The 141,492-nt window shown below is 35.8% G+C and overlaps 12 protein-coding genes and 1 long non-coding RNA gene across 21 annotated transcripts; 8 read left to right on the top strand and 5 right to left on the bottom strand.

Annotated features, from left to right (window-relative positions):
• Positions 1–9,905: 9,905 nt before the first annotated feature.
• On the top strand, positions 9,906–18,248 carry LOC125222468 (protein phosphatase 2C 29). Its single transcript, XM_048125106.1, has 4 exons — positions 9,906–12,109; positions 15,789–15,902; positions 16,725–16,989; positions 17,715–18,248. Exons 1-4 carry the CDS (start codon positions 10,217–10,219, stop codon positions 17,837–17,839), a joined length of 2,397 nt encoding a protein of 798 aa, XP_047981063.1. The 5' UTR covers positions 9,906–10,216; the 3' UTR covers positions 17,840–18,248.
• Positions 18,249–19,893: 1,645 nt separating this feature from the next.
• On the top strand, positions 19,894–22,001 carry LOC125219574 (haloacid dehalogenase-like hydrolase domain-containing protein Sgpp). The gene is made up of 5 exons (XM_048121589.1): positions 19,894–20,049; positions 20,813–20,924; positions 21,064–21,215; positions 21,302–21,563; positions 21,647–22,001. The coding sequence occupies exons 1-5, from the start codon at positions 20,027–20,029 to the stop codon at positions 21,821–21,823; spliced, it is 726 nt and encodes a 241-aa protein (XP_047977546.1). The 5' UTR covers positions 19,894–20,026; the 3' UTR covers positions 21,824–22,001.
• Positions 22,002–22,428: 427 nt separating this feature from the next.
• On the top strand, positions 22,429–34,179 carry LOC125220141 (regulator of nonsense transcripts 1 homolog). 4 transcript variants are annotated; one of them, XM_048122281.1, is made up of 30 exons: positions 22,429–23,182; positions 23,366–23,617; positions 23,704–23,874; positions 23,989–24,039; positions 24,639–24,731; positions 24,807–24,902; positions 25,365–25,415; positions 25,498–25,616; positions 26,406–26,514; positions 26,967–27,089; positions 27,178–27,249; positions 27,643–27,714; positions 27,819–27,885; positions 28,254–28,396; positions 28,520–28,591; positions 28,659–28,787; positions 30,314–30,469; positions 30,508–30,621; positions 30,701–30,799; positions 30,875–30,952; positions 31,151–31,285; positions 31,509–31,583; positions 31,692–31,806; positions 31,898–32,271; positions 32,364–32,426; positions 32,511–32,582; positions 32,697–32,825; positions 33,129–33,248; positions 33,409–33,514; positions 33,701–34,179. In XM_048122281.1, the coding sequence occupies exons 1-30, from the start codon at positions 22,667–22,669 to the stop codon at positions 33,703–33,705; spliced, it is 3,777 nt and encodes a 1,258-aa protein (XP_047978238.1). In that variant the 5' UTR covers positions 22,429–22,666; the 3' UTR covers positions 33,706–34,179. The 4 variants fall into 4 exon arrangements, with proteins under 4 accessions (XP_047978238.1, XP_047978237.1, XP_047978239.1 ...); XM_048122280.1 differs by having other exon boundaries at positions 33,409–33,587; XM_048122282.1 differs by having other exon boundaries at positions 32,736–32,825; positions 33,409–34,179.
• A 1,060-nt stretch (positions 34,180–35,239) lies between these two features.
• LOC125221772 (lon protease homolog 2, peroxisomal) lies at positions 35,240–44,179 on the bottom strand. Its single transcript, XM_048124018.1, has 17 exons — positions 43,835–44,179; positions 43,615–43,730; positions 43,231–43,339; positions 42,984–43,153; positions 41,774–41,865; positions 41,475–41,654; positions 41,304–41,387; positions 40,630–40,757; positions 40,029–40,230; positions 39,744–39,950; positions 38,645–38,775; positions 38,017–38,230; positions 37,381–37,683; positions 37,006–37,200; positions 36,529–36,774; positions 35,702–35,803; positions 35,240–35,624 (listed from the first exon to the last, which is right to left on the bottom strand). Exons 1-17 carry the CDS (start codon positions 43,939–43,941, stop codon positions 35,541–35,543), a joined length of 2,670 nt encoding a protein of 889 aa, XP_047979975.1. The 5' UTR covers positions 43,942–44,179; the 3' UTR covers positions 35,240–35,540.
• A 15,064-nt stretch (positions 44,180–59,243) lies between these two features.
• On the top strand, positions 59,244–64,020 carry LOC125219637. Its single transcript, XM_048121665.1, has 5 exons — positions 59,244–59,400; positions 61,514–61,575; positions 62,353–62,443; positions 63,051–63,144; positions 63,217–64,020. The coding sequence occupies exons 1-5, from the start codon at positions 59,273–59,275 to the stop codon at positions 63,835–63,837; spliced, it is 996 nt and encodes a 331-aa protein (XP_047977622.1). The 5' UTR covers positions 59,244–59,272; the 3' UTR covers positions 63,838–64,020.
• A 2,617-nt stretch (positions 64,021–66,637) lies between these two features.
• Positions 66,638–69,112, top strand: LOC125219018 (beta-amylase 3, chloroplastic-like). Its single transcript, XM_048120857.1, has 4 exons — positions 66,638–67,188; positions 67,308–67,518; positions 67,731–67,841; positions 67,919–69,112. The coding sequence occupies exons 1-4, from the start codon at positions 66,662–66,664 to the stop codon at positions 68,708–68,710; spliced, it is 1,641 nt and encodes a 546-aa protein (XP_047976814.1). The 5' UTR covers positions 66,638–66,661; the 3' UTR covers positions 68,711–69,112.
• Positions 69,113–70,225: 1,113 nt separating this feature from the next.
• LOC125217871 (probable serine/threonine-protein kinase PBL19) lies at positions 70,226–73,502 on the bottom strand. 2 transcript variants are annotated; one of them, XM_048119440.1, is made up of 6 exons: positions 73,327–73,502; positions 72,841–73,221; positions 72,076–72,336; positions 71,595–71,717; positions 70,612–71,088; positions 70,226–70,525 (listed from the first exon to the last, which is right to left on the bottom strand). In XM_048119440.1, the coding sequence occupies exons 2-6, from the start codon at positions 73,192–73,194 to the stop codon at positions 70,514–70,516; spliced, it is 1,227 nt and encodes a 408-aa protein (XP_047975397.1). In that variant the 5' UTR covers positions 73,195–73,221; positions 73,327–73,502; the 3' UTR covers positions 70,226–70,513. The 2 variants fall into 2 exon arrangements, with proteins under 2 accessions (XP_047975397.1, XP_047975396.1); XM_048119439.1 differs by having other exon boundaries at positions 72,841–73,502.
• Positions 73,503–76,348: 2,846 nt separating this feature from the next.
• LOC125218876 (novel plant SNARE 11) lies at positions 76,349–80,299 on the bottom strand. Its single transcript, XM_048120665.1, has 10 exons — positions 80,162–80,299; positions 79,953–80,045; positions 79,443–79,524; positions 79,306–79,343; positions 79,094–79,182; positions 78,241–78,320; positions 77,702–77,758; positions 77,508–77,600; positions 77,346–77,420; positions 76,349–76,756 (listed from the first exon to the last, which is right to left on the bottom strand). Exons 1-10 carry the CDS (start codon positions 80,221–80,223, stop codon positions 76,667–76,669), a joined length of 759 nt encoding a protein of 252 aa, XP_047976622.1. The 5' UTR covers positions 80,224–80,299; the 3' UTR covers positions 76,349–76,666.
• A 9,652-nt stretch (positions 80,300–89,951) lies between these two features.
• On the top strand, positions 89,952–95,271 carry LOC125223170 (calcineurin B-like protein 9). The gene is made up of 9 exons (XM_048126182.1): positions 89,952–90,232; positions 90,424–90,525; positions 91,175–91,257; positions 91,838–91,897; positions 93,176–93,284; positions 93,418–93,470; positions 94,115–94,195; positions 94,561–94,673; positions 94,753–95,271. Exons 2-9 carry the CDS (start codon positions 90,447–90,449, stop codon positions 94,814–94,816), a joined length of 642 nt encoding a protein of 213 aa, XP_047982139.1. The 5' UTR covers positions 89,952–90,232; positions 90,424–90,446; the 3' UTR covers positions 94,817–95,271.
• A 2,256-nt stretch (positions 95,272–97,527) lies between these two features.
• On the top strand, positions 97,528–116,890 carry LOC125223082. Of its 3 annotated transcripts, none has more exons than XM_048126049.1 (35): positions 97,528–97,705; positions 98,140–98,233; positions 98,855–98,943; positions 99,053–99,609; positions 99,690–99,900; positions 99,990–100,301; positions 100,944–101,094; positions 101,214–101,351; positions 101,444–101,525; positions 102,233–102,504; positions 102,580–102,693; positions 102,810–103,036; positions 103,911–104,156; positions 104,235–104,390; positions 105,740–105,877; positions 105,992–106,234; positions 107,568–107,695; positions 108,157–108,280; positions 108,417–108,578; positions 108,663–108,810; positions 108,942–109,042; positions 109,826–109,987; positions 110,690–110,737; positions 111,095–111,202; positions 111,669–111,743; positions 112,377–112,427; positions 113,277–113,417; positions 113,504–113,634; positions 114,660–114,747; positions 115,430–115,489; positions 115,556–115,805; positions 115,939–116,090; positions 116,171–116,241; positions 116,398–116,554; positions 116,649–116,890. In XM_048126049.1, the coding sequence occupies exons 1-35, from the start codon at positions 97,553–97,555 to the stop codon at positions 116,823–116,825; spliced, it is 5,517 nt and encodes a 1,838-aa protein (XP_047982006.1). In that variant the 5' UTR covers positions 97,528–97,552; the 3' UTR covers positions 116,826–116,890. The 3 variants fall into 3 exon arrangements, with proteins under 3 accessions (XP_047982006.1, XP_047982007.1, XP_047982008.1); XM_048126050.1 differs by having other exon boundaries at positions 97,687–97,705; positions 98,886–98,943; XM_048126051.1 differs by lacking the exon at positions 98,855–98,943 and having other exon boundaries at positions 97,687–97,705.
• A 1,270-nt stretch (positions 116,891–118,160) lies between these two features.
• LOC125219742 lies at positions 118,161–123,524 on the bottom strand. Its single transcript, XR_007176203.1, has 2 exons — positions 123,339–123,524; positions 118,161–118,497 (listed from the first exon to the last, which is right to left on the bottom strand). It is a non-coding gene; the product is annotated as an uncharacterized LOC125219742 (long non-coding RNA).
• Positions 123,525–128,101: 4,577 nt separating this feature from the next.
• Positions 128,102–131,094, top strand: LOC125223970 (receptor-like protein EIX2). 3 transcript variants are annotated; one of them, XM_048127295.1, is made up of 3 exons: positions 128,102–129,419; positions 129,486–130,773; positions 130,892–131,094. In XM_048127295.1, exons 1-2 carry the CDS (start codon positions 128,363–128,365, stop codon positions 130,760–130,762), a joined length of 2,334 nt encoding a protein of 777 aa, XP_047983252.1. In that variant the 5' UTR covers positions 128,102–128,362; the 3' UTR covers positions 130,763–130,773; positions 130,892–131,094. The 3 variants fall into 3 exon arrangements, with proteins under 3 accessions (XP_047983252.1, XP_047983251.1, XP_047983253.1); XM_048127296.1 differs by having other exon boundaries at positions 128,493–128,623; positions 129,259–130,773; XM_048127294.1 differs by having other exon boundaries at positions 128,103–130,773.
• Positions 131,095–134,564: 3,470 nt separating this feature from the next.
• On the bottom strand, positions 134,565–139,935 carry LOC125224056 (copalyl diphosphate synthase 2, chloroplastic-like). The gene is made up of 15 exons (XM_048127398.1): positions 139,808–139,935; positions 139,061–139,150; positions 138,957–139,009; positions 138,590–138,884; positions 137,813–137,999; positions 137,518–137,732; positions 136,968–137,088; positions 136,620–136,732; positions 136,295–136,524; positions 136,104–136,219; positions 135,930–136,028; positions 135,597–135,836; positions 135,396–135,495; positions 135,008–135,208; positions 134,565–134,930 (listed from the first exon to the last, which is right to left on the bottom strand). The coding sequence occupies exons 1-15, from the start codon at positions 139,902–139,904 to the stop codon at positions 134,712–134,714; spliced, it is 2,376 nt and encodes a 791-aa protein (XP_047983355.1). The 5' UTR covers positions 139,905–139,935; the 3' UTR covers positions 134,565–134,711.
• Positions 139,936–141,492: the final 1,557 nt, after the last annotated feature.

Here is a 141,492-nt window from a genome sequence, read left to right as displayed (position 1 = left end):
CTACTATCCAAAACTCATTAATATTTAAAATCCTTTCCAAAACTTTTAAATATTCAAAATATAACTCAAAACTTGTAAATATTCAAATTTACGCCCAAAATTCATAAATATTCAAATTAAGGCCAAAATTCACCTTTTATATATGTATAGATAGATTTAATTGGGCTTTCATATGCCATATATTTTGGACCAGATTTATTAGTAATGCGCCTGTTTTTGTTTGATCTATAAATATTTCTTACACTGTCCAATTTAATAATTTTATTATTTCTGATATTTTAAAATTCAGTATATTTTTTTCTCTTTTTATGTTTAAAACAATTACACTTTTTATTACATTTTGTTTAATTCGGTTGTACTGATATTTATTGTTTTTTAGGCAATGTTGGTCTATCCGTTGAAAGTCCTATTATTTGCTTCTTCTTTTCTTTTTTTTTTCTTGTGGAAGAGGGTTTTATATTTTCTTTTATTTGTATATCTTATTCTATTTCAACCACTCCTATATTGTTATTTATGTTATTTAATATTGCCACATATATTACATATTAAAATTGTAAAATGGTATGATGAATATGAAATTAGTTTTACAGTATAATGTTATGAATATTTTTAATAATTAGATTATATTATTTACTGTAAAAATATTTTTATATTATTTACTCTATATTCTTTATTTTAATATGTCACACCCCAACACTTATGACATATGCACTTACTATAAATAAATTCAAAAATTTTTAAATAAATAATCCACACGTATTATATAATTTCAAAAACCACTATTTATCAAGTACATATTTCAAAACATTCTAACAGGCAGTTGGACCCTCTCACCACTCTATATACTATACATTTATCTACATGCAAAAATGATGAGGAGGAGAAGGTTGCCAAAACGTGTCAGCCGCCGACCCGATAATAACTGTAACTCACATCAACCCACGAATCATTGATATCTTATTCCTGAAAATTATTAGTGGTTTATATGAGCCACAACTCAGTGTATATAAACCTTACCTTTAATTCCACATCCCAAAACTCAAACATATTCTCTAACCAATATATATAACAATTACCAACGAACAATATAAACAACTTCATATACATATGCATATGCCACTCTGTTCAATTTATTATTCTGTGACTGGTCAATCCTGGTATCTGCTCGGGATTTCCAATATGCCAGTATGATTTGACCCGAAGGTCCCACTATGATTTGACCCGAAGGTCCCACTATGATTTGACCCGTAGGTCCCACTGTGAATTGACCCGTAGGTCCCAATATGATTTGACCCGAAGGTCCCAATATGATTGACCCGAAGGTCCCATTATGTCCACTGTGATTTCAGATCCAGGACAAGACTATCACAGATCCTCTTTAATCAAATGATTCAGTTAATTCCAATACCATATGCAAAACATATCTATTGCATCAATTACATATTTCTATCATATTCCACCATTGATATCAAATAACACATAATCATATCATAGTCATATCATATAGTCCAATTATTCACTTTATATAAATACCTAGCAAGAAGCACATAAAACATGTAAAATTAAAAGTGTGATTTATACACACCTGAATATGATAGGTAAACAACTCAAAAGCTTGATCCCTTCTCTTCATTTGCCACTCTCAGATTGTATATAGTTGTTACTTCTAAATCCTAAATACTCTTTCTACTATTCTTGTTTTTCTCCTAACTCTCGTTTCTCTTTATAATTCACGCTCTCGATATTTCTTCTTAATAAATAATGAACTGAGTATATGTTATTCTATTTTTTTTCCACTAAGAGTGCACCGACTCTACATATATGCCTTTTTTGGTTAATGTCGTCCCCCTCTAATATTAACATGAAGGCTAGTATATGAAGCATAAATAATTTAGATAAATGGTAACCTGCATGCTACGTAGTACTTTATTTTATTGACATCTGTCTTATGAAATTGGTGGCACTTTAATTGGTGACCACGTATACTAACACATTCATATTTCAAGCTATACTACTACTATTATTTATATTATATTGATTTAGGATTACTGTCATTTTCTATATACTAATATATTTATATATACGTACATAATTACTAGTACTATATGGTACACATGCACACATTTACCTAATTATTGTATATATATACTGATTTATACTATAATAATACAATATATATATATATATATATACATCTATTTAACGATTTCCGCAAATCAAAACTATCCATATATTCGATTATAGTGTGTCGATTATAACCATAAATATATTCTCTATTGCATACTTAATATCTCTATACTAAAAATGACAATATAATATGCAATGACTATAAAATATGCTAATATGCAAAATAATGCATGTTTCGGGTTAGGGATGTCACATAATATATTTAGCTATTAATATATCTTTATTATTTAAAAATCTTTTGTCCCGTACATGGCACAGGTGATAACACTAGTTGATTTAATCTCACATGAATGAATCATCATGAAACTTTCATCCAAAAGCCCAGTACATATTAGATAATGTAAAATGTGATTTAAGCATCTAATAATGTGTATTTTATTTTCTTTTGTGCATTACTAAGTCACTGTTAATAATTAAAGATAGTATTCAACCTAAATTTTTTAAAAATAAAAAATAATTTTTTTATTGTGTTAGTTTGAGATAAATTGGATAAGCATTCAAACATTCTAGTTGCTATTATACTCCTCCGTCCCACAAAAATATGGGCATTTGGGACGTCACGAAAATTAATGCACAATTGGTAAAGTAAGAGAGAGATAGAAAGAAAAAGTAATTATAGTATTGTTAGTGGAGAATGAGGCTCACCTTATTAAAGAGAAAGAAGTTACCAAGAGTAGAAGGGGATATTTTTATAGGACATCTCAAAATGGAAAACTTCCTTATTTTTATGGGTCAGAGGGAGAATATATATAAAAATATACAAGATCCTTTTTCCTGGCTAAATCTTATACTCTTATATTCATATAAGTATATAATAGAAAGTTTGACTATTTATTCAATCTATCTCATTCTTCTATGTGTAGTAATAGTACAAGTACGCTACTTTGAAAAAACTTCGCTTCATTTATTTCAGTTTGAGTTTAGATTTATTATGTGAAATCGCATAAAAAACCAATAATAACTAGCCGTTTTGATTCTTTAGAACAACTAAAATACTTTAGTAGTATATCGTTTAAGGAGGCCCTAATCTAAGACTAGAGATCAAACCTATCAAATTTTTAAAGTGCTATGGTTGGTTGTTCATGGCCTGACTGTACGGTACCTACCATCTATATTATGGAGCAAAAAATCATTTAGTCATTCAATGGCTAAATCAGAATAAGAGATTTTCACCTTTTCTTTCATACGTGTGCTCCATGCATCATTTCTATTGGGGCGCTGGTCAAGGGTATTAGCAGCAGAGATACCGGTGGCTGGAACAGGTTGCCTTTTTATTAATGGCTGTTGGATTTGTTGCCTTGGTGGACCCACATATTCTTCATCACTATCATAATCTGCTGGTCTATTAGCAGCCCTTACAATGAGAGCTAACAAAAATATAATTGCCTGCAGTTACACTGTAATTAGTAAAATTAAAGAAAAACCAAAGTGGTTTATCAAGTTTTTACAATCTAAACAACTAAACTACTTCAGGCCAGATCGAAGGACATGTAGAAGGCATCTGGAAATCAAAAAGAAAATGCAGGAAAAAGCTTGAATGTGAAACATAAATTAAAGAAATTTGAGATATATGGGAAAATAAATCTCATTCATTCCTGGAAACAAGGCTACAATGTCTACACTAAGCAACATAATATCATCTCTGCCACACATGCTAAACCTGCACTAGAAAACCCTTTTGGGAATATATTATCATTATTACCTAAATTGTGTGGCATGTGCCCTCACAAGCTTAGAGTTAACCAGGGGCGTATCTACCCTTTGTCTAGATGGGGCAATTGTCCCTCCTCACTCCACAAATCCTTCTATATTTTGGTACAAATTTTCAAATATATATCAACTTCTTCACTAAATGCCCCCTTATTACAATTCATAAAATTACCTTGGATATAATTTTGCCCCCTTTGGCATGATTTTCTGGCTACGCCCCTGGAGTTAACCAATTATTTGTTCTTACATATATACATTATGGTGTTGGTTTTCTGGTGTGGTAATTGAAACAGTCACGAATAACAGAATTACTTGCAAGGACTTTCAGGGCATACAATCATTCCAATTTATATAAAGCATATGTGAAAGCTGTCAGGTAGTGTGTGCGGTGTAGTGTGATGTCTCTCAATCCAATAGGTCCAGAGGATTCGCTAGATCACAGGGTCTAGGAGATCGTGAATCTATCAGACAGGGGTCGCTGGGTACACTTTCCTGCTTTCAAAACCTCAATCCACTATAATATTAGCTAGTATAGGGAAGTAAAGGATCGATCCCACGTGAACAGATGTGTTACGAAACTGCATTCTAGATGTTTTGGGAGGGGGGTTGGCTGCTGCCACGCAATTTGTGGGTCGAGTATTAAACTACTGGGTCTGGGAAATTTAAACTACTCTACCCTATCTACTGGGTCTAAGAAGCAAGAGCGTACGGCACATGCATGACTTTGAGTAACGAAATTTTAGAGTGTTTAAAAATAACTGGAGCTAACGGACTAGACAGTCTTTCTTAAATTAGACAAACAAAAGAGAAACAAACAGTGGGGACCAATTTTCCTTAAACACCAGGTTCTGCAAAAACTGCAGAAAAAGCATAAAGGACAGCAGAAAGCATAGACAAAAGTAGATCTGATTCTAACTACCAACAAACTTTATCTTTTTCAGGAATCAAACGAGAATATCTGGTTCTAACTACCAACAAACTTCAACTTGTATACTGGAAATCACCTTTCGAGTGATTGAATACTGTTAAAACTCTTATTTTATTTTCCAAAGGAATAAACAGATTATTTTTCTCATAATGTTGTTATGTTTTACATTTAATGGATGTTTATTACATTTTTAAATGTATAAGTAACTTAACAAAGTCTAAGTCTTTGTTTTAGTAGATCGGTTGTGGGCGTCGTTCACTTTAAGGTGACACGGTCAGTTCTGAACAAAGAAAAAGAAGAATTTCACAACCTAGATAGGCTTAGACTACCTATCGTGAAAGGTTGCAATGTCAGTCCGATTATTTCTAAGCCTTACTGAAATAAGATGACAATGGTGTGGTATAGCACTGAATGGATCTAACAGCGAGACAGTCTTTATGCTATCTACTGAAAGACGAGATCTTGTAAATTATTGTTTCTTAATCAATGTACGTTAGCATTGAGCATACGGTATTGATTATGCACTACTTTGACTTACCAAATGGTGCGGGTTTTTCGCAACCCAATAAGCCTGGTATATTGGGTGGTGGTGATTAATATCTAGCGGTGCTAGGATTGCTATTATGTTGAATCGTGCGCGAGGTGAGTCTCGTTTGATAACATCCTCGAGAGGAGCTTGAAATAAGGTTTTATTATTCAGAACCTAGCTAGTTGGAGTTTGATTACTCTATGAATAATAAATAAGAATTTCTTGCTGAGTCCACTCTTGGAATAAATAAGATATTGATTAATTAAGTCTATAGCAGACAATAATTAATTAATGGATGTTTCTATCTTAAGCGCGGAAAATAAATACCAAGTAATGGAAACCCGGAGTACTTATAATTTCGGATTTGGATGGGGAGTGCAATATTACTTCTGTAGTGGCTGCTCGTAATGTTCCAATTATAAGCTTATATTAAATTGGGTTTAATTTAATTAGTAAAAAGCTAACTGGAGGAGCTCATATCCAAAACCTTGCATAGATCCCTGTCTGGGCCCAATATGTGACTTATTATAAATATGAGAATAAAGGAGACATAAAATACACATTATTTTCTTCAAAATTTTCGTCCCCCTCTCTATAAAGGAAAGGGACGATTTTTCTCCTCCGTGGGAAAGGTTTTCCGTCTTCTTTATTTAATTCCTAGTATACTGGTGAGATCAGCCCACCCTGATATCAGTTTACAGTCCGGGAACCAGACAGAAGATCCGTGGTTTTATGCTAAAGATCTTCACATGGAGAAGGCGCTAGCTATCTTCGATTCTTTGGAGAATCATCAAGGTAAAATAGTTAAACCGTAGAAAAAAGCATGTTTTAGGTTTTGATTAATTTAAAGCATGATTTATTTGAGTTATATGAGCATGATACATGTGATAATTACGCAAATAGAATTTGTCTAAATAATCTTCTAAATAGATCAGAATTATTATGTAATTAATTTATATGAGCGCTTCCGCTGCCAACCCCTTCATAGATAGTGTTCAAAGTTGGATCGTAGTACTCAAGCCGGCACTTAGTCTTCGAGGATCGATAATTTCAACTTGCCACGTGCTACATACCCCATACACTTGTGGGTGACATATTGATTGCAAATTTAGCATGAGTCAAGTTTTTTTCTCCCACTCTTTGCATCGCCTCGCCTCGCCTCGCCTCACGTCAACATCCATCTTCTTTTGTCTCGCCTCGTGTCACCATGGCCCTCGCGCCTCAGCTGCCCTCACTGTCACCATCAACCCCGCTCCTCAAAAGCCCTCTCAATCCCTCATTCCACCTCTTTCTGCCCCTCCTCTCTATATCAAAACCTTCTTCTGGCTTCACATCATCCAAAATGCGGATAAGACGAGAGTGTGTGTGATGTAGATTTGGTGGTGGCGGTAGTGTGTGTATGTGTGTTTAGTGGCGACAGTGGTCAAAGGGGAAGCAACAACGATGGTCGATGGATGTGGTACTGGTCAATATGAGGAATGCAGTGATGGGTTGGGTTGGATTGAGTTGGTTGGGTTGGGTGTGTTAGGGGTGGTTCGGTACGGTATACCGTACCGGGAGTGCCATACCGTATACCGTACCGAAAGTTATGGTATGACAAAAACCATACCGATACCGTACCGTAAGTTTCGGTATACCGGAGTTCGGTATACCGGAAATTCGGTATGACAGTTTTCCATACCGTTACCATACCGTGTTGTCGGTATACCATACCGCATTTCGGTATATCGTACTTTTGCGGTATACCGAACTGCGATATGGCATTCCGATATACCGTGTTTTGCGGTACGACATACCGTTATACCATTATACCGTGAAAAAATCTATTATATCCAAAATATTAAAAAAAAATCTAGTTTTAGACTACTTCAAAAAATAGGGTTCCCAATTTTGATTCTTTTATTTTTGTATAATAAAAATTCTTATTTTCTAAAACTTAGTTTAAATATAACATATATAAATATATATTTATAGGGGCATGTTAGGCCCCACCACCCCTTAAAATAACACCATACCACCATTCCTAGCCAATCATTTGTACACGTGGACGAATAATAAGTTGCCACGTGGCAAAAAAAACCCCCCAAAAAAGACGGGCAGCAATGTGTTGGTCTTTAAACAACAATTTTTCTTGAACAGCAATATCCAACACGTTAGACAGCAATCTATAAATTGCTGTCTAACGTGTTGGATATTGTTGTGTTGCGTTTATAATATTGTTGTATAAGTAATGTCACGGTGTCATTTTAAGAGGAGTTGTCATTTTAACACAAACCTATATTTATATATTATATATATCAATCGGTATACCGGTATACCACGGTATACCGAAGCATCGGTATATACCGAATCGGTATACCGCGGTATGAGAAATCTAATACCGTTACCGTACCGATCTCTATCGGTACGGTATCATACCGTATCGAAAACTACGGTATACCGAAAAAATGGTATTTTCGGTATTTTTTCGGTATGGTAAGTCCGGTATTCCGGTATTTCGGTATAATTCCTCAGCCCTAGGTGTGTTGGGTGGGGCTGCATAATGACTTAATCAAAATTGAAATTATTATTTAATTATTTTCAAATTTTTATATTAATAATAAAAATTAAATACACGAAGTAATATTTTATGTAAAGACAAAAATGTGATTGTAGGTTTGGGGAATAATCTAGGCTATAAATAGCTCACTGTAACCAATACTAGGAGTACTCTTTAATTTTAGCTAATACTATTAAATATCTGATTTTACTTTTATTTATTAAAAGTTTTACTTTATTATTTTTAATAAATAGATCTTATACTCAACATTTTATAATATTTAATATTTAATAGTATAATATTAAGATTTATATTTAATAAACTATTTTTTCATTCATTTTGTTTACAATTCCTTAAATCACTAACAAGTGAAAACTGAAACATTTATTGGTGGCCTAAAAATACACCTTTCATCCCATAATATTAAAATGTTGAGATTACACGAGTTTTAATGCAAAATTAGTAAAATAGGAGAATAATTGAAGAAAAAATGATAGAAGTGTTATGTGGAGAATGGAATCCACCTCATAAAGAAGAAAAATTGTCAAAGTTGTCGCGATGCGAACGGAGGCGCGTCGCGTCCCCCTCCGTTTCAGGGTGTTGGCACGGGCAAGGTGACGAGCTTCATGCCTGGGGAGGGGCGTCGTGACGGGAGAGGCGCGATTGCTTGCAACGCTCGTTGTGGAGGAGAAAGCCGCGACGGGCGGGAGTGGGCGGGGGTTTTCAGTTTTTTTATTAAATTGAAAATTTATATAAATACACCCTTATTTTACGAAAAATTTCACCTCCAACAAGAACTGGATTCAAAGTAGCTCAGCGGAAAGAGAAACCGACACCCATACACTGTCTCCCCTCATCCAATAACCGAGATGTACAACCTCATAGTCTGCGTTTATTGTGAAAGTTGTGTTCTGATGAAAAAAAAAAAAAAAAAACTTAGCGGAGAATTGTGACATGACCAGGAGGGCTTCCAATATGAATTATTAGATGCATGTATTTTAGTTTAATCTTTTGCCTTAATAACTTAGCTATATGTTTGTTTTAAATTTAATCTAGCACGATTAACAAGAAGCCCATAATTTTTTAAAGCATCCCCCACCCCCCAAAAAGAAGAGCTGACCAAAAAAAGGCAGGATAGCAGTCAGCAGAGTATCCAGATTGCATAGTTGGACTTGGACCTTTGTTTGGACAAAAGAGTCAAAGACCCCATTCACCTAAAATACAAACGACAAAATCAAAATAATCATTTAAAATTACATTTCTTTTATTTGGTTTGCGCATAAATAAGTAGCCCTGGTTGACCCCAACTGTCCTAATTTGTCATTTCCCTAATCCTCATGTCTAATTTGGTCTTTGTACAGCCAAAAAAATCAAACACCTGGCTCTTTTATCCTTGCGTGGGCCCCATCCCTCCAAATTTTTGAAAACAATGACAAGAGTTTGCAACTAAAATAATTTCAAATGCATCTCCCTCTCTTTCTCTCACCTCACTTGCTCCAATCACCTACTTCTCACTTAATCTACTCTCCCTCCATCAATTTACCACTTCCACTATATTACTATTTTATTAAGTTTAATTGACTTGTGTAATTGTTAGGTGAATTTGATAACGTTTTGGTTTTCACATATAAAAAATAATTTATTTCTAAATTATATTTGTAAAGTTCAATCTAGTACGAGTAGTATTTTTTTAGTATGATAATTTTATCTTTATCTTAATTGCATACAAATTTAATATAACTAAAATTCAGATGTAAGAATATGGATCAATGTTAATTGTAAAATCAAGTTTAATTAAAATGATAAAAAAATAATAAATTTTGTTCATGTTGGATAACTTATTATTATTCCATAAATTTAATTAAAATAAAATATTTTTTGTTAAATTTACATGAACGGTAATTTATTTACAAACTCAATCATTTAATGAAAGTAGTAGTAATTGATTATTTGGAAAACGGAGAGACACAGGAGATTAGAACCCAGTTGCCCTGTCTCTCTCTCCTCACTTTCTCTTTCCTAACTGTAGTCTTCAGCTCTCTGACTCTCTCGCCTCTCGAAAAACGAAAGGAGAAACACCTACTACTACCAACACTGCTAAATTCCACCTTCTCCACCTTCTCTACCTTCCCCCATTTCCCTCTTTCGTTTTCATCAACCGCATTCCGTCAAATCAGCCACTCGATACGCAACGCACCGCCGAACAAATTCAATTTTTCCCCTTTAGGTAACCCTCTGCTCTCTCTCACAAATACTCCTCATTTATTCGGAAATTTTTCCCTTTCTGCTTCGGGGCTGGGGTTAGGATGAATCGTGGGATGTGATGGGGGCGGGCTTCTCGCAGGCGTTCCCCTGTTTCAATCCGGCCGCCGGACCTCCGAATCGGTCGGATCCGGATGCCATTTTCGGCGGCAACGACGAAACCCTCGGTCACTCCTTCTGCTACGTGCGCTCCTCCGCGCGGTTCATCTCCCCAACTCACTCCGATCGCTTCGTATCTCCCTCACACTCCCTCCGCTTCGACGATCCGCGCCCCTCTAAGCCGCCGGGTTACCCGGAGACCGGCTTCCGGGCCATCTCCGGCGCCTCCGTCAGCGCCAACACTGCTACTCCCATAACCGTCCTCCAACTCGACGACATCTGCACTGATGCCGCCGGTGAAGCAAGCTATCAGAATAATTTTGGCAGCAGCAAGGGTTTTGTAGCTGGAGCTGGAGCTGGAGCTGGAGCTGGAACTGGGCCCCCCAATGTTCTGCTGGATGGATTCGAGAGTACGTCGTCGTTTAGTGCCTTGCCCTTGCAGCGGGTGCCGCGCGGCGGGGAGCAGCAGCCCTCGGGCCAGCTGGAGAGGGCTTTCTTCATGTCTGGCCCGATCGAGCGCGGCGCCCTCTCTGGCCCGCTGGATGGCGCTGCTCTCTCTGGCGACAGCAATGGGGGTGTGCCGTTTTCGGCGCCACTTGGGGGCATGTATGTTAAGAAGAGGAAGAAGAAGAGCATTTCGGGGATTCGCAATGCATTGTACCGCAACTTCTCTGTGGTGCCTGTAAGGAATTTCATTAGTGGAGGAGGGCAGCGGAAGGATGCTCCACCAGTAAGTGATAGCTGCAGAGAGACGCCACAGACTGGCTGTGAGGGCAATGTGCAGTGGGCATTGGGTAAGGCAGGTGAGGACCGGGTTCATGTGGTTGTATCGGAGGAGTTAGGTTGGCTGTTTGTTGGAATTTATGATGGATTTAACGGACCTGATGCTCCGGAATTCCTCATGAGCCATTTGTACAAAGCCATGTATAATGAATTAGAGGGTTTGTTTTGGGACACAGAGGATGCAGTTGCAGCTTCAGAAAATGCACATTTCACTGGGAATTCTCACCCTTCTGATGTTAATATAGGTGATCGACAAGACTCAGAAAGCAAAGAAGGCGAAGTAGAAACAAAACTAGTTAAGAAGGTGATGTTTGGAGGGGAGCAAATAGAAGTTAGGAGGAGGAAGTTATGGGAATGTTTGGTGGAGGATGATCCCGGGGATGGGCTTGATCTATCTGGTTCTGAAAGATTTGCCTTTTCAGTTGATGATGCATTGAGTGTGAACGATGCAGGTTCAGCAGTGAGTAGGAGGTCTTTATTGTTGTCAAAACTGAAGCATGGGTTGTTGAATAGGCATAAGGAGAAGGAGGGAAACAAATTATTTCCCTGGAAGTTTTGGTCAGAGGGGAAGCATAAAGCAATTGAGGATTTGAGGGAGAGCAATGTAGCTGGTGATGGGGAGGTTGTTGAGACTGGGAGAAGTAGTAGAACTGGTAGGAAAAGAAAGGTAGGATTAGTTGATCATGATCTAGTATTAAGTGCAATGTCTAGAGCACTTGAAGTTACAGAGCAGGGATACTTAGATATGACTGATAGGGTTCTTGATCGCTACCCTGAGCTTGCATTGATGGGTTCTTGCTTGTTGGTTGCATTGATGAGGGATGACGATGTGTATGTGATGAATGTTGGGGACAGTCGAGCCATTGTAGCTCAGTTCGAGTCAGAAGGGGTAACCCGTGATACAGAAATGCAAGGTTCTGGTGATTACGGGTTCAATGGCGAGGGAATAGTTGAAGAGTTATCTTCTGTCAGTCAGACGGAGAGTAAAGCTGTAAATGAAGCTCATGTTCATCAACCTATGGGTTTGACTGCATTGCAATTATCAACTGACCACAGCACAAGCATAGAAGAGGTAACATTTCCTCCTTAGTACTTGAGATATTTTCCTGGTATAATATCTGCCACTTGGTTTGTTTCTGAATCTTGCTTTGAGTCTTTGCCTCAAGATTCAATAAATAGCTGGAACTGTTATGTTTCAAATATCACAGTGCTGCTTTGAGTAAAAACTTAAAATGGTTTACCTTATGGTAATTGCAATAGATTCTTAAATTATTAGTTTTAATTGGGAAAATTATAGAATCCATACATCTAAAAAGAAGGTCCTCTTGGAGATACTTTAATCTTGACTCTTGTTCACACTCTCGTTGGTGAAATATGTTGCAATTTGTTAGGTTCTCTTGAGGGATCTCTTTCTCAATTTTATTTAAAGTTGTTGGCAACTCTTTGATAGGAGTCATGCTCAATAATACAGCCAATAGCTAAGGCAGTTGACACCTTTTTAAAAAAATTTGAATAGTAGTACTATTGTATGAGAAGGTCTTGAGTTCTGTTCGTACTCTTCAAATAAATTGGCATCAATAACGGAGTGTAGGACATTGTTGGTAAATACTCATGAAGAGAGATCACAATAGATGTAATCACATAAACTCAAGGTGTCTAACGTTACTTCAAATATTTAGTGTTAGGGTGAGATCAAGAATAACGAAGTTCATGGATAGAGTTATGTCAACTGAAACTTTTGGATGCAGTTATGGTGTGATTAGTAAAGATGGATACAAAATTTGAGGTCATTTAGGTATAATAATTGATGTAACTGTAGATGTGTCTAGTTGTTAGTGAGCACGAGGAAATTTACAAAAACCTAGGATGGTTAAAAAACTATTGCACAGAGAATTTATATTCTCACATCTAACAGAGTATCTAGGAGTCTAGGATGGCGACACATGTTGCATATTTATGCAGGATTCCTCAATCCACATTCTATTGTACTTATATTATCTAAAACAAAAAAATATATTATTGTTACCTATTGAAAAAAGTTGCCAGGATAATCACAATGATACTAAATTATTAAATCACATCACAAATTACAAGCCACTTTTTTTACAGATTGCAACCAATTCAATTTCAATTTTCAATATATATTTGAAAATATTAAGTATTGATAAATAGGTCAAAATGGCTAACTCTCACTGCACTTTGGACTTAAGAGATTTCAAGCAAGCAACTGAGGCTTAAGATCTTGAATTGAATTATAGGTGGAGACATTTAAGCATTTGTTGAACTGGATAAAGAGGAGAGAGGCTTGTTTTTGCAGACCCAACTAGATATATTTTCATTAACCCTCAGCTTATGACCAGATGAATTGCTACCATCATTATGATTTACCTCAAATATCTTAATATGACATAATATAAAAGAAGACGAATATAGATAAAGAGCCGAACTAGTTAGCTGTTGCAAGATTGATTAGAAGCTTGAATATGAGCTGATAACTGGTTTGAACTGTCAATGCTAAGTTATTTTCTATCAGAGTCCCAATATTTTTACAACACATAAAATGGATTGGCATGATTACATAGTTCACGTGGACAACTATTACTGTCCAAGCCAAAACCCAAGTCATGCTAACTTGCATATTATACTCATGGAAAATACTCACAATGCGTATCATCTTGCATACTCAACACCATTTGTCTGGGGGACACTGTGGCCGCCACTTCATTCAAGTGGTCTAACTTCCCAAAATTAGCACTTACATGGGCAGCCTGAAACTCATGTATGCTTATCATCCTGTAGACCCTTGGGTGGTGAGGTTCAAGAAATGTCTTTTATTATGGAGTTTTACCACTTCAAATGGTTCCAAACATTGGAATGCATAAAAAATGCCATTTCCAAATATGATTCTGGAACTGAAAATTGACAGGAAGGATGCCCTGGTATCCCATCCTTATTACACTATTTTTAATAAATATGACGATGCTTGTGGAATTTTAAGCAAAAAAGTGGGATTTACTTTTCTTTCTCCAACCTTCTCTGTTGTAAACTTACAAGTGAAAAATAAATGATTATATTAAATCAAATTGAAGGTGTAAAATCAGAGTTCTGGACTTCATCTTTGTTGCGGGTTTCAAGTTTGGCAATTTCACATATATATTACTTCTCTTGTTACTGAAGTTGGTGATTTTCTCAAAATTCTTTAGACATTGGTATACAGCTACTATATGACACAGCTAGTGTCGCAATCATATTAACAGAAAATAGTGCTTGCTTGTCTTTAAAATCTACTCCCTCCATTCCATAGTAGTTGAGTCATTTTGCCATTTTGGTACGTTTCATAGTAGTGGAGTCATTTACCTTTTTAGTTAAAGTCAACACATTTCTTCTTACTTACTTTCTCTTACTTTATTCTCTCTTCATCTCTCCACCTTTTTAATTTCCTACTTTATTCTTACTTTACTTAACTCACTTATCACAATTTTTCTTAAATCGCGTGCTGAAAAGAAACGCCTCTACTACCGCGGAACGGATGGAGGAAAGCATATTATATAAATGTTAGGAATTTCTTGAATAAAGTCGGATGGTCAACAATATCAGAATGTATTGACTTATGATGTCACATAGCAAATTGCCTACAAAAATTTGTCTGACAGTTTAGGAGTGGCAATAGGATGGAAGTGGGAAAAGTAGGAAGGAAATTTGCACAGGAAATTCTGCTTTGGTAAAATTAGCGTGCCAAGCCCCATACTTTAGGAAGTGGCATTAGAAACTGAAAATCACATTGTTTACTGCATATAAATCCTGTTATATCAGTGTGTATTACAAATTTACAATGTGAACAATTCACTAAGTCAAACATTGTATCGTAGTCGTTGTAGCATGTTTTACTTCATGAAACATGTCGAACAACCTAAAGAGCATCCCGTGTGAATTGATTGTTTAAGGTCTGTGCATATTGAATGGTCACTAAAAGGGATGTTAACCTCAGAATGATTAAAGTCTGATTAAGTTAAACTAGACTTTTTGCTTATTCTGTTTGGTTAGGATTGTATGGGAAAACTGAGATGAGTATGTTTAAGAGTACACATTTATGTGCTAGCCATAAAATATATTTGAACTAACCGTTATACTCTGTAATTTATTAGTATAATTGAAGAGTTTGGTAAGAAGAAGTCTAGTCGGATAAGAGTTCTTCGTGGTGTGGGAGGAAGAATGTGGAAGCATCAGGAAGTGTGCAAATAAAATTTAGTCAAGAAGTTCTCCATTGGGGCACACGCATTTTTTGTGAAATGCTACATATGACGAAATTCATATTATTTGAGAACACCCAAGCAACAAATTTTTTTGTGTGAACATTGCATAGACATTTTGGATAAGTAATTTTATGGATGCTGCTGGGTCTATCTGTCTTGTTCATGGCATGCTCTTAGGTATCAAACTTTGTATGAGGCATTTCCCCACTGATAGATGATAATTTACATAGTCCTTGTCATATGATCAGTTCTAAACACTTGTAATTTATTTCTACTTCCTTGTCACAACAGTACTGGATACGGGCATTACAGTTGATTGTGGTGCTACATCTATCATTTATAATATGATCTATTTCGGGAAGTTATTAGAATCAAGAATGACGACCCAGATGTCAAGGGGTTGGGTGGGGTGGATGAACTTTCAGTATTAAATTAAATGCTTTCAGACCTCAATTTTTTTTGCTTTGTTACTGATTTGTTTCATATGATCAATATCAGGAAATTATTAGAATCAAGAATGAGCACCCAGATGACAGCAATTGTATAGTAAATGATAGAGTTAAAGGTCGTCTCAAAGTTACCCGTGCATTTGGGGCTGGATTCCTCAAACAGGTTTGTCCCTCCACCCTTTCCCAGGGGGTAATTATTTTACAATGAGAAGCAATGTAATCTTTTGTTTTTTGTTTTTAAATTGCTCTGTCAAAGTTTACTTCCATTCAGCCTTCTGCCTGATGACATTGTGCGTTTTTGCACTTTGTGAGTGTTGTTCTAGAGCTTGTGGTTAAGTTATGCTCTTGTTTATTTGACACGTGTGTATAGGCTAGCCACCTTCAATTTACTTGACCCATACTCTATGGTCTTTGATTTTGAGTGCAACAGAGGCAACCTTACTTCATATGTTAGTTTCTAAGTTTGCTTTTTTAATGATAATTCTTGATATAGTTATTTGTTTGCAACATACTTCGAACTCTGGTTTGAATAAGGAATAGATAATTGATAAACAATCCTCTAAGCCCTCTGGTAAATTAACGTCCTGAACTCAAGATTCAACATCCCTCTCAAACCTCATGGAACTTATTTATAAGACTCTCAAAAAGACTTAGGAAATAAAGATAATATTAAAAGGTAGACTTATAGAGACTTCTAACCTTTAAATATAGACTTCTAGACTTTTAACAATTAAAGATAGACTTCTAAACTTCTAAACTTTCAGCTCTTGATGTGCATCAGTGTTCACTAATAGATTCAAGTTAATTAGCGAGTTTTAGTATGCCGATTACCTTCTCAATGGTTGCTACCTCTTAGCTCTTACTTTGCAGTTCTTTAAATAGTTTTGTTTTCTTAACCAAATGAACATTCTCTTACTGAGTTCTCCTTAATATTTTTATTTACATTTTCCATCCCACTAATGGCATGTAATACATATTAATGCAGCATAAGTGGAATGATGCCTTGCTAGAAATGTTTCGGAATGATTATATTGGTACAGCGCCCTACATCTCGTGTTCACCCTCTCTTCGTCACCACCATCTGTGCCCCAGAGATCAATTTTTGGTGCTTTCGTCTGATGGCTTGTATCAGTACTTTAGCAATCAAGAAGTGGTCTCCCATGTGCAGAATTTCATGGAGAGGTTCCCTGATGGAGACCCTGCCCAGCACTTGATAGAGGAACTTCTGTTTCGTGCTGCCAGAAAAGCCGGTACATTTTTACTTTAAAGAAGTATGATAGTATATTATAAAATCTACCAAATGATGATTCGGTTTCAGTATTGAACCACAGATTATACTGGGCCAGGCTTTTCTTATCACTTTGTTTGAACTATTTGCAGTTTTAGTGTCTGAATATTCTCATGCCTCACATCTTTACTCCTTAATGTGCTATCTCTCATAGGATTTAGCTGATCAAGTGTCTATATGACTAACTTTGGTGGAGAGAATATTTTCTCAGAGTTATTCTGTATAAACTGAAAAACTAGTTAATAGGAATAACACATGTTCATCCTTTTCATATGATTAACTGTTGGTTGAGAAATTTATTGTTACCTCTTGGCTGCTGACAAGATTAATTTCCTTAGATACATGTAAAATAGAACTGTATAACTGGAGATGTATGCTTGACCTATATTGCCTAGTTCAACTAAATTATGGAGCTCAATGAAAAAAGTTAATCTTCTTGGTCACTCTCATTTCATTCGGGTGCAATCTAGAGAATACAGGGGTTTGTGTACTTGTCGCTTGTGCCATGAATCTTAAAGAATATGCAAGCTGCATTCTTTCCAATATCGAAGTGTATAAGGGAGCCTTTTTGTTATGTTCTGTTGAAATCCGGAAGAAATCTACTAGTAGTTTCTTTTTTACTCGTTTTGAGTATAAAATTTGCTCACCAGACTGGCTGTGTGTTCTGAACAATGCGGTTGTTTGCAGGAATGGACTTTCACGAGCTTCTGGACATTCCTCATGGTGATCGTCGGAAATACCATGATGATGTCACTGTTATGGTGGTATCCCTTGAAGGAAGAATCTGGAAGTCCTCAGGGAAGTACCTTTGAGAAAACATCCGCAGCACCAAAACGACATGTAAGCTCCAACGGAAGCTGGAATATGATCGGTTCGTTTGAGGGCTGTATGATCTTCCGTCTGATGCCATGCGAAACCAACGTGATGATGATGATGGAAGCTCTTAAAGAGGGAATGTTGCAATGGGATAGGAAATTTTTGTAGTTGCTGCCGTAAACTTGTTTTAGGCAGGAAAAAGAAGACCTATTTTATTTTGTTCTTTTCTTTCTTTTTCCTTTTCTTTTAACTTTTTTTTGAGAGCCTTCTCATTCGTTTGTTCTTCATTGGGGTGGAGGGGGTTTAGTGGGTTTGAGCTTTGACATATCTGCCTTCTTTCCTTGAAGGCAGAATTTGTAATTCTGGGAAGTAATGTTCCCAAATGCCCATCATAAATTATTCAAATCCAAAAGCATGTGTAGATTATCCTTACAAACAAAATACTACTTCCTCTGTTTCATCGTAGTAGAGTTATTTCATTTTCTGCACTTGTTTTGAAAAAATGATAATAAATATTCAAAGTGGAGAGAGAGTAAAGTAGAGAGATTCTCTCTCTTACATTACTTTTTCCTAATTTTAACTATTTATAATTATTTTTTCAAAACAAGTGCGCAAAATGAAATGACTCAACTACTATGGAACGGAGGGAGTACCAACTTAGAGTAATTGAACAATACTTTTCACCAGTTTGGAAGGAAAAATTCTGTAAAGCCAAAGGAGGATTAATGATGGCTACAAAGTTGCACCATATAATTGCTTCATACACTTTCAGTTCTGTCTATTTTGTGATATACATATTCAGTCTGTTATCTTTGTTTCGCCTTAGGTTTCCAAAAGAAATTCAGCCTTCGATGCATGTGTACTCATATGTATGTGGTGCAATAGTACTTCCTCATTCCCAAAAAAATACACATGTTTGAGTTTGACATAGGTTTTAATACAAAATTAGTAAAACAAAAGAGAGATAGAGAGAAAAAATAATTAAAGTATTGTGAGTGGAGAATGAGTTCCACTTCATTAGAGAGAAAAGAGTTTTCAAATTTATAAAGTGCATATTATTATGAGAGATACTAAAAAGGAAATAGTGTATATTCTTGTGGGACAAAGGGAGTGGTATTTTAGATTGAGAATAGACTATCAAATAATGACCGAACCTTTGTGCATATTGTATGCACGTGCCCGTGCTCAAAACCCTTGAGCAATGTCGTTGTAGATGGAAGAGTGTCAGTAACTTGTATACTTGTGCGTGCTCATGCACACCGATGCTGTGGCCAATGATAGCGTGCTCGGTGACCATTGGTGTGTTTTAATTTATACTCCCTCTGTCCTAACTAAATTGGAGCAAAAACTTTTGAACACGAGGATTAAGAAATTGTGTTAAATACATTGAATAAAAATAAAATAAAATATGAGAGATGAAAAAAGTAGGATATAAAATACAGTAAAGTAGATGATGTATGAAATAAAGTATGAGTAATTTAGATAATTTTTTTTTGTCAAAAAAGAAATGACTTAATTTTGTTGGGACGTTCTAAAAAGGACTACGACTCAACTTAGTTAAAACGAATAGAGTACTTTTTTTTTTTACAAATTCGAAAGTCATAGTACTTTTTAATATATAATTATCCACATTTCCAACATATTAGTAGCATGTTTGGATGTTGTATAAATTAGTTTTGTTCATGTTTTATTCGTATCATTTCAAGCTTGATTTCACCACAATTGTTGATTACGGGAAAGATTAGATTATAAATAAGGGCCCATTTCAGTACACAGAATTGAATTTGAATTAGAATTGAATTTGAAGGAATTTTGTATGGAAATAGAAATTGGAAGGAATTGAAATTAAAATTCAAACTTCTAATTCAATATTGATCAAAGCCGAATTCAAATTTGAAAGAGAGAAAAAAAAAATCAAAATAAATTTGAAAGAGAGAAAAAATCAAAATTGACATCGAATAAAACTTCAATTTTTCAAAGCAGCCAATGGAAAATTCGTTGAACAGTTATAAAATGTTGGCACGTGAAAGTGCATCCAGAAACGCATATTCGCTGAGCACTCATCATCACTTATATATGATGCAAAATGCATCGTACCAAAATAGGAAGCCATTTCTGCATCCGAAAATCGAAAACCACACGGCTCCAACAGAGTAGAAAACCTTCGCTACCGTTGTTGCAGGATGACGATCTCTTCAGCTGACGGGTAAATCATTCTTCATTTATAATTCCTCTTTAATTACTATTCGATATCGTCATCTTAGCGCCTCTGCATCATCGTTGTTTATCTATGGATTGTTGTCTGCTTTCTCATGCATTTGGTGAAGAAATCGCTTGCTGATTTGCTTTCGAGGCTAAAATTTGGCCCAATATGTGGAGTCGATTTGTAAATCGACGGAATTCGCGAATTTCCATTTCTGAAATCGAATCAAAGTTAATGTCACCCGTCCTTCCCGTATTGCCCTTTTTGCGATTGTGGAGATCGGAACTTGCTTGATCTCGTTTTTGAAGTCCTTGGTAGTAATTCATAGTGACAAAAGGCAATGTGTTTAATGGATGCTACGCTGTTCACTCGCATATATTCAAATAAAAACTATTCATAGTATATATTTGCATAGTAGTATTGGTATATATTGTGTCTGGTGTAGTTCATGTGAAGATTTGATGCTCCATTTAGATGGAGTATCTGCTGAAAGCAACATTTACAAATTAGCATAATTGCATAAATTCCCTTTTGACAAAGTAAGGACCATTTAAAATTATCACGAATCTTGTTTAGAGCTGTGTGCAGGCATATGTGCATGCAAAACTAAGTCACAATTTCTCTTATTATATGGATTAATCAGAACAATTTCATCCAATATCCTTTTTATTAGAATATTTATGTTGACAGTAGCGTTAATTTTATCAATTGCTTATTTACTGCCTCTGAGAGTAAAGAGCCTAATGTTCCACTTGTTTTTAATCAGAACTTCTCTGCTGCAACTTGCTCCACTTGAAGCGGTATTATTTGATGTTGATGGCACATTGTGTGATACAGACCCCCTTCATTATGATGCCTTTCGTGAGATGCTTCTAGAGGTAGGAATATCTTAAATCTAATTGTTCCATTTCCGTGTGAGATGCCTCTGTGTGTGTGATGTCAGTTGTTTCATTAGTATGCCACTTCAGTCTAGGATCATCATCTCTTGCCCTTCTAGTTGACAAATCCTTTCAACAGATTGGATTCAATGGCGGTGTTCCAATTGACGAGGAATATTTTATAGCAAATATTGCTGGGAAACACAATGAAGACATTGCTTCGATCCTTTTTCCAGATAATCATGAGAGGGGTGTGAAATTTTTAGAAGACAAGGAAGCAATGTTCAGAAGGTTCCTTCCTCTCCCCCCAACACACACAAATGATAAAAGCTAGATTTTTAGCCTTGCACTGACCTCTCTGTTTGAGTGCTATACAGGATGGTTAAGGATAAAATACAGCCGGTTAAAGGCTTATATAAACTCAAGAAGTGGATTGAAGATCATGGATTGAAGCGAGCTGCTGTTACCAACGCTCCCAAAGAAAATGCAGAGTTGATGATCTCATTGCTTGGACTGTCAGATTTCTTCGAAGTTGTTATTCTCGGTAGTGACTGTGAACATGCAAAACCATACCCGGATCCCTATTTGAAGGCACTTGAAATTCTCAAGGTGTCAAAGGAGCACACCTGTATATTCGAGGTTTCTTGTTTACTCATAGCTTCACTCAATTTCTCACCTAGTTATCCTTGTAGCTTCCTAACCACTGGTCGCCGCATGTTCAGGATTCAGTATCTGGAATAAAAGCCGGGGTTGCGGCTGGGGTAAAAACTTTTGGCTTGACGACTAGGAACCCAGCAGAATTACTGATGCAAGCAAAGCCATCTCTTCTCATCAAAGACTACGAAGACTCGAAGCTTTGGAGTGTACTCGACGAGCTCGATAAAAAGGCCAAGGCATAGACAAGTGGAGATTAATGGATGACGATTGACAATAAAAAAGGATTTGATTCCCAGAAAATGTAGACCATATGGAGCTCCTCTGGAGCATTGTTCATGTAATAATGGAACATATAACTCATGAAACCTTTTCGAAGGTTCGATTATTATCATACATATTTTTAGATTGGTGGTTATTAAACTAAGAGTTCTGCCATACATATTTTAAAATTGGTTCTTAAGTTTATGAGTAAAATCAATTTTTTTTGTAAAAGTACAAAGATATCAATTGTTTTTAAAACAAGAGTCGAACCTAAATGGAAAAAACATAAATTGCTATGGTAAATATTGGAATTTTAGGTCGAATTTTTCCTAATCCAACCCATCAAAAATTCAAATTAAAACAAAAAAAATGAAATTTGAATCATACCAGAATTTCCATAAATTGAATCCAAAAATCCATAACTTTTATAGCCAAATTTGAAATGAACCAAAAAAGTAGGAAAATTGGAATGTCTTGACAAAATAAAAAGAATAAAAAATTCGAAAATAGGTTTTTAATTATCAGTGTTAAAATATTCAAATAAATACTCATCATTTTCATTTTCTGGGTTTTTAATTTTTCTTATTTTGTGTTTCAGTAGTCGACAGTAGCGATGCAATCCGCCGTCTTCCGATGAAATGTCATTTCTGATATCTCTCAATTGTTTTGTTGCAGAAACACAGCATCATCTGATTCCCCAATTTCCGCACTTAACCCCTTTCTCCCTCCCTACGACCAAGCCCTAATCCTAATCCCCCCTCAGATTCCTCCCCAATCAAACCACAATTTCGTGATCTCCGCTCCAACCTCGTCGATTTCCCGGCATGGACTCGCAGCCCAACAATCTCTACGACACGGCATCGCAGCCGGACACCGGCAACGATGCCTACACATTCCTCGAGTTCAACACTCAGGGCGAGGAGGACTTCGATTACCCCGAATTCCAAGAGCTTTCGCAGCCTATTCGATCATCAACCGCTGCCTGGCCCACTCCATCCGATTCTATCTCCGCCTCGGAGCTTCCCTCCTCGTCTGAAGCCTCCCACTCCGCCGCCAAACCCCGCTCTGCGCCCAGCAATAATAGCACTAGTAACAGTAACAGCAAGGAGACCGGCGTGGTGGAGGCCTTGGCCGCGGGGATGAGCGGCCTAAACTTTGAAGACACTGGCGGTGACGATGAGGTTTTTGAGTATGGAAAGGGAGACTTCACTGAGCATGCTTGCAGGTATTGCGGGGTCACCAATCCGGCCTGCGTTGTGCGCTGCAATGTTCCGTCATGTAGGAAATGGTTTTGTAATTCGCGAGGGAATACTTCTGGTTCGCACATTGTCAATCATCTGGTGAGTCATTGGGAAGAGAAGTTGTCTGTTTGCAGTTCTTGCATTAGTAATAGGTTTTTGCTTGGTGTTTTTTACTAGTTGGGGAAAGTGCCTGATAAACTCTCGTTCAATCTACATTTTGTGAACGTGCTGTTTGAGAAGTAAATTGGACCAAGCTAACCGCCACTCTTTGATCCATTATAGGTGAGAGCAAAGCATAAAGAAGTGTGCCTTCACAAAGACAGTCCACTGGGGGAAACAATCCTTGAATGTTATAACTGTGGTTGTCGAAATGTGTTTCTTCTTGGATTCATATCTGCAACGACAGAAAGTGTTGTTGTTCTGCTTTGTAGGGAACCGTGTCTTAGTGTTAATGCGTTAAAGGACATGAACTGGGACCTTAGTCAATGGTGCCCACTTATTGATGATAGATGTTTCTTGCAGTGGTTACTAAAGGTTAGGCATCTGGCATCTTTATGCTCCTTGTTCCATTACAGAATCCATGTTCCTATTGGTAGCTCGTTAAATTTGCTGCAAAATAGGTGCCGTCTGAACAAGAACAGCTGAGGGCTCGACAAATTAGTGCCCAGCAGATAAATAAAATAGAAGAGCTTTGGAAGACAAATCCAGATGCTTCCTTAGAAGATCTTGAGAAGCCTGGAGTAGATGATGAGCCTCAACCTGTGGCTGCAAAGTATGAAGATGCTTATCAGGTTCTTGCTATGAAATTTGGTGTGGTCTTAGTTAAATTAGTTTGTTCATCAGTGAAGTGAAGTATATTTTCAATAACCTTATCTGATTATATTGCTGTAATATTTTTTCCCCAGTATCAAAATGTCTTTGCACCACTCATTAAGCTCGAAGCCGACTATGATAAGGTATGACCACCCTCAATTTTTGTACTGCACGCAGAGCGTCCCTGAAATAACTACCCCTTAACAATTCCTGTATGAGTTTTTGTTCACACTTTATATGACAGTTGCATTTTTTGGGTGTATTAAATTTTAAGTGATGGGGAGTTAAAGTAAAATCTAGCTAAACCTTTTATGATGCATTAGCTAACAGGTTAATGCGATTTTTCTTCACTTCACTAGAATGTTTGTCTTTTTCTTTCTTCACCGTATTAGTCAGTTTCCTTCATATTTGGTGTTGAAATAAATTTTTTTTTCACTCTATATTAGTTTATTATTGGAGAACCAGTTCAATTTTGTCGTTGCTTGGAATTGAATAAGGCATTATCACCAGCAGAAAATGGCGCATGCTCCCATTTGACAAAATTTATGTCCCTAGAGGTCCTGCAAAACAGAAATAAAATAAACAAAACCATTAAGTTTTGAACTTATAGTGATTAATGAAACAGGCTTTGGAACAAGAAATATTGGAAAGCTTTATATTTAGGGTTGTCCAAGTTGGAATCCCAGATTTGCTGGTGCTTGCATGTTCAGAAGAGTTCTAACCGCGTCTTATGTTTTGGCAGATGATGAAGGAGTCTCAAAGCAAAGACAGTATCACAATTCGTTGGGATATTGGTCTTAATAAGAAGCGCATTGCTTATTTTGTGTTTCCTAAGGTAGCCTCTCATACTGTTAACTGTGTATGTTTTCACGATAATTCTTGTGGGATGTTAACTGCATTTTTTCTCTAGGAAGATAATGAAATACGCCTTGTACCTGGTGATGAACTTCGACTCCGTTATTCAGGGGATGCAGCTCACCCGTCATGGCAATCTGTGGGTCATGTGGTATGACATCTCATTCTGAACTACTCTAGTTTTCTCTAGCAATGAGCTTTTGTTTTTTTAGTTCAGTAGTGTGTTTCTGAATCATCATAACCTCTCACCTGGACGACTGAGTTCTAATTTTCATTTGCTTTTGTTTAGTACTCCTTCCATCCTCAAAATATAGACTAGGTTTACCATTTTGGGCCGGCCTCCAAACTTAGACCAAGTCTAAATATGGAAAGTTTTCAACAAATGATAATCCTACACATTATTTATAATGTGGACCCTACAATCCACTAACACTCCTTACACTACCTTTCCCTCTCTCTCTCTCTCACTTTTTCCCATCTCTCTCTTACTTTACCAATGCATTAAAATCCATGCCATTTACAACTTTGTCTATTGAGAACGGGGGGGAGTATGTGATTTATTGACATATCTGCATATCCTTGAATGAAAGTTGAAACCTGTATGTCATATCAGATTAAATTGACTGCACAAGAGGAGGTTGCTCTCGAACTTGGGGCTAGTCAGGTATATAATAATTTAGTTGCTTTTGTTTTTACATTATTATTATAACCATAAAAATGAAAGATCTGAGTCCATGTTCAAGCAGGGTGTTCCTGTTGATGTCAACCATGGTTTTAGTGTCGACTTTGTTTGGAAAAGCACAAGTTTTGATCGGATGCAGGGGGCTATGAAAACTTTTGCTGTTGATGAAACCAGTGTCAGTGGGTAAGTGGTAGCTTTCTTCTTGTGAGTGTATCTCAGTTGGTCGGAAAGTGCAATCAATTGTCTATGCCTTCCTAAGCACCACTTTAGGCAAAGCTCATCAGGTTCTCTTTCCATGGAGATGGAAGATTCATGTCTACTTTAGATCATTTTCCTAGTTCCTACCCTTGGAAAAGAAGCAGAGGCCTATAAGAAATCAAATTAAGAGGCCTCTAGCTAAATCTTATTCACCATCTTTTATGTGTCTGGTAGTCTGGCACTGGGAAAATAAATTTTAATCCTCCCTGGGTTTGAACCTTTCTGATATACGGGGTACCAAGAAAGCTCTCATCAAGTGGCTGTCCTCACCAAATCATTTGTTAGATTTTTGGGTGTCAGATGATGTTATTCCTTATGCCTATCTATTTGCAAGGCCAACAAGAAAGTTACCGGCAATATAAAGTTATCTTTTGATGTTTTATGTATACCAAAATATCTCTGAATAACTACCGAAAAGAATTATTCATAAGTATTCAGCATTGCCAGTGTAAAGAGTGAGGCCAAGAGTTAGTTCATGACCCATAATCTGCGTTCCTTGGTTCCAAAAGAAAGAAAAATACCTTCAGTTCTTTCCGAATAGCACCTCTTACGAATCCGTCCATGAGAAACTAACTTGAATTCCAGGGATACATGCATTTACAAATTAGAATGGTAGTTTTCTTAGTTTACTCTCTTAGGCATACACTGAATGCACTTTCTTGATCTTTGGTTACAATTTTTTCATCCTTAACTGATATTGCTGCATGCGTGCAGGTATATATACCATCATCTGCTTGGTCATGAAGTTGAAATGCAGATGGTTCGTAATACGTTGCCTCGAAGATTTGGTGCACCTGGGCTTCCAGAACTTAATGCATCTCAAGTATGGTTCTTTTGCTCTTCCATTTTATTTGTATTGACTGTCGTAGATATTTTTCCTCATGCTTATTAAAGGTTTGAAGCTGCAGTACTGATTAATTTTAGCTTTAAATAAAAGTATGATCCCTGAATCACAATGTCAGTAGATTAAGGAGATCGCCATTTTGTCCCCTTAGAATTAGATAAGCACTTATAGGGATAGCTTAAATATTGTCTGATAGCCAATGTTGGGTAAAAAGTGTTTTCTCTCTTAAAATTTTGTAACTATCTCCTATAAGCATTGTTTTAGCTATATATAGAAAAGCAAAAAAGTTGATTTTTATTGTGTTTGAAGTGGTGGGATTATCAAATTGTGTGGAGGTTCCATAAATTGATGTTTTAGCGGTGCAGATTGAGCTGTGTCTTTCCCCCCTTGTTGTTTCCAATAAACTGTGATACACTTGCCAATTGTTGTAGGTTTTTGCTGTCAAAAGTGTGCTACAAAAGCCTATAAGTCTCATCCAAGGTCCACCTGGAACGGGTAAAACTGTGACATCTGCTGCAATTGTGTATCATATGGCCAAACAAGGCCAGGGACAGGTTGCGCTAATTTGCAGCTACTGCTTATTGGAGAAGATACATCTGCTTTCTCTGGAACTTTTTTGTTCATGTTTGGTTTCCGTTGTAGGTGTTGGTCTGTGCTCCTAGTAATGTTGCTGTTGATCAGCTAGCCGAAAAGATAAGCGCAACTGGTTTGAAGGTTTGGATATTGCTAGTCAAAATGTTATTTTTTTAAATGCATGTGTTGTATGATGTATCACCTTAAATTACTCCTTTAATCAAATTCTGATCCCAATAAACATAATATGGAGGTTGGATGAAATCTGGTTGATTCATGATGCTCATGGATGGCACCTCTTATCGATCTTGATTATAGGTTGAGTTTGCTTGCTGATATATCCTTGTTACAATTTTCCACCTGGCTTTCCATGATTCCGACCCATATGCTAAAAGAGGTTAAAAAGGAAATGGGGAGAGAGAATGACAGCACTAAAATAGATCTAATGAATTCCTTGATTGTGCAAATTTGAGATTTATGTCCCTTTCTTGGCAGATTATTTATTTATCAGTCTTTTTTTCTTTTAATGATAAGGTTGTCAGACTTTGTGCAAAATCAAGGGAAGCTGTCAGTTCCCCTGTTGAGCATTTAACCTTGCACTATCAGGTTTGTCTCATATTGTACATGGTGAAGATATTGTTTTGTTTTTTCCATTGCCATGTCTCTGCATATGAAGGTGTTTAGGCTTCTCTATTTCTTTACACACACAGGTTAGACATCTAGATACATCCGAAAAAAGTGAACTTCACAAGTTACAACAACTAAAAGATGAACAAGGTGTGTTACCTCTGTTTTCCTTATTTGTCCTTCTTTTTAAATCAGCATTTTTGAGACTTTGAGTAAAGAAATTGGATTTTATAAGGGTGTGTGTTTCTGTGTTCAGTGTGTGTTTCTGTGTTCAGTTACACATTAGCTTTCTTGATTGGTTATTTGACATTTAAATGATGGACTGTCTGATATGTTTGAGATAAAGATAAAGTGTAATTACTGAGGTTTATGTCACAAGGTTCCTGATGGAAAAAAAATTGCTAGTATATTCCCTTTCTCAATCAAGTAAAGGTATTGGTTGGCTCATATATGTCCATGCTTACTTATTACAACCAAGATTGTAATAGTTTTGTTCATGTAAATTCTAAACTTTGCAGGAGAATTATCCAGCAGTGACGAGAAAAAGTATAAATCCCTCAAACGAGCAACGGAGAGGGAGATATCTCAAAGTGCTGATGTGATCTGCTGTACATGTGTGGGGGCTGGGGACCCTCGTTTAGCAAATTTTAGATTCCGCCAGGTGATACATTGTTACAAATTCGGCAGTTTTTGTTGAAAACCTTCTATATATTGGGGAGTGGGTTATTTAGTCTACTATCTTCACCTTGGATTTTGCAATATTAATTTTTAAAGCCAATTTTAGGTTCTTATTGATGAATCAACTCAAGCGACAGAACCTGAATGTCTTATTCCGTTGGTTCTTGGAGCGAAACAGGTAAATGAAGTTCGCCTTACTTTATACTTGGTTATGTAGCTTTGTTTTTTGAACAAGATTGGTGCAGGCTGTCCTTGTGGGAGATCACTGCCAGCTTGGTCCTGTTATTATGTGCAAGAAAGCTGCACGGGCTGGTCTGGCCCAATCTTTGTTTGAACGGCTCGTGATGCTTGGTGTGAAACCAATTAGATTGCAGGTGATTTATAATCTCTATTTGCTTTGCAACTCCAAGGAAGCATGTTTTCTGCACTGCTTGATTACTAAGTTTCTCTAGTTGATTGGGGGAATACATTACCTTGTATGCTCATTATAATTATGCACAGACCCAAATCTTCTCTATCTATCCCCTTCCGTTGATTCCTTATGCACTCCTCATTTTCTGTTATTCAGTATCTCGAATTGAATGTACATGTATCTGCGGCGTGCTTTTGTAAATGTTGTCTTCTCTGCTGTAAATTTTGGTACATACATGTTATGACCAGTGTTGTTAGGGTCGTGGGGCGCTCTGGGTCGATGAGGTGAGAATCTGGGTCGCGGGCCGATGAAGCGTCGGGGCGATGGACCCACGAATCGGGGCGCTAGAATAGGCGAATTATATTATATATATTTGTGAATCTGTGATACATTCCTACCTACACAGTTCTAAAGATAAGCTTATAGGAAAAATATAGAAGTAAAATTTTAAAATAGCATAAGTCCATAACACAAACTCAATAATTGTTCCAAAACAAGTTGCAAAATATGAAGTAAAAAACTAAATATCATCGTCACTAAAAGGCAGGTCTTCCTCTTCTTCACCAGCATCAACAAGATTAATATCTTCATGATCTTCATCATCATCCCCAACAAGAGTAGCTTCTTCCCTTGTACTTGTGCTACCTCTAGTACGGTACACAGGTTCCGACGGTCCGGCAGCTCTACTAACATCTCTCCAACAAAGATTATCATCCTCAAACACAAAATCATTAGGATCATTATCCTCATCCTCCTCCATGATCCTAATGATTTTGTGTTTGAGGATGATAATCTTTGTTGGAGAGATGTTAGTAGAGCTGCCGGACCGTCGGAACCTGTGTACCGTACTAGAGGTAGCACAAGTACAAGGGAAGAAGCTACTCTTGTTGGGGATGATGATGAAGATCATGAAGATATTAATCTTGTTGATGCTGGTGAAGAAGAGGAAGACCTGCCTTTTAGTGACGATGATATTTAGTTTTTTACTTCATATTTTGCAACTTGTTTTGGAACAATTATTGAGTTTGTGTTATGGACTTATGCTATTTTAAAATTTTACTTCTATATTTTTCCTATAAGCTTATCTTTAGAACTGTGTAGGTAGGAATGTATCACAGATTCACAAATATATATATATATATATATAATAATAATTCGCCTATTCTAGCGCCCCAATTCGTGGGTCCATCGCCCCGACGCTTCATCGGCCCGTGACCCAGATTCCCACCTCATCGACCCAGAGCGCCCCACGACCCTAACAACACTGGTTATGACACATCAAGTAGCAGCTATATCTGCATTTGTGCTGTGTTGTTGATGCTTGAGTTGCAGGAATCAGATGAAGTATTTTCCTTTAAGTAACATTTTTCATATTTGAGTTGCAGGAATCAGCTATATCTCTAATTACAGTTGTGATGTGCTTATATTTGAATTTTCATATTGCTCTCTTCATTTTTCCTCTAAATACTTATCGATTTTCCTTTCCAGGTTCAATACAGGATGCACCCGGCTCTTTCTGAGTTTCCGTCTAACAGCTTTTATGAAGGTACACTTCAGAATGGAGTTACAATAAATGAAAGGCAATCACCTGGCATTGATTTTCCATGGCCAGTACCAAATCGTCCCATGTTCTTTTATGTCCAGGTATACCAGATTAGCATTTCTGATGTGTACTTGTATAGATGGGACAAGAGGAGATCAGTGCTAGTGGCACATCATATCTAAATAGGACTGAGGCTGCAAATGTTGAGAAAATTGTAACCACATTTTTGAAGAGCGGTGTTGTTCCTAGTCAGGTTTGCTGAAGTTTCTATTTCTTGGATTTACTGCTCAAGACTTATAAGTTAGTAAAATGATAACATTGGTCTTTGGCAGATTGGTGTTATAACACCCTATGAAGGCCAACGAGCATACATTGTCAATTACATGTCACGAAATGGTGCTCTACGTCAGCAACTATACAAAGAAATTGAGGTGAAATGTGATATCAAATAATTGCATTATGGAATCTACCCAAAAATCAAGGCTGATGATATATTTCTGTTTCAGGTAGCAAGCGTAGACTCATTCCAGGGTAGGGAAAAAGACTACATTATTTTGTCATGTGTGAGGAGCAATGAGCATCAGGTGGGTTTTAACTGTGGAATGTTTCAATGGTCCATGCAGATGGGATTGTTAAATTATGTTGTTTATTATGGGTTGGTTAAATTTTAGGGTGGCTGCTGGTCTGTAGATGATTGTAAAGTTGTTTCTCAAAATGTAAATTGTTTCATGGTGATTTGTCATTGTCACTTGCCAGTCTAATCTCATTCTGTGTATGTTTAGGGCATTGGTTTCCTCAATGATCCACGGCGGCTTAATGTTGCCCTCACACGTGCTCGTTATGGTATTGTCATATTAGGAAATCCTAAAGTTCTAAGCAAGCAGCCGCTGTGGAATGGCTTGTTAACACACTATAAGGTAACTGCTTGCATTGTATTTTACTCTTTGTAGTCATCCTATAGAAACTTGTTTTGGTCAAATGAAGTCATTGGTTTACATGGCATGATCATCCCTTCAGACTTGCTTTTATTTGAGTTAGCTCTATGGACTTGATATGTTTGCAACTAATATTTTCCATACTTTTGGGTTTGTTTCTGTGCCAATACTTCATGTTTGTGACTTCTGAACTTTGGTTCTCCAGGAACATGAGTGTTTGGTGGAAGGACCTTTGAATAATCTGAAGCAAAGTATGGTTCAGTTTCAGAAACCGAAAAAGGTATCTATTGGAGGTGTCATGGATGTTGTTTAAAAATTTAACTCTTTCCCCTATTTTTGGTTCATTTTTGAGGCACTTTGACATGGGCCGTGTGGTTAATCTGTGCAGATATACAATGAACGAAGACTTTACTATGGTGGCGGAGCAGGTATTGTTCCCAATGATACTTTTGGATCTGTTGCCTCCAGCCAAAGTACTGATCGGAGGGGTCCTCGCTCTAGGGGTATGTTATTTTAGGGCTTTAGAGGCCAAATCTTTATTTTTGCCTTGTACAATTATAATTCCTGGAAAAGTAATGATGTTTCTGTAAGTAGGTCCGTACATGCCTCCTGGTCCACCAAATGGTGCCCCTAAGCCTGGTGGTCATCCTTCTGGTTATGCAGTGCCTCGGGTACCCATGCCTCCATACCATGGAGGACCTCCATCACAACCATATGCCATCCCTACTCGTGGTGCTGTACATGGACCTGTTGGAGCTGTTCCTCAAATTCCACAACCAGGCAGCCGAGGATTTGGTGTTGGTCGTGGGAATTCCAGTGCACCCATTGGTAGTCATCTTTCACACCAACAAGGTGGACAGCCTCCTATTGGAAGCCTTGCGTCAAACTTCAACTTTCCGTCTATGGATAATGCTAGTAGCCAACCTACTGTTGCTGGACCACTGTCCCAACCGGGTTATGTCTCTAATGTATGCGTTCAGTGAATTTTTCCCTTGTATAGTTTGTTAATCTCTGGTATTGTTCTGATTAGAGCCTGAGATCTTCTGTTTGTGGAATACAGGTGACAGGTCAAGGACCAAACCAAACATACAGGGATGGATTCTCCATGGGTGGCATGTCTCAAGTAATTTATTTAGCATCAATACTGTTGATTCATCTCTACATGTCTGGATGATTTCTTTATGCTTATTATTTGTTTATTTTGCAGGACTTCTTAAGCGACGATTTCAAAAGTCAGGGATCACATATTCCTTATAATGTTGCTGAGTTCTCCACCCAGGTACTTAATATCTATATCTGTCATCAGATTCATTTGTTTAACTATAATATGGAATTTCCTAACAATGTTAATGACTAATTTACTGTAATTCACTCATTCTATGTAACTTTGTAGGCTTCTCAGAGTGGTTATGCTGTTGACTATGTTACACAGGGGGGACAAGGGTTTCCTGGGAGCTTTCTTAACCAGAACTCTCAAGCTGGATATACTCGTTTTGCCCCAGGGAATGATTACATGTCTCAGGTTTGAATATGATTCCTTTTTCCTAGAGAAGTTAAAAGAATTAGACTGAAATCGCAGTTGCTTTGGTTGTTTATGGCTTTTTACCTTCATTATATGGTTGTCTTGTGACTGTTCACTTTAATTTTTTATTCAATTTCTATTTCCGAAACTTCCAAGCAGTTCAGGTGGCATTTGGATTTGCCTTGAACTTTATCCCAATCATCCACTTGATGAATTTTTCCTTAGACCGCTTGCTTGTTTATTAGCCCATCAAAAATTTGTACTTTTGTCTTCATTTGACATAAATTGCCTTGATTTGTTCAGGAGTACATGGCCCATGGTTCACAAGGTTTATTTACACAGGCACCGTTCAGTGATCAATCTCAAGAAGATGCTTCTCAAAATCACTTTGGTGTGGCCAATGCCAATCCACTTCAGTCACAGGTATTTTCATTTCGTTCTTTTGAGTTAATGTTAGAATTTGTTTGACGACCTTAAATCTCACTGTTGCGAATTTAGCCCTATTTCTCTCTTTTTTTAATTGCTAAAGCTCTTAATTGGACCTGGAGTTGGTATATTAATAGTTTTGAATGTTTGCTTGCAGCTGAATCCCCTTTATTCACAACCATTTGCACACTACAATTCACAGCCACTAAATGCACAGAACTCTCAGCCTCAGCCATCGTCCCAGCAGGGTCAAGGATCCCAGAGTAACAAGCTTCACTACAATGGTTGATGGGTGTTTGGATGTTTGGATATTTTGTTTTCGCGTCCAGATGTCTGGTTTGTGCTGTCGTGTGTGGCATATTATGCGCCCTAAAGATGCCTTTAGTGTTTGACAAAGATGTCGGGTAGATTGATGACACAATCCTTGGTGGATGATTCTGAAATGACAGGATGAAATTTAGTTTTGATTGAGACCGACTCAAGACAACCACTGGGCTGTACAACTAGAGATTAGAAGAAAGGTAACACCAATGGCCTACTATGCGGCATGGACACGCCAGCAAATGGTTCGGGAAGCAGAATCAGTGAATTCCAGGAAGTGGCCTCATCGCACTAAAGGAGCTCCTGCTATGATTTTTACAGCATGGCTGACAAAATTAATTCTCACATTAATCTCCCCCGATATGTAATTAGCTACTTGATACATATATATGTTGATGACGATTATTTTATATCCTAAGTTTGGGTGGGTTTTTAGTGCTGTTTATCTAGTAGAGTTTGATGAATTTTACCATTCAGACTCTGCACCATGTTCTGATTGGGTACCAAATTCCAAAGGTTGCAATACTCAAGATTTTAGTACCAAACTCCAATGTTTGCGATAAAGATTTTTGAAATGCTAGAGAGGCACATATGTTTCCTTTCGTTATTCTTGTTTATTTTGTGGCGTTGGTTAGTGTAATGTTTTTGCTTTTATCATAAGCCTTGCATTGATCGATATTATTGATATTTTTTTAATTTGAATGTATTTTAGACTAAGGCCGTGTTCACTATAGGAGATTTCAATTTCTAACATTTGGAAGAATTAAATTTTTCAAGAATTGAGCCACAATGAGCCACATATATAATTCTTTTTCCCATTGTTTAGTATCGTAGAATTGGCCCAAGATATGGTCCAAATATTACCTAAAATAAAGACTTTGATGATTGATGATTGATAAATTTATCCCTCCAAGTAGAAAGGTGGAACAAATGTGTAAAACCAAGTCTATTTCTAGGGGAGCAACCACAATCCCCAATTGGGCCAAGAATTGCCCAATTCTTGTGAAGTATACATATCATAAGGGATTGGATACATCGCTCTAAGGTGAATCATTAGTGGTTGGCTAATCATGCAGAGAAGTGGCAGTGAATATCATTAAAATAATTTTTTGTTAATTCCTTTAGTGGGCGACTAATCATGTTAGAGGTGAACAACCAATACCATTAATAATTACTTTTTGAATTATATTCCAATTCCATCTATAAAAGGTTATATAATGGTCTTGGGAGGATATATTACATTGACAATTGTTGTGTTAAATAACTATTTAATGTTCTATTAATAATTTTGACATAGTTTTGACTTGTGTCATTGAACTAATCTAGATAACTTTAACTCGTATTGGTAAGCTTATTCAAACAGTTGAGGAATATTCTTTGATCTATTTTTGTACTTTTTCATTAAAATTTATTATTTCTCCATATAAACGCCATGTCAGCTTATATTTAATCAATTTTAACATATCAGCTTTAATTTTGCCAAAATTAAACATCAAGGGAAAAACTAGAAAAATTAACGTAGTAGCATTTCATTTCAAAAAAAAAAAAAAAAAGCATTTCATTTCAAAATTAAAAGGGTGTGTAAAATCAAAATTTGTTTAAAGTGAGGTGGGCATGAAGACACTTGAGCTTAAATTAATCTCGAGTTGCAGATGATGCTTACTGGGTAATATAACATATACTCTTGATTCATAGCATCCTCTTGATCGAGTAAGTATAAATATAAGACATTGACCTCTGTTGAATAAGTGAAGAACTTGCACATCAACGTGTATAGCCAAATGAAAAGCCCTTGCCATTTTTGTAAACACAACTTGCTAAATACAAGATGGAGTTGCATGATTTTCCCATGGTAAATGTTATCACCATTTCCTAAAATTCACTTTTAATTTACCAATACGTTCTGTCATCTCCATCACAGCAGTCGTGGTTAGAAGAAAAGCGAGCTTTTGGAAATGCAAGAAATTTTCACAGTTTTGAATACTTTTTCAACGGACAACCACCCTCGAAAGCATGCTCCAACACATCCTCCATCCGCTTTGCAGGTAATATCTATTTCAAAATAAAATAAAATAAAATTATAAATATCATATATCTATGATAGCAAATAAGATGGTGTTCAAATTTACCTTTAGTCCCGATAGCACAGCTGCTGGCACCTCGACTAAGTCTTTTAAGTTCCTCTCTGGAAGAATAACTCTCTTAATTCCGTACCGATGGGCTGCTAAAACCTGCATACATAGCCGTACAGATACCAAATACTTAATGTAGCAAACAATTAAATAAAAGTTGCAGAGTGGGCGAAGTTCAGGTGGAACAATTTATCCTAATTCCTAAATAAGTTAACCATCTTGATAGTGAAAAAAGCAATGAAAGGGTGGGGTATGACTATCCTGCACTTTACATTTCTGAGTCATTTAACACAATTAAGACAATCTAACTATCTTTCACTTTTATTCTCAATTAAGTTATAGATGAAGTTCCAATTATTATGATGTCTAATTACCAGTGAAGCACTTATGTGCTTTTTTTTTCCATTAAACAAGGCAATCTAGCTTCAATGAAATGGATAAACATACCCCCTTGGTCCATGTTGTTAAGATTAAGAATCCCCTACTCTATTTCCATGTTGGGCAGGAATGAAGAATTGAGATTTGTAAAGATCTCAAATATATCCAGGTCAATGTGAACATGCTCTTTATAGAAGTGCTTTATCTAGGCGTATAGCTATGCCAGGTTTCACTAACATAAATCCTATCCCGCCCAGCTGAAATGAATAAAGGTTCCTTACTGCCCCAAGTCATTCAGATTATGAAAAATTAAGAAGCAGTTGGTTATTCGTTGATATTGTGACTGTAATTGAGTCCAAGAATGATTCAGTTGATAATACCATTATTCAAAACAGTCCCATAAGGAGAACTAGGAAATGACCTTGCCAGAAAACTAGCAAACATACCTTATCCTTCACACCACCAACAGGTAAGACTAAACCTCTCAAAGTTATCTCCCCAGTCATTGCTGTATCAGACCTAACTCTTCTATGACTGAAGAGTGAAACCAGTGATGTAACAAGAGTTACACCAGCTGATGGACCATCCTTTGGTACAGCCCCAGCAGGGAAGTGTATATGTATGTCTCTGCCTTCAAGGAGATTGCTTTCCTCAGCAGTAACCAATTTAAGCTCCGTTGCTCTTGCTCTAACCTATATATGAGGAGAGAAGCACAATTATTGCCAAGTAAGACTTCACTGAAAGAATGCAACTTTATTTCCATAGCAAATGAAAATGTACAATGCATCAAATAAGACCAGAGTTTTTTGGTTGAAGTTATAAATATTGCAGGTAGGTAAGTCATTGCCATTAATAAATATTCTCAAAAAAGATACTTCCAGAGGTCCATGATATGTGCAATTGAAGAAAGTGGAGATGATTACCCATGTCATTGCTATTTGTGCTGATTCCTTAATAACATCCCCAAGTTGGCCTGTGAGATGCAAATCACCTTTTCCAACCATTGCAGTAGCCTCAACAAACTGAACCTCTCCTCCAAAGGCTGTCCATACTAGTCCAACGGATATTCCAGGAGTTGCAACTCGATCAGCAGTTTCTCTATCATCATATCTTGGGGGCTTCATCAATACAGAATCACGTCACTTCTTTAGTATAGTAAGTATAGTATAGTATAGTCTATTAGAAAGAAAAGAAGAGAATAACGGGAATGAAATCAAGCTGAACAAACAACATTTGACCAAGTAAGTATCGAACTTACTCACTCAAACTAATGATTCTAAGAAAAAATTACTACTTACGCCAAGGACTTTCTCCAACATAGCTTCATCCACAATGAAGGGCAAGGTTACCCTAAATGTATTTGATATTTCATGCTTGTTCATGCCCATTGGAATCACTTCCATTTCCACTTCCGCCTCACCAGCAAGCCTACCATCTAGCAATGGTGAAGCTAGTCGTTGGACATCTTTGCTAAGTGGCACTGAATTATGTTGTTCAGCAACTCTGACAGCTGCGGCACGAGCTAAAGCCGCCAAGTTTCTCTCTAGATTCCGCACACCAGCTTCTCTTGTATACCTCTGAATAACAAGTTGTACCATAGCCTATAATAAAACCAAGAAAGCCAGTATGACTTAGGAGTTAGGATCCATGAATATCTGGGTGACACCATGACATTTTAATTAATTAACAAGAGATGGCTAAGAACCTAAGCGTAACAGATATAGCCTGGTAAAACTAGCAAAGGAGACCACCACCGTTAGCATGAAAGGATTTATAATCTTTACGGTTCCAATTCAAGTTAATTCAGATACTAGTCCAATCAACTCCTCACAGATCAACTTAATACCTCTAAAACATGATACTAATGCCTCTAGGATATAGCTAGTTGCACTTTGTGTATAATTCATAGAAATACTTGCATAATATTTCTATACCTCAGGGACTTGAAGGAAATCAAAACTCAAGCCATGCTGATCAAGAACTCGTGGAATTAAATGCTGCATTGCAATCCTAAGTTTCTCGTCAGGTGTATATCCAGGAAGTTCAATGATTTCCATTCTGTCCAGAAGTGCCGGAGGAATAGGTTGCATTTTATTTGCAGTAGCCACAAACACTACCTTTGAGAGGTCAAATGGTACATTCAAATAGCTAAAATCTTTGATCAAGGATAACCACGGTACTAAGTTCTGCATAAAATTCTCAGAATATAAACACAAACATATATTTGTGAAACCATGTATTCATGCATGTTTAATAGCAGTTATAGAAAGCATTTTTTATCTCTCGACGGAAGCCAACAAGTGATTATATGGCAAAGATTATGTCCAATATCTTTTTTACTGCAATTCCTTATAACAAATCTTCCTCAATAATTTAAAAATTTTAATCCTAAAAAAGAGAACAATAATACTAGCAAAAAATTTGAGAAATCTGCACACTTGGTGTGCTATGAAATAATAAGTCACACACTTGCTCATACCAAATTTTGAGAAGATAAATGCAGGTGTTTATCGGAATTTGGCTCTATATTGTTGAAACGAAAAATTGACAGCAGTAGGATACTGATCATTAAAAGTTTTGTTCTGTTCAGGATCAAGGACCTCAAGTAACGCTGATGCTGGATCACCCCGAACATCAGAACCTGTTTTGTCAATCTCATCCAGCAACATAACTGGATTGTACACGCCTACCTTCTAGAAAATTCAAAAAAACTCTTCAATTCAGTAGGATGAAATAATATCCAAATATAATTCATGAAGATCAAAAACCATAAGCTTTAATTCATAATCGGGCCGGGGTAAAAAAAATTCAATTTTGAAGCTAGCCTTGTCTTATTATTATATGTATGATAGAAAAGAAATATTAATAAATATATTCAACATATTCAAACAACTAAATTGAGGATTCATGCTAAACCACAGTACGGAGAACGGTATATAACAAGCAATGTGTTAACTGAGCTTCTAGTTGTTTATTATATACTCCGTATAAGCATTATGGAGTAGTATAATGGTGAATGCGCGCATTAGTGGACGGCCAGATGCATGGAAGATAGACATCATAGATAACTTGACTAAAGTCCAAAATTGGTCCTCCACATTAGTGGACGGCCAGATGCATGGAAGATAGACATCTCTAATACTAAAGTCCAAAATTGGTCCTCCACATTTGCCTGAAAACCTTTTTTTGGTTTCACACATTAAATGTGAAAGCTTCTGGTCCTAAATAATATGTTTCAATCCATATTTAATGGTTCTGTCAAAAAGTTAACGGTCAATAACATCTTGACCAGATTAGTTATGTAATTGCATTCAAATTAAAAATTAAAAGGAGAAGAATGTCCTTATATATTTTTCTTTAATATTTGTTTTTTTTTTAATTTAAGTATTTCTAAACTTTTACAATTAGAACTCGTTAATCTGGTCAAAATGTTGTTGACTATCCGATAAATACTGGCCAAAACATACTATTAGGACCAGAAGTTATCACACTTACTGTGAAGGACCATAAAGTTTTTTCGAGAAAATGTAGAGGACCAATTTTGAATTATAGTCTTTTCTAATTATAAGTATCTTACCCCCAATAAAGAAATTAATTTTTAAGACAAACATATGAGTATTAATGGATCACTATGATAAGATTCTAAGATACCATCACACACCTTAAGTCCATCAATAAGACGACCAGGCATGCTCCCTATATATGTACGCCTATGCCCTCTAATGTCTGCCTCATCTTTTACACCACCAAGGGATATGCGGACAAATTTTCTGCCCAAGGCCGCTGCAATCGATGAAGCTAAAGACGTCTTTCCAACACCTGGTGGACCAACAAAACACAACACCGGACCTCTTGCATCTGGTTTTAGCTGCACAACATATTTGCAGCATAATCATTTGATATAATATTCCATGAAAATATCAAATTTGGGTAATTAGTGGCCAACCTTGCGAACAGCTAAGTATTCAATTATCCGCTGCTTCACCTTCTCTAAACCATAGTGTTCAATGTCAAGACACTCCTTTGCAGCCTTTAAGTCCAATTCCAGCTCTTCACTGGCCTTCTGCCAAGGTAGCTCTGCAAGAAGTTCTAGGTATACACGGGAGCTATTATACCCAGGTTGCTGAGGCTGCATTTTTTTCAGTCTCCTGATATACGAATACAAGTAGGAATTCAAATTAGTAAACTGTTGGTTCATAAGTGAATATTTACGCAGTAATATTATGAGTAAAGCAAATCACAAAGCTGAACTAGAATCAGAAAAAAATATGACAGGTACATTAACTACATAGGCCATCTATGATCTATAATATCACAAATAAAGCTAGGGGCCTCACTAGCCCAAACACAATATAAGGCAATAGTTTGAGAAAGGGAGTTCATCCGGACAGCTGTTAGGTGTGAAAGATTCAAATATTCACTTTCAAGGGACTCAACAATATTGCTACAAAACCTCAAGATCCACGAAAAGTGGAGAAGTCATGCACACAAAGATAAGTCACGATCTTATAAGCATATAAACAATAGAAATCTCCTCAGTTGTATACCTTAGTTCTCTCTGAGCATGTTTCCAGATATTAGCAGGCATCGAAGCATCTTGCATCTTCCTCTCTAGAGCAGCCACATCATCCTCCTCATCGTCATTATCACCAAGTTCTTCCTTAATAGCCCGCATCTGGTACATGTTCCAGAAAGCATTAAAGCATATACACACCATCAGAATCTACAACCCGACATACAAGGCGGTGAAAAACCAAAAACAACTTCCCCTAAAATCCAGAAAACAAATAAGTGGATTATCGCCCCACATAAATCATCTATGCCATCTTCAGTTTAAATGTCAATTGAAGTAACATCAAATGTGATTGTGAACCCATTTGAGTTACAGGTGGCAAACTAGTATTTCAAACAAGTAATATACCACGTATAAACTGCATAAAGTTTTTCATGCTGCTGGAAGTTACAGTATATGTAGTCCTTAAACTCTTATCCAAGTTATATATACCACTTATAAACTCATCTACAGAAGCTCCTATCTTCCAAAAATCTCAAAGTCATCAAGAAAGGCATCATTCACATTTTCACAAGAATCCTCCTTCCACACAAACCACCCATTTCTCGGCAATATTTCTTTAGTTCAAACACAAAGTATTTTCAAAAGGCCAAGTGTACATTTATTCCATAAGTCTATTTCAAGGCAATCTACTTAGGGTGATCAAACCTGCTGACGGAGGAGAAATTCTTTCTGTGACTTTGACAATTGCCCCTCAACCTTTTGTGTAATCTTCTCGGCTACACGAATCGACTGCATATAACAAGCCAAAAAAAAAAAGTGGCTCATGTTTACATGCTCCTCACATTCTTAAATAACCCATTAGCTGAATCTAGATACCTGCAAATGCCTATCAACCAATTCTGTTGCTTTGGAAAGCCTCACTTTCACATCAACAGAATCTAGCATAGATAGCTGCTCTTCAAAGCTAATTTCAAAACTTGCTACAAAAATATCAGCCAGTTTGTGCACAGGAACTGTCTCCAGTAGAACTTTAGTCCTACCTCCTGTTTTTTGTTTCTATATGTAGAAATTAATCAAATTAGAGAAACTGAGGAGAGTCATTGAAATGTATGTCTCATTACAGGTAGTTCATAATTTGTTAGGAATCAAGGTGTAAATTCAAACTCAAATAATACCTGCTCAAGCACTGAAATAAGCTCCATAGCTGTTGCCTTAAATTGTCTGGACAATGCTATGAAATCTGGCTCTTGTTCTACTTGATCCATCTCTAGTAATAATGTAATATGATAAGGAGATTTTGAATCAGCATCTTTATAAAGATATCAACGATGTCTACTTTTTAACCCAGATGACACGAAATTTAAGATGGACTTTCGTGGATGACATATGTAGTAAACGAGAAAATAGCTTTTTAATACAAGATTACGTATCACGCATAATTCTTTGAATGTATTATTACAACTTCTCTACGCAAACACCATATTAATGGGTTGACTCATTCATTACTTGATTAGCATTCAGAAATTTCAGTCATTAATCCTTTATGTATCCTCATTGGTTTTTAAACAAAAGTTGGTTGGGTTCTGTGTGAAATGTTTGAGGAACGATTTTCTTGATTCCCTCTCCTATGCAGCTAATCCAATGATGCAATCTTAGAGGTTGAATAGACAAGCAATATATCCACCGATTACTAATAGTGTTGGGATCAGACCCTGTAACTAATGCAAGCTGGGATCGTGCGAAGTCATGGAATTCAGTCGTTGGGAACACAGATTACTCAGGAAGTTCCATAAAGGAAGAACATACCTACTATACCCACTAGTTAGATTAGAGGAGTTCAATCAGTGGTAGGGGAAGAACATCAGGGGCATTAGTTCAACATTAAATAAAAGTCACCTAACGCTACAAGACTGTGGTGCCTGGGGCTGATAAAACAACAATTAAGAGGGATGGTCTAATTACTCATTTCAGCACATTAAAACAAGCATAATGTAGCATAGTTAATCAGATGATAGTTACAAGTTATTTCCCCTCTCTGCCTGCAGTTAAAAGAGAAATGAGGTCCCTGAGCTCTTCTGGGAAAGCACAATACATTTATACAGGATGTTCCACTTGCGGACATATTAACCTAAGACACATCAAAATGCAGTTAAAATAACTCATACAACTTTGTTTCTTCTATGTCCATTTCAATTAGACACTACCGATTTGCTGTTTTTTGTGTTCAATAACACAAAATTCAGGAGGCCAGGGATGTTGTTGTGTGGTTTTAGCTTTACCTTGAGGATTAAACACTCCTATATGCCGGCCACACACTCATCATGTATGTAGTTAGAATACAAATATTCGTGTTAGCAAACATCGGTGCCTTTGAGTTACGCTTACCAAGTTTAGTCATATCCAGGGAAGTGATCTTGGCAGTGTAATATGTTCCTCTTGTGCTTAGCTCCTGAACACTGAATCTACACAACCCTTCAAGAACAACAATGTAGGTGACTCTTCCACTTGGTTTCTCTACTCCTCTTGACAGATGTAAAGCTCGAGCAGCAACTCCGCTGGAGATATTAAAAAAACAGATATACCACTGACCAACAACGTTGCAACAAACTTAGCTTCAGCAATATCGATATACCTGTTATGCCAGTGAATAACTTCTTGGTTATTCTTAGCTCCGTGTTTGTGGGACTCAGATATCTCGTCCTGGGTTTTTGAGCTTCGTTCTCCTAAATTAGTTCCTATACCTGAAAATATAGTTCCACGGTCACTCTTATATCAATTCATGAAAATCATAATACTGCTACAGTGCTATTACTGCCACTAAGATTATTTCGTAAGCCTGTATTCATCACGTTTCAATATTTCCATCAACCCAATCGGTAATGAACTCGATTACAGATGAAACTTTAATCTGCTAGACCAGGTACACAAATCATTCTCTCTCTCAAACGACACGTAGATCATCAAGTAAACAAAAACACACGCAGGCAGAATCGAACTCGGATAGCACGATAATCACCCGGAGACGACAGGGAGCCGGCTGTTGAAGACTCTGCCGCAGCATCACGAACAGGCAGGATTCCGATCAGTCCTTTCTCCTCCCTCTGCCACAATTCCTGTTCCACCAACTTCACACTAGCACCACAACCACCCACAGGAACATAAATTTCTCAACCAAATTCCGGAAATTAAAAAAAAAGGCATAAACAGCTCACCAAACATAAATTCGAGATAAGTACCTGCTGGATGAAGTGCATCGAATTCGAATAATCGCACCAGGTAGCAGCACTTTGTTCCGGAACGGAAGTATAGCGAGCCGGCCGGGCAGCTCCACCGATTCCGCCATATCACAACTATCAACCGTAAATTAAATATTTTGTATGAATAATTAAATCAGGAACAATTTGTTGGGCAAGTGTGTTGTGTATATACTGTGATTCGAGGATGGAAATTGGAAAGGGGAGAAAACGAAAATATCTGAAAACGAAGATAGAGAAGACAAATTGGTGAAGCTGGATTTATGAGGTTGGGGAAAATTGATCATTTACAAAAGTCGAAACATAACCATTATCATTTCTTTCTCTCTATCTGTCCCATTTCTCTCACATCGTGGACAACGTTTTATTTTAGCCTTTCGGGCGATTCAATTGTCTACATTTGTCCCAAACCGACCTACAAAAATAGTTTTGGTTGGTCTAATAATAAAACTGTAGAGAATTTTCGATTTGCAAAATTGTTTCTCAGAATTATATATACATAGAGTGTTTTGGTTCATGAAATTCAATATCACAATTCAATCCTATATAGATAATCATAGGATAATTAATCATGGCTAACAACGTCCAACTAAAATAATCTCATGACTTAATCGTATATTATATCTTGGTATTGTTTAATTTAAAAAACTGAACACCACCTAATAGTTTAGATTGAGTTCACTGTGATGTGGTTTTTAAATTTATGTTCATTTATCGTAAAAAAAATAGTTGGAGTACTAATTCATCTCTCCTGTCTTTCTTTCTATCCATCCGGAGTAAAAATTAACAGCATTAGGTGATATTCAAAAGAAGCCATTTCACTAATTGAGTTTCTTTCCCATTTCATTTCTTTTCATTTTGACTTCTTATTTTAATGAATTAATCACTTGTAGCTGAACAATCGTAAAAGGAATATCAAGCACTATCAATAGAACTGATGGAATATTTCATTTTTTAACTTTAGGCACTGACAAAATTTTGTGATTTTAAATTGTTATTATCTTTTTTATGAGGATATTGGTCGAAAATATCATACTACAATACATTTTAGCCAAAATCTGATATCTTCAATATCACGATTCGATGACAATATGATTGTATTACTAGATAAGGGTATGTTTTGTACGAGTAAAAGTTGAGAGAGAAGTAGATAATATGTAGGTCCACATGTGAAATTAATCCCCAAAAATGCAAATGCCATACAAATTGAGAGGCACTTGGGATGGAACTCACATCAATCTATCCTATTCGTACGGACAATGTTACTTATTGCATATCACTTGGCCCCATGTACAACTTGATCAATTTGTGTGGTTAGCATCAGTGTTCACTTTATCACCTTTCTTTTTCGCATGTCCAAGAACGAAACTCATTTGTGTAAGACGTGGCATTATAAATAAGGTTTGTATGGTCGGTATGGAATTTAATGTATGTGTTAATTAGTGTTGTCTTGGCCTCAAAATTAGGACGCAATGAAACAAAGAAGTAACAATTGCCAATTCGACCATAAATAATATCTTGCGGGGCACATGTCAAAGCAATGTTTGCATATGCGAATCTTGATGCACGTAACTCTTCTACAATTTGGTTTATGGTGTGCAACAAATCGTCGATATGTGATGGGATGGATCAAATTTCTGTCAAACAATAAAAAAAAATTCTCCCACAAAGTACAAACTATCTAGATTATTAAATTGATAATCTCGAAACCATTCAGATGTCGGATTATCGACCAATACAAACACATGCGATAAATAATTGACGCTATGAGTAAAAAGATGAACCATAATATTTTTTAAAACAAGAAACTCAACTAGTGGAGTCATCACCAGCAAAGAATCATAGGACACCCGATCACGAGTTCAAAATTAAAGAATCACTTGATAATCTAAACAATGAGATAAAATCATAAAAATAGATAGAGGGATATCAATAAATTTAAGAGAAGTTTTCGTAATCTATTTTATCATTAGTTCTTATCGACATACTCTACCACATTACTAACTACCATAAAAAATACTCATGTACTATTAAAAAGTAATCAAATACTAACAACCAATGGACCATAGTAAATCATAAAATATAAATAAAAAATACTTCATCCATTCATAAAAAATAGTCTTATTTATGGATAACGCGAGTTTTAATAAAAAGCTGATAAAGTAGAGAGAAACTTTCATTATAGTAATGTGATTATTTTTTATGAATATCCTAAAACAATAAAATGAGACTATTTATTATGGACGATAATAAGATTCTCAATTTATTTTATGTACTAATATAACATAAAAATACTCCTATTAAAAAATATATATCTGATCATGCATCATTTTAAACCACGGCAAATACGTCAAATTAATCTAAATTATTCACAACTTCCAAAACTTAAAATAATTTTAGTGATACATCCGTTGTCTTTTATAGCTTTTCCATTTTAATTTAATACCCCAGGGAGTATACTATAGTTCTAACGACCATATAGTAGTAGTATTATTTCAGTCAGCAGCAGCCGCGACTACTTTTACTAGCCGACATCGTTCTATTTGATTTACAATGACATGTGTCGATCATACACATGCTGTCTCCTCATTTGCTGGTGATCCAGCAGTCACCGTTTCTTGTGCCTTCTCTTATTTTATGCACGTTTCAACTGCATTCGCCTATAGGCTGCTAAACTAAATTTATGCCAAAAAAATCCCCCTCTCACTTTAAAAGTCTCACGCTTATCATTTTTAAATGTCCCATTTTAGAATCTCAACTAAAATATTTTATAAATAATTATAAACACTGCTAATTTTTTTTCACTCACATTTTATTATAAAACTAATATATTAAAGTATACTTTATATTTCACTCTCAATCAAATTTTCTTTATATATCTTAAAATCCATGTCGAACTCAAATGAGACTCTTAGAGTGAGTTGGAGGGAGTATTATTAGTATTCCTTCCGTCTCAACTAAGAAAGTTGGGTCGTGTCCCAACTAAGAAAGTTAAGTCATATTTTTTTAGTCCATCCCAACAAAATTGAGTCATTTCTTTTTTTGATAAAAGATAAATCATCTAATCACTCTTACTTTGTTCTATCATCTACTTTCCTTCCTCTTATCTCTCCTACTTTATTCATCTCTTCTATATATTCAATATAATTTCATAATTTTCGTGTCTAAAAGTTTTGCCTCAACTTTCTTAAAAGAGAAAGAATAAATTATATTATAAAACTAATAAAATACGATAGGATAGAAAAAATGAAATAGAAATATTACTCCATGTCCACTTTATTAGAGAGAAATCTTTTTGCATAATAAGAAATGTATTTTTATGGAATGGATGGTATATTTTTATGGGTTATTTGCCTCTAAATAATTTTTTTGTCCTCTTCCCTTTTTTAAGTTAGGCTTAAGTTTTTTTAACTTTTTTTTTCTTTTAAGTATTTACAGTAACATATACACACGGGGTTACTCATTGGATTTGGTCTGGATTTTGTATTGGGATCAATTTTTGTATTGATCATTTTCCCAATAGCATATTAACATAGTTTCAAAATCTTCAGTTACATATATTTTTATGGAGTATATAAAGTAGTAATATAGTGTTTCTTCCGTCCCCATTAAAGTTTCGATTTATCATTTTAGTCCATCCATCATTACAAGTTCCGGTTTACATGGAGAATTATATAAAAGTTGGATACACACAATATATATGGAAACTTTCTTGCATCCTATTTGTAAAATATTTTCGATCATGTATACGCACACAATACATGTAAATATTTGCATTGAGAAGGAAGACCTACATCTTTTTATGTAAAATTTGTTGAGTACCTTTTTTATAGGATTAAACTTTTTGATTGGTGATTTCTTTGATTACGGTAGTTTTTTTTAATTTGTTTTTTATTTGTCATTTTGAATTTTATCCACCGTATTTTGTTTCGAGAGAATTTTAGTATCACTAGTTTTTATGTTATTTTAATCATTTACTGTATTTTGTTTTCTAATAATTTCCATTTTTAGTAGCTTTATTTTTTATAAAATTTAATTGTCATTTCCAAATTTTCAAATAATCTGTTATTATTAACTACCTTTGTATTTTAACATAATCAATAATTAATATATAAAAAATGTATATAGTAAAATAAAACAATAATTATAGTATTATATACTCCATATGCAATATAGCTATGATTACAAGGAAAACGAGAAAACCAGCGAAATCCAAAATTGCATGGAAATTGAAAAATCAAAGCTTTATGCTGTTTCTTCGATTTCCTTTCCATGCTTGTCTTAGAGAATATCAAGAAAACAATTCAAGGAATAATCCACAATAATATTCTATCTGATGAAAGAGAAGCTAAAATCTAATTCAACCTTTATACCGTAGATACAAGTTGTTGAATAATGTATTTCTGATATATTCAACTGTGTTATGAATTGTGAGGATTTTACACGCCTAAATAGGCTAGAGATTAATTACATAAGGAAAGATTTACCCTAGCTACAAATCAGGAAAAATATTCACTAAAATCAATCTACAATTAATCTTGTGATTTCTTCCAATCTCCTTGATTTATTTCCAACACTCCCCCTCAAGTTAAACAATGGGATCACCCATTTTTAACTTGTCTAATACTCTGTTGAAGCTCCTCGAATCAACTGCTTTGGTGAGGATATCTGCCACTGGTCCTCTGATCTAACAAAAAGAAGATCCACAATTTTAGCCTCTATGTTCTCCTTAATGAAGTGTCGATCCACCTCGACGTGTTTCGTCCGGTCATGCTGTACCGGATTCTCAGATATGCTAATAGCTGCCTGATTATCACAGAAGAGTTTGCACGGATGTTGTGATATCAGGCCAAGTTCTGTCATAAGCTTCCTCAGCCATAGGATCTCTGTTAGACCACTCCTAATTCCTCGAAACTCTGCTTCAGCACTGGATAGTGCTACTACTTTCTGCTTCTTGCTACGCCATGTGACAAGATTTCCTCCAACAAAGGTAAGATACCCAGCCGTTGATTTTCGATCATTTGGATTCCCAGCCCAGTCTGCGTCTGTGAACCCAAATATCTCCATATGTCCGTGATTCTCAAATAAAACTCCATATCCCGAAGTTCCCTTCAAGTATCGCACAATTCTCAATGCTGCCTCTCAGTGATCCGTTTGGGGTTTGTGCATAAACTGGCTAACCACTCCAACTGCGTAAGCAATATCTGGTCTAGTGTGGGAAAGATAGATAAGCTTACCCACGAGGCGCTGATATCTAGTATGGTTTGTGAGTTCTGCCCCCTCGATTAATTGCAGACCGTGATTCTGCATCATCGGTGTCTCAGCAGGCTTGCAATCCAGCATCCCTGTTTCAGCTAGAAGATCCAAGACATACTTCCTCTGGTTTATGAATATTCCTCTCTTGGATCGCAGCACCTCAATTCCCAAAAAATACTTGAGAAGTCCCAAGTCTTTCATCTCAAACTCGGTAAACAAATTTTTCTTCAATTGACTTATTTCTTCTTCATCATCTCCCGTAAGAATCATGTCGTCCACATAAATGATTAGACATGAAATCTTCCCTTCCTTCTTCTTGAGAAATAGTGTATGATCCGAGTTGCTCTGTTTGTATCCATACTTCTTCATTACTTCAGTGAACCTCCCAAACCATGCCCTTGGAGATTGCTTCAAGCCATAGAGGGTCTTCTTTAGTTTACACACGTCCTGTCCTCCAAAGTTTCCACCAAAGCCAGGTGGGGCTTCCATATAGATTGGCTTCGTTAGTTCCCCATGCAGAAAGGCGTTTGTTACATCAAACTGGTGTAGTGGCCAATCTTTATTCGCAGCAATTGAAAAAAGAACTCGAATGGTGCTCATCTTGGCCACTGGTGAGAAGGTTTCTGCATAATCAACTCCATAGGTCTGAGTGTACCCTTTCGCAACTAGCCTCGCCTTGTAACGTTCAATAGATCCATCTGGTCGTCTTTTGATTGTGAATACCCAACGACATCCTAATAGTCTAGATCCCTCAGGTCTCAGACATACCTCCCAAGTTTTGTTCTTCATTAGTGCCTTCATTTCCACTATCATTGCCTCCCTCCAGTGCTTAATTTTCATAGCTTCTTCGGCTGTTCCAGGAATTTCTTCTTCCTCATACAGGGCAGCAGTGAATGCCCTTGCCATCTCAGTAAGATTCGCCTTAGCCAAGTTTGCTACCGAGTATCTACTTCTTCTAGAAATACGCTCGGGGCTGTACCTCTTAGGTGGAATCCCTCTATTACTTCTCGGGGGCATTATGTACCGCCCTGTGTCACCATCTACCGCTGCATTCTCCACAACATTCTCAACAGTTTCTGCAGATGAGTCATTAGAAATAATTGTACAATCTGATCCAGTGTCAGGAATTACCTCAGATATCACTGGAGGAGGATTGTCGGGAGGTGGCGGTTGAGGAGGCTCTACATGTGGTAAGACAGGCTCGGCGGAAGTACTAGCTTTCTCTGTTGGTTCCACGTTCGAGTTACTTGGTGGTGACATAAACCAATTTAGGGGTCCAGATGAACAATTACTATCACTACTCTCCCCCTGACCACTAAGGTTGGTATAGTAGTATTCACATTCCAAGAAATTACAATTCATTGAGGTTATAATTTTCCTAGAAGAGGGATCAAAACACCTATATCCTTTCTGATTTATCCCATACCCAAAAAGACACACTTTATAGCGCATGCGGAAAATTTATTTCTCTCGTGTTTAGGGACATGGACATAAACAGAACACCCAAAGATTTTCAAAGGTAGGGTAAGAGGTTCTGGTACCTGAGCCAGTGTAGATAAAGTCTGAAGAGGAGTTTTCATGTTTAGGATTTTTGTAGGAAGACGATTGATCAAGTACACAGAGGTGGCAATTGCCTCGGGCCACAAGAATTTTGGAATTTTAGAGTCAAAAAACAAAGCTCGGGTGATTTCCAAAATTATTCTATTTTTCCTTTCTGCGACTCCATTTTGTTCGGGGGTATAAGCACAAGAAGTTTGGTGAATTAAACCCCTTTTTTGAAAAAATTCTAACATCTCTTTATTAACAAATTCTCTCCCATTATCCGATCTAAGGGTTCGAACAGTGGTTTGAAACTGTGTTTGGATCATGTTAAAAAAAAAAGAACAAATTTTGCATATACGTCAGATTTGTTTTTCAAAAAATACACCCAAGTCATTCTAGAACAATCATCCACGAAGATTAAAAAATACTTAAAACCATGATCACCAGCAATAGGCGCGGGGCCCCACACATCAGCATGAACCAAGGAAAAAAGAATTTTAACACGAGTTTCACTAGATTTAAAAGACTGTCTGTGGCTTTTCGCCAAAACACAAGACTCACAATCAATATCTTTGAGATGAGAAAAATTCGGGAAAAGTAATTTAAAATAACCAGGTGACGGGTGACCAAAACGTCGATGCCACAACCAAGCTTCTCGAGATGCAGATCCGTGAGCTAGCATCGCGGCACTGCCTTGGTGAGCCATCTCATCAACATAGTAGAGGCCTTGACGCTCAGTGCCACGCCCAATTATCCTCCTCGTCCTGATATCCCGTAAAACACAAAAATTTGGATGCATCAGTAAAGTACAATTTAATTCCTTTGTTACATGACTGATGGACATCAACTTATGTGATAATTTCGGAACATAGAGACAATTCGACAACTTTAAAGTTGGTGAAATTTCGATTGTTCCACTTCCCTCTACTGATGTTAATTCCCCATCTGCAGTCTGAATTTGACTTTTCATAGCTCCACTAAAATTCACAAAGTCATTTTTATCATGGGTCATAGTATCAGTTGTTCCACAATCAAAAATCCAACCCTTCTCTTTTTCACTAAACTTATATTGTGCACTACAAGCAATATGCAATTTATTCAACACTTCAAACCTATTTGGGGTAATAAAATGATTTTCTAAAGCCTTGGGTTGAGGTCTACAATTAACAACACATTTGGAGGCAGATTGAATATTATTTTTAAAATGGGGTATTGTTTGCAATTTAAAGGAAATATGGGGTGTTGACTGTAAATGAGAATTTGGGCTAGATTTTTTTAATTCCAGCCCGTTACCTCCATTCCCAATTGCAGTTCCGCCGCCTCCTCCCATCCTTGCAAACGCCGCCTCTCCTACTACCTCCTCTGCCCGTCTGCCGCCCCCTCCGTTCCGGGAGTCTCCATCTCCGGCTCTCGCGCGAGGATTGGTGGCCTCACGGTTGCCTCCTCCCGTCGGAAACAATCCACCACCGCTGCCATCGTCCACCCCGATTGCCAATCGGGCTTTCGCCTTTTGATTTTCGTCCCACCATTCGGGAAATCCAACCAAGAGAAAACATGATTCTCTGGTATGTTTCGGTTTACCGCAATGAGAGCACCATAGCTTGGATTTGTCCGGTTTGAATCCTCCTCCCCTGCGGTTGGGTCCGGCGGCGCGTGGCGGTGGTTGTTGGTTGACGCGCTGCTGCTGCTGGGGTTGGTTTCGGGCAGTGAATCCTAGCCCCACTCCGCCCGATGATGAGTCGTCGCTAGCTGCTCCGGCCGGGGAATCTGAGTTTGCTGCCGGCGGCATGATTTTGAGCCGAGTAGCTTCTCGTTTCACCCGCCCGTATGCGGTTTCGGCTGAGGGCAGGGGATGCTCTTTGAGGATGTCGCGCCGGATTCCGTCGTATCGTTCATTCAGTCCGGTGAGGAACTTGAACAAACGTCTTGTTCCTATGTATGTTCGGAATTGCCCGACTCCTTTGTCACAGCAATCAATCGGGCGATTCTCACATCGATCTATCTCGATCCAGGTCCCATGGAGACGACGCCAGTAAGTTTCGAGTCCTTGTTCTCCTTGCACTATCTTACTCGCTCTTTCCTCCAAGTCATATAACAGGTACGGATCAGCAGTGCTAGCAAACGTGACGGACAAGCTCTCCCACAGGGCCTGTGTAGTTTGGTGGTGTGCGAAATCGACGTTGACCCTATCTATGTTTCTATGATGGCCCAAGAACACGCTCATTCTTCAGCCGTAGAGAGACTTTTGAATTGCGAGGTACCATTAGAAAGTAGGTTATCTCTTCTTTAATCCCTTGGAGAGTTGCATGGTATTAGGTCAACTAACACAAAGAAGATAGAGTTAGAGATTAATTACATAAGGAAAGATTTACCCTAGCTACAAATCAGGAAAAATATTCACTAAAATCAATCTACAATTAATCTTGTGATTTCTTCCAATCTCCTTGATTTATTTCCAACACAAGTCACACGTCAAAGTTGTGCAATGTCCAGATTGTAGCACTGGAACTGGTAGGGGTGGGTAGGTAAGGACGTACGATATGCCTTACCGAAACCACCATACCGTATACCTTATCAGAAGTTCGGTGCGAAAAAATCATACATTTACCTTATCAAATTTTTGGTATATCGAACTTTGGTATACCATATTTTTGGTATGATAAATTTTCATACAAATACCGTACCTCATTTTCGGTCATTTCGGTATATTGTACCGAAATTTGGTATATCATACTTTTGCGGTATACTTGACTTTCAATATCAAAGAAAAATAGAATATTTGAGTTATAGAACAACAATAATTAGTTTTAAAATCTGCAATAGATAAAACAATAGGGTAACAAGTGAGTACTCACCGTTGAATCATTAAAGCAATACCATGTCTTATTGACACGGACAAAGCTCAAGTAGTGGTCTAATGACACGCACACAATCATGCCAATTAGAGTGTACTTTGTATCCACCTTACAAAACATAGGCAGAGAACTTAATAACAAATAAAAATGAACTCAATAATAAAACGTAGGCAGAGAACTTGATGACAAATAAAAATGAACAAACTTACATGAGGCCTGGCCAGTGATTCAAAACTTGATGTGAATTTCTTAGGTATTGTGAGATGGGGAATGAAAATAGTTGGAATCTGCAGAGCCAATTCTTGGACAAATTTGCTCTCGCCACAGTGATCACAAGCACACATAGAAAGTCGGGAGGGCGTTGCGTATGAAGTTAATCCACCAAACAACTGTCGCACGAGGGTGTTTTGGCGTCCAATGCTCCTTCCATAGTGGTCTATGTCACTGTTAATTAATTGGTTGAGAAGATAGACCAAATATGCATGTGCATCTCTCGATCGATGTCAATGGAGAAGTTATACTTCAAAAGATAAGACAATTTGTTTGCATCCGTTTCAACTTTTTCATGCATGAAAAGTGACTTGAGATTGTATCTAATACATGAAGAATCTGCATCATTGTAAGATTTCAGTTAGTCATTTTCGGTTATTTCGGTATATTGTACCGAAATTTGGTATATCATACTTTTGCGGTATACTTGACTTTCAATATCAAAGAAAAATAGAATATTTGAGTTATAGAACAACAATAATTAGTTTTAAAATCTGCAATAGATAAAACGATAGGATAACAAGTGAGTACTCACCGTTGAATCATTAAAGCAATACCATGTCTTATTGACACGGACAAAGCTCAAGTAGTGGTCTAATGACACGCACACAATCATGCCAATTAGAGTGTACTTTGTATCCACCTTACAAAACATAGGCAGAGAACTTAATAACAAATAAAAATGAACTCAATAATAAAACGTAGGCAGAGAACTTGATAACAAATAAAAATGAACAAACTTACATGAGGTCTGGCCAGTGATTCAAAACTTGATGTGAATTTCTTAGGTATTGTGAGATGGGGAATGAAAATAGTTGGAATCTGCAGAGCCAATTCTTGGACAAATTTGCTCTCGCCACAGTGATCACAAGTACACATAGAAAGTCGGGAGGGCCTTGCGTATGAAGTTAATCCACCAAACAACTGTCGCACGAGGGTGTTTTGACGTCCAATGCTCCTTCCATAGTGGTCTATGTCACTGTTAATTAATTGGTTGAGAAGATAGACCAAATATGCATGTGCATCTCTCGATCGATGTCAATGGAGAAGTTATACTTCAAAAGATAAGACAATTTGTTTGCATCCGTTTCAACTTTTTCATGCATGAAAAGTGACTTGAGATTGTATCTAATACATGAAGAATCTGCATCATTGTAAGATTCTAGTTAGTCAAATATATAAAGCAACTCAAATTAACAATTGCAATACGACTTACCATAGCAAAACTTGGACGAAACTATATCAGAGAAGAAATCATCTATGTAGATCAAGCATTGGATGACAGAGTTGATAAAACTAGAACTTCTACAACTCTTTAAGAGTTCAGTGCCATGATAAGCCGTAGGCCATCTCTTAGTTCGGCAAGCTACAAGATCGATATTCTTCTGCATTAATAAACAAAACATAAATAATGGAATAGGAAAACAGAATTAGGAAGTAATCCACACAAATTTAGAAGATTAAACATCAGTAGGTCCATCCATCTCGTTCTCCAACTCTTCATGTATCTCGGACTCCAACTCATCATGTAACTGTATTAAAAAAAGGTTCATTATAGGAATACTACAAGCTTGAGTTGTTTCATTATCGACATTAATACACTACATTAACTAAAATCAAACTATAAAAATGGCGAAATAACTCACAAATGGTAATGCATCGTAGAACACATCCTCATCCACGACACGTAATCGTTAAAAAGTAGGAAGAATTAGATTAGATTTCAGCAGAAACTGAATTAAACGAATACTATATATAAAGCAAATTAACGAATGATAAATGTGAGTACCAAGCGACAACAATTTAAAGGTCAATTATAACGAATCAAGTAGTATTTACCCTTATTTAATGCAAATTAACGATCGGTTCTTCTCCTTATTTAGGTTCGTGTCGGGTTCGTGCGGATTTCCCATCATCCAAAAAAATATCGGTCCTCTTTTAATTATAGCAAGTTACTAGACAATATGTAACGACCGACATAGGATATTACATAATTAAAATTTGATATTACACGATAAAATAAGATATTACAAAAATTAAAATAATTATTTATGCAGTAATAATTATTTTTTAATAAAATTTAAGTTTGCTGTAATAATTTTTTATCATGAAAAATAATTAATAATAGTATTAATCATATTTTTACTAATAAAATTAAAGTATAATATTCTTTAATTAATAAAAATAGTCAAAATAATTATTTTTTTCTTAACGGATAATCCAACCCGACCCAAATCGGTTCGACCCAACCCAACCCAAAATTTTCGGGTTCTTATTGGGTCGACCCTATAAGGACCTAAATTCTAAACGCACGTATTCATGTCGGATTAACTTTGTGCGAATTCATGTCGGATCAAAAATCGTGTCTTGGCGCCCACTGATCAATCCACTATGGTTTAAGTCACAGTCAATTAGCTGGTTCAAAAGATCAAATACTAGTGTGCATCTTGGACTCTTGGTCGATGCCCATGGGGAAAATATCGTTCGAAAGGGAAGCAAGTATAGTAGCATCAATTTTAACTTCTCCATTCATCAATATGAACAAGGACTTCAGGCTGCATCTTGTATAATAAAAATGTCCAGGGGTGGGGATTCGGTCGGTTTGATTCCGATTAGTCGGTTAACCGAATCCCATTTTTTCCAAAATCTAGAACCGGAACCGCACCCTTTGTCGGTTCGGTTCCTAGAGGAACCGATCGGTTCAGTCTTCGGTTCCACCAAAGGAACCGAACTCAACTGCAGTACAATACATTCAGTTGTTGTTGCTAGGAATCGATCCTGGGTGAGTTGGAGGATGGTGAATAGCAGATTCAACACAAGCTTACCACTTGCACTAAGAGCTACTTTTGTTAAAATGCAGGTAAAATATTAATAATATACATATTTAACGTAAATAAAAAAATAAACTTTGTTAATTAATATTATTAGAACGTGAGCAACATCAGCATAGTGATAGAATATTGAGAGCGGCTGTTAATTAGGTTTTAATCTTTTTACAATACTAATTTTTACCTTTTGTAAACCAAAATAATAAAGCTAAAATAAATATATAAAAATTAATATTAGAAAATAACGGTTATTCGGTTCTAACCTTTCGATTCTCGGTTAACCGAGAATCGAGAACTGTTTCCCCAAGCCTAAATGTCCTCCATTTTCAAAATCTTAAAAAAAAATGTGATCAAATATTATTTGTCAAACACTAAAGCAACTAAAAAAATTAACAAATGCGGTCAACTAACCATAGCAGAACTTGAAGGAAATAATATATGAGAAGAAATCCTTCGTATGGATCATACACTGAATCACAGAGTTAATGAAACAAGATCTTCTAACATTCCTTAAGCCTAAATTTGTCATTTGCCACGTAGGATAAGTTTGTGTCGGAATCTATTTGACTGGGTCGAATGAGAAATTTACACAGCCCGGTAAAGTTCATGACTTTTCATACAACCTTTAAAATTCACGAAAAAAACTAAGTATTGTTAAAGTTCATGACTTTACAAACAATTTGTCCATTTAACTACAAAGATATTTTTCACATAATGGTGTACCAATATTGTTGACTTCGATCATCCACCATTCAACTTTAGAGCATTCACAACGGGGGCTGATCAAATGGGGTGTTGATCGGCTCCCTCATCGGACCACCATTGCAACGGAGGGGCTTATGATCGGCCTCCCCACCTCCAGATGGCTGTTGTATCGGCTCTAGCCAATGGATAGAGCCTTTGAACGGCCCTCCATTATGGAGAAAGGGCCGATCATCGGCCCTATCGTATATTATTTACTCCCTCCATCCCACATAATTCGTCTCACTTTGCCCGAGTACGAGTTTTAAGAAATGTAATGAAAAGTTAATAGAAAAAGTTAGTGGAATGTGAGTCCTACTTTTATATGTTAGTTTTATAATAAAATGTGAGTTAGAATGAGTTAGTGGAATATGAGGTTCACTACCAAAAATGGTAAAAGTGAAATAGGACAAATTATGTGGGACGAACCAAAATGGAAAAGTGAGACAAATTATGTGGGACAGAGGGAGTATTTATTATTATTTTTTAATTCTCTAAATGTACATCCACTTCCCATCATCTCTCTTCTCATTCTACACTTCCTCTCTCTACAAAATGGATCCCGACGACTCACCACAATTTTCCGGCGATGGAAGCTCATAAACGGGAGAAACCCAAATTCCGCCGGAAACCCAAACTCCACCGACTCAGCAAAATCCCTACTTCAACCAAACTCCACCCAGTAAGCAAAATCCCTACTTCAACCAAGTTCCCGGTGGAAACCTATTCACCGGAGGATTCATTCCTTACTTACTTTACCAAAAACCAATACTCCAACTTCCCTCAATTTTCCGGCAACTCATTTGTCAGTGCTGGTAAAACAATAACCCACAGGCGTTCCACTGGAGCATCAGAAGAGGAATCAACTCGAATTACGGAGATGCGGTCTACCAGCCAGAAATTATGACTTCTACACCCGGTACTCACAGATCCACAACTATTCTAGTCACAGTGGGAGTGCCTCTCAGTCAACCGATGGGGACGCGGAGGGTAATGTAAAATTGTCGGCTACGCTCAGCTGCATAAGTTCTACAAGATATATCGAGATGAACCGAATGATCGTGTCAAGACGAACATCTGGAAAACTATTAGCAGGATAAAGAAACAGTTGGGTCTGGCTTCCGACGACGACGACGCTTTAGTCTTTATCTGTGTTTTTCATCGGTGTTTTTTTTCTAGGTTTGTATTTGTGTTTTTTTTGTTTTTTATTTTCTGTTGTTTTTTAAATATAGCTTTTTTTAATGAAGTATGTTTTCTATAATTTATTTGTCATTAATTTATTCGTGTTCACCATTTTATCGCATTTTAGTTGAGTGAAACAATTAATATTCAAATATACAAATATTAATAATGTGAAAATGAAATAGAAAGTGGGAAGAACCTTTGATAGGTCTTCTATTACGTGGAGATAGACCCTTTAAAAAATTTAGGATAATAAATAATAAAAAAAGGACCCTCCATAGTGAATGCTATCATCCATTTACAAAATTTGTTTTAAACTCTAATCACAATTCTTGTGAATATACAATCAGAGTAAAATTAAGGTGTTAATTGAAATATATTTAACCATCCTCTCATACAATTGACAGAATAATTGTTCTCAAAATCACGAATTTTAATTTATCACACGTCATTTAAACATTAAATGATAAATTATAAAATTACAATTTTTTGTCATTGTCTGGTAAAAATTAAATTGATGTGACGAAATCAAATAGTACTAATAAAGTCTTCTAACTCTAAAAAAATTACACCAAAAGTGAAAAAAATATACCTAACTCACACTCTTATAATTATCTCATAAGGGCTGACAATCTATTTAATTTTGGGACATTAATTTTAATTTTGTATTATAGTAGTAGTATAATAATTTCTCATTTAAATTGAATTGGAATTTCGAATTCGGAAAGAATCGACCGCCTGATTTGATGGTGGCCTCATCCCCAGTCAAGAGCAGCAGCGCCGCCACCGACGTCGCCGCGCCGCCCTCCTCCAAGAGCCTACGCGGCCTTAACAAACCCAAGTGCATCAAGTGCGGCAATGTGGCGCGTTCTAGGTAAACCCCTTCCCCTTTTCCTCATCGCAACCTTCAATGTAGGGCTTTCTGCGTTGTACCCCGCGCTCCTAGAAGTTGTACTTCGTTCTGTTTCTGTGGTGTTTGATGCATAACTCTGCCCCGATTCAAGCACCCTACTTCATGTTAATCAATTGCCCCTTTTTAGCACCTTCTTACGTGAATTACAATCAAGGGAATATCAGTGAATTAGATTTTGTTGACTAGAAGAATATTGTCTAGTTGAGCAGGCAATTTATAATACCTCATATGTTTAAAGCTCTGAACTTTAATTGGTGTAAAAAACTCTCATGTACGTAGGTGACACTATTTGCACCGTCACTCTATTGCTTGTCAGGCATAGCACGATGGTACGAAAAACTTAGGGAATTTTATACATGAACTTTGTGTTTCCATTTGCACAGTTGCACTCAGTCACTCTTATTAGGGAATCTAAGTGTTTCTGAATCTGAAGTATGCCATTCTATATGTGAAGTTAGTAGTTAATTATAGGATTGCATATGTATGTTGCAAAATAGCTGTAGTTATAGTCTAATAGTGCAGTTAAGAAACTTTGATGTTGATTTTATTTAAATAGAGCTGCTGACATCTAGTCAGCTCTTAGTTTGAATCAGATTTAATGTTTTGAACATTATGTTGCGTAATGGTTCATGTGAAACACATGTCTTAACTGAAACTCCTAAAGTTGTTATCACCAACTACTGCACCTTGCTTTCATCTATGGGATCATTTAATAGCTTATGTCTCAATGTGTTAAGTCATAATTTTATCTGAGTCAGCTTTTTCACCATATTGCAATCTTTAGGAATCGTGCTTATACTTTTAATTTTAGGATTCATGATTACTTAGGACAGAAGGCGTAATTGACTAATTGTTGCATTTGAACTCAAGGTGTTCCAAAGAGGAATAGAAGAATGAAAAGTGATTCTAGTATGCCACTATTATAGAAAATCGTTTGATGCATGTCAGGAAATAAAACACAATTAGCATTATAATTTAATAAGAAAACTCGAAGTGGGTTTGCCTCTATGGATGTTTTTGTTTTTATGTCCTTGTCCAAGTGGCCACTTCACAAACATACTTAAAAATCTAAGAGAAGTTGTCATATGTAGTATGTACTTTGTTCTCCTCTATGTCCCCCCTTTTGCTTTACTGATAGTATTAGTTTTTTTTATTCTTATTGAAAGAATATGTGGCCTTTATAAAATAGATATACAAGAAAATACACTGTGCCTTATCGAAATACTGATAGGCAAAGAGAAATTTGGTATGCTAATCAATTAGATCCAAGCTAAAGAAGAATAAAGATTTTATAACCTGATGCATATCATTGATATGAAAAAATTATAGAAACCATTTCAATTTCCCACATATCAGGTTGGATCATGACCCGTTTTCAAAAATAATAATATATATAGGAAATGTCCATAAGATGTGCCTTTCTTGAGTCCCAACGGATGCCTAGGTGTCAACCTCTAGCCTCTAGGATGCTCCTTTTAACTGCTATGGAACTACTCCCTCCGTTCCATAGTAATGGAGGCATTTCTTTTCGGCACGGAGATTAAGAAAAAATGTGTTAGGTGAGTTAAGTAAAGGGAGAATAAAGTGGAAACTGAAAAAGGTAGAGAGATGAAGAGAGAAAAAAGTAAGAGAGAGTAAAGTAGGTGTGGAAAAATGTGTTGACTTTTACTAAAAAGGGAAATGACTCTATTACTATGGAACGTACCAAAATGATAAAATGCCTCTATTACTATGGAACGGAGGGAGTATTATAGTAGGAGTACTACTTATCTCATAAATTATACAACACCTCGATGCATGATTGAGAAGCTGATGTTTTGTCCCTTCCCCAAAGACTCCAACTATAGATACAAAGAGTTGCAGCTTAAAATTTAGTTTGCTATCTGCGGTAAATTTCTTCCCTTTGAAACAAAAATTGTATAGATGTGGTTGACTGTTTACATATATGAAAATATCATTTTCAAGTTTGCTCCGTGTTTGCTGATGTTGCATACAATTTTCTATTCCATCTATTGAGTTCATAACTGATTCCCTGTGTCCTGGCTAATATTCTTGATGTGTGTCAAATGTGCAGATGTCCATACCAGTCATGCAAGAACTGCTGTGCAAAGGCACAAAATCCTTGTCATATACATGGTATGGTAATCCAGTCTCATGCTACAATCCTTTGATTAGGATTTTAATTTTTGTGAGTCTCTCACAACATTAAAAACTGTAGTATCTCATATCTAAGAAAAGAAATAGTTGAATATTGACTTCCTTCAATCCTAAACTTAAAAGAACACTCATCAGAAAGATGAATGTTCATGATTCCCTTCTTCACTATTCATCTTTTGGTAAGATTTATCTCATCATTAAGACACTAGAATTTAAAGCTTGTTTTTTTGATGTTATCTGAATGTGGTAAGTATTTAATATTGCTCTGTGCTGTGTCGTTAGCACTGGACTGTGTCTGATACCAAATTAAGTAATTTTCAAACCGGTGAACAAAATTCTTCAGCACTGTTCACATTGATAGAAATGTGATAGGATCACAGAAGATAGTATATTAATAAAGAAATTTTTTCCAAATGATCTGGGGTTTATGTTGTGGATTTTAATCTGTATGGATATGCTTCTACTCTCAAGGAGAGAAGATGATGTGCAAATTAGTGGCTAAACCAATGGAGGCAGATAGACAGCCATAGGTTCTTGGTGGATCTAATACCTAATTACCTCCTCGTGGAAGCCTCTTCTAGGGTATAAAGATCCGCAAAAGTATAGTACCTAACCTAGATCAACCACGAACCATATTGGGTGGGGTTCTCTTTCTCATTCTGGCAGAGGGTTAGTTGAAAACATTGCTTCTTTTCTCCAATACTTACAAGCTCAACTATACATACTCAAGTCATTGAATTATAATTGTATTTGCAGTGTTGAAAGGAAACTCATCCTTACCAGACAAACTGCCCTCTACCAGCTCCCCTCTCTTTGGCCAGCAATCGTCTGATGCATCTCATTCAGGGTAAGTTGCAAATCTAGTTGTTTAGCATAATCCATGTACAAGATTTCTTTCTATGTGTCATTGTGTTTTATCTTTCATGTTTATTCAAGATGCATCACAGTTATTGCAAGTTGGCTGCCCTTGTCAGCCCTTATATTTGATCTATTTGTAGATATATTTATACTGAATATAAATGTCTAGTACTCCCTCCGTCCCAACTCCCAAGGAAGATGACCCCTTCCTTGGGTGGCACGGGATTTTATGCAATTTTATTTTGTGTGTTAAGTGGAGGGATTAAGAGAGTAGGAATAAAGTAGAGATAAATGTGTTTACATTTTTAGTAATGGGTCATCTTCAGTGGGACGAAGGGAGTATTATAGTGCTTGATATTACCAAAGTAAGAAAGATGAGATTACCTCATTATCTATTTTTCTATGTTTGTTTGATGCTTTATCATGCATCTTCCACTTCACATTGTATAGCTCTTTTTACTTATTTTTTAGTTGCTGGAAGCCAGGAAGTTGTTAATCATGGGAGTTGAAGTTTGAATCTGTGTAGCTTAGGCTAACCGATTTAGTCTTTAATCTTCTATTGAACATCCTTAAAACTAGTTATTTCCTTATTACAGGAATTTTCACAGGCTTCGCCAACTTTCTAACAACTTTGCGCAGTTCAGTAACGTACAGACACCATTTCAGTCAAGGAAGCCATTGACTAAAAAGGTGAGAAACTTTATCCATTGAAATAATCTATTCATGGCTTAAAATCCTTTCGTATTTTCTTTACATGGTCAGGATGCACAAGTCATCAACCAATGGAGGTTCTCGAAGTTGAAAGAATTTAGGGATGAAAATATTGAAGCAGAGAGTGTAACTTTTGATCGATACATGCAAAATGTTGGTTTACTGGAAGAGGTTTTCCGTGTGATCTCTGAGTCTGATGAGCAGTCTTCTAGTGAGAAGTTGAGTTCCAATGGCGATAACAATGACACGATGGTTCGTCACTTGAAGTTGAAGCTCAGATCAAATCCAGCAACAACTGACAACTTGAGAAAAAGGATTCAACACATTGTAGATCAAGGATTGAAGAAAGTAAGAAAGCTGGGCGACGTCAGTGATACAGAAGGAGAGGGCGAGAAAGCCACAGCCTTAAATGATCTCATTGATAAGTTAAACAAATCACAAAATGGGGATGAGCTGAAAGCGTGTCGGGAGATGGCATCTCAGGTGGTTCCGTGGAATACGAAAAAGAGCAAAGCGGAGGCTGAAGGCGAGCGGGAAAATGATGATTCCTGTATCACACAAGATTCCCTTTTCCCCACACCGAAGTGGGTAAATCAACTCACAATTGATCAAGAAGCTCTTTGCCGAATCGATGCACAATTTTCTTCCCTTGAGGAGGTACAAGATTTGTAGGTTGAATTTGATTGTTTCCATCCACATTGTACACTAGCTGATAGATAGTTAATGTGATTGATATTTTTCCAATCCAATTTTTTCAAGATGAAGGGATTAAAACTAGCGTCGTTTTTTTTAAAGGAATGTATAAATATTTACCAATTTGAAACATTGATGAAATATTATGCATGTATAATCTAATCACCACCAATTAGTTTGCAGTCATTCGATGATTAAATTGATAATAACTGGAGTAATAAGCTTCGAAATCCCTCAATAATTGTGAATCTTAGCATTGAAGTGTATATCCAAATCTGAACTTCAAACAATCAAACCTATGCAAGCAAACACTGAACGGTCAATTTTCAAATTAAAAGAAATTTAAACCATATTGCAGTGCTCTAAAATTTTGAGTCCGATTTACAACAAATTGCAATTAATACATTCATGCTATCAAATTATACTTCAACCACATAGACAACACAAATGGGTGCAATGTTTATACAAATGGAGTAAGGAAATGGTCTCAATCTAAAATCAATAATATTTCCAATTGGTACCTAATAATTTTCAATACAACACAAAAATTAGACACAAACTAATATGAAATTAATTGTTTGGGCCAAAAATTATTGGGCTTCGTGTTCTTCTTGGGTTGACTCATTAGAAACCCGATAATGTTGGATTGGGTTCGGTTCGGGTCGGGTTGGGTTGGGTTGAGTTCAGGTGACCATTAAAAATAATATTATTATTTTTATTCTCTAAAAATATATATTTTTTAGTTTTATTCTCTAGGTTCATGAAAATCAGGTTTTGAAAATCAAGTTTAATCGTGTAATATAAGGTTTTAATAACGTAAATCGAGTTTTAATCATGTACTCCCTCTGTCCTTAAAGAGTAACTATTTTCTTTTTCGTTCGTCCCTGAAAAGTATGAACTTTCTAATTTGAAAAACCCAAACAACATATTACTCATTCACATCATTTTATACCATTACCATTAAGTGGAAACCCCCTCTCTAATAACATTATTTTCACTACCCCCCCCCTCTCTCTCTCTCTCACTCTCTTTTACCCTTATTTATTAAAACTCGTATCGAACTCATTGTTCATACTCTTTAGGGACGGAGGGAGTAATATCTTAATAATGTAAATCAGATTTGGTCGTTATGTTGTTAGCATATCCTGTCATCCCATATTATATCATGTCGTTAATAGGGTTGTAATGTGTACGTGTCGGATTTGGATTTGGAGGTAGCAGGTTGGATTCAGGTTTAGAGTTTTCTTTACAGGTCGAGTTCGGATTAAACCTTATTGGTTTGGATCGTTATCGGGTTGATCCAAGGCGGATCTAGCATTAAGGTAGGAGAGGTAAATGCCCCTACTCATATTTCCCTGTGTATGTATAACTTAACGTAGAAATTTGTTTTAATTTTTCACTAAATGCTTCTCTTTTAAATGCCCCTCCATATGAGTTTCTGTCTCCAGTCCTGCCGATAACAATACTACTCATACTATTTGCCGGTCCAAGACTCCTGGTAAAATGCAACTTTCTGCTCCACAAAATATAGCAAAATTTTATTCTTTATCATCAAAGTTTCAACACTAAGAAAATAATATTTGTCACTTTCTATAAACAAGAAAATGAATCATTGAAAAAATAGCAATTACGGGGTGGAGAAAATTTTCTATAAAAGCGAGTGGGAGGAAATTTCAAAATAAAGATAAGATCCTCTCCTACCACTAAATAAAGTCATGGTACACATTGCCACACCATTTTTATTGCTAACATCCAAAACCTAAGAAATAATCCCTCCAAACTGTCAATGTTAGGCAGCTGGCCTTTGTTTATTTTCTTGTACAATCAAATTGCTAAACTATGATCACCAACAATATCTGCACACCTTTTTCATTTTCTCTCACTTTTTGGAAACCATATACTACACTTTAATATGTTTTGATGTTTGTCTATATGAAGCACTTTTAGAGTTGTAAATGAACCAAGCTTAGCCATCCCCTGAGTTATTCCAAGTTTGGCTCTATCGTATAAGCTTCGAGCTCATTTAATGCAGCTCGCTAACAGCATACGCTCGGTTAAAGGCACGCGCAACAAGTGGTTGTCCGACTTAACTACGTAAACAACAAGCATAGACTTTGGCTAGAGCCACAAATTCCAGCCCAAAGGAAGATCCTTTTTTCATGCTTATCCTAACACACAATTTAACAAACAAAATTACAAAATGTCAGATTATTCTCACCCACTCATATTCAGTCTTGTTTAACAAAGGCCACAAAAAGAGAAAGCCACTCATTAGTCATCATAGAGATATGGCTGAGACTCAAAACACCTAATTTTACTTCAACACTTTGGTTTAACCTCTTCCACATAGATTCCTCAACCAAAAATATAAATAAATATCTGGAGGCACTAATAAATATCTTTCTTGATATCAATTGAGGAAGTAAATACACTCAGAGTTAAAATGTAACAAAGTTAAAGCAAAGTGATTGACAACATTTTATGTGTATGATAGTTTCAAGGGCGGAATGCATTGTAATATAACTATGCAACTTTCTTACCACATAATCAAGTCAAACAACATATTTTCAATCCTGCATCTTATGTAGGAAAATCTTGAAATTACAGCAGATTCTTTCACACTGTATGATGTGTGAAAAATGTAAAAGAAGACTTTGAAAAGGTTTGATCTTTTGCACTTTTTTCTCTTAAAACTAGAGCCCACCAAAATTGTCTTGTTAGTGTCAGCAATAGGTTATCTATCTTTATATATAAACACCAGCACCCTTCATACTTTCCACACCTCTTTTCTCAGAAAAAAAAAATGGCTTTAACACTTCATTCTTCCACCTCATTTATCAAATCCAAAGATAACAGAAGTTCTAGAGCTTCTGATGAATTCACTAGTGCAGTTAGCTTTACTCAGACGAAACAGCCATCAAGCCAGCTCCGAGCAACGCATGTAGCCCAACTTTCACCGGCAGAGGGAATCTCCTCCCATTCAGAAGCAATGAATGAGCTGGTGGAGAAACTTCATGGAATGACAGCTCTTCATAGCCACAGCAATTCGAGGGTGCCTGTTTTCGTCATGCTACCGCTTGACACGGTATCTCTAGGAGGGAATCTTAACAAACCAAGAGCAATGTTAGCTAGTTTGATGGCCTTGAAAACCTCAGGAGTTGAAGGGGTCATGGTGGATGTGTGGTGGGGACTGGTGGAAAAAGATGGACCTCTGAAATACAACTGGGAAGGCTATGCTGAGCTCATGAACATGGTCAAGAAGGTCGGTTTGAAGCTTCAAGTCGTCATGTCTTTTCATCAGTGTGGAGGAAATGTTGGAGATTCTTGCTCGTAAGTATCATATTACCTCTTTCTCTCTGATCTGATCTAACTTTTTATGCATAAGTTTAGCAGAATATATAAAGATGAATACTCATGATTAACACTATTATCTGGTTCTGTCATTGCAGTATTCCTCTACCACCATGGGTACTTGAAGAGATTAGCAAAAATCCTGACCTTGTCTACACGGATAAATCAGGTCGTCGCAACCCCGAGTATATATCCTTGGGTTGTGATTCAGTAGCTGTGCTTAGAGGAAGAACACCAATCCAGGTCTATTCTGATTTCATGAGTAGTTTTAGAAAGAGATTCAAGGACTACATTGGAGAAGTTGTAGTGGTAAGGCTTCCAGATCTTTTCTATCTGTATTACCTTTTCCTCATCACTTTTTACTGAATCACTCAATGATTAAGACTTCCAATGGTAGTGCAAAATGAAATAAGAGACAAGCTATTGGATTGGTGCTCTTTGCTCAAATATTTCCTATGATGTAACTAGTTCATTCTAGGCTTATGAAAATCCTAAAAATCCAATTTGTTTTGTTTAATCAGGAAGTTCAAGTGGGGATGGGGCCCTGTGGAGAGCTGAGATACCCTTCCTATCCAGAAAGCAATGGCACTTGGAGATTTCCTGGAATAGGGGAATTCCAGTGCTATGACAAGGTGATTCCTTAACGATTATAGCACAAAATGGACTCGTATTCTTCGTGTGTCATTACTGAATTATGTATCTAAAACAGTATATGAGAGCATCACTAGCAGCAGCAGCAGAGGCAGTTGGGAAAGATGAATGGGGACAACGCGGGCCTCATGATGCTGGACAATACAACCAGTTTCCTGAAGATACCGGCTTTTTTCAGAGGGACGGTACATGGAATAGTGAGTACGGGCAGTTTTTCATGGAGTGGTACTCCAGTAAGCTACTTGACCATGGAGAAAAGATCCTCGGAGCAGCAAATATAATATTTCAAGGCAGTGGAGCCAAACTATCCGGAAAAGTGGCCGGGATTCACTGGCATTACAAGACAAGGTCTCATGCAGCAGAGCTAACAGCAGGATACTACAATACCAGGCATAGAGATGGCTATCTACCGATAGCAAGAATGATGGCAAAACATGGTGTAGTCTTCAACTTCACTTGTATGGAGATGAGGGACGGAGAGCAACCAAACGAAGCTAACTGCTCGCCGGAAGGTCTAGTCAGGCAAGTCAAGATGGCAACTAAACTTGCAGGAGCAGAGCTGGCAGGAGAGAATGCACTGGAGAGGTATGATGGAGGGGCATTTTCGCAAGTGTTGGCGACTAGTAGATCGGATTCAGGAAATGCATTGAGTGCATTTACTTATTTGAGGATGAACAAGCGGTTATTCGAAGCAGATAACTGGAGGAATATGGTTGAATTTGTCAGAAGCATGTCTGAAGGAGGTAGAACCACAAGGCTTCCGGACAGTGACAGGGTCGGGACTGACCTGTATGTGGGATTTATCAAGCAAAAAAATATGAGGAAGGAAAGTGAAGCAGCTCTCGTATAGTTGCACACATGTATATATGTATAGGTTCATAAGTAAGACAAACATATATTACAAGAATATACAGATCCATGTAGATTAAGCATAAGCCAGACAATGAATATGGTTGCAGGACTATCTCGGTAGAAGATGGGAAAGAATTATGAGCGCTCGAAGCAAGACATAACTGTTCCAAAAGGGCTGCAGCTAAAGGCAACTCCCAAAAGTGTTCAGTGAGAACTGGAGAAGTTCATTTGGCTACTGCTTCTGTGCATAAAGCATTTCTATTTGTTCTTTCTTTATGCCTCTGGACATTTGATAAATGTGTACCTATTTTTGGGATTATATGAATAATTGGATTATAGGATTTTCATGAAGAAACAAAGCTCATACCTGATCTATGACAGTCGTATGAATAATTGTTTACATGCTTTTTGTACTCTTTAAAAACCGAAAAGCACCAGCAGTTGATCATTGTGATAATGGTTCCTTCAACATTACAATAGCATAGAAATAAATTCCTTTTTTAACATCATTACTAGCAACCAATGAATCAAGTTATGGAATTGCGGCAGCTTCAGAGTTTAGATATATATAAAGCAATTCATTAAATGGTTTCTCAGCTAGATACATGATGCTCTTCTTGTATTCTCCTATAACCAAAACTCGTGTCATTCCCAACTTATTTCACATCAAGATAAAATATATGTGCAAACATAATGCTTCCTAATGATGTAAAGGAAAAATGCTAGTAGTTAACTACCCATCTCAAAGATGGAATTATAATAAAGTCACTATCTCATTTTACTGGGACTTCCCTTTATTAGGGAATAGCCAAGTCTGCAAGCAAGCTTGTAGAGTGGTCTTTAGAATTTAAAAGTATCCATTGAACTAATAAAAAACAAACATGCACTGTTTCTGCAACCCAATTATACTATCAACAGAATTCAGTAGCTAAGCAATGGGTGAAGGGCGAAGGAACGTGGTGCAATTACTAAACACAAGTGATCCAAGATTATGAGGAATAGATTAGCTGTATTCAAGTTTTTCACTTCATTATTCTAGTTTATAATCTATCGAGTAGAATTTTATTTAGATGTATAATTTTTATGCCCTCTTGAGGTTTGAGAGATGGGTGGTCGGCGAGTATTGAGTAGGAACCGGCCTAGGAGGATCAACGCTGTCAAGTTGTTTCTTTATTTTCTGCAATTCAGTTTGGCACTGCTTGCTTGTGTGCAATGCTTTCCGTTGAGTACCTATAATACTTCTCGTCATACCACCTTTCCTCTTACACTGCAAGGGAGCTATTGTGCGGCTTCTCTTTCGTTTTCACACTTTATTTTTATACGAAAAAGGATGCATGTGCAAAGTTGACGACTTTGACGATAAGATGGAACTTAGTTAACTGTCCGAAATCATGATAGAGGGTGGTTCTCTCAGCTAATCATCTTCAGTAAAGTGTACATCTAAAAAGAATAACTTATTCTCCAACTATAAGAAAATATGTACCAATATGGGTGACAAGGAGCAAGAGAGTAGTTGCAGGGCAATAAAAGAAATAAATACTAATGAATCTACTTACAATCAATCAAAGACGTAGTTGCTACAAGAATGAGCTTAACTCTTCTCTCCCCACTTTCTAATAATAACACTCTTCTATTATATGAGCAACAAAAATGAATGCAAATTGTAGCCGCACAGACTGGCAGATTCTGTCGTATTTACTAGTGGAACACCTCAACTTCGACGGAGACCGACTCAAGCTCTACATATATGCAAGAAAAAAAATGCTCTTCATTATGTATTTTGCATCAAAATATCCATGAATCAACCTTTAGCCTGTCAGGAGAAAGCAGAGGTGATTTAAGTTTACGAGGACAGATACTGCAAATTCTTTAGCTTAAACCAAATCAAGAATGACTTACCTTAGCCATTTGAGGCACCTGTCTGGAAGTACCAGCATCTCCGCTTCTTTTGAATGGCTTTTTCAGGGCAGACGGAGTAGGTAAAGGTGAAGAGGAGTCTGTTGGAACTGAAGAACTCCTTTGGGATTCTTCCAGTGCTTGCTTCAAGATCTCCACTACTTGACTCATACTTGGCCGATCTTTTGGATTCTTGTTCAAGCAGCTATCAGCTAATTTTGCGATTCTTCTCGCAGCGGGTAGGGAGTATTGGTTTTGGAGACGTGGATCCATGATCATGCTAAACCTCTTACCATCCACAGGGAACTGTTTCACCCATCCTAGTAGTTTCTGTTCTGCTGATGGGAGGTTTCTGTCCAAGGTCCGTCGCCCTGCGAGTATCTCATACAGAACAACTCCAAAGCTCCATATATCGCTCTTGACTGACAAATGGCCGGTCTCAACATATTCTGGAGCAGCATATCCACGTGTGCCTACAGGCTAACATCGAAGGAGGCAAAATCAAGAAACATGAGATCTAATGAGAAAAAACATGTATGCTAGATTAACTTCTCGGGTATATGACTTCTGCAACTGAAGCACTAAGTATGTCAGGCATATTAGATAAGAAGCAAACAGCATTGATAACTGTAGCATCAATAAGAATAAAAATGCAAATATCTAGTAGAAAAGTGGAAAATGACTGAGCAATCTATGAATTTCCTTAGAATAACATTAAAGGGATATGAATGTATGTCATTATATTGCTTCACTTAATAGAGAACATAGAGTCATTACAAGATATGTTATATTTAACATAAATATCAATAAACTCTTTGACAGTATCAAACTTTTCCATATTCCACGACAAAAAGAAACAGAACAATGCTTTCAAACTACAACATTGAGATTGAATTTACCCCCCAAGCAAGGAAGTGTTTAAAATCAATGGTTTTCAATAGTTTCTAAAAAGCAGTATTCAACTATCAAGCATTCCATCCACTTACCGCAGTAGAGACATGAGTTCGGTTTCCTGTAGGGCCTTCTCTTGCTAGACCAAAGTCAGAAAGTCTGGGATTGAAGTCCGAGTCCAGTAGAACATTAGATGATTTGAAATCTCGATAAATCACCTATACATGTACGCGTAAATATAAACTAAGAAAAATTCCTATGAAAACAAAATGTGAGACATAGTATACATGGACGTTAGACACCCTGTTAATGCATGTCTGCCTCACCAAGTGATCTATGTCTAACATTTGAGTACCTTTTGTATGTTTATTATGACATTAGAATCCCAAAGAGTAATATACATATACAATGACACAGCATATGATGGCTGTGCTACACTAGAATCTTATAGAAACATTATAAGATCGAAGTTCAATATCTTCAGGATTATATATGGATTCAAGTAACTCAAGTTCAATAAACGCATCTAGCCTACAAAAAGCTTTTACAAACCCTGTATTCTTGCCAAATATGTACCTGGACTTCCAAACCCTCGTGTAGATATGCCATTCCTTGAGCAGCTCCAAGGATAATGCTTAGTCGCCTTATCCAAGGAATCGTTGGCACAGACCTATTAAATAGGTGGTCTTCCAAGCTTTTATTTTGCATGTACTCATAAACCAACAGTCGTTGAATGCCTCTTTCGCCATCCACAGCACAATATCCCAAAAGCTTGACTAGATTGGGGTGATCTAGCACTCCAAGGAATTGTACCTCTGCAATCCATTGCTTATGGCCCTATAAGCCAAATGAAAAGAGAATATCAGCTAAATAAAGCTTAAGTTTGAGTTTGATATTCACATAGTTCACGCCTAAAATCCATACAACATGAAGTGGCACTTTTCTCTAGTCTATTCCACCATACTAACAGAGTCGAATTCATTCATAATGCTAAAGAGATGTCCAGCTCGAGCGTTTCGGGACACTATAGACAGGTCACTAACCCTCCATTCCTACATTCTGCAGATGTGACAGCAAGTTCTATCTTTCCAGTTTAAGGAATATGACTATTCTCAGGAACTAAGGGTTGAAGAGTATAGATAAGTATCGTTACAATGTTGCATGTATATATTCATATATCCTCTATTTGATGAATTTCTGGTAAATAAAGACGACTGAAATTCGAAAATTCACTCCCAACAATAATGATCAATAGGTAGTTGTATATCAAACTCTTCTCAAGGCTACAATGCCTAATTCTGCGAGAAGCAGGCTGAGCAGCATATGATAATAGAATAATACCTGCAGGCCCTGCGTGTTGAGCTTCTTGATGGCAACAATGATGGGAGGGCCGTCGCCTCCATCCGCGGGCTTGATCGAGCCCTTGTACACGCTCCCGAACCCGCCCTCTCCGATCTTAAGCAGCCTATTGAAACTATTGGTTGCTTCTTTGAGCTCCGAGAGAGAGAAAACCCTCAGGCTCCCCTCCCTCTCTCTGTACATTTCCGGTATGCTCCGAGCGGAGGAAGACGGCAGAGAACCAGTAGATTTAGCCACGCGATTACCACTTGCGCCTGAATTGTTGGTGGCGCCTAATTCAGGCGCGGAATTCCCGCCTCTTTTGCACTTACGTTTGAATATGTAGAAGCAACTCATAATTTTGCGATCACAACCAACTCAGCTCTGAAATTCGGAGAGAAGTGAAGATTATGATGAATTGATGATGATTATGAAGGTTGGATTGAAGAGTGGGAAACAAAAAAAGTTAAAAGAATTGCTCTGTTTTACCGATCAAAATGGTGAGAATTCCGCATGTAGAAAGATAAGTGAATTGATGGGTGAGAAGAAAATCAGAACTTGATAGAAATGCAATGGCAATAGAAACGTATATGAGAGGTAAAAGCAACTGGAGAACACAAGCGTAGGAGAAAGAGGGAGAGAAAGCGTGTAAATGGACTAGTCAAATGAATAGTGGAAATGCTATCTGTTTCGAACTGCGGTTTCCATTTTGGGATGTTTTCTAATTTCCAAGTAATAATAAACACTTTTTTTCTTATTAATAATAATATTGGTAATTAACAAAGTTAATTTAGTGTTAATTCATTCCAAGAGATGGACTCTGACATTATTTTAGTTTTTTTTGGTAATTTTTCTTCAAGGATGATAATTTTATTTTAATTTTTTTTATATTGTTTACGAGTTATCACATGGAGTAGTATTATTTTGTTTTTATTTAATATAGATATGGTTAAAAAATAGAGGGAAATTTTTTTTTTTTATCGCCACTTTTGCCAAAGTATCAATTTTGATTTGTATTCTTTTAATAAAGAGAAAAAAAAAATTAAGAGAGATAAATAAAATCTTTTAGCAAAGAAGAGAGAATAAATAGATTGAAATGTCCATGAGCCTGAGAGTATTTTCATCGTTTGAAATAGCAAGAAAGTAGTTCAAAAGATATTACATTGAAGTTAATGAACCTGAAAAGGTTTTGAAAATGTTACATACCAAAATTGATTACTTAGCAAAGTTCACGGAAAAAAAATGTTTCCTTTAAAAAATATACTCCATATAATTCAAAATTACATGGAGTAATATATATTTTGTATTTAAATCCGCGATTATAATTTGTCACACACTACGCATGTCATCGAGCTAATTTATGAATTCATAAATAATGTATGGTTGAGTATGAATTTGTTGCGCTTTGATAGCGATGTTGAAGTTGCAATGTGATGTTTTTATTTGCATTTAATAAAAATTAGCAAACGTGTATGATACATCATTATTTCTATCATAAAACTAAACTAAAGCGAAATAAAAAAAACTTGTGTTAAGGAATTAAATTATTATGGACGTGAAAAGGATTGAAGTGAAGAAGAAAGCGTGCCCACGCAATTGTACGTGAGCTGACTGAATATGTTTCTTGGTCTTTGGTCAATTCTATCTCCCAAATATTCATTGCCTCTTTATCATCTTTTATTCAACTACCCACCGTCTTCATTGTTGAATAGTAGTATATTCACATTATTTATGTTTTTTCTAATAATCCAAGATGTTAAAATGTAGAGATTTAGAGTTCATCCAGTCCCCCTACCTCAAAAAATAAAATTATAGTATCACATCGATTTCAATTATGTACAATGTTGTATGAACGAGCAACATATCCTTAGGGTATCAGCAATAGAACATAATATATATGATTGAAATTCTATAATTAAAATCTTAAAATACCTATTTAACTAGTTTAATACATAATATACGTAAAAAAGATAAAATAATACAATACGCGAATACGTACAAATTAATAAAGAGATGGAAAAAATAAAATAATAACAAAATGGAACATAGACACTCACGTAGAGAACATAATATATATGTAGGTTGTGCTGAGTATGTGATTGACCTAGTAGTTGAGTATTTAATCTCAGAGACCAAAGATCTCGGGTTAGAGTCCACCATGAAAGGACCTTTAAATGTCCATTCGTTTGCCTATAAACAAAATACACACAGGACGGCTCGCCAGTCGGCACTATTCTCTCATATGCGAACTGCCCGTCCCTTTGCCTTCTTTGCGTTGGCTCACTGTCGTTCGACGGAACGGGTTGGTCAGCCTGCATTGCTGAAAGCTTTAAGAATGTTATTACCCACTAGAACTCTTGTGGTTAATTTCTGAACACACATTCAAATAAGTGGAATATGATTATTCCTTTCCCCCCTCAGTTTGAACTTGAATCTTTAGTCATTTTCTGATAATAATTGGAAATTGGTTTCCTTCTACAATCCCTCAATTTGAAATTTGAAAATTGAGATCATTGATGCTTTTGAGCTTGACCAATATGTTGAAATGTCTAATACTCGAGGTCCCTCAGTTTATTAAGTTTGACCATTTTAGTCGTTAAGCTTGATTGCTGATTAAGTCTTTCTATATACAATAAAAAAGTCTGGGGATGGGATGTCCATAGACTACATCATTTTTTAATTATTTTTTACTTGTAGATTACATCACATTCAAGGAGGAGTAATTGTTCCTTAATGCTGGGAGATTAAATTAAATAATTAAGTTTTACTGGCCATGTGATTCTTGTGAGTTTAGCCTTTTTAGGTACTCCAATTTAATTGAAGAGTCAAGCAAAATAACTTGACAAAAATTTGAGACTATAAACATATTCTGGCCTTTCAATAAAAATTATATTTAGACATGTAGGACAATGGATTGAAATTTTTTTATCTGATTCGAACAGAAATACAACAAATTACTAACAATATTATACACATATACTACTGCCAACATCTCTTAACAATTGTTTTGCTTAAACAAAGAGTAATTCTATCCACAAAAGTAAAAGTATGGAGTATTAATTCTAATCAATTTCATCGTGGAGATACTACTCTTTTGATTAAGTTTTTAACCCATTCTTTTATCATTTTCATATACTATGCAAGTAAAATTGCATAAAGGAATTTATTTTTTTAGGGAAATCTAATGTATTAAAAATTACTACTAATTCGTCTTTTCAACTTGATGCACAAATGATATTTGAGGAGGGGCATTGCTTCCAGATAAAATTGATGATTTGGAGGGAATTCACTATATTTCCTAATCAAACATTGAGCTTGTCTTGTGCTTTGGGCTTTATAACGTTGATGCAACGGGCATTCGTCGTCAACGGGCATTTGTCGTGTTTATGGATCGAAAGTTGCGAGGAGACCTCACAGGAGACCAAAATAGACTTTGAAAGTTGGACTTCAGTCACAACTCACAAGTACTCTTTCATAGAGATGGTGTTGTTTCAATACTCGATTCATCATCTAACAAAACACATGAACAAATGCATATATAAAGATTAAGGAATGCCAGCCGCATATACACCGAAGATTTCTCATCCAAATGTAAAAGAATCAACTCTTTGAGAAGATACAAGGTATAAATATGTTGTTGGAAATTATGGAAGCTGCCTCCTAAAAAATATGTGATTGGTGGATAGAAGAAGATCACGCTTATATCAATTGATATATCTGTCCAGCCCTGACTTTGATGAACTCGACCCCTCGGCTACCTAGCCAATCAAATTTCATCCATTCAAACTCCAGATAGTCGATATTTGGTAACCACGAGATTCTGCATTCATCAATCAGAAATCCATAGAAGTCTCCGAGCAGGTACAGGAGGAGCTAATCCTGGTATATCTCGAATATCTTTGTTATTTGGGTTCACAATCTGAAAATTCAGCCACACCAACATCTTAGAAAAAGCTCCATCACATACATAATCACAATACACCACTCAAAACGAACTGCATTGCTCATACAACTTATAAGCAAACATAAACAAGTCAATAAAACATGTTACAAATGTTACCCATGTTATTCAGGGATCTGCTTCAAACTACACATCGTATTTATGGATGTGGTACAAACATAATTAGCATCTATAAGCGACTTGAACTAAACCTATAGGTCACTTGTATAGAACCCTATATAGTCAATTTGCAATATTTGCTAAGTGCAAAATTTGGTACAGTATATAGCGTAGGTTTGTAGATACAGCGTAAGTGACTTACAAAACATGTTGGTCGGATAAAACTAGAAGTCTCAAAGTCCATCGTTTTCCAGAGAATAAATATAGTCATGACAAAAAAATCATATAAACATAGATGCCTATATGATCTTGGCTCTACCAATTGTAGGTCAAAGAAGAAAATTTTCAACAGGCAATTTTCCAGAATAACATGTGTCCAATGGTAAGAAATATCGAGCCATTTAATTGTAAGAAAAATACAAAAAGGAAAAGCAAACAGGTATCTGACCTTCACTATAATGACTGCTATGACACCAACAACAATAAGGAAAAGGAGAGCCATGATACACCGATCAGTTGCAACCTGAATAAGAAACCAAATTATTTGAACTTGTATAATGAAAAGAGTTAGACATATCAAAGCAGACCAGTGTTCATTTAAAATATTCACCTGCCTACCAATTTCCTTTACTAGCTTAGAGGCCTTCTTAATTGAAAAATGGATGGAGTCCAGTTCATTCACGATTCTGCTCATCTGTTCAGTCTGAAAAATAACACAAGATGCAAAAACTTATAGGCAACTGTCAGGTATAAGATTTTTCCTAGAAAAGTGAACCTTTTCACTCTTCTTGATGCAAAACACACCTGAGCTTTGAGTGCGGCAGATGTCTCTGTCCCCACATTAATGGTCTCATGAACAACCTAAAAAAGAAGAAGAAAATGGATCTTATTAGGGATTTATGATTCAAACTTTTAGTGGATACAAAATTCACCTCACATGATCTAAATAAAAGTACGTAGCAGACAATGAATACTGATATATGAATGCCTTAGCACATAGCGAGATTTTTTTTCTATCCCTGATCTTTCAGTAGGAGGATCTAAATGTGAATCTTTACTTATTCTTAGAGTTATGAAGAGACATGAAACAAAGGTGTTGATATTAAAACGAATTTTTCAGATGTTACAGCTTACTAGCCATACAAGAAAAAAGCAGGATATAGACAGTACAACTTCAAATTAAAACGTGTCTAAATGGAAAGATGCCAACCTCCACTTATTATTGTTGTCAGTACTAGTAAAAGGAATTTTTGACCTCACAGATCATATAGCAAGAGAAGTCATGACTCAGCATACATAATAAAATAATCTTGAAATGCAATTGTGCATTCCAATTTATAGACCTTTTGAGCTCTGTCAATTGCTTGATCAGTCTCATCCATCATATTATTTCCATGATCCATAAGCTGCTGATTTGTCATATCTGCAATACAAAAAATCCACATTCATCTTTGTCATATAGATTTGCTAGAAGGAAAATAAATGGATAAAAATGCATTGAATTGTTTCTGCCAGTGTAAACTGTGTCCAGATTTTAAACATAAGAATCCACATGAGGTTGTGTGCTATGCCACCATGAATAACCACGAGACCAGAATAGAATTATCCTTATGACAGAGCAGCAGAAGTTCTACACTACAGCTTCTTGAAGGATAAAACGAACACTTTAGCTACTAAACAATGTTTAGTAAAATAGAGAATGATAAAGAAGAAAGGATAGAAAGATAAAAAGAAAGTGAAGAAATCACATGATGATTCATCATCAAGCTCATAAAAAGTACTAATTAGTAGGAGTTTGATTATTTGACTCTTTAGTGATTGGATCCGAGTTTCTTCCTTGAGGCAGATCATTTTCAACCAGCTGAGAACAGACTACATGCCCAGGGACTACTCTTTTTACCCTTACTTTTATGCATTGGATCAAAGCGATATATTAATAGTGAAGGATAACAAAATGTTGACAATAATATCATAATATATCATTTATAACCCAATAATTTTGTTTTCCCTCAGGATCTCATAGTGTTTGCTACTCCCACCTTGGAGTATCCTTATCCATCTAGAAATAACTGAACCCGACAAAATTGCAAGTGTGAATCACTGTAATTCCCCTTTTTCTTGTCCATTGATTCTAGGATCATTGGAAATATTTTCAAGCATGGATGGTCTATCAAGCATCTGATGGATGGTTCTTACTTGAAGCAAGCAAGACATTATCTTCTGCATACCCTTCACCCGGGCCCTCGAAAAGATCCACTCGCTTATTTTCAAGACTACTTGAATACCTACAGCATTGTAAAAGAAAAACGGTTAAAATTACAAGTCCTTACGTCTGTTATACTCAATTGTCTTAGAATAACGTACGAAATGTGTCATCGTCCAATTCCAATTATCCTGAAGGAACTTACTGTTTCTTGAGAGCGACATATGAGTTCAACTCTTTGATCTGCATGATAAGGCAGGGAACTTCAGAGATATTTTAAGTAAAAGAAAAGTGGCCTCTAGGATCTAGAGAAAAATAAAGGTTTCAGAAAGTAGAACTCACCATTGACTGCTTTTTCTCATTAAGCATCTTGTTTGTGCTAGGGTCATTTTTGTACAGTTGAAAAACCCAAAAGTTGATCAATATCTTCTACATCTTAGTATTGGACTATTGGTGTCAACGACTCAACCTTGTCCATCAGGTCCACGGTGAAGATAAGAAACCACTGCAATCGATTCTACCCCATAAACAAGATTCAACACCCAACGGTCCCAACCGACTCAAGTAAAAACAACAAGCATATTAGAACTCTCTAATCGAATCCTGGCATATATCTTCCAATGCACATTCATAAAGTGGATCACCACCAGTTCCACTATCTTACCATGCACAATCTGAGCACCTAATTAAAAACACATCCATCCATTCACCACACGATATTCAATATTAAACTCAAACCACCTACTTGTAATTGCAATTAAGCAAAGCACTTTCCTGCGAAAAGCTAAGTCGAAAGTTCACATATCAACTCAGGTCAACAAGAAGAAAAGCAAACATCTTCCAATCCATTACCTCTTACATTCGCGCATCTTATCGGTAAGCTCCTCCAGCTGCCGGCTTCGCCGGGTGGAGTCCTTAATTTTCTCCAATTTTTGAAATCCATTCCTTCACAATGCAATCAATAATAATCAATACATCGAATGCCAATAAAAGGTTCAACATCTATTTACCTTCAGAAAATCAATCAGAAAGGGGAAAATTAATTGAAAACGAAAGCTTACGATAGAGCTCGAAATATATCTTGAATCTGGCCCTCGATCTCAGCGAGCTCTTCGCTCACCATCTTTTGCAGGGAGTCAATAACAGGATTGCGAGTCGGAGATCTTCAAATCAAAGACAAAAATCCACCGCAAAAATAGCCGTTGTATAATAGACCATCTCCCCAGACCAGAATATTTTACTTACATTTTTTATTATTTTATGTCTTGAATAAAAATGGACAATATATAACACAAAATAACTTAATTAAAATTTGACAAAGAAAAAGAGTAAAAAAAGGTACGTCAGTGCTGGGAAACATTTGTGCGTGTCCACATCACTTCGATCAAGTTCTCTTAGAGTTGTGAATGAAGTAGAATGTCATGGAACGGAGAATGAAAGGTATTTATACAATTTGAAATTAAAAATAATAAAAAAAGAGTGAATTTAAAAAATAGTTTTTGGACTATGGGTTTATCTCGCTTATAGTCCATGGACTTTAAAAATATTGTCAGTAGTCCCTGGACTAAAGATTTATCTCGAAATTGGTCATTTTAACTTTTTTTTGTACGAAAATACCCTTTTGGAGGTTTTGGGGGGTTTGGGCAATTTGGTCTTTTTACACTTTTAACATTTTAAATATGATATTATTTTAGTTATATACTAAATCTGGTATATTTCAAAATTATCATTCTTCTTCTCTTTTGTCATCCTTCACTTTGTTTCTTTATTTTCAATATTTGATTCAATTTTACAAAATTTTAAATTTCAATTTTTAAATATCAATAAATTTTTTTAATTATAAAAAAGTATTAAATAACAAAAATTAATAGTCATAATCAACATTTGATAGTGTATACTATTTAATCAATAAGGTATAACAACGTCTTAGTTTTAGTCAATATTTAATAACTTTAATCATAAATAAATCATATAACATAATTTATTCTGAAATAAATATGCATCTAATGTAAGACTAATATAATTTTCGTTTATTAATTTGAAAACAATCAAAATTTACTAGAAAATTTCAACAAAAACACTCCTATATAAAATTTTTAGTAGGTTCAAGTTTTTAGTCAACTTCATAATATTTAATCACAATCAATTATAACAACCGAACGAACGAAGGCTAAATAGAATAGCTCTTATTTTTCCATCATGATTAATATTATTTTTCTGTACTTCTTCAATTCAGCTGAATATTATATTAAATAACAAAAATTAATAGTTTTAATCAATATTTATAGTATCCATGTATTGATAGTTTTATTTAAAAAATTTTATTAATATTTAAAAATTAAAATTTAAAATTTAATTTTATAAAATTAAATCTAATATTGAAATAAAAAAAATAAAGTGAAGGATGATAAAATGGAAGAAGAGTGATAATTTTGAAAAAATAATATCAAGGTTAGTACATAACTGAAATAATATCGGATTTAAAATGTTAAAAGTGTAAAAAGACCAAATTGCCCAAACCCCCCAAAAGGGCATTTTCATACCAAAAAAAGCCAAAATGACCAATTTCGAGATAAACTCTTAGTCCAGGGACTACTGACAATATTTTTAAAGTCCAGAGACTATAGGCGAGATAAACTCACAGTCCATGGACCATTTTTTAAGTTCACTTAAAAAAAAAAATCCAAAACCCATCCCCCTAAAACCACCCCACGGGCCACCTCCCATTTTGGCGCAACTCCCCTGTCTACAGTGGGCGTCAGGATAGGCTACGCCTCTTCCGATGCCCATCGCGGCGCCCTCCATCGTCCCCACACCCGTCCCTGAGAATTGAGATCGTCCCTGACACATGGAGGAGTCGCGCGCCGATAGCTCCCCTCCCCTATGCCCACTGTAAGTGCTCTAATGACGCATATATTTATATTATTTTTAAGAAATTGCAAATGTTTATCCTGTATTAGTGATTCGAATATATCAATTTATCAATGGAATTTAGTATATGATTGTATATAATGTACCAAATCACTCTAATAATTTAACACTTAATGCATTACGGAACTCAACTACAAAATCATCTCACGCATTCTCATGGTGTTGATTTGGCAACATATGAGTACTTATCAAATATATTAGAGCATCCGCAAAGCGGGCTCGATGCGGGCTCGGTCTCGTCTCGACGAGACGAGCCAGCATCGAGACAGCGTTGCGAGGCTCGTCTCGTCTCAACGAGACGAAACATCTCGTCGCGCGACGCGATCCGGCGAGGCCGGCCTCGAGCTGGCAAGACGACGCGCGCGCCCACGTGGCGCGCGCTGGAGCTTTGCGTGACGCCTACTCGCCGGCCCGTGAGTGGGCGTCGTAATTATGACATAATAATTTTTTTTATTTAATAAAAAAAAATAAAAAAATTCAAACGGTCAAATGACCATTGGGAACAAAACGGTCGAATTTTTAATTTTTTTTTTTTTTTTTTTTTTAATTCTTCTATAAATATACTCCATACTCCATTCACCATTTTACACACAAACACTATTCTCATTCCTCATTCCTCTTCCATTTTACACACAAACACTACTCTCAAATTGTTGAAAAAATGTCCGGCGATGGAAACTCCGGCGGGCGGCTCCAGCAGGCGGCGCTCCGGCGGGTTCGACTTGTACTCGTTCGACGATTGGGCGAGCATGTACAAGCTGTTTGGGTACTCCCGGTTCGTCGCCGGGCACCCAAGGCTCGACGACCCCGCCGGCGTACCAAACACCACATTTTGATGTGGATGCATTGTTAGAGTTTGTATACTAGAAATCGCGTTTCGAGTGATTGAATACTGTAAAACTCTTATTTTATTTTCCAATGAATAAAAAAATTATTTTTGTCATAATGTTGTTATGTTTTACATTTAATGGATGTTAATGCATGTTTAAATGTATAAGTTAACTTAACAAAGTCTAAGTCTTTGTTTCAGTAGACCGGTTGTGGGCGTCGTCCACTTTAAGGTAATACGGTCAGTTCTAAACAAAGAAAAATATGAATTTCACAACCTAGATGGAATTGGACTATCCATCGAGAAAGGTTGCAATGTCGAGTCCGTATATTTCTAAGCCTTACTGAAATAAGATGACATTGGTGTGGTATAGCACTGAACGGATCTAACAGCAAGACTTGCCTTAGGCTATCTACGAAAGGTGAGGTCTTGATAAATATTTATTTCTTAATCAATGTAGGTTAGCATTGAGCATACGGTATTGATTATGCATTGCTTTGACTTATCAAATGGTGCGGGTTTTTCGTAGCCCAATTATCCCGATATATTGGGTAGTGGTGATCGATACAAAGATTATTTTAATGATTATTTAATTCTTTAATTAATAGATATCATTAAAAATAATATTATTTAATGAAATAAAATATTTTGGGAAGATTTCCCTAGATTTTAGGAATATTTGGATTATTTTCTATATCTATGAATATTTTATATCCTAGATGATATAGATGAGAATAATTTAATAGTTTCCTAAATATAATATATCTAGAATCTATAATAAGATAGATATATATATATAAGATTACATTAAATAATATAATTAATATTCTTCCTAATCTTGAACTTGGAAATTATATGAATTTAATTTTTCATGTCTAATTAAGATTATAAATAATGTACTTTATTTTAGATATATCTTATAGTATGACATGAATAAGAATTAAATCCTAGATTAATAATTTCTATACTAAGACTTTAAAGATTATAAAAGATTTAATTATCCAGTCAATTAAATACCAACAGAATTTAATTAGTCTTAATCTGCCTTAAGGCTAAAGGATAATTAATGAAAAACCATAACTAAAATGTCTAAGCGATAATTATGAACTTAAGGTTTATATATGGTCTCCATCGATTGGACTGCCAAATTTTGTGAAGCTGATTTTCTAATATTATCGCCACCTACAAAGTAGGGACAATAATCCTACGAAAACGGTAAGTTCATAAGGGCGGACTTCTCACATAATAAATAGAATGAACTAGAAAGTGGTTCCCAATATTATTGCCACCTGCAAAGTGGGGACAATAATCCTAAGGAACTACAATTTTCAGGGTTCAATCAGAATTTATGAGATAGCTTGGTTCAATCAGGAATTTATGCACCATGGTCTAGTAGTCGAGTCATGTTTGGCTTCGACATCTACTCATACTTGGGTTATTGATACTGGAGCAACTGATCATATATGTTTTGATCCTGACTTAATGCAGGTGACAAGACGGCTACATGATCGTGAGATCGAAGTCCAGCTGGGCGACGCTACGAAAGTGGCGGCCGTTGCAGTGGGAGACGTTTATTTACGTTTTTCTAGTGATAGATTTTTTATTTTGAAGAATGTTTTGTTGATACCATCTTTTAGAAGAAATTTAATTTCAGTTTCTAAATTGTCTTTTGATGGATATTCGATGTCTTTTAAGCGGATGCAGAGGCTGTGGGAGACGGCAGCCGTCATCCATACAGCCAAGCCGAGACGTTGGCTCTGTACGACGCTTGGATCAGCGTCTCGTACGATCCTGTCGTCGGAAATCAACAAACCCACAAGTGTTTTTGGCTAAAAGTCACCGAAGTTTACAACGCACGAAGGCCGACGAATACCGTTCCCCGCAACGTGAAGATGCTCCGCAGTCATTGGGACCGAAGCGACAGAGATGTCAAAAAATTTTGCGCGATATACAAGGGAGAAGAGGCGAATTATCAGAGCGGAGCCAGTGGAGCCGACATTCTGAGAGCGGCGTTGCGGGTCTTCAAAGACGACGTCGGCAAAGATTTCAAGCTTGTCGATGTTTGGTCGCAAGTCCACCACCTTGAAAGGTGGCTGGCGGTGTCGAGTCGGGCTCGAAACGCACGAAGCGCACGGCGCGTGGCCACTACTCGTCTAGTGATGGCGGTGAAGGCAACACCTCACGTGAGGGCACGCCAACCGATGATGCAGGGGTCTCTTCTTCCGGTGCACGACGTCGGCCGCAAGGGACCAAGGCGGCGAAGGCGGCTAGAGCCGGGGGAGCGAGAGCGAGAGGGATGGGCCGCGGCGGACCAAGCCAGGCGGGCGAGGGCTCGGGCTCCCGGCACGGGCACGAGCTCGCACACCCTAATGTCCATGTACCTAGTCGCCACGATGGCGGACCTTTCAAAAATGAATCCTGGCCAAGTTGCAGCCCATATGGCCGGAATTGAGTATATGAGAGCTCAACTTGGTATAGTTGCACCGCCGACTTCGGGGGATGATGATTCGCCGGCGGAGTAGTTTTTATAGTTTCATTTAGAGTATTTTAATTATGTATTTTTTTTATTTTTTAGGATTTTAAATTATGTATTTTTTTTTATTTTTTAGGATTTTAAATTATGTATTTTTTTTTAATTTTTAGGCTTTTAAATTGTAATATTTATTTTATTTTAATGAAGTTGTTTTTATTAAAATTGAATTTGTTGGAATTAAAAATAAAAAATAAAATTGAATGAATAGTTAAGAGATGGTTAAGAGATGGAGGGATGCAGGTGTTGTCTCTTAGTTAAGAGATGAGCTGAAAAGTACAGTGGGGCCCATGAATAGTGAAGAGATGAGACGGTTAAGAGACGGATAAGAGACAACGTTGCGGATGACCTTAGGAAGTTTCTTCAGTTGCGAGTTGTTCGGTCATTATGTACATATTTTGATCATCGAAAGGCATTGTTGCACGAGTCCATCCGACCATTGTTAGAAAAACTCTTCATGCATTGTCAATGCAATTTTTATGCACATCAATGATTGTCTACATGATACGAACTAGAGACAACATATACATGTCCACTTTGCAAATGGTCGAAGAAATAATCATGGAAGCTTAGTCCAACAATGACTTCTCAATCTCACTGCACATACTTCCCCGATCAGAACAACATGAAAAATACTATTATTATAAGTTTGGCATGGAACTCCCATTAATTAATGTATAGTAGGGGCGGATCCAACCCTAACACCTCTCACCGTATAAATTTCTAACTATACATCTATGATTAATATTAAATAATTTTGGGGAAATAGCCATTTAAATTACTAAGTTCGGTCGAAATCTGGTCTATCCCACAAAGTTTAAAATCTGCTAATTAAGTCACGAAGTTTCAATTTTTATAGTTTATCTCATGGGTCAAATTTTAGGTTGAATAGTTGCATCTTTACACTGAAAATTCATCTTTAAATCTCAATCCAACTTTAAGATCAAACTCAATGAGATTACACTTTGGATTATACACGCATCTTTTTTGTTATTTAAATCTCAGTCCATCTTGAAATCTCAATCCACGTCAACAAAGATTCCACCTAAAATTCGACTCGTAAGATAAACGAGAAAAATCGAAACTTCTTGATTTAACTGGCGGATTCCAAACTTTTAGTATAGACCAAATATTATAATATCAATAAATATTATAATAGTAATCATCATTATATTTATTTTATTATATTATTTAATGATTGTAATATCAGGAAATAACTCTCATTATAATTATATTATTATATTTATTATTATGATGTATAATAATATAATTATTATCATTTTGTTATTTTTATTTAATAAATCTTGTATTATTATTATTATTATTATTATTATTATTATTATTATTATTATTATATTTTATTAATAAAAAGTAGTTATTTTATTTTTAGTTTAGTGTCTAAATCATATAAAAAAGTTAAAATCTTGATATTTTCTGAACATAGGAAAATAAAGTTGTTGGGAAGCATTCTTGGAATTTATTTTTCCATAAATCATTCTTCTTGTCAATTTTATTTTCTCGTCAACCAAACATGACCATAATATATGTTATGGCAGCAGTGTGAGTAGTGTTGATTGAACTGTTACTTTCTTTTGCCGATCAATGATTCCATGGTTCATAATGTGAATCTTCTAGATTGAAGACTCATGAATTTGCCCCGGACTTATTCTTGTAAATAAACCCAACAAATAAACAAGATAAACCAAGAAATGGAACAAGAAAAATGGATAAAAGGATAGAGGATGGATTAGTGTTATGATTTAGGTGAAGAACAAGAAAGAAATCTCAAAGGCACTTTCACATACAAACACCTAATGGCTCCACAAACTAGCAACACAAGAACTAGCAAGCATACCTTTACAATCAACCTTAGCTCGGCAAAAGATCGAATGCAACCCGAAGGAATTTGATAAGTCTTCAAAAGATGAAGAAGGTGAGCTCTCAAATATGGAGAAATGGTCTCTTACAAATATTCAAAAGCTGAGAATGAAAACCCTACAAAACAGTATTTATACTAAAACAAAAGTAATAGGGAAAATAGTCTTTAAAATCTTAAAAAATGGCATTTTGCCTTTCCCGGGCGTTTTCTCTGTGGCCGGGCATTTTTGGCAGTTCTGCGCGACTTTCGTCAAACGGCCATAACTTCCTCATTCGAGCTCCGATTGAGGCGTGTAAGGTACTCACGCGAAGCTCTTTTGACGATGAAGATAATGGTGGTCTTAGAACAGAATTTGGACATCATTTTGATAGGCAAATTCTGGTTTGAGTCAGACCTCCGAATCCGGCTTGGCTCCTTGTCATATCTCCACCTTCTTTTCGGACCCCAATCAACCCATGACCCTCGATGTCGTTGCATCCTATGATTGTGAATACCCGGATTCATATCAGTTCATTTCTTATGTGATCACTTTGGTTTCTTAATTGATGAAGACGTGCAACTCCACGATTATATTAGGTGCCTATCCCAGATTATAAATTATTTGTTGGCTTAAAATGGAAGCTGGTGGTGAATTTGACAATTACAAGCTTACCATTATAGACACTGATTAGCTACCATTAAAAGCTGTTCAGTTGGCTTGTTTTATTTCCATACTCATGTTTACATTTTGAAAATAAATCTTATTGGTATCCTTATTATAAGAACATAAAGATGATACCATTTTAACATTTTCAGGTTTGAAATTAAAAAAATGAAAGTTTTCTTGATTCATTAATATACTGTATGAGTTAAAATTACACTGTGAAGATTAACTTAATTTACTTTATTCTCTATCTAATCTTATTATATACTTACATATTTTTTTCATACTTTCAAGTTATTGTGTTTAATTCATTAGACACTATTCTTTTTAGATATTGTACTTAATAGAAATGTCAGAATTATAATAGAATGGTTGGAGTAGTAAACAGTCTTCCAACAAAGGAATAAATGAATGAAACTCTTAAACTAGGGGTGTCACACCAAAAGAAATTTAAATGTAAATATCTAAGTGACTCTACCTAACTAAGGTTGAACATGAATCAATGGTTGGTGCATTAATAAGTCTAGTCGAATTAGCTATTCCACAAGTTCAAAGTCTAAAGTAGCTAGTGGAGCTACGAGGGAAACTCCTATGTCATAAAATTTAATTGATAAAATTAGTTGGAATAGCACTAACTAAGGATATAATTACTTGACTATCGAATGCTAATTTTATATCCCAATCTCTTTAAAAAGTAATAGAAGAATGACTATTCCGGTCTATGTATCAAAAGGTACACTAAAATGAAAAAGATACTAAATGATAATTGCCTAAGTATGACATTTTTGAATAAATGCCTAAAATCGATGTTTTACCAAACTAATTAATATACTCCATAAAATAATGAGACATCAGAAAATGCATATATAAGCACACTTCATCTACCGTTTATCACTTGAAAATATCGACTGAATAATTTTTTTCATCGAATAAATCATGAAAAAGAAAAAAAAAAAACTAATACTGGTTAACTTAAAATTCAATTGGATTAACCAATGATCCATTAATTAACCATGATAAAAAAAGTTTTTTTTGATTTAGAAAAAAATTAATATACACAAATTAGAAAATCTTGCTACTCACTATCAAATATTGTGGATATTACTTGAACGGCATATCTTTTATGTAATTTTATACCAAAATAAACAAATCGAGGGAAAAATCAATTATTATACTTCATTAATCATATTTTCGGTTTTCTTGCTTATTCGTACAAAACCTCAAAAATAAGCAAATATATCAATATTTTATTTGGGATATCTTCCGTTGGTTATAGCATCATAATCCAAAATTAAGACCAAATCTAGATCCTTAGATTTTAAAATGAGTGGTTGAGATTGAACCTTACGAATTTCAATAAATAGTAGACAAAATATCAACAAAAGAGTTATATCGTCATTATGTTATCATATGATAATTTTCGTGAAGGTTTTTTTATATCAACATAGTGTATTACAAATATTAACAATACGACATAAGAATATGTACAACAAAATATAAGCACATATTTATTGAGATTTTTACCTGATTTTATTGAGATTTTATATGCATTATATTGAAATTTTTTGATGTATCTGTTGATAAAAATCTGGTTATAATATTTACGGAAATCAAAATAAAAAATATCAAATTTCATCATCCGAACGTCGTCGGAACATATGCAATTGATATCTCGTTGGAATCCTTATAAAATTATCTTTAATTTGATATATTTTTTGTGAAAAAATAAATTAAATCGAAAGAATTACGTAAATTTAAAGTTTTAAGATGATTTTAATGAGAGAGAATTAACTTTAATATCCTTAATTTTAATTAATAAATTTTTTAATTATGATATTATTTTAATCGCTAAATTTCCTAATTTAATAGCTAATATTTGATTTTAATGTGAGAGTATTAATCAGTTAACAATTGATAACTCCCGGTCCCTTTTATTTGAATAATAATAACATGCCTTATTTGATAATCAATTCATTAATCTCCATTATCCTAAAATTAAATACTTGAGGTGTGAATTGAATGCAAATGATCTCGTGTCATAATTGACTCAATTTCAAAGGGGAATATTCCACTTTCTTTCCTTGCAATGTATCCTTTCTTGTGCTTCGTTTCCATCACTGATTCCCTCTCCAAAAAAAAGAGCTTCTCCATACCTACAAATTGATGTGCATATCGCCTCTCAAGAGCTTATAAGTTCACTACTCAATCCCCTTTGCCTTTTCCACTTTGTCGGCGCGTGATCACTTTTTTTCTGTTGCTCGATTTCACTGTTTGTTGAGGAATTCGGCGCCGCTTCTTGTATTTATCCATATATCTTTTGGTATGATTCGTCCATTGTGTATATAATCCAGGGTTTTATGTTGTAGTGCTAATCGTTTTGCCCAATATGATAGTTTATCTATTGAGACTTTAACTAATCCTGATAATCACCCATTGAGTATTTCATGTTACTTTTTTTTGATTGGCTTGGGCATTTTGCAAGGTTAAGTGATTTCTGATTATGTATTGTAGTATTGTGGTGAATTATTCCTTAGATGGGCTGTTTTCATTCTACAACACGAAAGCAGTTTCCTGGACATGAAGATCCTGTTCTACTTGCTTCCCAAACGGCTTGTAAGTAACTTCCTTTTCCCATTTATGTGGATTGCTTGAATAATTTAATCTTAAATTGTTCACTTTTTAAGTAAGAACGGCTCCGTAGCTAAAGCATGTGATAAGAATCACAGTCCAAAAGTTATGTGCAATTATAACTTACCGACCCGTGAAATATACCATATGTGTAGTTTTCTTGGAAGCTCGGGTGCTAGGGCAGCCAAGTTTCCTATTTTGCTTATTTGGCTAGTCCTATTAAATGTGGATAGGAATCTCGTTAAGCGAGTCAGTTATTAGCCTATTACTCAGTTTTGTTTCCTCGCTTGCTGCGTTACTGGGTGTTCAAATAGTCAAAGAATTCGCGAAGAATACTTTTTAAAGCACTCAACCCCCCTCCCCTCCCTCTTGCATCTGCCTTTTTTCTGAGTTTCTGTTCTTTTTTCTCTAACTATGGCCTGACAGCCTGAATGAAAACATGCCATCTATTTTGATCGTTTGATCTCTAAATTACCGATGCTTGTTTAGTTGCTGGTGTTGATCTTCACATTGTTTTGCTTGCATGTTTTCATCTTTTGTGCATGAAAAATTCATGAGTCTCTTCAGTTCAGTTTGTGCTTTCCTTTTTCGGTAGTTAGACAGGAAGAACTTATGTGTCAGTCTTGCTTTGCAGTTAGTGTGAGTGAAGTTGAAGCATTATTCGAGCTGTTCAAGAGCATTAGCAGTTCCGTTATTGATGATGGGCTTATTAATAAGGTAATTTCCAACTGAATGTTGAGCTTGCCTTGTTCATAATTTTTATACTGCACCTTTCGTAGTCATTGAACAGTATGATTTCCACAAGTAATAATTTAGCATAACTGTATAACAAAAAAATCACTATAAATGGAAAACAGTTGTAGTCCTCTGTGTAATCTATCTTTTCTTCTCTATTTTATATAGTTGTGAATCAAAAAGTAATTTCTAAAATTGTCACAATTTGTTAAATAGAGCTACAAAGGTGACTCTTTCGCGATATGTTGGCACTATGCATTATGTTTTCTAGATTGTTCTATAATATGTATGCCCCCCTATTTAATGAACTCACATGTAATGCTCCCGTGATAAGTATTCCTTCGTCCCTCTTACTGTCTTTCTGTTTGCAATATCAGACTTATCAGTGGCTTTATGTCACCATGTGCAATAATTTTCTGATTTTTCTCTATAGTTTCACGGGTTTGTCAATCCTTCAAGAAATAGTAGTACATATTTACTGTGCATATCAGAATGTTTGGTCCCACTTGTGCAGATATATACACAGTTACACACTCCATTTCACTTATGTCTATGTTTGCAGGAAGATCTTCAATTGGCTTTGTTCAAGAATAGGAAAAAGGAGAATATTTTTGCAAATCGGGTAGGTGATTGACTCAGGTTATTTCCACGATATTTGATTTTTTAGATTGTAACATATGAATACTTGGATGGTTGCTTCTATATAGGTCATGGAAGGTTCTTTAAAGAGTAATTTTGAGAAAATCTGAACTTAATGATTCTTAGGTTGAAAATGCTTAGACTTATAAAATTTAGAGGTTCTGTTGATAAAGTATGTTCTTTTGAGTAGTCAGTTCATGTTGATAGTAAAATGTTTTTTCTTAAATTGATGGCAAATGATGAGGATGGCAATGGGAAATAAGGATAAACTATGTGAAGTAATAAATGATTGAGATATAATCTCTTGTTTGTAAAATTACTGACATGCCCTGAACTTGCTGATGAAGGTACACAATCTCGAAGTAATATACCTTCAGATCTTCTTTCAGCCTCTGTTCTCTAGCTGCCTTACCATCTTAACCAATCTATCTCAATGAAGTGTTAATGGTGACACTTAAACTTCTGAAAAAGGCTGATGTAGACATCAAATTCCTATAAAACACTTTCACTTCCTTCTGTTACCAAGAATTAGAAGAATTAGCAGATGCACTGTTTGACAGAGTTGCTTTAAGAAATGAAATAGACCCAGGTTTCCAGACAGTGAAGTGTGGTCTTTTCCAAACATAGAAACAATGATGAATATCAGCTGCAGTTTCTTAGTTCTTTTTAGTTATCAGTGTATTACCCATGAAAATCATTTCCTATTAAATTTTCTGAGAAATATTTGGATGCTCTTGCAACTTGACTCTAATTCCTATGACATATAGTTACTTCCATATCTTTGTATTAAGTGAACTAGCTTATAACCGTCTTTACAAGGCTATCTATAGAAGATGAGTTCATCAAAATTGGCACTCAGCCACTCTAGCAACTTGATTCTAGTTTCATTGTTCCTCTACACCGACTTAGAAACTCTTGAGATATGTCATTTGGCCTCCTGCCACTATTGATAATATGAGAACATAGCTTCCTCTCTCACAAGATACATGAGACTGAAGAATATTTTGACTTTTACATTTATGATGCTTGATATTTTAATATTTTAATGCTACAGAAATGACTTGCAATTTTTACATGGATAAAATATGACGGAACGAGTCTCTAATCTTCAGTTATATATTGATGGATCTTTGGCAAATTTTGTAATACTCCCAGCTGATGCTACTTTCAATGTACCTTTGAGATGGTATCATCTGTTTTATTATTCTCTTTTGATGCTATTTTATTTTTCTTAGTCTGTATGTCCATCTCTCACTTGCAGATTTTTGATCTATTCGATGTGAAGCAAAAAGGTGTAATTGATTTTGGGGATTTTGTTAGATCACTCAATGTTTTCCATCCAAATGCTCCGCAAGAGGATAAAATCAATTGTATGATGACATCTTCGTCTTTGACATAGTTTGCCCACTTTGGTCTTTTTGTCCTTTTAAAGTCAATAACTTGCTACACAAAGTAGCTATAACTTGCTTCTTTTCTCTCTTGTATTTGGATTGGGCATTGCAGTTTCATTTAAGCTATATGATATGGACGGAAGTGGATATATTGAACGCCAAGAGGTATTTATTTGTAACTATTTGCACCTTTTGTACTTTCCACATGTGCCCTGTTTTGTGGATACTCTTCGTTGCTAGAATGGAGTCAAAAGTGTGATGATTGATAGTTCTGGACTTATGCTGGATCTTTTTTCTTTGAGTATTATGTTACCTTTTTGGCTCTTTGTGCATGTTATCTAAGGCCTAAGTCTATAAATTTTGAATATCAGATCTACATAACTGTTGTGCCCAACTTGAGAAGCTCAATTTTCAATTTGGTGCTTAGATACAATTGGACATATGTGTGTATAAACCATTAGGTAAGAGACACTGATCTAAAACAAATTTTGTTATACAAATAGGCACTGCTTTCCAAATTAAATACTACCACTGATTTTGCCCCAAAAATTTGTTATTTAGTCACCGTTCTTCGTTTAGACATTCTTGAATCTTGAATTAATTTTCTCCGCAAATTATACTCATTGCATTTTTTTAGTTCTTGATTATTCATTCACGGGTAAGTGAACTTTCAGTATTGGGGCTTTGATTCTTGAATGTTGTTAGACTATCTATTATTAAGTGCACACTGAGGAAATTGAGTTTATTTTGTTAATTTATTTTCTCTTGAAATCAACTCCAGTATTCTTCACATTACCTGTTTTTTGTAGGTTAAACAAATGTTGATTGCACTTCTTTGTGAGTCAGATATGAAGCTGGCTGATGAAACTATTGAGATGATATTAGATAAAGTAAGTGGAGTTACACATAATTTTAATAAGTTCATTGCTGTGACGTTTTTTATGCTTCCTTCTGCTGCACTACTCTCTTCCCCATGACTTCAATATGTGATATTAGATGGTTGAGGGAAAAGGCTGATGTGTGTTTGTGTGTCAATACGGATTCTAAGTCATTGTTGATGTGTTTGGAAAATGCAATTCAGTGATCTGCTATACTGTAATTTCTGTTACCGTGCCCCTTTTTAATGGATATTATTTGCTCCCTTCACTAGTTTGGCTTTGTTAAACTGCTCACTAGGTGTGAACACTTTACATACTGTTGGTTGACGACGTCAAGATCTTTAGGTAATCATGCTTGTTTATGCAATCCTTGACAGACTTTTATGGAAGCCGACATTGACCAGGATGGAAAAATAGACAAGTCAGAATGGCACAATTTTGTGGTTCGAAATCCTTCATTGTTGAAGATCATGACACTCCCATATCTGAGGTAATCTTTATTGTGTGTCATCCATCCACAATCTCTCAACTATCTAGACAGACAAATTTAAGTGATTCATGGTCCGCAGGGATATAACTACGACTTTTCCTAGCTTCGTTTTCAACTCAGAGGTTGATGAAGTTGCCACATAAAAAATGATGCGACTCTACCTGTTTGTGAACCATTAGTTTAGAGGACGTATCAAGTTCTAATTACAGCAGGCATTGACACTTTGAAGCGATGTGGCTCTTGATGGACTAGGTGGATAATGCCGCCTTGTGATTTTTGACGAGGTTGTGACTGCGTGGAACTTAGCACCTTTCTCCCCCCTAGCCCATGCGCCGCCCCCTTCACATTTGTAGATTCCACAGTGTATTAACAGTGTTTAGTAATTGATGTACCTTGCTACCAAGAAGCATTTCTTGCATCAATAAACCTCAAACGTTTCATGGATTTAAATGTTTTTGTCTTGAAAGAAAAACTGTTGACCTTAGACTAGACCTGAGTGTATCACAATACAGGCTGTAGAAGGTAGTGGTCTTGTGGTCAGTCTGAAACAATTTTCTTATTCATGAGTTGCTATGTATTTATATAACTTGCCTTGCCATTTCCTTCTTGTTTTTCACCTGTCTTATAAATTCAAGTGCTTATGGAAAATTGTGTGTAGGTGCAAGTACTACTTGCAGACTAATTTCAACTACTTGCAGTGATAATGTATATTTGGGTCTATGAAGTTTCCCAGTACTTAAATTCTTTTTTTTTTTTTTTTTTTTTTTTGCTTCAGTTTCTTTGTTAACTTTGGCAAAACTGAAAAACTGAAAAACTAAGTGTAGAGAATTGATCGAATTCTAAGAAAGTTAAACGATTTTAGGTGCAATTACTTTTAATTTATTTTAGTTTCACAACGGTTTGCTAGATATGAGGTTACGAATCAAAGTCATATACTACTACTAGATTAGAAAAACAAAGATATGGATCGCATTGACCGGACACTCAAAGTAGAAGAAGCAATCTGTAAAATTGACTGGACTCTTTGTATCAAGCAATGAAAAACGAAATAAGCAGAATTTTTCAGACGGAATGAGAAAACTCACCGGATTCTTTGTGAGGTAGAATGAACGGCTGCTCAAAAGCAAAGAACTTGCTGTCTCATTTTATAGGAATTATTAGGGCAATACTGAGGATAGTTTAGTAATTAAATTAAATTAATGAGGATAATTTTGGCAATCATAATTTTAATCCTTGCTTGTGACTTATTGTACCAAACACTACAATAAGATAGCTCAAAATTATCTTAAGCTACCAAACACCCAATATATGTAAATTAACTAATCAAAACTATGATTACTATCATAATGGTATCATGTCTAGTCGAAACATGACATAGCTACCAAACGAGCCCTAAGTATTAAGGGCCTGTTTTGTAGTGTGGTTAGGATTATGATGATATGGATTGCTAAATGGATTAGTTTAGTGGATTTGTAATGTTAGTAATCCAGATTCAAAATTGTTTTGTAAAAGGGATATATAGGGGAGCATTAGAGTGCATCCTTAATTAGAGTTACAACGTACATCCAATCTCGTGCTGCCACATGGCACAAAAAATGCAATATACATTTGTGAAGTCGTAGATGGATTTCTGCAGATTGCATTTTTGTTATAGATGAATTGCATTTTATATTGTTAAGTTTTGCATTTTAACATAAATTGTCTACAATGCAAAATAAAATATATAAATGCAATCCGTCTATATATAAAATGCAAATTAAACAGTCTATATCTAAAATGCAAAACTCAACAATAAAAAATGCAATCTATCTATAACTAAAATGCAATATGCCGAAATCTATTTATAACTTCTACAAATGTATATTGTATTTTAGTGTATACAATATTGCATGTTTCGTGCCACGTGGCAGCACGAGATTGGATGTACGTTGTAACTTAGTTAGCATATTAGTATATTCCGGGATATATATCCTCAGTTCCTTGTCATATGTTTTGTAGATGTAATGTCATAATAGGTTATAACACCAATGATGACCTTATAATCATTTTGTTTTTCTAATTACGTCCAAAGCCATACACTTCTTCAGCATATCACAGATTTCACGCATTGAACATACCCACTGTTCAAGGTGCATCCACCAAGAATCTAACTTAAATAACCATTATCACAAATTTTAGGCCATGTGAGAAATCCAGCTTACAAAACACAATGAAAAGTCTGGATAAGGACCCTTGTCCTACTTTAATCCTACTACAAAATAGGCCACAGGAAATCATTTGTATGTAAGACACATATCATGCTGCGGTAGCATTTTTTATTTCGATGAATCATCCCTAAAGATAAAACAACTTCGATGCAGTCGCGCTGCAAACTTTAACGAGCAAAGACAAGAATTGACTTACAATATGTTATACAAATGTTTCTTTGGTTTGTGCTTATTAATGTAAATGTTGGGTGACCTTTGGAAAGACATAATCCAGTATATAAAGGCAATTGGGAGTACAAGTTAAAGATCTTAAGAGCACATCCAGCTTTCATTACTAGATTATCATATCTATATTTAGAATGAAGTACTTTAATTTATCTTAAGATCATATCATTTCTATAAAAGTAAACATTTGTTTTTAACGAGTTAAAATGAGTTTTTAAATGGTTAACTGAAAGAGTGTTTTATTTTGATTTTTTATCACTTCATTTTTACACATTGAAAAAAATGCTATTTTACACATTGAAAAAATGGATTTTAGATAAGTGGTCAAAGTCAAACTAAATTAGAAAAAGAAAAAAAAAAATCAAAGTCAAACCCCCTTAGCCAGTGTTAGGGTTTAAGGCTGAAGCATCAAACACCAGCAGCAGAGTGTAGAGGTGCCTGAATTCAATGGACTCTATCGTTGCTTCACTTTTGAGCAGTTTCCGACGGGTTCCTCCGGCGGCCATTCCGGCAGTGCTCGACTGCATATTGACGTCCACCGCCGCCTCTCCATCCTCATTTTTCCATCGTCTTCTTGATGAATTTCCCCACATCTCAAAGGTGCCATTTTTACCATTTTTCTTCTGTTCTCCTCGCAACCATTTGCACATCAAATTGTTCTCCGTTACTTATCTGCCTTTGCGAATTTGAATTGAACTGTAATTAATTGTGCAAAGTAATTATCATGCTTTAAAATTGATTCATATCCCGTTTAGTTATTTGTTTGACGAGGAAATGTCAAAAAAGTTGCATTCACTGTGGCTATTTTCCTAGAAGTGCGAAAGCCTATATGCATCTGATGCAAGAACATGAGTTATGGAATTGAACCACTTCAATGCCATAGTGCCTTGTCTTCCAAAGTGATGTTTGAGGTTAGGTAGATGGCATTCGTTATATGAAGAGCCTTGGAAGTCTTAGAAAGCTTGCTTGACTTTTTAAAATCTTAAACAACCAGCACTTACCTTTTCAGTAACCAAGATGCGATTTTCATGTAGGATATTGCGCAAAAAGGTGAACAGATGGACAGTGAGCAGTGTAACTCTGTTACAACCTATGTGGCTGCCCTATCTCACTTGGTAAAGAAGTCTGGTGAGTAATTTTGCTATTGAAGATACTTCCATTTCATTGTCTTTTTTCAGTTTTTGTATATGATGTTATGCCTATCTTCTTGAATGGAAAATGCTCCTTTTTGACTGAATTTAGGTAGCAGTCGATATATTTTTTAACCAGAAATGAAGTCTATTTTTCATACTGTCAGCATTGGTAAATACTCCCTCTGTCCCCAAACAATATTCTTCCTTTTCCATTTTGGCCTGTCCCACAAAATTAGTCTACTTCCATTTTTGGCAAGTTTTTCTCTATTATGAGGTGGGCCCATTCTCCACTAACAATAGTCCAATCACTTTTTCTTTCCATCTCTCTCTTACTTTACCAATTTCGGGTTAAAACCTGTGGCGCCTGCAAAGTCCCTATTTTTATGGGCCGGAGGAAGTATCTAACTGTTAATAGTATATTAGGTTGAGCTGAGAATTAGGAAATTTGTGACACTTTGATTGAGACACCATCGAAGCTCCGGTGCTTTTTTTTTGTCGGAAAGCTACTTTCGAGCTACTGAATAGATGACATTATCTTTTACAATTTGCAAGGATGGTTAGATGATTAGAGCTCAAAGGCTTTGTTTGATTGTTTTGTGGCTATAATTTCCTGCAGGTCCTCATGACATGCATATATTTGTTTGTAGTATTTGGATTCCCTTACTAAAGTTAGTTTATCCGTGTGACCGTGAGATATTTAACGAGGTAGATCATTCAATTTCTGTCTTTTTACCATCATTCCTGATTTGTAAATCAGTATATGACACTTTACCCTGCTTCTGTTTAATGCTTTTATCCCTTCATCTGAGTTCAGGTTTCAAGTCTGTTTCTTAATCTTGTAAAAGAAACAAACAGCTGGGATGTTCTAGAAGAGACCATGGTTCCTCTTCTATTAGGATCAGTTGGTTTATCAATGGGTATGAGTCAAAGTGAGCAGTTTGCAATATACAAATGGAGTGAAAATCCGATCTCTAATGGTTCCATGGATGATGGCATGAAACTCAAACCGCTTGGGGACTTTCACAGCAAGTTAACAGAGAACTGTGTACCAAAAGATGTTTTAGTATGTAATTCTTATGGTATCCCATTACAGATTGCTTGTAATATTTTAACTCTAACTTTGGATGCTGCTCTTTGGAGTACTTATGAAAATGTTATACCAGAGTCAAGTGTAGCTAGTGGATCCTTGGCAAAAACTTTTGCAGGGAAAATCCTATGGGACCTTTCTAGTTTGACTCTTAAAATGCTTATGCAAAGTTCAGAACATCGGTCAACTGCAATAAAATTTCTTCTTCCATGGATTTTTAATGCATTCGCACGGGAATATACATTCAAAGTAGCAGTTCCTGGGACCTCTCATGTTTTAACTAGGTATATAAGTTTGTATCACTGATGCTCTGCAGTTACCTAAGATTTTGTTTTAAAATTTTAGCGTTTTGTTGGTGTTACAGGGAGGACAATTTTGTAAAAATTTGGAATTGTTGTAAGTTATTGTTTGTGCTGGGATCTTTGGAGAGAAGAGATGCTTATGATATACTTTCCCTTTATTTCTCTCTTCCATCACCAGCTGATGAACATAAAGAGTTGGATATACGTGGAAGAGAGGGAAAATTTGATTTAAGAGATGACCAAACATTTTGGGATGAGATAAAGAGAGGCTTGGTAAACACAATTTGTATAAATGTATCTTCTTGTTGAGTAAGCCTTCTGTGAAATATAATGTGCATATTGCTTTTTTGTTCCTTCTAAAGCTTGATAAGGAGAGCTTGTTGAGGAAGCAATCACTGCTGATACTAAAGACAATTTTAAACTTGAGCAAGGAAAGGAAATACTACTCTGATATTTTTGAGGAAGTATCCGAGGAGAAAGGTTCTCGTTCTGATACAATGGGCAAAAGAGGGAGGTGGGCAGACAAAGAAGCCCAGTCATTGGGCGTAGGAAGAATATGCAACTATAATGAAGTAATTTCCACTGGCTGGTATAGGTGGGAGGCCTTTGTTTTTCTATATGAAATGCTCGAAGAATATGGTACTCATTTGGTTGAGGCAGCTTGGAATCACCAGGTTTGAAGTCCTAATTTTTTCACCATGTTAAGTTCCTTTCTTCTTTCTTAAACAAAGTGGTTCATGTACTTTCTGCACTAATTTGACAGATAAATCTTTGTGGTTGAGTTAGCTTGAATACGCAAACCCCTGTTTATAAATCATGAAAACATGGGAGTTTCCATCTTTGATTTCAATAATGTCTGTCTGTTGAAGTATGCCAATAGCATGTTCATGTTTTTTGCTTCATTTCTTGCCTCTTATGTGGTTCTCCTGATCTCCTCAACAATTAAAATGCAGCCACTTGAGGTGTAGTAATAGTTAGGGGGAAACTATATTGTTCATAACATGTCCCCTGTTCTCACTGGAAATAGCACTTTTCCATAACCTCCAGACTGGCATATATAAGTGATGTCATTGTCCTTGAGTTTGTCTTTACAACGTGCTTAAGTTACTAAATTTCCCGTTTCTGCCCCATTATGTGAGTTAACTTGTGCAGTTATGCACTGAACTCCTCCTGGTTGCTAATTTTAATCTTTGTTGCGTTAATGACCTATAGTGTGCTGTAATGTAGTGCTGCCACCTGCCAGCCACTATCTTATGGCAGAATGACCATTATTGACTTTTTTTTAACATTTCTCCTTTTCTTGCTGGCTTTCGTAGATTATGCTTTTGCTTCGTTCTCTTCCATCAGAAAACACTGTGTGCTCTGCTAATGAAGAACTCTATCACAGTCGTATGGCGACGGCTGAGCAAATTTTTGAATGGTTAGCAATCTTATGGGAGCGTGGCTTTTTCCATGACAATCCTCTAGGTACAATAGATTATTGTAGCTTCTGATTTTCGTTAATAGATGTTGCTTCTTTTTTTCTCTTGTCTATGTTGGTATATATGTTTTTTCTACTGAAGACCAGTAATTGGTTTTTATTGCAGTGCGATGCCTTATTATGCAATCATTCTTGTCCATTAAATGGGATAACTATGGATGCTGCGCAAGAGTAGTGCCCACAAGCTTCATACTTGGTCCATTTATTCGAGCATTAAATGATCCTGTGCACCACAAAGAATTTGGTTTGTTCATATTATTTATGACTTGCAAATTGTAGAGTAAATTATGTTTCCATTCAGACATGCACAGTTCATCAAAATATTTTCTGTCATAGGTGCTAAGGAAATATATTCTTCTTGGGCAATTGAAGCATCATCAAGATTTCTTTGTCTATATGCTAGCTATATGGAAGACAGGTATGATGATATGAAGGCTTACACAATAGTTCTTCAAACTAACTTGCATATAAAACTTTTGTGCTAGACTGTTAACTATATGGAAGACCGGTATTGTGCGGGTGAAGTCTTGGTGGGATCGATTAATCCCAAAGCTACGACTTTTGCCACTATTTAACAAATCAATAATTGACTGACTTAAAGTTGAGCTGTGTGGCATGTGGAATAATCTTCGCCTAAGTAAAAAGAAGTCCATCATTGATGTCTATGTACTTATTTTAACGACTTCTTTAAAACATGTAAAGCGTGTTTGATGGGACCGAGTTCAAATATTTCAGATTTCTTTTGTACTTTGGTTTCAAAAAAAGAAGAAACTAAAAGAAATATGAAAAGATGGCCTTTATTTTAAGGGCTAATCATATTTTGTGTCCCCAAGCGACCAAGCCCAACCTATGTTTTTCTTTTCAAACCCCTCAAGTTTGATTTATGTTCCTCTTGGCGTGATCCGATGATGAAACATTGAGTGAGCGATTTGTTTTGTTTAATCTGGTTTGGTGACCCCAATTTTCACGTTTTCCTTAAAATCCCAAAAGTTGGAAAAAGTTCGATTTGCAAACCAATCAAGAAAAAATAATATAAAATGATGTTTACATTGTTTATTTAAATTGAGAACTTGTTTATGTTATTATTTTTAAAGATATAGTTGAAGCCATCTGATCTTATTTCAGGCAGCACATTTCGTTTCTGGTCGATCTGTCTCTTGTTCCTAAAATGCATTCTTTTGGACGGGCTGGGCTTATTTGCCTTGTGGAGTGCATAGCAGCTGCTGCTTGTCGTGATCCCAAACCTGATAATCATGATACTGATGCTACCAGTAATGTGATCATAGGTGAATCAGTGGCAAACTTCTGTCAAATTGATAGAGGTCACGTATTAGATGTTTGGCGGTTTATTCTCGAGTGCAGCAAACAACATTTTAATACTAAATACCGTCGTCAAGGTACCAAACTAGTCCTGTCTTATTCGTCCATCTTTCTGCTAAAGAATGTCTTTCTGACCTTAAGCTCTGTTTTAGTTTGCGAAAAGATATTAGCAGCTGCTGCCTCAGTGATGTGCGGAAGTGATATTCCTTTGGAGATCCTTTCTCACTTCATTTCTAGCCTGCCTCGTGAATATACTGATTATGGTGGTATGTCTAGGTTGTGTGCTAATGTTTAGTTTTTACCCGCATTATAAACTGTTGTAGATTGGCTGATGTTTTTGTTTTTTCTGAGTGGATACATCTCTACAACTCCTTTTGTTTAGGTTCATTGAGATATGTGGTTCAAAAATGGCTCCGTGGCCCTGATTTTCAACTTCTGAAGGCTCTTAATGGATTTCCTGGGAACTTTCTCACCTATCACCAGTCACAAGATTCACAATCTACTTTTGACGATGAAGAATTGGAGGCATGGGGATCTGAAGCAAAACGTTGGGCTCGAGTTCTTTTTCTTGTAGCAGACAGTACGGAGCACATCAGACCACTTTTCAAGGTTTTTATATACATGAAAATGTGTTTGCATGTGTTCATTGTGTATATGATGTTGTAGTGAACGAGCCTGAACTTGCTATCAAGTTATTGATTTCATAGACAATTTGACGTGCTTGGAAAGTAAGCATAAATGAGAGTCTATATGCTATTTGGGGTCTGGAAAACTTGCACATCTGGCATATTTCTGAACATTACAAGTGAGTTCTATATTATGACAGAAGTTGTTGATTCATTAATTAGTTAATTGAAGCTGACAATGAATGGTTCCATGTCACCTTTTTCTGTTAAAAAATATGCTGCAGACATATAATGATTTACCCACTGGTCCCACTCTGAACATGTTCGCCAGCTCAACTTCTGAAGTAGTGCAAATAACCAAGATATTGTATGACTTGATCTGAAATGGGTCCAGAGTAAGCACAGCCTGATGAATCCATATTATCACTTCTACACAATATTTGCCTGGGCAGTTTACATTGTTGAAGCAAAACTGAAGGAGTCAAAAGGCCTGGTGCTCAAAAATTTATTTAGTTACAGGAATATACATAGGAATTTTTCTATAATGAAATTGACCCCCAAAGAAAGTGCAGAATATTGAATTTACTGTGATGCAATTTTTTTTTCGCTCTGTAGACTCATGTGAGGATGGAAGACTCATTCATAGCTAACGGTCTCCAGAATGGACATTTACTAATATATTTTTGAACTTACTTTATCTTACTTAGTAAATATTTGAAATAGTTCTGTTAATCATAGAGAGCATTTTCCAAGTTCACATTTTGGTCAGTTCTTCCAGCTATGTTTGAACCTCGATGTATTTAGATATTTTTCTCCTGATTTCTCTCAAATTTTGTGTGCATTAAACCTTTCTGCAGTTCATTGAAGATCACGGACATGCCGTCTTCAAAAAGAATAATTCAGAGCTGACGGCAGTGAAATTTCTCATTCTTATTCCTAGTTTGATTGAGGAACTTCAAGTAATCAAAGAGAAAGTAGCTATTGTTCCAGTTACAAGAATAGTGAATGAAGATCTTAACATGCATACAATTGTAGATAACTTCAGTTTCATGGAAGAATCAATTATCTTTGACAAGTTTGGAGTAGTATTTCTTTCATTTTTGGTATGGATCACCATTATAGTTTTCAGCTTAATAAAATTGTGGAACAGCTTCATATTGTTTGTTCATATGGTTTGACAGGAAGAATTGATGTCATTTACCAAATTATCGTGTTCTGTCTTTTGGTCATCTGTGGTCATAGAGGACATGGCCCTGCCAGGTTCAATTAGAGGGAGACTAGGGGGTCCGAGTCAAAGGCGCTTACCCAGTTCTCCATGTACTTCTGTTTTGGAAGCTGTAAGATAGTTCATATGTTCTCTGCATTTTATTCCTTGTCATTTCAAAGCCTTTCATTTTTTTGTGGTTATAGTTTTTCATGTATTCCGAGCTTCTGCCTTAATGACCCGTTGACTCTTCAACTTGTCCATAACAAGTGATGACAGATAGACAGATTTTCTGGAAGTAGTGTGAGTGATAAAGTTGAGTAAGTAGCAGTTGAGAGTTGTGTTATATATATATATTTGTGTATAGGGAAGGGTTAGGATACAAACCATTCATTCTCTGTGGAACATGTTACATGTATGAATTCGGTGGCTAATGTATGAATTCAAAAATTTGATTTTTTTGTTACCTGTGGGATTCGATCCCACGACTACAAATTCATGCAGCAAGGTGATGAATCGACTGTAGATCGAATCCTTCTTTCCCAATGATTCTTGCATCCACCCCTTACCCCAAATCTGTTTGGAAGGTTTTTGCTTGGCAGATTCAGTTTTTTCAAAGTTGTTGAAAAAGCTGCTCAGTCGTGATGAGTTTCAAGACCTTCTGTGTAAATTAGTCTGAAGATATGGAGTGTTTCTTTTTGATTTGCTATTATTCTCTAAATTTTTGGATCCGTTGAATGTTGGAGTTGGTTGCACAATATTTAACCATGTTCAGTTACGTGGCTGGTTCAATCTAATCAGGGAGGATCTGTTAACAAAAGGGGCATAGTATTATGGGGCGTTATCTAGCTTGAAAGGAATGGAGGAAGCTTAAATGATTCATGTGGATATGGAGTTTTGGAAGGTCTTTAGAAGGATTAAATCTAGGATGGTATTGTGATTTTCAAATCACAATTAAGTTTAAAAACCAATTGTGTTTGATTTTGTTAATGATTGGTGTTCCATCCTCTGGATTGCCTTTGATTTTTATGGATCATTTGTGCCTTTGCATTTCTCATCCTTATTAGTCAATTTTTTTGTCTCTTATCCCACCACCCAAAAAATTAAAACCAAAACAAAAGAGAGAAAATGCACGACGGAACATGAGAAGGTTGTTGTTTGTTCAGAACTGGTGATAAAATGAATGTCTACAATCAAAATGGAGATGTTGTAATATCACAAACATATGTATTTACTGATAATTGAGATGAAGTGTTCTGTGTTTATGAGAGTGCTTTGAAATAAGTATTCTTAATTGATGTCAAAGTGATTCATGTCAACATATTTGTATATTGTACTTGGAGCCAGATGCTGGCTTTGCTTTTGGTTTATTTATTTAGTTAATTTTGTCAACAGCATTTTAGATTTTCAAGTTTTAATTACACTGTCAAGTAGTTACTTTTCCATTTAGTTTTCCTAAGATTTTCATTTCTCTTTCCTCAGATAACAGCCGTAAGGACTCTTGCTTCTGTGTTGAGATGGTGCGTGCAGTACAAAACAGATGGGCTGGTTCATTCAGCTGAAAGCTTACTCTGGAAGCTCTGCTGGAAGATTATCACAACTCCAGCACCTATATCAGAGGTGTTTTAAGAAATTTGATAGTTGTCATGAAATGATTAATTAGTTGTAGTGTATTTATTTTTAATCTTAATATATTGTTTGCTTGAGTGGTGTTGCTGAATACATGTAAAGCAGGTTGAAGCAGAAATACGCATAGCTGCTTATGAAGCATGTGCTTATGCTTTGAAGGACTTAGTGTCTGTATTCTCCCCAGTGACATTGGATATTATGACAGAGAGTGATGGTATATTTCAATCAGAAACCGACGACAATGCTCGGTTGGATATGTTTGTTAGCACTTTTATGCATAATATCAATCAAATTATTGATGGGGGAAAATTGGCTCGGACACGAAGGGCAGTTTTGATGAATTGGAAGGTAATACTACCCTTTCATCTTGTTCTAATAGTCTCTTGAGTAATTTTATTATGCCTATGTAATGTTAATACCTGATATCACTATGCAGCAGAAAAAAGGGTGAGGTAGCTCGCATATATAACAATGTAGAATGCGCAACTTATACTTGCATTTCACTTTTCCAACATCTGTGAAACCTACTCATGGTGTTGAATTTTAGGTAGAAGTTCCGTGGCTAAGACTTCGCTTGTATAAATAGTTTGGTGGTGAGATGAGGATCACTATAGTTCTATAGTGCTTGCTTTCTTCAAATATCATACTATAATTAACCTTATATTCCTCAAACCCTGGAGTTCGTTACAGGCATGCACATCCTTGACTGACATTTGTATCATTAACATTTGTAGTGGTTAAGAAGCCTAATGTTCTAATAGGAGCACATTGGATGAAGAATCGAAGTAGATACATTCTGCAAAAAGCCTTTACTATCACAAAAAGCTAGACATTTTGTTTATTTAATGCTCCACAAGCCTTAACTGTAGTAAGTATAACCGTGCAAGTAGCAAGCCAAATGCAGAAAAAGAATGATCCCAGTGTGATTGTTCATTGTTGTATATGATTCAACGTTGAATTAAATATTAAAAATGAAATGCTAAATAAAATAAAATAAGTCAGATTAATTTTGCCTACAAAATAATCATAACTGTAGGACTTACAGAGGGCCTTGTGGATTCTGACCAAGATGGCTGCATTGTGCTGGGAAAGCATATGGCTACTCGCAAATACCAGATGTCCCTTTCCTGTGGTCATCCTTTAGTACCTTTTTATGTGGGCTGTTGTATAGTTGATACATACAGAGGAGATGTCTATGAACTTTCCATGAAAAAGGCTTCCAGTGATATTGGTGAAGTTAAGGAACCCTTCTTTGGGGTTTCTGAAGACAACTCAGCTTAGCTAGAGTGGTCTCTCTTTGATTTGAAAATTGCAAATCACAAATTTGTTCATCTTTCTGTTTCTTTTTAGTTTTTTACACATACTCGTCACATATTTATTTTCATGTCTGATGTCTGTGGTGTGGGGTGCCTTAAATAAATGTCACCGAGTCTTGAAACAGGCATAGGTACTTGCTTTGGTAATAATTTGACATCTGGCCATCTGAACATTCATATTCTTCTTCTGTGATTCGAGGCAGTTCTGGACCATTCATGACTTTATAGTCAATTCATAGTACTGATTAGTAAAGTTTTTCGCTTTTCAGTGGTGTCTGTTCAGAATCTCTTTTCATAGTTCTGGACCATTCATGACTTGTTAGTCAATTCATAGTACTGATTAGTAAAGTTTTTTCACTTTTCAGTGGTGTTGTTCAGAATCTCTTTTATCCATACCAATTAATGCACTTCACAATGGAGTTCAATTGGAGACCTGTAAATCTTTCTTCTCAAACGCAATTGCCAAACATATTTTTGGTGATCTTGTTGGAAGGTAAGAATCTAAATGATGATTGCAGGCTGCCATTTAAAGCTATTCCTTCAGAGTAGCTGTTGGAAATTACTTTCATCCACTAATAGTTGGCTCTATCACATGTGTCAGTAGGTAAGAGGCTTATGCCGCATATCTATATCACATGTGAAGACATGTTTTGGGGGATGGATATGCCTCTTACCTACATGACAAATGCATTGAACTATGTGTTTGAAGTAGTTTGGTTAAAGGGGCAATTGTAATAAAATAATCAACAGCTTATCCGTCCATAGTTATTTTAGTAATGTTATTATCAGTACTATATCTTTATCTCTTTAGTCCTTTTACAATTTCTATTTTCTGAATGCATTAGTGGTGGAAAAGATTATGTAGTTTCATTGTGCTTCATCGGAGCTTTTAGTATGTTTTTTACTGTTTTTTTTGCGGTAGGCTCATCTTTGCTTTTTTGTTTGAGTTTTCAGCCTTGAAAATGCTGGGGAGATTTCGGTCTTGCCCATGCTCAGATGTGTTAGGTTAAACATTGAACTGTTGGCTTCCCAGATACAGGATCCAGCAGAATTTTTCCGTGGTGGAATATCTATTGAGGTAAGCTCTGCGGTTCAACTAAATACGTTGCTTTATATAATGAAATAATATTCAGTTTTTCTTTGTAAGCCATATAATCTCAAAATATTCATTGGAGCTGTACGGCTTAACTTCCTGTAAATGCTTGTCTTTGTAGATGATGTGGCTTTTGGTTAATTCTTCATGGATACTGCATATCAACTGCAACAAAAGGAGGGTGGCTCCTATTGCTGCACTCTTATCATCTGTCTTGCATCAATCAACGTTTGGAGATCAGCTCATGCATAAATCTGATGATGGTCCTGGACCTATGAAGTGGGTATGTTTTATACTCCCCTTCTCCCTCAAAATGAGGTCAATTTTCTTTTTTGACATGTGTGTGCGAACCATCATCATTTTGCAGTTTGTTGAGAAAATTCTCGAGGAAGGGACGAAAAGTCCACGAACAATTCGTCTTGCCGCACTACATTTATGTGGGCTTTGGCTAGCCTATCCAAATACGTTGCAATACTATATTAAGGAGCTGAAGTTGCTAACTTCTTATGGTTCTGGTATGCTATATTATTAAGTGCAGCATTATCCGTTGCGCCTTGTCCACAATATTCCGTGACAGGCTGCGCTGTCTAGAACATATCTCGTTTTGTGATTTATTTATCGATTTATCACATCTCTTTTTGTACAGTTGCTTTTGATGAGGATTTTGAAGCAGAACTGGTTGAAAATCATGATGCAAGGGCTGAGGTTTCACTGTTATCGAGAAGCCTGGATCCTGAGTTAACAGATGTAAGTTACCAAATTTGATGTATCAGTTCCGCAATTGCATGTTTCATGCTTACTTCGATGTTTCATTTTTTCATTTAATCATAGGAAAATGATTCATTTGTTAACCGTGCTTCCGTGGAAAGTGAACTTCACCTATGTTTTTAAACGCACACACGACATGTGCATTTTTTTCCTTTTCTGGAAATAAAAAAGGTTCCCATTTTGGGAACCTTTTTCTTGGATTGACCCTAAAATAGAAAAAACCTAAGTTTGGGCATCATAATAAGTGCTTACACCCTTATTTGGAAGAGTGGTCACGAAAAGGGAAGTGGGTCATCTTCGGTGGGATGGAGTGAGTACAATTTTATGGTTTAGCTCATATTCGCCAACATGGAATTTAGCAATGCTGTCAAATATCTTCCATGTCGGTGCCATGGCGCTATGCCATGGCAGTTTTTGGTGAAAACACCATCACCACATTGGTTTTTAGCGTTTTTTTTTGTGGCGGCTGCCATGGGCGTGGCGCCATGGTGGTCGATTTTGACTTTTCAGCATCAATATTAGTGGTAGGAAAGTCATGATGCCTGTACTTGAAGCAAGTTCTGGAATAACGCTCGTATTCCATTTTGGTGATTATATTTGCAATGTAGGCTGATAGATGATCCTGCAATCCAATGCGATTATTCGAAGATGTATTTGCTTTATTTTTAAAATTAGTTGTTTATCTCCTCTATGAATTGGGTGGAGCTTCTGTCTTATGCTATATCTTTTCTGACTAAGTAAGACTACAATGCTTCTGATCAGGTGTTTATCAACACAGAGTTGTATGCACGCGTATCAGTTGCCGTGATGTTTTCCAAACTCGCGGACATTGCGTATTCAGACAAGTGTACTTCTACAAACGAAGACAAGTGTGCAATTATCTCATCTGGCAAATTGTTTTTGCTTGAACTCCTGAGCTCTGTGGTATGCTTTTTTTTTCGTAGTTGTTTAGCAGTCCTCTAACCCGTCGTCTTGTTGTTTCAATGTGAGAGGGTAGGCACTGGTCTTCTGTCAGTGGATTGCACATACACAGATATTTTACTCATGTGCTGTCATGCAAAGATGACAGTTGAACTAAGATATGACTACTTGCTACACTCAAGTTCAAATAACTAATGAATGCAGTATTTCACTTCCATTGAGAAATACTACCTCTGTCCTTGAAAAATAGAAACTATTGGAATGGCATGAGTTTTAATGCACAATTGGTAAAAGTAAGAGAGAAGAGAAAAGGTAGTGGAAGTAGTGTTAGTGGATTGTGGGGTCCATGTCCTAAATAGAAAGTTTAGAAAGGTTCTATATTTAAGGGACATCCCAAAATGGAAATAGTTTCAATTTTTAAGGGACGGAGATAGTATGTTTAAGTCCTCTGAAGTTTTTCTTTTGCGGATGCTTATCTTTTTGTGGTAGGTGAAGAACAACCTTTAGTCTTTATGCCTGTACCTTTAATCGTATTCAGAAAATATCCTATACAACCTTCTGAGTTGTAGTTTTCTTTGCATTGTTTCCCAACAGCATTATTTACTAGTTACATGTTATTTTATGCTACATCATAATTGTTTCCACTCTTATTGGATATGGATATAGGTGAGCGCTCATCAACTGCTTATTCTGATTTGTTGTCAGGTGAATGAAAAAGATCTCTCTAAGGAGTTGTACAAAAAGTATAGTGCGGTAAGTTCCTGGTGGAGACGTGACATCAAAGTGCAATAATATGTCTAGTTGAGGAATTATGAACTGTTCGACTTTATTTTTTATCTGGATGCCCCTAGGATTTTTTTTTAATCTTTTTCTTTATGATGTCATTTTCTCAAAATACAATTTTCTTTGGTCTTTCCTCATCTTTATCCATTTCTATTTACGAGTGTTGCGCTTTAACATATGTGATAAAAAACACTTGGGAGTGAGTTCAATAAACGTATGGGATTTCAAAATCTATATTAGTTTTTCGTTATCATATTCATAATTCTTGCTTGATGGTGGTCAACAAAATGAACATAATTTTCCTTATCCATTTTTTACTCTTTTCAGATTCATAGACGGAAAGTTCGCGCATGGCAGATGATATGTGCGTTGGCTCGTTTTGTTGACCTAGATATCATTGAGGAAGTGACATTAAGCTTGCACACATCAATTCAAGTGAGTAACTTCTCTCCAATTCCGAGTTTTCTTTGTTCAGCTGCCATGATTAAATTTGGCTTGGATGCTCTAATTGCTGTGAGTCTTTGATAGGTTCAATACTTCCGTGGTTGGAAATGTAGATAATATAAGGGACAAACGGAATAATAAAAAGGAAATAATTTATTTAGCTCCGTAGCACAGGGAACGTCTCGTGTTCATTTATTGTCCAGTGAAACTTGAAAGGTGGGAAATGGATTAAGGCTGATAAGTTCTTGACATTTTTTTGCGCATTGAAAGGTACAATTTTTTGGTTTATCATTTAGGGATTCACCCCAATACTTGATTATGCATTCCGGGATATGGTGGTGAAGAAGTATTCTTGACTCTTTTAATCTTGCTTCTCATAGGAAAATTGCTGCACAGGCACTGCCTTTCTGAATTATAATTGTTGATGTTCTGATATTCATTCTCATGTGTTTTGCAGAGGAACAATTTACCCTCAGTTCGGCAGTACATGGAAACTTTTGCCATATATATATATTTGAAGTTCCCTTCACTTGTGAGTACATAACTTTTTGCTTTGCCTATGCCCCTACTCCACTTTAAAGTTGAAAAAAACAATGTCATTTTCATAGATAAGTTTCTTTTCTCGCTGTGCTTACTATCTTTATTTTTAAATTAGCCTACTATTTTCTCCTTGCTGTTTTCTTCCGTCTATGTGAACTTCTGTGACTATAATGTTGGGTGATGCCTAGTGGGTACTTTTTACTTTTTGATAAGAAACAAGATTTATAGATTGAGAATGAGAGTATATTTGGCCTATTTTACTTTCAATATTCTATATTGGGTCCCTCTAAATTGGTGGCTAGAATTGAAGAATTATATGTAATTCGAAAGTCCAGCATACTGATAATATCGGATTATTGATATAGGGATTAAAGTAGGCTTCTGAGGAGGCTGTCTAATATTTGTCTTGGGAATGAGAATTATCTGTTAAACTAGAGTAAACTAAACACAATGAGATCACGTAATCGATAATGAATTGAAAATGCAGCAGCATTGACAATTTTAGATGGCCGTTACTGAAAAAGTTGAGAGATGTATAGTTTTTCTGATGTATTATGCTCAATTTTCTGTCTTTAACTTGCAAAATTTTCATTCTTAGGCCTTTTCCTTCTCCTCATTTTTACAGGTTGGCCAACAATTAGTTCCTCTGCTAAGGAATTATGATTTGCGGCCTCAGGTGAGGAAAAACTATATGCTACTCCGTATATTTTTTTGTTTCTGGTTGAAATTTCTGTTATTAATTTTCAATATCATGAAATATGCATCACAATAACACCCTGCACAAAGAGTCCCAGATTTGATCTCGCATTGGTTTACACATGATTCCTGAATTTATATTTCTGACATCTATAAAATTGAGGAAGTTTAGCCTCAATATAAGTTAAGTGGGTGGGATACATGCCTCTTTGATCCCTAACTAACAAAGTCTTTTGTAGGACTTTGAACGTACTCGCTAAGAAGATATAGTGAATGTTTGAACTTTGCTATGTTTAAAAATAGTTATATTGTAAGATTTTCATATTGGAACTTTTAGTATCAAGTTCTTCAAGTGTTTGTACAAGTCTTTGTAGTTCACTGTTTACTAGCACTATGCATGTATCAAAAAGAATTTCCTTGGATGCATTCCATGTTATTGTTCTTTTGATTCATTCCATGTTATTTCCTTGGTTTTGAAGTTGACAGTTCCAGAATTTTCTACTATGAGTAAGCACCAGTGTCTCGTAACCTGAAAAACCGAGACCATATTTCAGAAAAGTACTGTGCGCCACACCATCACCATAACTAAAAGAATCGTGAATTCGGTCCTAGTTTGACTGTTTGAGTCTCAACCTAATATCTTGTATGCAATCCACTTATTTCAGGTGGTATTAGGGTCTCTTGTCATCACTTTTGGATCCTTGTTGGGCTCATTTCATCATTATTGAGCTTATATTTATTGAATATTTAAAATCTCATACATGGCTTATATTAGGTAAAACTGGTGATGGCCCCAAGATTCTTACCTATACAGTGCTCTATAATGCAGGCTTTGTCATCATATATTTTTGTAGCAGCTAATGTCATTCTTCATGGGGAAAAGATTCAATCTGGGCATCTAGATGAACTGCTTCCTCCAATAGTTCCATTGCTCACATCTCATCATCACACTTTACGGGGATTTACACAGGTCACACTTCATAAATGGAGAATGTTTCTTATTCTCTATATGTGGACCTTGGAATATTGTATTTAATCATTAGTATTAAATTGCAGATATTGCTATACCATGTCCTTGAAAAAATGTTTCCTGATTCAAATCCTGCGGCCTGCTCTTCCATGTCCTTGGAAGGGAGGTGCTTTGTGGATTTGAGATACTATTTGGAGCACAACTCAGATTGTACACGGTATGATTATCTTATTAAGCAATTCTTGGAGTTCCTTCTATGAAGGTTAGGTGCGAGTTGCCTATTACTGGTCCTACCACAAGGTTTCCCTTATATATTGGAGTCTGTCGTCCTCTCACTAGTGTATTGATTTATTCCGTCTAATTAGTAATATTAAAGTGTAGGTTGCTGGAATTAATCTTTAATTACATAATTTTCATTTAGTAATAGAGTTTCATCTAAGTTCTTGTGTGCTGTAATAATATAATTTCATATGGACACCAGTTTATGTGGTTCGTTCTCTCGCTGGTGTTTTATCATTTTATGTTGAAGGTCATATGTTCTACGGAGTGACATACAGAACTGCTTCACATTTATGTGCTGAAACTTTAGAGCTAAGCCTAACAATATCAGAGCTGAACTATGGGTGTTATGTGCATTCAGTGGTCAGCGTCTGAATATAACATATGCGGTATCCTAAATCAGTATCATGACAAAGAGGCCAAGTCCCAGAGGATCAATGGTGACTTGACTTGCAGGAATCAATTTGAGTGATCGAGAAAAAGGCTACAAAACATAATTTCCCTGAATTTAACATAATAAAATAGTCGGCTGTTGGTTTATAAAATGTAAGGATTCCGAAAATAGTTCATTGCTCAGGTATATGAATTTCAAGAGTAGTTAAAATAGAAGATCTTGTGTGACCTAAACTTGGTTGAAATAGTATGCTACTATTGTGATAGTCAGACTTCAGAATAACTTCGTTTTTACTTCGTAAGAGTTGCCAGATAGGGAGAATAACTGAACATGGGTATGTGTACTTATTTGTAAATTTAAGTAGGAAAATCCAATTCAAAGGGCCCCTGCACACTCTTGTACTATCAAATACAACAGATTTTTCCCACAATCTTGATTCTTCATATTGTTGTTGGACATGAGTAGGTCTAAACTTGGTACTGCTCTATATTTCTTATTGGTTGGTATTGAAGGCTGCATATGCTGTGATTCATTCTTTTGTTAGTGATCTCTATCAATTATCAATGCAGGTTAAGAGCTTCCATGGACAGTTTTCTTGATTCTTTTGATCCTATTAAATCTGTATCTCCAGCTGGGATTTTTACTAACAGGGTGGAGGTGAGTTATGATGAACATTTTTTTGCTCTTGCTTTTAGAGTTTAATTATGCGAAAATAGATTGCCTGTAGCGTGTCGCCATTTAGATGCCGTGTTCTCAATGAAATATGCTATTGATAAAAACGAGTGACTAGCAAATCAAATTGCTAGAGTTGGGACATTTATTTTCTTTGCCTACTGATGTTGACACTAAATTCCCTGCTAGAGTTGGGACATTTTGGATCCTTTTTTTTTGGTGGTACGCCATCCACATATTCATGTATTTCAGGATAATGTTTCTCCTTTGTATAAGGAAAATAACTACTTGCATGCCATATCTCTCTCTAGAGGAGGTGACTCGAATAAAATATACACTGTGATTGTAACAATAATGTTAATTGGATATTTTATATACTTGTAATCAATTCAAGTATAATTATACAAGGTAAATCTTAAATTTACATTTTCGAGCTACCTTATGTGAGCTTGCTAACTGCCTAACATACCGACTAATATCAAGCACAAGCTTGATGCATTCATGCGAATGAAACCACTAAAGGAGCTTTCATAAACCAAATTAGAGTAGCTTGTCCATAGCTGTACTCATTTTTACCTTAGTTATATGGTCCATTGCTTGTATTGCCGGTAGTTCTGGCTCTTTCTTACTCACTTCTTAATGCTCCATACTGATGATATTTGTGTAGGAGCAAGAATTTGAATGCGTTCCAGCGACACTTATGGACCGAGTTATAGACTTTTTGAACGTAAGCACCTAGCTACTGCATTTTACATTTTCCTTTAGGTTTGTGGCTTATAATTAATTTTTACAGGAAACAAGGGAAGATCTTAGGTCATCAATGGCTAAAGATGCAGCTGCTATCCAGAGTGAGAGCATCCATATTGATGAACGTCCTAAATGTCCTGAAACACTGGACTCCAATGGAGGACACTCCAAAAACCAGTTGGGAAAAGAAATCCTATATGACTTCCAACGAAAAATTTCCCTTTCCAAGAATGAGAAGCTAGAAACGGGCTCAGCAACTTTCTTGGATAAAGGGACATCTCGTGGATCATTATTGGGTACGTCAACATGAATAACTTGACTGCTCTCATTCTTACTTTAAAAGCATGTTAGACATACAAGTTTCTTCTCTATCTTGCTGATTTTCTTATGAAGATATATAACATGATTTTCTTGAATCATGAAACGCAGACATGGAAAATGAAGATCATCTTCTTGACCAGTTGCTAAATACAAGGGGAGAGATAGGTGAGAAGTTAAAGGCAAGCAGGCAACAGATTATCATTCAAGCATCCCTAATAGATCGGATTCCTAATTTGGCTGGCTTGGCACGGACTTGTGAGGTAACTAGACATTGTTTACCTTCTTACTTGTGCTCACATCTCTGCCGTGTTCAATTACTGACGGTTATTATATATCCCAGGTATTTAAAGCAGCTGGACTAGCCATTGCTAATAAGAATGTACTTAATGACAAACAGTTTCAACTTATCAGGTAATAATAAATCTTGTCATATTTTTTTACTGTATTTCTTTAGAACTGTCTTATCACATTTTATGATTCTAGTAAAGTAAAATTCATCATAATGATCTAGTACAATCTAAAGAAGTACTATATGGCATTTGTAAATGTTTGGGGTTGTTTGATCAGTGTAACAGCAGATAAGTGGGTTCCCATGATGGAAGTCCCAGTGGAAAGTATGAAAGTATTCTTGGAGAAAAAGAAACAACAAGGTTTTGCAATCCTAGGTCTCGAGCAAACTGCACATAGCATACCGTTAGACCAGTACAAATTCCCTGTAAAGACGGTAAGTCATCCCATCCCCCGCACTGGCTTGATTAGTATGGTGATTGTTTGTGGGAAGTAATGCAAGAATTTTTATGGGAGTTCAACATTTGCAGGTATTAGTTCTGGGTCGGGAGAAGGAAGGAATACCTGTGGAGATAATCCACATGCTGGATGCTTGTATTGAGATCCCGCAATTAGGTATTGTTAGGTCGTTAAATGTTCATGTCAGTGGCGCCCTCGCGCTTTGGGAGTATACTCGCCAGCAGAGGCAAACCTCACACTCAACATAACTTGTGTCAGCTTTCAACTCTAATCTTCATCTATATTAAACATTAAAGAAAACTTTCCATTGTTATTTTTTTGGCGCTAGATTTTGAAAATTAATTTTCTGTTTCTAAGCTGCAGCGTTTTTTAATTTACAACTCATGCACAGCATACACACACACACGCACAAATTAATGTACATTTTTTACGAAGAAAATAGAACCAAACTGAATCACTGCCAATTTTTTTATATTAAATTGGAAAAATTGAATTTTTGTATTTATAAATATATACTCCCTCGGTTCACAAAAAATAATCCCATGGATGACACAAGTTTTAATGAGAAATTGGTAAAATAAGAGAAGAGAAAAAAAAAGCAAGGAAAGTAAAGAGATGGAGAAAAAGTAGGTAAAGTATGTGGGATAAGGGAAAAGGTGGATAAAGTAGGAGAGAGAAATATTCTATTTTTAGAAATGAGACTATTTTTTTTGGACATTCTAAAATGACAAAATGAGATTATTTTTTATGAATGAAGGGAGTAGCATAATAAAATTATTGCCACACCATACAAACATGCACACCATACAGTTGCTAACGGCACACATTGGCAATGTATGCAATACGTGTATTTTGTGGATGTGTGTGTGCACGCGTAGTATGTGTGAATTGTGAATGTTTGCTATGGATACATGTATTGAATATATCTATTTATAACTATTTGGAATTTCATTTATATAGTTTAGATATGAAATTCAAGGAATAGAGAGATTTGGAATTATAATTCAATTTCTAATCAAAATATTTATGTGAAACCAATAGTGACAGAGCCACACAGGGGCCTGGGCCCCCCAGCATTTCATACTTATTTATGCTATAATTCTCAGCGAAGGGGTTGATTCATTGCCTCATTGGTCTTGCTATTAGCGGGGTCATAGGTTAGATCGTTTAATACAACATTTTATGCACAAACGTTTTTTATTTCTCTTTCGCAGTCTTACTTTAATATTTTGCTCCACTCTTGCTTTAAACTTAGGCTCCGTTTGGTACACGGAATTGGAATTGGAAATAGAATTGAATTAGAATTGAAATTCTGTGAAATTGAATTGGATGGAATTGAATTACAATTCAATTCCAAATCCTTTGTTTGACATATTTAAAGAATTGATATAGAATTGCAATTCATTTCCAAATCCTTTGTTTGGTATAATTAAGGAATTGATATAGAATGGTAGATTATAATTTCAAATACTACTTTATTTAGCATCTCAAATAATCAACATTGATTTGTAATTAGCTATCATCATTTTAAAATAATTATCTTATTATATAAGTTGAATAAATAGTAATAATATTCTTATCTGTTGATAAAAAAATTCCAGTAGGACATCTAAAATCAATGTAATATGGGGATGAGAAAGGTTGTGAAAAAATTGTGACAAACAACAATAATCACAACACAAAAAAACTACAAGAATCTTCACACAACACAAAATATTATAACTTGAACAGTTGAACAATTGTAATTCGATCCGAGTGTTGAGTCTCTTCCATCCCATTATGATAATCATCAGCCATATGTGGTTGACTCTCTTCCTCTTCATGATCATCACCTTGATGAGTAATGAATATCTTATTTAAATAACTCTCATTGTCACTTTCTTCATCCGACCCAGACATATGGATATCCATATACTAAAGCTAAAAGGTAATAAAAATTTATAAGTAAAGTCATATATCAAACTGAACAACCATTGCAACTAAAAAAATGAAGCTTCACTCCAATTATATAAATGTGTTATGTGATAAAGAGTGAAAAACAGAATCATTATATATAAGTAGGGAGAATGAGCTGCTACAAATTAAGTTATAACTAGAAACTCTTATCTTATTGTTCAAAAATCACAAATGATATATGCAAATAAATCACCATTAAAGACTCCCAAATGAAGACCACCACACCAATCAGATTCACTTTAGATATAATCTAGTAATGTAAACTTAAACACATTTTTTGCAAAGAAAAAAAGCAGCAAAGTGATGACAATAACAGAGCAGTAGCTACTGCATTTTAACCATTTCAAAATAAAGTTTGGCAAGAGTGCTACCAAAAAACCTCTAGAAATAGCAAAGGGATGACAATAATAATACTTGAATATGTAGAACCATACCTTATTACTGAAAGATAAGCTGTAAACATTCATTGAGAGAAAGAAGACAAAATATGATTTGAATTTTTATTTTGATTTTCAATAATGAAGGAGTATTACAAGTCTTATATTTATAACTAGAATTGCTAGGTTAAAGGGACCAAAACCTGGCTGTCAAAATCAATTAAGATCGTCCAATGGAAAAGGAATATGGTAACAAATTAACTCAACATGGTAACAAATAATCTCAGCGAGATTGGTGCTCATCATATTTTCCAACGTCAATATTGCAGAATCATGACAGCTTGCTACTCTTTGGCTACTTCTTGATCAGAGTTTTAGTTTTCTTCAATGGCGGCATTGCTCGACATAGGAGCACTGCTAACACTCCCCCGCAATTCGATCGCGGATGTAGAACAGACCCCAAGTCTGTTGCGAAGCCGGGAGAAGAATTAGAACGATAGAGCTTTTGTGAAGATGTCGGCAATTTGATCAATGGATGGAATATGTCGAAGATCAACAGCACCAGCTGCAACTTTGTCCCGAACAAAGTGAATATCAAGCTCAATATGCTTAGTCCGAGCATGAAGAACAGGATTTGATGCGAGGGAAATGGCACTGAGATTGTCAACCCAAACAATAGGAGGAGCAGGAAGCTTAATCCTGAGTTAATGTAGAAGAGAACTCAACCAGGTTACTTCAGAAACTACTTGGGCCAAACTACGGTATTCAGCTTCGGTGCTTGAGCGGGAAACGACAGATTGCTTCTTCGAGCACCAAGAAATGAGACTCTTCCCAAAATAGACGCAGTAACCAGAAACCGAGCGTCGATCATCAAGATCAGCCGCCCAATCTGAATCACAAAAGGCAGTAAGCTCCAAGGCAGATTTCCGAATATGGAGTCCAAGATCAATGGTGCCTGCAAGGTATCTCAAGATACGTTTCACCGCCTTCCAATGATTATCTAGAGGACAAGCCATATATTGGCATACTTTATTGACAGCGAAGCTGATCTCTGGTCGTGTGATGGTAGCATATTGCAAGCTTCCGACAGCGCTGCGATAGAGTTTCCCATCAACCAAAGGACTGCCATCAGCTTTACTGAGTTGAAAGCTGGAAATCATGGGGGTAGCAACACCTTTAGCATCCTGCATTTGAGACTTGACAAGAATATCTTTTATATATGCAGACTGACTAAGAAGCAAACCATCAGCAGTTTTAGAGACCTCAATGCCCAGAAAATGTGAAACTTCACCAAGATTCTTGAGAGAAAAATGAGAGTTGAGGTCGGAGATGACTTTCTGAACTGAAGTGGCATCATTACCAGTAATGAGCATGTCATCGACATAAATCAATAGGTAGAGAACTTCCTTGCCACGGATTCTGTAGAACAAAGTTTAAAATTTGCCCTAATAGCCCGAGGGGAGGGGCCGGTACCACTCGACCCGATGGAGTTGGAGGATTTAAAGGAGTGGGGGGGTTTACGGGGGGGAAGACCCAACGAAGAGGGGGGGTCCGAAGGAGTGGGAAATGTAGAATAGGAGGGGGGAGGAGGATCAATATAGTTTAAATTTGGGAACAGAGAAGGGATTATTCATGGGATATTCAGGGAAAGGGGAAAAGGGGGACCCATCAAAAAGAATTGGCGAGTGATGACAATTTTTTCCGGGAGGACAAGAGGGCTTTGTATCCTTTGGGGGAAAAACATAACCAAGGAAAGTTTTTGATTCGGCGGGGTTTAAGTTTGTGCTTAGTATATGGTCGAGATGTGGATAACTTTGGACACCCAAAGACTCAAAGATCATGATAAAAAGGGTTTTAAATGTGCAAAAGCTTTTAAAAAGGAAAGGGAAGATTTTTAAAGGTTTGGGAAAAGGCGATTTTTATAAAAAAAAAGAGGTTAAAAAAGCATCTAAATTTGGGGGGGAGACTAGTTTGGGCCAAAAGAGCTAAGCCCTCTCAAAAAATGTGATTTTCGTTGGCAAGTCCATTTTTTTGGGGTGTGTATGGACATGATACATGATGGTGAATACCGAATTTTGGAGAAAGGTAGAAAAAGCCCTTTCTCCCCCCCAACCCTTGTAAGGATTTGATTTTGTGATCAAACCGTTTTTGGAATTTTTTTTAAGTTAATGAAGACATCAGGATTTCCCTTTTTTGGTTTTTAAAAATAGACCCAAGTGAATCAACTATATTGATCCACAAAACCAACATAATATAAAAAGCCATTAGGGGAACGATGGGACGGGTCCCCACAAATCCCTGAATGAGCATGAGGGGTTTTAAAGACGAAAAAGAGGATGGAGAATAAGGAAGTCGGTGACTTTTAGCCCCAAAACCCGGGGGATGACCAATATGCTCTTTTTTATTAAATAAAGGAACATTCAGTGTAAGATTTTTTCAGGGTAGGAAAAGCACAAGGCCAAATTTCCCCTTTATCCCAAAGGGTTTATTTTCAGAAGTAGTTTTTGAAAAACAGGCATTTTAGGAAAGGGGGGGTTGAAAGTGCGCAGAACGGAGAAAAGGGCCAAAGGGAAAAGGGAAACGGGGTTGGAAATTTAAGGGAGAACTGAGGACTTGTGAAGGGGTGAATTTGTAAAACCCCTTGGGATTAAGATCCCTTTTGAGGGGGGTTTCACCGGAAACCGATCCTTCACATAGCACACATCGGATGGAATTAAAAAAAGATCTTATTATCTTTAGAAATTTTTAAACATTAAAGAAGATTTTTGGTGATTTGAGGGACGAAGTAGATTAAAGTGAAAGGATCTGAGTTAGATGATGAAGGAATGCTAATGAAGTTGCCAATATGAGAAATTTTTATGCCCGGGACCTTTCCAAAATAGAGAGCTTTATCCGAATTAAAAGGGAGGGGGTTGGATATGTCATTGGAGAAATGGTTTGAAAGGGGGCCGGGTACCCAAATGGAAGTCAAGAAGACATGCGCCAAAATTGTACTCGGATGGAGTGTGATAAGAAGAAGGGTTTTGGGATTCCGGGGGAAGGCCCATTTTGAGCCGGAGCCCTTTTTTCCCATTAGCATGTGTGGACCCCGAGTGGGAGTTTGGGATCCCCCCAAGGACTTTTTTAGGAGAAAAAATTTTGTTCAAAACGGTTCCCCAAAACCTCGGCCCGGTGGCCCGGGGTTTTGACATAATTGAAAATCAAACGTCGCCCCCAAACCCCTCGGGCCCCCTCGGGCCCCCCCCAAATCCACCCCTCGTTCCCCTAAACATAAGTATGTCCCCTCTCTTGGTTTTATCTCTTGGTTGCCCACCGGGGTGAGGGAGATTAGGGGTGGGGAGATCCTCCCCGTTGAAGTATTTCTAGATTTCGAATTTTTCAAGCCCTTTTACTTTGAAGCTAAAAGTAGAGCTCCAACATCAAAGGGAGAAGAGAGAAAGAAGGCAAAATATGATCTGAATTTTTATTTTGATTTTCAATAATGAAGGAGTACTACAAGTCTCATATTTATAGCTAGAATTGCTAGGTTAAAGGGACCAAAGCCTAGCTGTCAAAATCAATTAAGATCGTCTAATGGAAAAGGAATATGGTAACAAATTAACTCAACATGGTAACAAATAATCTCAGCGAGATTGGTGCTCATCATATTTTCCAACGTTAATATTGCAGAATCATGACAGCTTGCTATTCTTTGGCTACTTCTTGATCAGAGTTTTAGTTTTCTTCAATGGCGGCATTGCTCGACATAGGAGCACTGCTAACAATTACTATAGCTTTGCTGGTAATTGCTACTCTCACCTCTATAAAACCAAAAGAAAGCTTTAGCAAAAAAGGACGATAGATATTTAGCAAAAAAGGTAATGAATTTTGTTGGATTAGGACATCAGTTTGTGAAGATGGCTTTTGTAATTTTGCAGCTTCTGGTGGTGAGATGGGGAATGAGTATCAAGGGCTGTAGACTAACCTCTTCTTCAAAATGTCACATGAAATATATAATTATGGTGAAGGGTGTGCTTCGATGATTAACCAACTCATATATGGCTTAACTATTTCACTAGTAGTAAATAAATAATGTTCAATTTGATTGGGAAAGTGGCGGCTGATCACGGCCACAAATGGATCCACAAAGATCAAAATAATCAAGAAATCAACTTTCCATTTTCTGTCTGTATGGCACAACTCAGCTGATTCTGGGAATAAGTAAAATTACTAGCCTCACAAAGCATGTGGCAATCAAATCCTAGCTAACAAAACCCTCGAACCCTCAATCTCGAGACAGTAACACAATCAACCCTAGCTAACAATTACAATCAATTTGAACAAAAATTTGACAGATCTGCAAAAATGGAGATTTAAAAAAATTGAAACAAAATCAAGCACGACACAGGATGGTGATAAGAATAACAAATTTTCGATTCCGAATAATACCTGACTGATTGTAGTGAGACAAAGGAAGCTCCCGAGAAGGGGAGATTAGGGTTTCTGTCGCAGAGAGAGGCGAGAGAGAGAGAGGCGAGCGAGAGAGGGAGAATGAAATTGGTTTGACCCGTTTTTTTTTTCGACCCGCTTAGGATCCGCGTGTTTTTAATTTGACCCGCGGAATTGAGATGTTGGATTTGGAATTCTTTATCTAAAATTTTGGAATTTAAATCATGGAATTCAAAATTTTGGAATTATAATTCAATTCCAAATCCACTTTTTTTTCAAGTACCAAACAAAAAAATTGGAATTGAAGTTCCCAATTCCAATTCCATTTCCATAGTTTGAATTCTGTGTACCAAACACAGCCTTAAGCTTTTACTTTCACCACTATTTTCACAAAATTCATTCTCTTTTACACATTTATAATTATTTTATTTATAATATTAGTTCTTACTAGTCTACTTCTAAATTTATTTATTTTAAAAAGCAAATACCCCATTTGCTTATTGGAAGAAAAGTCATGATTAATAGCTAACAAAATTATTAAAAATTATTATAAAAATAATTGAATTATAAATATATGAAAAAGAATGATACTCCATTTGGTGTTACGCAGTTTAGACCACCTCCAACCATACACCAAATCCCATTTTTGGTGAAAAAATATTCTCTAACCATACTCCATACCCAAACCTATTTTTAGATTTTTTTTAATAAAACAATACCAAATTTAAAATAAACACCAAAGTTGAGTATTTACTACAAAATTTTTTTATATATCGCATAATAGTCCTTATAATTGAATAATTATACGACCATTATTTTTGTACTGCTTAGATAGTTGAATTAGTCGCATTATTTGCATTATTTGCATTATTTGCACATATTGAGTAGAGATATGTTAGCTTGTTGTACTAGGGAAATAAAAGTGTTCATCTGGAACTTCGAAATGCGCTAGTCGATCATTTATGGGAACAATAAACAAATTTTGAGTCTTGAATTTTAGTTATTTTTTATGTTTATCGTGATATGTTCTATGTAAATGCGATATATTTAAATGTGTTTCAATTTATATTTGAATTTTATTATAGTAGTTAAGTGTATTTTAATTTTAAAAGAAAGTGTAATTTTTTTGAATTTAAGGTATATTTAGTACATAAATATATTAATAAGAAATTCTGCATACTTATTTAATTTATATAAATTATTAATAAAATATTGTGGAACTAATACGTAATTTAAAATAAATATGTAGGTAAATTGAAAAGGTATAAAAAGTACATAAATATGGAATATTCTTTTAGGATTGGAGTCAAATTACTTTTTGGTAAGACCCATATTAAAAAATAAGTTTGATTTTGAAGTAAATGATCGGAGATGACCTAAAGTCAGAACGCTTTTATCAGCAGTTAAAGACGATGTTGTCGCCAGTTTCCCAATGTTGTCGGCTCATTCGACGGCGAGGTTGATTTTAATGACCATTGCATATATCTTTAATAATCTCTCACTCATAATCTAATTATTTATCTATCATTACCATCATAACCTCTCGCTGTCCCTGCCGCTCAATTTAGGAACACTAACCCAAATGAGCTTGGTGAAGTGATTCTGAACCTCTGAATTGCGTAACATTTTAGCTGCCAGTATGGTCTTTCCGATTCCACGTGCACCAGTGATTAAAACCAACTCAATTTGTTTTGCTCTGTCTAGAGTAAGACGTCGTCTTAGTCTTTTCTCCTCTTTTACGAGAACAGACCAATACTCCTATATAGGTGGCTCGCCCCGTTTGCAAATTATAAGAGAATAGGCCAATTAGTACACAAACTCGTGACCGTTTGTTTGGCAAAACTAAATTGAATTTTTTTCTTCTAATTTCTAGACTCTTTGCATATGTTTGATTCTTGTTACTCGTAATGTTACTAATAAGGCCATTTATTTATCATTATATGCTAATCATAATTATTTTCTTTTTAGTCCGTCCTGAAAACTATAAATTAAAATTAAAATATATGATCAATCCAATACATAGATATAGTGAAGAAAATTATTCATATTTATAGAATTTAAAATGTTTAATTATGATAATTTTGAGATATACTTGAACTCAACCATGATTATATATTTATTTTAAAATTTGTATAAATAGAATATAGTAACCTATAAAGCATGGTTTAAATTTAAAATAATAATGAATTTGGATTTTCTAACTCATTTATCTATTATTAAAGCATGTTTTATAACTTAGTTATTTTAATGAAGTGTCTAATTAGGCTCCAACATAACGTAACAATAAACAACAGTTGCACCTGGGTTTACCTTATTGGATCGATCGGGTCTGTTCTACTAGGGTTGTGGACTAATAAAGTTGTAATTTTATCTGGGTAGAAAATTTCAACGCTAACACTCCGTGGGCCTTTTCAGTCAGTCCACAAGTTTTGGACTGCACGAACATCCCTACCCACGGTTACTTTCCTAACCTTATATTTAGTATTTAGTTCAGGCAATACATTATAAGTAATAAAAAAATAATCAATATAATTCATAATAAAAATTATTTTTATAATGACCATGAATTTTTAGTCAGAATTTTCATCAAATTATATTTAATTTGATTTATGTTTTGTGATTTCTACCGTGAATGTGATTATGCATGAATGTGACGTGGAAGAGAAGAGAAGAGAAGAGAAGCGAAGAGAAGAGAAGAGAAGAGAAGAGAATCAAATCAAATCAGAGGATCTGCTGTGTAAAAGACACACAGAAGATTTACACAATCTTATCAAATGCAAAAAAAAAAAGAAAAGAAAAGAAATCTTACTTTTCTTAACACGCACCGTTCCAATTTCCATGGTTTCTTTTCCACACATCAAAATCAAATGGTAACTTGGTCAATAATATGGGCTAGATCTTGATTAATTTATTTACTGATAATTACCCTTATAGATACTACTGTATCATAAGATTAATCTTATTGACTATAACTAAATAATATATATTTTTAAATTAAAGGCTAAGATCATTCAACTTCGAGTATCAATTAAAAAATGTCATCGAGAGTATTAATGTTAAATTAACAATAAATTAGTTATGACTAACTTTTTAAAATTATCTCAAAACTTGAAATGCATATAACTACCACAATTTAAATTATTTTTGCACACAACATATATCAAATTAAAGATAATTTTGTAAGGATTCTAGCGAGATCTCACTTGTATATATTCCGATATCAAAATTTGAAAAAATATTATTCAATTTTCGTATTTTTATGGAGCAGTTTAATGTCAATGTAACTATCATCATATGTCAACATAATATGTATAAAATGTCAATTCGATATTTAATATACTATATTGACATTCTAATCCAAAACCCTAAATATGATAGTTTTTTTTATCTTTGTAGATTTAAATAATAAAAAATAAAATTACACATTGCGAATTATAGACCACTAAATCTCTAAAGATCTTATGATCTCTAATTAGTTGTAGTTAGCAATTGATCAGACTCCCTATTTTATAATCATATTTCACATTATCTAATTCTCAAATATTCTAGAAATTGCTTAAAAGTCTTATTGATTTAATTTTATATCTATAAATTACTAACATTATTGGACCAGCGGTGCGGCACACAAAGGGGCTGTTGCATGGGGCACACTGGCTGAATGTCGAGCACAAATTGCACACACGGTCCAAAATGCACGCTTGTGCCAATGGGTTCCAACCATGCGACCGCATCCACAACACACATATTTAAAATAATGTTACTTTTGTCATGCTTAAGGTGAAACATTTTTTTTATGTATTGTTGTTTTGAGTTAATCGGAGAAAAAATGATGTAAGAAATAAAATAACATAGAGAAAAATGACGTATATCTGTCGTACAGTAATATTTAAAATATACAAAGATGACTATATATCTGTATATCAACCTACGAGCCAACTTTAAATACCACACTGAACTTGGGTGACTTTTATCTCTGAACTGTTGGTTGAAATTGGAGGAGTATTGTGTTTCATCATTAATACTCCCTCAGTCCATATTATGTGTCTCAGTTATTTATTTTGATCGATTCCTATTTAATCCAACAGTTTAGTACTCCCTCCGTTCTATAGTAGCTGAGACATTTTTTTCCGTATGGAGATTATGAAAAGTTGTGCTAAGTGGTTAAGTAAATGAAGAATGAAAAAAAAGTAGAGCGATAAAGAGATAATAAAGTAAGAGAGAGTAAAATAAGTGAGAAGAAATGTGTTACTACTTTTTACTAAGAAGAAAAATGACTCTATTACTATGGAACGTACCAAAATGACAAAATAACTTTACTATTATGAAACGGGAGAAATATATAAATTTTTATTAGAAAAAATTAATACTTCTTCTGTCCCACTAAATATAAAGCATTTGCTTTTTGAATATTTTTTTATTTAGTGTTGTTTTGTGAATTAAATATTGAGGTAATAGCTGATAATTTCATTAACTTGGGGCATGTTTTGATTTTCCTGTAAATTTGAAAATTGGTAAAAAAAATCTCAACTTTTACGGTCTGCGGCAATTTCCCACCGAATTATCTCCATTTATATGTACTGTATAATTGTAGATGTAGTGGTAATAATTTAGTCAACCTTCGCTTTACTATTCTGCCTTTTTCTTTGATTTGACGTGAAATTTTGTTTATATGTTGGAAAATCATGTGCTACAATCGATGAGAAACGTTCAACGTGAATTAATTTTGTTTATATGTTGGAATATCATGTACAATGGATGAGAAATGTCTATATATACGTGCAGTATAATCATCACGAATTATCTTCCAATTTATGCAGTTTTTAAGTGGTTATAGTTTAGTCACCCATCGCTATTCTAATGTCTTTTTTCATTGGTTTTAGACGCAATTCCGACGTTAAATTTTGTTTTTATGCATGAATATTATTTTGTAATCTCTTTTTATCTTTACCTATTTAAATCGTTACACTTGAGATAGTGGAGTTTCCCACAAATACACTTCACTTCAATACATCAATAAAGAGAGTATGATTTCTGCTAAAAGAATAGCAATCAATTTTCTTCATGTTGTTCTTTTTTGTGTTTTTGTTTCAGGAGATGCTGAAGTGAGATGCATAGATAAGGAGAGAGAAGCTCTTCTCACCTTCAAGAATGGCCTCATCGATGGTCGTGGTGTTCTCTCGTCGTGGCAAAGCAACGAATGCTGTGATTGGTATGGTGTTGAGTGCAGCAACATCACTAGCCATGTTATCACCCTTCAATGTGATTATTGCGGATTGCAAGGCGAGGTTCGTTCTTCATTGCTCGAGTTGCATCATTTAAATTATCTTGACCTCAGTGGGAATAATTTTGGAGGCATTCCAATACCACAGTTCATAGGTTCCATGAAGCAATTACAACACTTGTCTCTTGAGGATTCTAACTTTCATGGGATTATTCCTCCTAATATAGGGAACCTTACCAACCTACGCACACTTGATATCTCTGATAACTCTTTGAGTTCCACGTCTCTTTCCATAATTGTTTCAGTATTGGAATCACTCGAAATACTGGACTTGTCTCATAATCAACTGAATGGATCGATGCCCGACCTTAGAGCATTTTCTTCATTGACAGAACTGCACCTTAGCGGAAACAATTTTTCTGGCTACATTCCTCTAAGTATTGGCAAATTCTCAAAGCTTCAAGTTCTAGATCTTTCTTTAAATTCTTTTGAAGGTTTAGTTCCTCCAAGTATTGGCCAACTCTCAAATCTTCAAACTCTAGATCTTTCTTTTAATTCTTTAGAAGGTTTAGTCTCTGAATCTCACTTCTCCAAGCTTGATAAGTTAAAGACACTAGTTTTATCCTTCAATTCATTGATCTTGCATATTGAATCGGATTGGAGCCCTCCTTTTCAGTTGGAAAGTATATATTTTGGCAGGTGCAATGTCGGCCCATCTTTTCCGAAATGGATTCAAACTCAGATGAATTTGTCTGTCCTTGATCTCCGTGGTGCCAATATAACAGATGAAACCCCGAGTTGGTTGTGGAGTAGTTCATCTTTGTTATACTGCTTATTTCTCTCAGATAATCAAATAAGTGGTACAGTTCCGAATCTCTCATCCTCATCCATCAAGTTCATAGATCTTAGTTACAATCGATTCTCAGGTCATATACCATTATTCCCTGCCAACGCTATTGATATTCAGTTCAGTGGAAATAAGTTCTCCGGATCAGTTTCATCTATTTGCAAAACTAGCCATGATGACCTTATATTCCTTGACATCTCCAATAATCAGTTGACAGGAAAGGTTCCCGACTGTTGGGAGAAATTTCCGAACTTGCACTCCCTCAATTTGGCTAGCAACAAGTTTTCGGGTAAAATTCCTCTTTCTTTGGGAAATTTACAAAACTCTGTTGCACTGCAGATGCATGGTAACAATCTATTCGGTGAGTTGCCTTACAATTTGAGTCTTTGCCAAAAGTTGTTAATCATTGATGTTGGAGGGAACAAGTTAACAGGAGAAATCCCCACTTGGATTGGCCAAATGCATCAAATGCAATTTCTAAACCTTCGTGGAAATATATTGCATGGCAGTATTCCTCCTGAGATATGCAATCTTACTAATATTCAAGTTCTGGATTTCTCGATAAACAACTTGTCTTCGATAATTCCCGACTGCTTCAACAATTTTATTGTTTTGGCTAGTAAGAGTACCACATATCTTGATCCATTTCTCTTTAGTATATACTTTTATAATAACAATGAAAATAAACACTATGGATATTCCTCATTTCTATGGAAAGGTAAGGAATCAGGATACAAGACAAATCTCGAGTTTCTCAAACTCATTGATTTTTCAAGTAATAGATTGACAGGGAACATACCCAAATCATTTTCCAACATGAGGGATTTAAATTCCTTGAATCTATCAAGAAATAGTTTGTCGGGAGGTATAATTCCAGATATTGGTAAAATGGAGATGCTAGATTCTCTTGATCTATCACAAAACCAACTCTCTGGCAAGATACCAACAAGTTTGGCAGAAATATACACTCTTGGTTTTCTTGATTTGTCGAACAACAGTTTGTTTGGAAAAATTCCAACAAGTACTCAACTTCAGAGCTTCAATGCATCCGCTTATGCCGGTAATAATGGACTTTGTGGCGATCCTCTGCCAGAGTGTCCCGAAGATAGCTTGAGGCCATCCACCACTAGTAGTCCACCGGATAACATGAATGAGAAAGAAAACAATAGCTTCTTTCTTATGCAAGAAGTTGATATATCAATGGTCATTGGTTTTATTATTGGATTTTGGGGAGTTGTTGGTTCATTCGTACTGAAGAAATCATGGAGAGATGCATTCTTCCACTGGTTGGATGTTGCTGGAGATTGGTTCTACGTCAAAGGTGGTGTGCTTGTATCCAAATTCAGACCAAGTTGAAATTAATAGAGGTAATATTAACTACATATCATGTGATTAAATCATTTGTAGGTTTATTGTCCTAAAATTTATTTTAGAATGTTGTCTCCAAGATTTCATTTTATAGAATAACACCCCTATTGTTTTCAGGAGTGAAACCACACAATTATGAATCAAGGTGTGAAGAAACGCATGGAGAGATAAATTTTTTAAGTTATGTAATTGGGTTTGTATTGGTCCTACTATTTTATACTTTCACTTTGTTTTCATTTTTTTTTTACTTTCATTAGTATACTCTATGTCGTGTTTGGTTCTTCTAACAAAATGAAATAAGGTTACGACTCTAAGCTATACCAAAAAGGACAACAAAATAACGAATGTTCTTTAATTTATTTAAACTGTAAATAGTCTAAATCCAAAATGACATTTGTAACGCTCCACTTTTTGAATCCTAATTTTCATATCCTATTTGTTTTGAATTTAATGCTTTTAATGCTGTAAAGTTTGTGGATTAAATGACGAGTTAAATGGTCAGTTGATCATTCTCGTGACCTAATTTGATTTGGAGTTTTGACTGTGTGTTGACTGAATCAATTTCGTTTATTAAGTGGCGTGACGTGTAGAATATTTAGTGCTTGGTGAATTTAATTGTTATTCGAGTATTCAGAATTTTTACAAGTTGCGAATTGGGATGGAAAAATTTCAATTTCAAATTAAAATAATTCTTTTCTTTGAGCAATATTTATTGGAACCAATTTCATATTGATCCCGATAAATTAAATAAATAATACAAAGAAATGCAAGTTTAGGCTAAAATAATTAACTAATTTAAATCCTACACATATGAGCCCAAATTCTAATTTCCTCTTTTTTTGCACCCAAAGACTCTGACGAGAGAAGTCACAGCCACAGAAATCTTTATCCCGCAACTCTTCACGCTCAAAGGTTTCCAGACTTCCACCTTTTTGTTTTCTTTTATCAATTAATATGGTTATGTTCCTGTTTGTTTTTATTAATTAATTTATTTTGGATTGGGCTAATGTAATGGTTTTATATAAGTGTTGGGCCAACTATAATAAACTAAGTGGGCTGAACATGTAATCCTAGAAGCTGGGCGATTTTGTTGTGGCGTCAGACGGGAGCTATTTGGTGGGAAGACGGTAGTGTTTGACGGTGATTTTAGGCAGATATTACCGGTTGTTCCTAAGGTCAGTCGATAAGATGTTGTGAATGCTACTATTAATACTTTATATCTATAGAAGGACGATGAAGTTTTAAAGTTAACTAAAAATATGCGACTTTTGGGTATTGAATCTGATGAAGAAGCATACAAATTGAACGAATTTTCTAAGGGTGCGTTCGGTACCACGGAATTCAAGCCGTGGAATTGGAATTGGAGCTTCGAATTCCAATTCCGCTGTTCAGTATCACAAAAATGTGTGGGTTTGGAATTGAATTCTAATTCCATCCATTCCAATTCCACAATTCTAATTCCATATAATACCAAAAGAATTATAAATCAATTCAATATGAAAAACGGGTCAGAATTAAAAAAATTATAGCTGACAATAATTTTTTTAATTAAAAAAATTTATTGATATTTAAAAATTGAAATTTAAAATTTAATTTTGTAAAATTAAATCTATTATTGAAATAAAGAAACAAAGTAAAGGATGACAAAAGGGAAGAAGAATGATAATTTTAAAATAATATCAGATTTAGTACATAATTGAAATAATATCAGATTTAAAATATTAAAAGTGTAAAAAGACCAAATTGCATAAACCCCCCAAAACACCCCAAAAAGGTATTTTCGACCGAAAATGCACCATTTTCGAGATAAACCCTTAGTCCAGGGATGTCTAGCGATATTTTTAAAGTTCAGGGACTATGGGCGAGATAAACCCATAGTTATAGTTCACTCTTTAAAATATTTTCTTGTGAGCCGATTTTATTTCGCAAAATGTTGGGGACATGAGCGGCCGGTTGGCATCACTGCAACGCCTTGGGCGGCCAAAATTAATCGAAATATCTAATTGGAAAAAATTGTAATCCTATCAATAAAAATAATCAAAGCCCAGGGATTCATTCATCTTAATTATTACTTGATTTCTTATATTGATCTGTGTTATTTTAAATTCTAAAGGTGATATCTTGCAAGTGAATCGTGATCGCAAGGGAAAGAATATAATTTCGGATTAAACATTCGAGGTGGGCTTTCTTTTAAACAAGGATAATGTCCTGATTATTTTCTCGATGGGAATGAAATGTGAATATGTTTATCATGCCGTATTTTGGTTTTAGCGTGCCTATTTGAAATGGTTTTGCCATTTATTATGTAAACCGAATTCGGATCCTTGTAGGGCCGCAAACCTTACTTGGATTAGTGTACACCTATGGTAGACCGTGTGTCTTCTTATGGGTTGGCGGGTCTAGTGACTTAGTTTGTGGCCACATTCCAAGTCTTGTATGAGCAAATATGGTAAATGTCTATGCGAAATTGGCTACGCAGCTGTGATTCTGAACGATGAAATATTTTGGTGCCTCGGGCCTTTCTAAAGCTAAAATACTCATGGTTACTTGACAATGACATGATAGATATAATATTTTTTTTGATAACTGTGTTTTTGGCATAAGTCCACTGAGTATTTTATACTCTCTCCGTTTCTTCATAGTTGAGGCGGAACTTTTCGGCACGGAGTTTTAGAAATGAATGTTGAGTGTGTTAAATAAATAGATAAAAAAGTAAAAGAGAGGAGAAGGTAGAGTGAATAAAGTATAAAGTGAATAAAGTAGAGAGAATAAAGTAAGAGAGAGTAAGTAAGAAAGAAAAAAAAGTTACTATATGTGGAAATGATTCAACTATGAAGAAACTTCCAAAAATGGAAAAATGACTCAACTATGAAGAAGCGGAGGGAGTAGTACTCAGCCTTGCATGTGTTTTCCCTATGTGCAGGTTGAGCGGCGACGAGCTAGGTGGTGTTGAGCTTAAATTGAAGTTTTGTCTTCATATATGACGTATCTCTTTCTCTTAAACGCTTCCGCTGAGATAGTACTATTTTTCACAATTATGTTTTGAATCTCATTTACTCTTGAATTATTAATTATGATATCTATTGACCTTGGATTTAAATGTTAATACATTATTCTGATTTTTCTCTCGTTATTTGAATATTAAATATTTTAGTCAAACTTTTTATTGAAACCTTAGAATATTTTTCTTTCTTAAAGTCCTATTAGTCGCGACCACCTGCATTTATTAACTCTAGAAAGGGCGATCGTGACAACTTTCTTTATACTTCATCAAGATGAAATGAATGTTCCTCTAGAAGGTATTGGTGATATTTAAACTAAATGCATCTAACACCAATTCAGGACTCCATGTTAACCAGATTGAACATTGTAAAGTGAGGATAAAGGTTGAGTCAAAAGATCAACACCACATGACAATTCATAGGATTGTGTAGAACCAACCTTTCTTAATAAGTACTCACTCCATCCGCCATTAGGAATCTTATTTCATGGCGGCACTAGTTTTAAAAAATGTTACAAAAAGTTGATGGAAAAAAGTTAGAGGAATTGAGGTCCAACTTATATATATATTACTTTTAAATGAAATGTGAGTGGAATGAGTTAGTAGAAGGTGTAACCCTATTACCATTTATAGTAAAAGAGAACTGGGACTCTTATTCGAAAACGGACTAAAATGGAAAAACGGGACTCCTATTCGAGGACGGAATAAAATGGAAAAACGAGACTCTTATTTGCGGACGGAGGGAGTACTTAGTAGTTTGATCTACATTTTAATCACGCTAAGATTCATTATTGTACTGAATTAGTAAGGTTACATTTTTAGACTGTAACAGGAGTCACTTACAACAAATCAACTCCTTCAAACCTTCTACAGTGGCTTCAAAATCTTTCTTCTTCCTCAGTCCATGTTTAACAATACTGTCGGAGCTGAAAGTATTCATACAGCCGGTTCAAACAGCACTTTAAAAATATGAACATCGATGGTCTCATCATCGTGGTAGGCGCTGTAGTAGAAAGTCTTGAAAACTGCTAAAAACGTTTGTTTGATGTTTCTGTGCATGCAGCCTCCATTTTCTTCGAGTGCCAGCTTCACCAACGCCTGCATATCCTGTTCGAGCTCCTTGTCCTTTATGCCCCCGTCCACAACTTCCATTGTCTGAACATGTTGAGTCAAGAATAATTCGCAACATATATTATATTTTCTTGCAAGGAAACACAAAGATAATAACAAACCTTTTTATCTTTGATTAGGCTAAGGCGCTTGCAGATTTTGTTAGTGAGGGTTGAGAGAGTCGTGTATTCTGCAGGGTGCGTCGATACGTCTCCGTTGAAAGCAGTGAAACCAGCGCAGATGTTGATCGTGTTTGCTAGGAGCTCCGCCTCATCCCCACCGTTCGCCTCCCCTTGCTGCAGTTTAATGAACCATTTGCTCCACTGCGCATCAATTCCGCGAAAACAAATAGAAAATGATTAGTATTTTCCATCACATTTTTATGTTATATTGAAAATAATATGAATCCTAATTATCAATCCCATTTTAAGTTAATTTATTAATCCTTGATTGAGATCATTAATAGTCCACAATTAGGGTTTATTGATAACATTTAACATTTGGACTCACAGCATTTTTCAGTAGATGGCGAGTGTATCTATCGAAACCATCTAGAAGTTTCTGGAAGGTTGTCAACAAAGTTCCAGCCAGTCCATGATCTTCCATAGTACTATAATTTATGAAGCAATTCAAGAAAATTAAGGAAAATAGGTTGAGGTTTAAGCACTAATTAAACTAGAATTTTATGTAAAAATAGGATAGTATATGTACCCTATTATTTCATCAAGGCCATCAAAGTTGTGTCCGGTTTGTGTTTTTTGCTCCAAAGATAGTGTAGTTCCATGGTTAAGAAATGATGTGATCATCCTAGAAACAATTTGGGTTTTGGTCCACACAAGCCTCTCTTGTGTTCTTTCGGGTTCGAATATGGTTGCTGCAGCCAAAAAATAAGCACGAAGCAAGTCTCGTTTGCTTATCCCGAATTCACTAACGCTACTTTTGTGGTACCATCTGCACAAGTTAATTATCACGAATGTACAAAATTGCACGTAAGATATTACTCCATTTAGGTAATTGTATGATCAACTGAGACTATAGGCATACTCTTGCATGTAAGTCCATTCCAACTGATGTTGTGCTTGACATCTGTTGAAATCCAATATCGCAAGCTCTCTATATCTGTCGGTGCTGATTTCCGGCATCCTGTATGTATAAGTTAGATATAGGATCACCAGTTCACCAAAAGAGAAGAAATATTTATTTGTGATGCTAATTAACCTGTAGAAAACCTTGCCAATCCATACGTCGCCCGAACCAGCGTAATCTTGTAGATAATACGCAGTCTCAACTCGTGGTAGAGTTGCGAACCATGGCATCTTCAGCCCGAGCTTCACCTGTTTGAATATGAAGATTCATTGATATGAAAATCAAAAGGAATTTATATAATTTAATTTGGAATATGTAATGACCTCATCGATGAAGTGGTGGTATATGACCCATTTTTCTTGAAGTTGATTGTTGGCTATCTTTTGTTGCAAAAAGTTATATGCAAATTGTGAAGCTTCCTCAAGTATTTCTTCTCCGGGAAATCGCAGCTGGGCAGCTCTGTAGAGATTGTATATTGGAGATGCTGACTCGATCATCTGACCACCGTAGCAAGAAAATTTACCGTCTTGCTGCTTGAAATGTTCAAGTACATCTAATCAAGTGAAGTGAAACCATAGGATTAATTATTTTGTTTCGAAATATTTGAATTATTAATTATATATGCATAAGAAAAATATATATAAATACTTGGGTCGACATTGTATCCGTGCATTCTTAGAAGCCTGACGCCCATGGACGTGCAATCAATTTCGCAAAATTGCGAACCTCTCCCGCTGAAAACACCCTTTTCTGTCCAAACACTGTGCTCCAAAAATTAACACTGATTAATTATGTTTTTAATCAATGCCGCTTTATCATATACTGACCATAGACTTGGGAACCACACAAATTTAATATGAAATTGAAAAAAATAAAAGAGAATGAGAAAAAAAAAATACTAATCAAGTGTGAAAAATGTTTCCAAAAATGAAAGTGAGACGGACAAAATAACAAAAAGAGCATTTTTAGGGACTGAGAGAGTATAAACATTCGCACCTTTTGACGTGATCTAAAAAAGTCTTAATTTCTTGCGGGAAGAAACGAGAAATTCCCAGGCGTTGTAGTCTGTCGATTGCCCAAAGTCTTGCAAAAATATCCACGGGATATGTATGTGGCGCTACACATATGTTGCAATAGTCCACAAATTAGCTATTTAATTAATTAAAAGATAAATTGTTAGAAAAAATATCAAGTTTGGTCGATTTAGATCTGGTCAATGTTGCAACTTTAGGCTTTATAATCTTGACATTATTTTTCAATTTTCTCATAATCTCATATTTGGGAAAAACTAATTCTGATGTGGTATACGGAAAATACATATAACCAAAGCCACATCTTTAGTTTTATAATTAAAACAGCGTCATCTACTATAGTTAGTCTACCACATTTTAATTTTTTATAAATGTATGTGCCACGCCAGGACGTTGAAATTTTCCCCTTGAAGAAAATTAAGAAAAATATCAATGTTATGATATAACCGTCGTTTATTTTATATAACTTGTGAAATTGATAAAAAAAATTAACCTAAAATGAGAATAAGAATTACCACCACCGTTGCAATTATTAACGGCGTTCTGGATGAAATCGAAGCATTTTAGGTCTTTGGTGTGCATGAAGACGTAGGCGGTGGACGAGGGCGATGTGAGGAAGGAGCCATCGGCTGACTGCAGTTTCAGCATCTTTTCCCACTCCAAATCTCCCATCCCTTCTAAACTATATAGTAAACTTGTTGGCATTTGGTACATCATATCCTTGGGTATCCTGTCAAGTGCCATGTTACAAATTTGAATTTTGATTGGTTACACAATACTCGTCAATTTCAAAAGAAATTATCTAGTTACTTTTTCAATCTTTCTTCTTTTATTCTAGCAATCTCCTTGATGAGGGGATGATCATAGGGAAGGCCTTGAATGCCCACGTTTTTGGCTCTTTGGACAAGGGCAGGAAACACGATCTCGAATCCTGATGTCATGTGCTCAATATTCCCATCTTTGAGTTTGTGCACATTTTCATTGATGTACACCACTCCTAATCGACAAATACAATGCATAGCATATTTATTTTAAGGAAAATAGCAAAAAAATCACAAAGTTTGGTAAAATTCTGATCAGCTCTATAAATTTTTAAAATGGTCGATTAAATCATAACTTTGATGATTTTCTAAATTATCCTATTGATTTGAATATGTGAAAAATTGAGTGTGACATAGATACAAGGAACATGCATGTGATGTGGATACAAGAAACGAATGACGTTGAATAAAGTATTAAACGACACTGTTCTACCTCAGATTTATGTCTTCAATATGAATCATTCTCAACAATTGCTAATTTGCATGTCTTGTTTCATCCCTATTTTGTGTAAAAGATGTAAATCTAATGTGAAACAATGTCAATTAATAATTTATTCCACGCCGTACGTCCACGGCATTGACGCCATACGTTCCCGGTGTTCATATTGCCACGCTCAATTTCCCTCAAATTAAAAAAAATCCATGGGACAATTCAGAAATTCGTCAAAGTTGTGATTAATCGGTCATTTTTTACTAGAATTTTTTAACGTGGTTTTTTTGGCTATTTACCCTTCTAATTAAACAATATAGAAATAAGTAGACAAACCTTTTTCGATCATATCATCGTGAAGGTTCCATATATTCAAGGCCACCACGCACGCTAAGGTATTTAGAATCCGATCGTATATGCAGAAGAAGTCATCCCCCCACAAGCCATCGGCCTTCTGGTGCTGCGCTATCCACTCAAGGCACGACGGGAACTGTGGGGCTTCGCGCCCTTCCAAGTCCTTGATTAGGCCCACTATCGCCGTGTCATAGGGCGACACGCTTATTCGCCCGTCTCCCGACGTCATCAACAGATTCTTGACATGCTCGATACAGTCCTCCATCTGATTGTTCACCTTCACAGACAAACCAATATATTTCGGTTCAAGATTAATTGTGACGAATTTGATGTGTCAGTTCAAGCTTACTTGAAGATGAGTGTTTAATTCTTCACTCACATGGGACGCATCCAAACTTGCCACTGCAGTAACTAAGGCTCTCGTCAAACAACTCTGTTTGCTCGGGTACGTACCTCGACATTCAGTTAATTTCGGTAGCTGCTTACGACGAATTCGACAACTCAATCGGGCGTGTTTGTTGCTACTATTCAGCCATGCGTAAACTAGGTCGGCAAATAAAAACAATCAATATCTCACGTGAATGTAAAAAGAGAGAATTAGAACCATTATATAAGTTTCACGGGCCACTCCAATTTAGTTACATGATAAATAAGCGATTGATGGTTGTAGGCTAAAACTTTTAATTAACCCAACAGTATATAACTGGACCAAAAACAATATTTATGCTTCAATTTAATTAGTCAGTTCGATAGAGGGCTGGTCTAACCCAGTTTGTAAAAGATTAAGTCAATGCAATAGAGAGTTGGTCCAACTCGTTCAGTAAAAAGTCTCATGGACATTAATCACACCACTTACGGAATACTCCCTCCGTCCCCCATTAAGAGTCACACTTTTCCATTTTGGTCCGTCCCCAATTAAGAGTCACACTTTATTTTTACCATAAATGGTAGTAGGTCCCACATTCCACTAACTCACTTCACTCACATTTTATTATAAAACCAATATAAAAAAGTGGGTCCCACATTCCACTAACTTTTTAACCAACTTTTCTTTACATTTCTTAAAACCCGTGCCCGGTCAAACTGTGACTGCTAATGGAGGACGGAGGGAGTATTTGACAAGTATATTTTTTTTCTTCGACGAGAAAGAGGTAAATAAATATAAACATGGTTTGAGCAAAGAAAGATATATGTTGTTACCGGCGTAAAATTCCGGCAGGTGAACTTCTGCCGGTTGCTGCAACTTGCGGCTGGTAACTGATGTTGTGCTCAAATTTAAAGTAGACATAGTGGTCATTCTTTTTTTTCAATTTTTTTACGACCAACACTCCTTGCCTTGCCTGAGATAAGCTAGCTGTAGCAATCCGGCTACCAATTTAACTACTCAACTACCTATTGAAATTGGGATAACTTGTCATGCTAGATTTGATCTACGCCGATTTATATAGTTTTCATATCTTATAAAAAATTGTCATAAATAGTTGTCATATCTTTTAAATGGGAATAATTAATTGGAAATTTGAAGTTTTGACACTACATTTGTTTGGGATGGTTATATGCGCACTAAATTAAAATTGAGTTTTCCGTTCTCTATTTACGCTATGCAAGTAGTTCATTTGCGGGTTTTTTAGTAGTTCAAATAGAAAACAACTCTTTAATCTAATATATATGAAAATATTTCATATAATATTAGTAAAGTATTTGATGCCAAAAAAAATTTTTGACTATTAATTTTTAAAAGATTCGCTTATCAAGCGTTTTTTATATTGCTCACCCGGCCAGTTAAACACTAATAAATTTTAATGGTAATTTGGACCCTCCAAAAAAATATTCTTTTCCCAATCGAAATAAAAAGTCTAAAAAAAAATGTTATTTTTGAAACCCCTTACTTTAACTAATCTATTTTGAATATATAAATTAAAAAAAAAAAGGCGGAAACAAAATTTTTTTAAAACCGTATTAATATAGAAAAATCCTCATTTATTTGACCAAATAATATTTGAGAAATTTGACAATTATGAGTTAATTCACAATTAATCGACTAGAAGACATCGATTAATTCACGATCCATCAACAATAGAAAATATCACGATAAAGTAGAATCGAAATCTCCACTCATTAATTAAAAGTCAATCTCAATATCTGTACATAATCTATTTAAAGATGTAAAATTACCGCAAAAGTAACGAATTCAATTATCAATTCCTAAACCAAATACAAAATTGATCTACCAAAGAAAAAATCTTATTGTTTATATTTATAATAAAGAATTCTCAATTCTAAAATCACACTTTTGCACATGTACAACCATGAACTGAAAAAGAACAAAACAGTTAGTCAAAGGAAGGATGCTTTACGGTCTTCAATTTTCAGTTAATTGAAATATCGATAACCGAACAAAGTTTGGTTAGTCAATAAGTTGAACAGTTCTAGAATTTATGAAAAAATTAAACGTAGTTAATCAATCAACACTTCTGATTTTAGGATTTATGAAAATTTAAAATCAGTTAACCGATCAATCAACCTGCATTAGGTGGAACCGCTAAATAAAGAACCAGTCAAAAGTATCAATTCAATTCCCAATTGAATTGAATTATCAATTCAATCAATGCAAAAAATCTCTACATGCGTAATTCTTCATTATCAAATCAAATCAAATAAAAATATGTTTGATCAAAACAAGATGATGACGTCAATTCAACAACAAACAAGATTTGTTAAGCATGAAATCACTATCCACAAGGATGCGACAGCTGTATTAATCATAAATCAAAATTTAAAGTTGCATAATTCATCCATTCCTCCATGTTGCTGCGGCGGCAGTAGGCATACAAATCATTCAGCGGAAAATAAATATCAACTAAATATATTCTCGATTCAAATCT

Source organism: Salvia hispanica, chromosome 4 (assembly GCF_023119035.1).
Source record: "Salvia hispanica cultivar TCC Black 2014 chromosome 4, UniMelb_Shisp_WGS_1.0, whole genome shotgun sequence".
Taxonomy (NCBI): Eukaryota; Viridiplantae; Streptophyta; class Magnoliopsida; order Lamiales; family Lamiaceae; genus Salvia; species Salvia hispanica.
The sequence above is the reverse complement of the archived record's forward strand: the minus strand, read 5'-3'. Positions and strand labels throughout refer to the sequence as shown.

Excerpts from the sequence above, each read along its gene's own strand:
- LOC125222468 (XM_048125106.1), top strand. The coding sequence starts at position 10,217 with ATGGGGGCGGGCTTCTCGCAGGCGTTCCCCTGTTTCAATCCGGCCGCC. Across the intron at positions 12,110-15,788 it reads ACAGCACAAGCATAGAAGAG|GAAATTATTAGAATCAAGAA; the intron begins GTAACATTTCCT and ends GATCAATATCAG. Across the intron at positions 16,990-17,714 it reads TCGTGCTGCCAGAAAAGCCG|GAATGGACTTTCACGAGCTT; the intron begins GTACATTTTTAC and ends GGTTGTTTGCAG.
- LOC125219574 (XM_048121589.1), top strand. The coding sequence starts at position 20,027 with ATGACGATCTCTTCAGCTGACGG. Across the intron at positions 20,050-20,812 it reads ACGATCTCTTCAGCTGACGG|AACTTCTCTGCTGCAACTTG; the intron begins GTAAATCATTCT and ends GTTTTTAATCAG. Across the intron at positions 21,216-21,301 it reads AAGGAAGCAATGTTCAGAAG|GATGGTTAAGGATAAAATAC; the intron begins GTTCCTTCCTCT and ends AGTGCTATACAG.
- LOC125220141 (XM_048122280.1), top strand. The coding sequence starts at position 22,667 with ATGGACTCGCAGCCCAACAATCTCTACGACACGGCATCGCAGCCGGAC. Across the intron at positions 28,397-28,519 it reads CAAATTTTAGATTCCGCCAG|GTTCTTATTGATGAATCAAC; the intron begins GTGATACATTGT and ends AGCCAATTTTAG. Across the intron at positions 32,826-33,128 it reads GGAATGATTACATGTCTCAG|GAGTACATGGCCCATGGTTC; the intron begins GTTTGAATATGA and ends TGATTTGTTCAG.
- LOC125221772 (XM_048124018.1), bottom strand. The coding sequence starts at position 43,941 with ATGGCGGAATCGGTGGAGCTGCCCGGCCGGCTCGCTATACTTCCGTTC. Across the intron at positions 38,776-39,743 it reads GTCTTATTGATGGACTTAAG|AAGGTAGGCGTGTACAATCC; the intron begins GTGTGTGATGGT and ends TGAATTTTCTAG. Across the intron at positions 35,625-35,701 it reads CTGTGCTATCGGGACTAAAG|ATATTACCTGCAAAGCGGAT; the intron begins GTAAATTTGAAC and ends ATTTTGAAATAG.
- LOC125219637 (XM_048121665.1), top strand. The coding sequence starts at position 59,273 with ATGGTGGCCTCATCCCCAGTCAAGAGCAGCAGCGCCGCCACCGACGTC. Across the intron at positions 61,576-62,352 it reads AAATCCTTGTCATATACATG|TGTTGAAAGGAAACTCATCC; the intron begins GTATGGTAATCC and ends TTGTATTTGCAG. Across the intron at positions 62,444-63,050 it reads TCTGATGCATCTCATTCAGG|GAATTTTCACAGGCTTCGCC; the intron begins GTAAGTTGCAAA and ends TCCTTATTACAG.
- LOC125219018 (XM_048120857.1), top strand. The coding sequence starts at position 66,662 with ATGGCTTTAACACTTCATTCTTCCACCTCATTTATCAAATCCAAAGAT. Across the intron at positions 67,189-67,307 it reads AATGTTGGAGATTCTTGCTC|TATTCCTCTACCACCATGGG; the intron begins GTAAGTATCATA and ends CTGTCATTGCAG. Across the intron at positions 67,842-67,918 it reads AATTCCAGTGCTATGACAAG|TATATGAGAGCATCACTAGC; the intron begins GTGATTCCTTAA and ends TATCTAAAACAG.
- LOC125217871 (XM_048119439.1), bottom strand. The coding sequence starts at position 73,194 with ATGAGTTGCTTCTACATATTCAAACGTAAGTGCAAAAGAGGCGGGAAT. Across the intron at positions 72,337-72,840 it reads TCAACACGCAGGGCCTGCAG|GGCCATAAGCAATGGATTGC; the intron begins GTATTATTCTAT and ends TTTGGCTTATAG. Across the intron at positions 71,089-71,594 it reads GAACTCATGTCTCTACTGCG|CCTGTAGGCACACGTGGATA; the intron begins GTAAGTGGATGG and ends CTTCGATGTTAG.
- LOC125218876 (XM_048120665.1), bottom strand. The coding sequence starts at position 80,223 with ATGGTGAGCGAAGAGCTCGCTGAGATCGAGGGCCAGATTCAAGATATA. Across the intron at positions 78,321-79,093 it reads TAATGTCTTGCTTGCTTCAA|ATATGACAAATCAGCAGCTT; the intron begins GTAAGAACCATC and ends TTTGTATTGCAG. Across the intron at positions 77,759-78,240 it reads CAATTGACAGAGCTCAAAAG|GTTGTTCATGAGACCATTAA; the intron begins GTCTATAAATTG and ends CTTCTTTTTTAG.
- LOC125223170 (XM_048126182.1), top strand. The coding sequence starts at position 90,447 with ATGGGCTGTTTTCATTCTACAACACGAAAGCAGTTTCCTGGACATGAA. Across the intron at positions 91,258-91,837 it reads ATGATGGGCTTATTAATAAG|GAAGATCTTCAATTGGCTTT; the intron begins GTAATTTCCAAC and ends CTATGTTTGCAG. Across the intron at positions 93,471-94,114 it reads GATATATTGAACGCCAAGAG|GTTAAACAAATGTTGATTGC; the intron begins GTATTTATTTGT and ends TGTTTTTTGTAG.
- LOC125223082 (XM_048126049.1), top strand. The coding sequence starts at position 97,553 with ATGGACTCTATCGTTGCTTCACTTTTGAGCAGTTTCCGACGGGTTCCT. Across the intron at positions 111,744-112,376 it reads ATTTGAAGTTCCCTTCACTT|GTTGGCCAACAATTAGTTCC; the intron begins GTGAGTACATAA and ends TCATTTTTACAG. Across the intron at positions 116,091-116,170 it reads GCTTGGCACGGACTTGTGAG|GTATTTAAAGCAGCTGGACT; the intron begins GTAACTAGACAT and ends TATATATCCCAG.
- LOC125223970 (XM_048127294.1), top strand. The coding sequence starts at position 128,363 with ATGATTTCTGCTAAAAGAATAGCAATCAATTTTCTTCATGTTGTTCTT.
- LOC125224056 (XM_048127398.1), bottom strand. The coding sequence starts at position 139,904 with ATGACCACTATGTCTACTTTAAATTTGAGCACAACATCAGTTACCAGC. Across the intron at positions 135,496-135,596 it reads GGCCTTGATGAAATAATAGG|TACTATGGAAGATCATGGAC; the intron begins GTACATATACTA and ends CATAAATTATAG. Across the intron at positions 134,931-135,007 it reads GCCTAATCAAAGATAAAAAG|ACAATGGAAGTTGTGGACGG; the intron begins GTTTGTTATTAT and ends CAACATGTTCAG.